The sequence below is a fragment of the Onychostoma macrolepis genome, chromosome 02 (assembly GCF_012432095.1).
Source record: "Onychostoma macrolepis isolate SWU-2019 chromosome 02, ASM1243209v1, whole genome shotgun sequence".
NCBI classification, from domain to species: domain Eukaryota; kingdom Metazoa; phylum Chordata; class Actinopteri; order Cypriniformes; family Cyprinidae; genus Onychostoma; species Onychostoma macrolepis.
The window spans coordinates 32,566,626-32,710,804 of NC_081156.1; the positions used below are offsets into that span (position 1 = coordinate 32,566,626).

Genomic DNA, 144,179 nt, shown 5'->3' on the forward strand with positions numbered 1-144,179 from the left:
TTTCAACTTAAAATAATTTGTTATCGCGCTGACTTAAAATTTTTAGTTTAGTCAACTTGAAATTTTAAGGGACAACTGGAATATTTTAGTTGAATAAATAAAATGTTTTAAGTCAGCAGGGTAACAAATTATTTTAAGTTGAAACAACTATTTTTTTTTACAGTGTAGTAAACAAAATAGAAGGCAAATCTAAGTCTGTTTATCACTTTTAAGAGCATCCAATAAATTATTGTACACTGGTGAAACATTTAAGATGTTGAAAACTTCTTCTGGATGGTTTCTAGACAGTCGTGGACAAATTAAACAAGCAATAGTCCTTCCCCAAACTGTCAAGTCAAACAGAGAAATGTTTTGAAAGCAATGCTTACTCTTCTGGAGGTTAAAATAAGAATGTCTTGCTTATAGCTGCCTTTGCATATTAAATTAGGATAGGACAAAGTATTTTAACATCCACACATCACCTTTAAAGCCACTGTCATGAGTGTTCAAGAGGTTACGGCAAATAATGAGAGGTCACCGTATGTTGATGACAGCCAATTTTCAAAAAAATCCGGACCGAACTGAGAAACAGTAATATAAACAGCCATAGATGAACTAGAGGTACTTTTGTTGCTCATTTATAGAATGCAAAAGTTAATAAAGTTTCAATTGTTTATATGTCTAAACTTTTTTCTCAGATGTTCTTCTAAGAAGAATAAATATATAATAAACATATCATTTGACATATAGAAAGAGTGTAGAACTATGCAATTATTTAGCAGCCCAAATCGTTAATAGGTTTTGGAATAATTTGATGAGAAATTATTAAAATCATATTCATCATCATCCAGGGTTGGGATGTAATAAAGTAAACGTGTTAAATATCCAGAAACCAAACATTAAGTAACGGTACTCAGCCCTAATTAAGTTTTTAAACACTCATATTATTACAGCTACTTTATGCAATTTTGTTAGAAGACTTATCTCGTATTTACCACAAAATGTGAAAGACAAAACATTCAGACAATCAAATGAGAAACACTATCTTGCTGCACACCTGTCCTCCAGATCTCCTTTCGAGTGTCAACTCAAAACCACTTTCCTGCTCATGGCTACTCAAACACAACACTTGCAGTCTGGACTGAAGAAACATTTGTGTGCCGCAAAACAACGGTTAGGCTACATGTATTTTCTATTGCGTTTGAACTCACAGGCTGCACGCTAAAACAAACAAATACAAGTGATACAGTGTAGTCCAATTCATGAACAAATGACTCTTATGAACCAGTTCTTTTTAGTGACATAAAACATACCTCATAACTCTGATTCACTGAAAATATGAGTTCATTTTAGTGAATTAAAAAGTATTGCCTATAGCACAAAAAAGTTTCCAAAAAGCATACTACACAAGCGTAATACGTACCAATAAGTATATATCACTGCAGTTTCCAAAAGAAATGAACACTAGAGGCAGTAAAACTCAGACGCCTTTTATTCCTTTTCACACACATTTACAGAGTTTCAATTAATAAAGTGTAACTTTCGCACGATTACTTGAAGAATATCATATTATGACTTCGAAACAATGTTAATATCTTGGGAGATTTGAAAACTGATGCTTTTGAACCTTAGCATCACACATATCCAGCTTCATATCTATGGGTTTTCATAGACGGTAGGCTTGTTCGGTAGCTCACGGAGCACGGAGGTGTACTTGAGAAGAGGAGCTCCGGTTCGAGTCCCGGTTGACTACGGTTCGACAAAACAGTTAAAATCAGCATATAAGGAAGTTCAAATAGCATGGTTGCATCGACAAATATGTTTTTATATCAGTTTTGCATTTGTCAACACCATCGGGTAGGTTTAGGGTTGGGTTTGGTGTAGGGATATTTCCAACACAATAGAGCATTCATTTTTAGCGACGGTCCCGAATATTTGAATTCCGAACCGCTGCAATATGTACCTGAAGCGACATAATAAAAACATTCCAGGGTTTACGTATTGAACCCGTGTTTTAGCGCCACTCAGTGGACATTTCTCTTTGAAACTGCAGCGAAACCTGCAGTAAGGTAAAAACGGTCTTGCTAAAAAGTGCCAAAAAAGATTCCTATTTGTGAACAAATGACTCTTATAAGCCAGTTCTTTTTAGTTAATCAAAAACATACAGCACAAACAGTAGTCCGATTCAAGAAAAAAATTACTCTAACAAGCTGGTTCTTTTTAGTGAAATAAACACATAACTCATAGTATTGTCTGATTCATGAAAAATAATTCTAATGGGCTGGTTCTTTTTGGCGAATTAAGAAGTATAGATTTTAGCACAATTTTTTTTTTTTACAATTGATTCTTAGCCAGTTCTTTTTAGTGAACCAAACACATAGGCCTACAGCGCAAACAGTGTAGTCTGACTGATGAAAAAAAAAAAAGACTCTTGTGAGCTGGTTCTTTTAAGTGAATAAAAAATACTGGATCCTCTTTTATCCGATTCACAAACAAATGACTCATCAGGACTCATCAGGTGCTGGTTTGCTTCAGTTTTGACTTTAATGAATGAACAACTCCATCACAGTGATTACTGAAATAACATCTAAATCTAAATGAACTGCATGTTAACATTATTTTTAGTGTCCATCTCGAAGGCAAGTTTTGTGTACCAGACTCCTCCAGCACGCTTTTCCCCATCTCTAAATTGTCTTCATATGAGCAGAACACTGCGCCCTGTTTGTGCAAATAAATATGCATTCACATTACAACTCCGCTGTTTCAAATGGCTGCCAGCCAAAAAACAAGAATAATTACAAAGCAGAATTCTTCTCATTGTGCCTTCATAAATATTACTATGGTCATTTTCTTCAGAGACGCAGAAGTCTCATTGCTTTCCAGGAGAAACCATTTTTTGAGGATGACAATCTACAATATCCGTCTCCTCTAAATTTCAAATTATAAGCACAGATGACATATGCAGATATCAGAAGTGAGGTGCAGTAAGGACGGATGGACATGTTTATTTGAGGCTGATTCATCAGTCTAAGTGAAACAGCCGCATTCAGCACAGCATGTTCATTAGGAGATACTTCTGCACTGAAACCAGACAGAACATTTTCATTTTTATAATGTGTTCTGTCACTACGCAAATACAAGTCTTGCAAAATAAAGTGAACACTAATGTCAAACTCAGAATGACTGAGTTTTAGGCCACTTTCACAACTTTTTGTTGTGATCCTGATTCAGTTTGACATCAGAGTTTGATTCACTTGGTTGGTGCAAAAGCTGTATACTGAAGTTTCAAAAGGTTCAGTTCATGTGAACTCCAGTATGCAGTTTCCAATTAGCATGAAAACAATCCATCTTAACTGGCGGAAGTGAACTGCTAATGATAATATACAGTATAATTTGCTGCACTGCACATTTTTGACCACACACTTATTATAGTGTAATGCATTTCTCACAGCTGCTTGCCTCTGAATAAACTGCTTTAGCATCTTTTGCGATGCAGCCATGGTTTTGATGGTTAATCCAAAGGGAACAAATAGTCATACAAGGAATTTAATTTTATTTGATCTTTTGGGACAAAAAGCTCAGTAGACTGTGAAAACATTTGCACAACTTCCTCACCAGTCCAAAAACATTATTCATTGAAAGTAGGCTGCAAAAATGAGTCGCTCTGCACTTCTGTCACCTTATAACATAATTGAAATTAATGACCGCCCCTGCATTAACACATCCACGCCTACATATATACACATCATCTACTTGACTTCCAAAGGATACCAATGTTAGGATTGAGTGCATGGCTAAAGTTCATTTTTTAGCATTGTGCCAGATTCATGTCATGTATGCGTGACAGAATTTACTGTGGATTTTATAACGAAGCAACCTTTGCATAAACATTGCAAAGTTAAAGTGAATGTTAAAGGAATAGTTCATCAAAAAATTAAAAATAAAAAGAATGCTGAAATTTAAATGGAATTTACTCATCCTCAGGCCACCCAAGATGTAGATGAGTTTGTTTCTTCATTAACAGATTTAGAGAAATTACACATTACATCACTTGCTCACCAATGGATCCTCTCTAGTGAATGGGTGCCGTCAGAATGAGAGTCAACACAGCTGATAAAAACATCACAATAATCCACAAGTAATCCACACCACTTCAGTCCAACTGTTAGCATCTGGTGATGTGAAAAACTGTGTGTTTGTAATAAACATATCCATCATTTATTCATTTTTAAACTTTAAACCGTTGCTTCTGGCTTAAAATATGAGTCCGCTATCCTCATTTTCCAGTGAAAAAGTCATCTTGTCTGAATATGAGTCCCCTAGCCTGCCTATGGTCCCCCAGTGGCTAGAAATGGCGATAGGTGTAAACCGAGCCCTGGGTATCCTGCTTCTACTTTGAGAAAATGAAAGCTCAGATGGCCCAATCTGGAATCTTCCCTTTATGTCGTCATACGCGGAAAGGTTACCTCCCCTTTTTCTGCTTTGCCCGCCCATGAGAAAATGAGCTACTACCGTGCGAGGCAAGCGCAATATTTTTTTTTTCCTCGAGAGACATCATGGCTTGCAAACGAGCGAAGCATGGCAGTTGCTCAGTGTTTGGATGTACAAATGAACACCGAAGTATTTTTTTAGTTCCTTCATCCGAGCCTATGGCTAGCATTAGCTACATGATAATAACTGTAACAGCATACATAAACAAACCAACTAAAGTACCGTATCCAGACACAATATTTTAAATTAACCATTCGGAGACGTCCTGCTGTAGCCGCTGAGTTGCAACTTATTCATCCGGTGCTTCTCCATCCGGATCAGATTCTGGGTCAAACTGAAAAACTTGAAGGACTGTGTATCTATGAGCCACTGCGATACATCCACTGTCAACATTAGCGCATGGTAACGCAAGCTGGTTAAGGCCACACACCCACCCTCCACCTTGCCCCGCCTCTCTCCTCCTCATTAGCATTTAAAGCTACAGACACAGAATGGCACGTCCTAAGGAAAGCTCATTGTGGGACTGGCTCGTAGTGGCTGAAATTCTGCACCAAGGCTGAATTTCGGGAAACAGACTTCAGATACAGTACTAGGGACCACTTAGGCCTATATAAAAGCATCCAAAAAGCAGCATGTAATGGGACCTTTAAGTCTTTAGGAAAAACAGTTTTCATACATCTGAAATGGATGCAGTCACCACATAACTAATGTCAGTATTGTCAAAAATGTACAGTAGTCAAAGGGATTTCAAATCAATGGATTTATTAAATACAAAATAGAAAACATTTAAACAGGTTAATACAGCTACATATAGCCAAATACGTAAATACACAAAAGTACCAAAAAAAAAAAAAAAAGCAAACAAAGCAATGTAAGATTGTAGGATTTCGTCATGTGACAGTTGATGTGTGCAAACGTCTTATCTGTAGTACATCAATGTCCAAACACTGTCCATAGCTGAAGTTGGCTGATAGCAAATTAATATTCCAACCTCTTGTAATGAAAATACACCACAGCTCTCAAACACCAGACTCTTCCAGACTAGTCCAGAATATGGTCCCAAGTTGAAAAGAACTTTAAATCCAAATTCAAACTGGACCGTGATGTGGTAACCTCACCACTAAGGAGTCCTTCTAAAATGCATACAAATACACTGTCTTAAGCTCTTACCATCAGTCCAAACATAAGCATACATACATGTTCCATCTCTGCAAAAAAAAACCATCAGCTATGTACACTTAAAAAAAAAAAAAAAACTATTTTAGACTGGGCTTGAAATGATACATTTCCCAACCAGGACACAGCACGATGTGTTCAGCAGGTGAGCCATGCTGGCTACTGCTGCTTGCTATTGTTAATTCTCTCTACCACATGGCTTTACTTAAGGAAACCTAAAACACCCTAGCATCCCTAGTGGTAAGGAAGAAAATTGCCATAGTGTGGGCTGCTCACAGAGAGCCTGCGGTGAGCCCAAAGCTGTGGGCCTCCCCTGGGCAAGCCCGCACCGTGCCTGTTTAGGTTTGGTGTGGACTGGCCCTAGCCCACTGTGCCCACAAAAAGCCAGCATGGGCCCCGCAAGGACATGTTTGCAGGGTGGATTACTTGTGGATCATTGTGATATTGTTATCAGCTGTTTGGACTCTCATTCTGACGGACAGCGCCCATTCACTGCAGAGGATCCACTGGTGAGCTAGTGATGCAATGCTTCTCCATCTCATCTACATCTTGGATGGCTTGAGAGTGAGGTTTTTTTTCCAGCAAATTTCATTTTTGGGTGAACTATTTCTTTATAACAGAAGGCATGGAATTCGTAAAGATAAAATAGCCTTAAATATTACTCATTTTATTTTTGGGTTCAGAAAGAGGGTGGAAAAGGAGCAAAATCCAAGTGTGGAAACACTTTCAAAATTGCTTCCCCTTTGAAAAGTATGTCATGACGTCAGTAAAGTTTCTTACTTTTTCACCCGTCTATTGTCTGTTCATAGCATAACCCATTATAATGTTTACTCTCTGTCCTAGTTAGCCATCGTGATACCGTCATCGCCCGCTGTGAACTCCAATCCCATCAAGAAAAGTACATGTACATCTGTAGAGAAACCCATAATCAAGAGATGAGCGCTTAATAGAGACGAGTTTTGATATGAATATTAAGCATAATTTCACTCTCCTGCACAAGTCAGAATTGTTGAGCTGGGATCTAATTCTCTGTGATTTGATAGATGGCTTGTGTTAATTGGTGGGTTGAAGAAATGAAGCGCATTGTCCTCTCAGCTCTCCTGTTCGGGCTCTAATTAAAGCACTTCCTGTTGGAGGAGGGGGAGTGGAGTGCTTCTAATTCACAGGTGTTTGCTTCTGTAGGTTGCCATGACAACCCAGCGGAATCCCATTACATTCCATGAATGTTAAGATTGTATCATTTACTATGGCATTTTTCCCTTCTGAAAAAAGAAAGAAACGTAATCACATATTATTATTATTTTTTTTTTTTCAGTTGCTTGCATGTCTCAATTATAGTGAACGTAAAAGTTGCATATTGAACTGGATCCCTTATATTGTGTGATTCTACTTTTATATAGAGTACTGCTGGAAAAAGTGTCATCCACAAACAAAATTCATAACCAGGGATATTATTGTTAACTATAAAGCATTTTCATTATGTGAATTAAAATATCTAAAAACCTAAACACTATCTTTTAGCTAGTTGCCAATGCAACATTCCTTATATTTGCTTAAAGTATTAAAATACCTAAAACATAAAAAAAAAAAATATATAGACATATAAAAAAAAAAATAGAAGAAAATATATAAAAAAAAAAAAAAAAACTTAATTCAAAATATCGACAAAAACTATAATAGTATATCAATGATACTAACAAACTGAACACAAAAAGAGAACAAATTCACTCATAAACCCGGTCATCACAATTTAGCACCAGCTGTAAATGTTCACAGTGCCTGAATGCGGATTATTAGGCCCATGCAGAGATGCCACAATTCAGCTGTGAGCTATTTTTGTCAGATAAATGGCAACTTTCAAAGGTCAATAGGAAGAAAATAAAAGCTTATAAAAGCATACAACAGTTCCTGTCATAATTCCATTTACCAAATTGCTGGGACTCAAATCAACACTTTGTCCACTATCCTAATCTTCAAATAGTCATCGCCTCAAAAATAACATTTACTGGCTTTATTGTTCACATTTTTTCCTAGACCAAAAGCTGATCTTCTAATTTTTGCAAAATAACACATTTTGTTGTTTTTCATTTAATCTGCTTAATTTTTTTTTAAACACTGTGCAATATTACAAATATTTTATCTTTTGTATTATTATTATCTTTTTTTTTTTTCGTATTTAATTTTGATTTTAAAAAAATTACAATAATGCAAAAGGCAACAAAAAGATTTGGCTCTTTCTTTTGAACTGAAACTTGAGGACAGATATCCCATATCCAGCACACTGAACAAATCAATATCACATAATCATACACTCATGAACCGTAAGCACTGCCAAACACCTCTTCATTGCTATGATGACCGAGCAGTTCTGAAATTGAATATGCCCACTTTAAATGCAGATGAGTGCTAGTTTTGTGCAATATTATCCGTCTGCAATACCGGAGGCTGCACTTTCAGGACCGCAGTTGTAGGACCGCACTTCTAGGACCCTAGTTTTTTGTGACAGCGCCACCTACCGAGCCGGAGAACCGCAGTCCCAGGAACGCATTTCCAGGACCCTAGTTTTGGAGGACCGAAAAAAGTGCCACTAAGGCAGTATTTCCACCCAGTTTTAACTACATTAGAATTTTAGAGTTTTTAAGTTTTATTACACCCAAATACTACTTTCTTTATTGCAGTTAAACCTGGTTCCTAGGAATGTTGAGTAATTATTGGGTCTAAGTAGCATAATATAATAACTCAAGTAAAATAAACAAGGAATCATGGTATAGTCTTTTCAGTCACTAGATCAACCACATTTTCAAGTACAGAGGGAAGACACAAGGATGACTCTGGGGTAGATTTAAGATTGTGTATATTTTATAAAATAATATATTACAACAGTTGAACTTGAACACACACAAAAACAAATTTGTTCATGACGTGAACCACATAGAAAGAACTTCATGGACGATGTCTTCACTGACTCCTAAGAGAGAGAAAGAGAGAAGTGAATGAAATAAGGAACATTTAGTTGAACATGTTCTACTCTCTAATTTTAAATTTCATATTTAAAAGATCTTAGTTACCACAGAGCGCACACACATATACGATCCAAAAATAATTATATCAATCTTCATACCAATTAATGTTCATAATACTATTATTGCATACTGTTCAAAGATTTGGAAAAATTTTATTTTGATGTTGTGGGAACAAAGGTTCTTGAAACATTCATATCAATAAAGCCCATCTGAACTGAGAAAAAAAAATAATAGAGAGAGATGCAAGAAATCTGAATAGAAATAACATATTATTGACATGACTTTAAATATTTAAAGCACACGTTGTGATGTATGCAGCAGCACTACCTACCACCTGGATGCTCTCCCCTCTTTTCTCACACTGTAAAAAAAAAAAAAAGTTGAGCGAACTTAAAAAAACATTTTTTACCAGCTTCAGCAGATTTTTGAGTTTGCTCAGCTTGTTTTTGTGAGAGATTCTCACATTTTTGTTGTATAAACTTAAAACGACAAGTTGAGAAAACTCAAAAATCTGCTGAAGTTTGTTGTCTTAAAATTGTTTGTTGGCTCAACTGTTTTTTTTTTACAGTGCAGTTGTTTCTCTATCACCCTATTCAATTATTCCACTTCACTGAAATAGTAAATGGAGAACATAATCACTGCTAGGTTAACAGAAATACTGTTAACGCTTAAAAAAAAGGATACATTGGGCATTGTGTAAAAACAATTCCAATACTTGACCAATTTATTTATTTATCTTTTGCCTGCCCTGAGCTGTGTCCTTGAAAACACTTCATACAGAGTACAGTACACAGTAAATGACACAATCTAACACGTGGTATTTTAACAGTCAATTATTATGATGGCCTCTCTGTTATGTCTGACTATTAAAATGTCATATGTCTCAAACAACATTATAAAACCATGTCAAAATGAAGAGACGTACTCATAACATGTATTGTGGGGTAACGTTAAACAGGCTGACTGTGAGCACGTGACAGTTAAAACATTAAGATTATTTTAACTTAATTAAAATGGAAAAACAATGAGTAATTAACAAGCTTTCACAACGAACGTGCTACAGTTTATTGTGCTGCCAGTAATTCAACACAGGCTTATCATGCAACAGTTTCGTTAAATGAATGTGCTAACAATTAATTTTACAGTATCAAGACTATTTAGCAAATCACGATCACTTCGGCCAAGTTAACTTTCCAATGAAATGCATCACAATTGGTTTTAATGTTAAACAAATAAAAATTGATTCACATTTGATACTCACACTCTGACTGTCATCCATCTTCGCTGGTCCTCTAATTCGGTAGGTGGCGTTGTCACTAAAAACCTAGGGTCCTGAAAATGCAGCCTCTGGTTTTGCAGACAGATGCTACTCGTTTTGTGGGAAAATACATGATATCCCATGGAATGATAATGTTGTCTGCTCTCCACCAGTGAAAATGCTTTACAGGATTACTGAGGCCCTTTTAGATGGTTACTTCACCCAAAATGCAATTTACTCACCCTCGTGTCAGTCCAAACTTGACTTTCTTTCTTCTGGGATGTTTTGAAGGATGTTCATACTGTTAATTTACATATAATGATACACCAGGAGCTGTATAAGGTAAAAAACCTAAAAAAACCCCACAGAAAACAGCATGAAAGGAACATTGAAGCAATAGTTCAGAAACTGTTGCCTCTGGCTAAAATATGAGTCTTTTATCCATTATATTGCTTTCTCCAGTATTGAAAAAAAAAAAAAAGCCTCATTTGAATCAGGAGAGAAATATGCACAGATCAAGCACTATTTACAAACCAAAACAAAACTGTGGATTTTGATGTGAGGTGACAACAGGTGATGGACTTTTTCCACTAAAGGAAGCCTTATTATTATGGATTCATATTTCAAGTGGAAGCAAAGCCGAGATACATAGCCGAGATGTAGAAACTCTCACACTGAAATGACTGCTAATAGCCTACAGATCCTCTAAACACAATGTCATTTGTTTAAAGCAACTTTATGTAAGTTTTTTTTTTTTTTTTTAAATGTCAGTTTCAAAATCATTCTGATGGTTCACTGACTTCTAATAATGTGAATGGTTTTCTGTTTTTGATGAGTGGGTATGAAATCTGGCGAAAGGAGCGAATCGCTTTACGGCAGCAACAAATGCGCGCCTACAGCTATTTACTGTAATTGCGACAGCTATATATTCACGACACAGAATTCCACTCACTTAACTGTAGGGGCTATAAAGTCGCAAAAATACACAAATGTACATACAGTTGCTTTAAAAGAAACTGTTTAAAGGTCAAGTTGAATCATTCACTGGAAACCAAGGTTTTTGAGCTGCAGTGCCTTCAAAAATATCCATTTAATAAATTCTACCAAATTAGAAATAAAATAACAAAATATCTTCTCATGTTGCTATGGCAGCAAGACAAAAGCAAAAAAGTAAGTGACTGCTTGCTGACTGGACCTCGTGACCAGACTGTTCATCTATGCGCATTCAGACTAATTGTTTGAATGCACACAATCAGCATGGCACAATATGTGCACCTATGTATTTATTTACGTGCGCACTTCAGGATATAAAGTGGGTCATAAGCACCCAACAAAAGCTGGACACAAAAGCTCTGGGGTCGAATCTAAATTGCCATCTAATAAAAACACAGCGCTGTGCTTTGACCGAAATATCAGTGAGCGGCCAGCAGCGTTTGATCTTTTATAAATAGCAGTTGAATACGCAGTCCTGTGCCTTTAGAGCAGATAGCGCACTGCTCATGTTGATTAAGCTGTGATTGGTGTGTGGCAGCGTTTTGGCTCCTTTATTCACCATTGCCTCGCAATCATCAAAACTCACCACGCGAGCTTTCATCTACACACTCAAAGGCGTCTGGGAGGAGAACACCGACCAATCAAACACAACTCCCAGCCTGCACCGGTTTCTTTCTCCACAGTAGGGTGAGTAAAGGGCCCTGTGTTTTACATTAGTGCAAAAAATTTGGACTAAATTATTGCCTGCTTTTGCTTGTATTGTTCGCTTAGCCAGCACTTCAGATACAGAAACTTTTACTGAGGAAAATTATCTTTATCTTGACCAGACTTCAAGAAGCAGGTGGTCCAAACATGAAAATGATCTCATTATTTACTCATTATTGCATTACTTATCCTGGGGGTCTCATGAAAATAATGTAATAAAATGAAACATTTAATGGGCTTAAAAAAAAAAGAAAAAAAAAAAAAAGAAATGTTTCTCTGGCAAGTTATTTATTTTTATTTTCAGTTTTTGTTAACTTTAATAAACCATGGTTTAAAGTACTAAAATTACTCAACCTAAAACTAAAATAAAATACATTAAATCTAAAAATAACAATAATAATACAAAAATGACAAAAGTACATTATAAAATACTAAAATGTAAAACTGAAAATATAAAAATATTATATGTATATTATATATATATATATATATATATATATATATATATATATATATATCTCTATGTGGAAAAGAAGATGTTTATGCATCCGTTTTCCAAGACAGTTGAAACTATAGAAGAATATAACCTAAGTCAAATTTAGCTTTTATAAAAAAAAAAAAAAATGAACCATGAAAATCTGAAACCTGAAATGGAAAAAAAAAGTTTCAAGGGCTGAAATGTTTCATGAATAAAATCTTGCCTTGTGTTTACAGGAAAATAATGTTGAGATTTGCAAAACAACCTAATTGAATTAATGAACTTATTTAGCACATATTTTAGTTCAAAAACATATGATGGTTTCTTCAAACATTATAGAAGTTACCCAAATGGAAATGCATGTCATCTATGTTATTTATATCATATGAAGACAGTTTCCATAAATGCCCACATGCACACACACACACACCACACAGAGACACTCATGTGCACAAACCCACTAACATACACTCATGCAGATCTATTTACAGTCATGGCACAGTGAGAGTTGGGGAGAAAAGTGGAATTCATGAGAATGAAGGTTACAGATGTCAAGACCTCTCGACACAAAAAGACACTTCTGGAAATTGAGCAGCATGTACAGAGGCATTTAATGCTGCTCCAGATCAGTGGTTCTCATCTAGACGATGGGTAGCAGGTCTGTGCTCACAGACAGCAGGGGAAAACAATGCTGCATGCAAATAATAAAATGCAATTATTCATTTAATTGTACATTGTTAAAATGTGATGTCAAAGTCCAATCAAATATGTTATTTCAGTGCAAATTAAACACTAAATTAGACGAATGCAACTAGTTGCATGATATGCCCTCATCTTCAAAAATTATGATCAAAACTGTAATATAAAAGATAAATATAGCCTTGATTATATTAAATATGGCTCACTTGCAGCAAGCATACACGTAGCAGTTTGAGCAAACACAAGCAGTTTTCTTAAACTTGGCAAATTACTGAAATAAGTTTAAGTAACAAAACTGAAAAAAAAAAAAATGAATTGATTACAACTAAATAGAAACCAAAACTAATTAACTAATAAAACAATTAAAATGAAAACTTATAATCTAAAAAAGGCTAATTCAAAATATTACTTAAAATAGTTAATTACATAAATTAGAAATCAACTAGATACATTTATTTTTAAAATATCAAATAATATAAAATTAAATTTATGTTCTGAAATAAAATCAACCATGAAAATCTGAAAACTAAAACTAAAATCATAAACTGAAAAAAACTGGTACAATTGGCCAAACTTCACTATATTTATTTGCAGAAAACATTTTACACAATCATGCCAAGTTCAGATATTTTAATTAATGATGAACCTAATCAAACTTTGATCCACTGGTCATAAATAAATTAGATTTGAAGACTCCCAAATGAACTTCATTTTCAGTTTGCTTGTATTTTGTTTCTTAAAATGCATTTGGTTTGACATCAGAGTGCAGTTTCGCTCCCCTCAGAGTCATTTAATTTGCTTTAATGCTCTTTTGCATTGACTCTGAAAGCGACTGAGTCCATATTGGCTCAGCCAATCAAGAATAACCATGGAATTGTTTTCAGTGAGCGGCGTCGGGGAATACCGGTGAAAGATCACAGCATCTGCTTTATTACCATAACAAGCCTTAGAGGAAACATTTCCTAAACTTCTTGAGTTACGCTGAACTTTTATGGCTCAAGTGATCTGATGAAATATGGCCACTCTCAGAACATTCACCCATTGCATCGGGAGACAATGGTTCTTTTGTTGCCATAGCAACATTTTCTACTTGGTGGAGGAGTATTTTTGCATCTTACCAGTATTAAGTTGATACTGTGTTTCCAACACGGCCTCGAAACAAAGACTCAACAGGCAGAAAATACATTATGCATTATAAATGCATATGCAAAATACAAAATGCATTTTAATATTACAATTATTTTTGATTATTCCTGCTACAGACATGATAATTTAAATCTTGCTGCTTTTGAAGAAACTGCCCTTACAATTTGATACAAAAAAGAAAAAATCCAACAGACACACTGAAGGAGGGAAACAATATTTATAGACCAGGATATAAGAGACTATCAGTTGACAGGTCAGTAAAGATCCACACTAAACCACCTAAAAACCACCCTAAATCCCCCAGAAAACCCTAGCAACCATAAAGCAACACCCACAACACTCTACAAAGTGTTCTATTGATAAAAGTTTTTGACTGTACTGAAGCATAAAAGTACCATAATATGTTTACAGATATTTAGGAAACACGCTAAGTTCAATGTCTCTCTGAAAAAACAATGGTACAGTTATTCTACTTTCAATGAATTCCGTGTCAGAATGTTTTTTTTTTTGGTCTTGCGACACCCCAGGTTGCCAGTTGGTGGAAAACACAGCGTATTGCAGCCATTGAAGACAGCAAACGAACTGGCAGAGATCGCAGATTCTATCCGACCCAAAAACTTCAGAATCCATCTGAAAAGCTTTATGACCAGATGAATATTAAAGGGATAGTTCACCCAAAAATGAAAATTCTATTATTAATTACTCACCATCATGTTGTTTCAAACCCGTAAGACCTCCGTTCATCTTCGGCACACAAATTAAGATATTTTTAGGAATCGGAGAGCTCTCGGACTCTCCCATAGACAGCAAGGATCCTTACATGATCAAGGTCCAGAAACGTAGCAAGGGCATCTGTAAAATAATTAATGTGTAATTTTACGAAGCTACGAGAATACTTTTTGTGCGCGAAAGAAAAAAATTACGATAATAACATGCAGCTGATACAGAACAGCATACGCTGTTTATGTTCAGTGGATACTCTCCAAAATGGTGCAAGGGTGACGCGGAGGAGACGAATTGATGAATAAAGTCTTTTTTTTTTTCTTTTGCACACAATAAAGTAATCTCGTAGCTTCGTAAAATTATGGTTGAACCCCTGATGTCACATGGATTATTTTACCGATGTCCTTGCTACTTTTCTATGCAATTTATGAAAAATGCTTTTGACCACAGTGTCGGACCGTGTTCAAAAACACAATTGCAGCCAATCAGCAGTAAGGGGCGTGTCTTGTTATGAAAGAGAGAAGAGAGCACTCAATTTGAGTGCACAGGATGGATATTAGCAGATCGATTATAGATAGAAATGGAAGATAAAAAAGAAGAAAATATCGGAGGAACAAAACATTAAAAAGAAGGCTTACGATCAGGCAAGAGGCAGGACCTGCGTAAATATCGAAGCAGCTTTCCAGCGGTGGAGAGAACTCAAGGTGCGGGATGGGCTCGAATCGGACGCTGAGGTTGCATTGTTTCTTCTTGATAGGTGAGTAAAGTTGATTTTGCTTTGTTTCACACAACTTATCTGTGTTGGCTTTTGTTTGAATATGCTTGTGTGTCATCTTCGCTTGTTTCTTTGATCGTTGTTATGCCAGGGTTGCATATGTATGTGTGGGGTGGAGATATCAAAATAGGGGAGAGGTCCTGTTGGGCTATGGGCATGTTTGTTTTGGTGCTTTCAAATATCAACTTCGTTTGGTAAAAATCACTTAATGCACCTTTAACTCATCAGCTTACAGTATGTAAGGCTCGTCGCCTTCCATTGTCAGTTGCGCTCATTCCTGTTGTGTTTCCTCAACCTGGCAACCCGTGTGAGCGTCGTGTCTGGAGGTGAGAGTGGGAAAAACAACATAAATTTAAAAAAATAAAAATATAACAAAACTTCTGAAGCTTTTCAAATTTATGTAACTGCCTTAGTATTATATGGCACTTTTTTATCCTGGTGTGTGTGGGTTTTTTTTAATATTATTTTTATTATGTTTGTTCATTTTATGTTTTTTTGTTGTTGTTTTTCTGTTTTGCTTTAAACTGTACGACATTACATTTGTCTTATACTTGCATGTGATGGAACTAAATTAAAAAATGATCTAATATTTTGAATTTAGACTGCAGTATACCCATTTCAATAACTGTCACTATTACATAGTTTTCAATGACTGAGCACCACAAAAATCCATTTTCATTATTAATATGACTAAATATGGATAGATTAAACAGGTATTAAAAAAAACCTTGGTTTTGTTTCATTACCTAGTCTGTCAAATATAACAAAACCTTCAATATTTCCACTGACCTTTTGTATTATTGTGCTTTGCTACCAGCTGAGGCAATTATAACAACGATTTCAACTTGAAATGCTTTGTAAAAAGCCAGATTTGCCCATGTAATTAAAGTAAAAGTCTATGTTGGCAATAGATGAACTGAATATAATTCAAAAAGAAGGTAATTATTTCCAAAAATCTTGTTCAGGCTAAACTAGACTAATTTCTGTGGTCAGTTTGTAATCTGCATCTGTCTTGGGTGTCGCTCCAGAAGCTTCCCTGAAAACGTGTTTCGGAGCAGATGCACGGAACATACTGCTCACGAAGATCCTACCAACTGGGTTCCAAACCGGACTGCAAATGTTCTGCACAGTTGCCATAGAAACCCTTGGCCAAACCCACAATCCATAACACAATATGGCCGACTTTTCTCAGTTTTGGCTGTTGTTCTGCAGAAAAGCCACTTGAAAGACTGACAAATGATTTCTTCCACAATGAGGCACAATCACTCAGTCAGGCATGAAAGCTATAATTAGCATAAATATAACTTATGTCTATGAGGATCCATAAGGCAAAATGATGCTGTTACATCTCGAGAGTGCCTCTAATTTCAGTGCATTGTTGAAATAAGTGCGACTAATTTTATGTGCATGTAATATTTATTGTAATATGTATTGATTCTTTTTTTTTTTTTTTTTTTTTTTTATGTATTGATTCTTGACTCGTTGACCCTTGGTTAGAGGTTTCTACATCTCTGACCTGATTTGATTGGTATGAAGCATGTGAATATACACAAAGAAACATATATATATATATATATATATATATATATATATATATATATACATATAATTTTTGTGTGAAAGCGTTGGGACAGTGACTATTCCCTCATGGGGGACAGGCACTACGGAGATCACATCCTACCCGATGGGGAGGTAACATGTGAATATCCACCTATTGACTTACAGAGGAAGTACCACATAGAGAAGATTCTGAGGTGGGCTCCGTGTAAGGGGAGAACTACCAAGAACCCAGAACCTGTTGACAGATAGAACATCTGTCTAGGGGAACACTGATTCTCAAGGGCAAGTCAGTGGAGAATACACACAAGGGGCCGCATGAGGAGCCACTACCTGTGGAGCACTAACCCAATACAAGAGTTCACTCAAGGGGACTTACCCCGTAATGGGTTCTAATAGCGAGTTCCTCCGCCGAACTCCGCTAAGTGGAGTGCTATACGATGGACAGGTAGTCCAGAGTTCATAAAGGAACTTGAGCTGGACTGAATAAGCGCATAAACACCCTGTGGGGAGTAGCGCTGGCAGCAAGCTTTACACCCTACCAGTCTCTTGAGTCAAAGAACTGACGTTCAGGACTCTAGAAGAAACTGGTTCCATTCATAGATTATAATATCTAGCAAATGTATTAGGTGTAGCCCAACCTGCAGCTCTACAGATATCTGCTAGAGAGGCCCCGTTCACCAGGGCTGCTGATGCAGCCATGCCCCTGGTAGAGTGAGACCTCACTCCCAGAGGGCAGGGTAGGCCTTTGGCCTGATAGGCCGTTAGGATTGCATCCACAATCCAGTGGGAGATCCTTTGTCTGGAGACAGCCTTCCCCTTCTGCTGTCCTCTAAAGCAGATAAAGAGCTGTTCAGAACGTCTGAAACTCTGAATGCGATCTAAGTATGTGCGTAGGGCTCGCACTGGGTACAACAAAGACAGGTCAGGGTCCCCTTCTTGAAAGGGAATAGCTTGCAATGTTACCACCTGGTCCCTGAAAGGAGTGTTGGGAACCTTGGGCACATATCCAGGCCGAGGTCTCAGGACAACGTGAGAGTCTGCCCGCCTGAACTCCAGGCATGATTCGTTAACCGAGAGGGCTTGGAGATCCCCCACCCTCTTGACGGAAGTGAGCGCGGTCAGGAGGGCCATCTTCATAGAGAGGGCACTGAACTCAACTGACTGAAGGGGCTCAAACGGATCTTCTTGTAAGGCCTGAAAGGCGATAGTGAGATCCCAAGAGGGAATTTCGTCAGCTCCTTGTGCACTTCCGGGGAGGTAGGCACTGGGGCTGAATGCAGCTTAGCGTCGCGATCAGCACCCAGAAACCAATCATCCAGCCGCAAATGCTCGGGGCAGGGTGAGGGAAAACAACTCCAGCCCGATGCTCTTGGCTGCCTGGGCAAGCACGGCTGCCATCTCAGCATCAGCCTCGGACTGAGGCTCGGCACCCATAGGGGCCTGCTCAGCTGCGTCATCCACTTCCGATGGCTCAAGCCCGCCCTTCGATGTTGCGATCGACAGCTCGTCCTGCTCACGAGTCCCGAACGAGAAATTGAGCCCGCCCACAGACAGGTTCTCAAACTCATCCGGAAACTCGACCGGTAAACACGAAGCTAGGGAAGAATGAGAAGCCCGCGGGCGAAGAACCCGAGCCGCGAGCGCAATGTGCCGATAGGAAGTGCCTCGCAAGCGGGGCGCGAACCATCCACGAGCGCTGCCTCAGTGTGAGCGTGGCCCAAACACTGAATACAGTGCTCGTGCCGGTCTTCCTTCGAGACATGCCAACCGCACCCAGAAACACACGGACGGAAAGGCATGACGAATCACACAATCCCACCATGTTTTTATTCTTTTAGAAGTTTTGCTCTTTCAGAGGAAATTGCTTCTTCCAGAGATCACTGTCGAAGCACCCAGGGATGCTCTCACAACACTTAACCGTGCTTGAGAAGGGAGAGACCACTGACTGTGACGTAGATCCAACGACGAGGCTTCGAGAGGTGAATGCCTGCAACTTCCCCGTGAAGAGACGCTGCATTCGGCTCCGAAAAACAGAACGAGTGAGCAGATGCTACGCTGGCCTATTAATACCTGGATATCCGGGTGTGGCAATTTCTGCAGACCCAATTTCTTTCGCCTTTTCTCAAAGATGTCAGAGGTGTTTGGGCTCCCAAGAGCGACCCCTTGAGTCGTACACTCGACACAACTTCGAAGTGAACGACAGAAGGGGAACCTGTGTTTCATAACTGTCTAGGTTTGTGTATCTTCTACCCATAAATTAGGATCTGTCAGAGTGCTATGCTACTAACAGCACATCATTCTTTCATTTTCTTTGTATCTTGTGCTCCTAATTGATTTAACAGAACGATTTAAGCAACATTTTATTACTCACTTCGATAAAACAGGCTGCCAGTGAAGTAAATGCAAATGCATCTGTCCAAAGCAAACCTGTCCAAAACATTAACCATCTACGGACAAAACAAGCCCATCAGTTTACATGCACTGGCTTATGTTAGCACAGCTCTCTCACTCTCTGTGTATGTTTGTGTGTGTGTGCGGTTGTGCGCTTTCGTGACATGTGAGGACACAAGGAGAAGGTGACTTATGAGGACATTACCCCATGTCCCCATTTTTCAAAAGGCTTATAAATCATACAGAATGAGTTTTTTTTTTTTTTTTTTTGAGAAAGTAAAAATGCACAAAGTTTCCAGTAAGGGGTAGGTTTAGGTGTAGGGTTGGTGTAGGGTGAAAATACGGGTTGTACAGTATAAAAACCAATACGCCTATGGAATGTCCCCACAATTCACAAAAACATTGTGTGTGTGTGCAAAGAAGGTCAATAATAATAATAATCTTATTGAAAGAATTCCAAGGTGTAGATGAGTTTGTTTCTCCATCAGAACAGATCTAGGGAAATGTTAGCCAAAAGTTGAAAAGTTAAAATTGTCTTAATAATGGATTTGTTTCTTACAAACATGCAGATTTTTGCTTCACAAGATGTTAATTGATGGACTGGAGTGGTGTGGATTACTTGTGAGTGATGTTTTTATCATCTGTTTGCATTCTGACGGCACCCATTCACTGCAGAGGATCCATTAATGAGCAAAACTGTTCCGATGACTGTACAGTGTGAAAAGCTAGACAGTAGTACAGAATCAAGAAGCACTAAAGTGGGAAAGTTTCCTTTACAGACAACAAAGACCACCTGCAATTTCACAAAAACAACTTGACCTTGTTAACCAGAGATACTCACACAAGAAGATAACACAGCGTAATTCGTTGTTCAGCTTGCTGGAGACTCACTCTGTAAAAGAAAACACTTTTCATTCAGCAAATAAAATAAAAAAAACATTCGTCTATACAAATCAGACCTCAGAATTTATTAATTAAACTATATACTTCTATGTGTACAACAATCCCAAAAAGTGTTTGGACACAAAAACAATGACATTAATGTGTTACTTGTCATTTCTTTAATTGTGAAATTCAATAGCAATTACTTAGTGAAAATTGTTTCTACTACATTTTTGTATCTCTTCCATTGGCTCATTTGAACTTACACTACTAATATCAGTGATGTTCAGTTAAATCAGTAATGTAGAGTTGTCTCGAGTATAATTATAAATCAGGACCAAAGCAGGACATGTTCAAAAACTGACCATGCATGGAAGGCCACTGAGAAACCAATGACAAATCTGAAGGAGCTGCAAGCATCTCAGGTGTTTCTCCAGCCAAAGGTTTATAGGACGACAGCAAAGAAAAGCTGCTGTCAAAGATGCCATCTGACATCTCAGATATGGTTTGCCAGAAGGTCTGCTGGAGTCTCAAGCAGCTGCAAGAAGGTTTTACGGTGTGATGAAACCAACATTTAGGCTTTTTGCTATCAGAATACACACACTGCATGTGTACAAAACTTTTTTGATCGCAAAGTACACATTTTTGTTATTTCACCATAAACTGCATCTTCAGATGTTTCGGTAGCGCACCTGGAGAAACACAAACAACAAATCTGCCATTTGGACACAAGCCCAGAACACATAATGTGTCCAATTATGATTTCTCAGGCTCAGACAGAACGTACTGATGTTCTAAAGAAAGTTTTTCTTATTTGATTAGACTAGATCAGCAACTGTTAAATCATAAAATCACCACAATTAGACAATTACCAGTACCTTTCACATTAAAGTTTTGGAACAGTTCCTTCAATATGCATAATTCAAAATTGTAATGGTGAAAAATCATTTGAACACTGTACTTTGTGTTCCGGACATTTCTTAGAGATTAGAAATATTACAAATCCATTAAAATCAGGTTAGAATTGGAATTGCAAGAATTTGTAATGCAGGTGTTTGAGTTTAATACACAATGCCATAGCGCAACTCTCATTTAGCAATAAAAGATGGAGAAATTTTGTCTGACCTTTTTAATGGAAAATTCATATATAAATGAAATCCTTATAAAAGTAATGTAATTTGCACTCTTTCTGTAGAATTTTCAAGACAATTAAATTCAGCCATGAGTGTAAAATAGAAATGCAATAAAACAACACTATGAATTTTAAAGCTCAAAGGACTTATGTATCTAAAGATTTAGATGCTGTTGATATTGTATGGCTATGCAAGTATCTATACAAAAACGTGTGTGTGTGCACGAAAAGCTGAAAATTCACATAAAATCACGTTCACATCTCCAGAAACATTCTGGACTGGATTCAATACTGAGGGTTAAAGGACAGAGATCAATTGTTGTACACCATCTACACAACTTTTATTGAGCAAGGTAAGAAAATAGACAAAGCAACAGCATGATCCAGTAAAGTTATGAATAGAAAATCAGTCTGGAAAAGAAGAAGAGATACAGAGAGAGAATAAACCACTGGAAAGAAGCTAAAACAAACAAAAATAACCACATCCGTCTTCAGAATAACAACAAGCCGAAACACCACACTATTTAGGAATGTTGATTTCCCGGGTTTGAAACGGCACATCACAGGTGAGGGGTGTTTATGTACACATGCATAGGAACGCTGCGGCTGGTGACGGGCTCAGGGAAGGAGCGGGAATCAAGTACAGTGGATAGGCACTTCATTTTCCATGACTTATCTGAAACACAAGTGCGAGACACTTTAATCTCACGCACAGGAAGATGGTTACGGAAATTAAAGTAATTTAACACCCCCCATATTGAATCCCTTCTGGAATCTATTTCTCATCTTCTAATTTGAATTCTCTGACAATCAAAAAGAGCTCGGTCTCCGACAAGAATAAGGCTTTCTGTTTTCTACGTGGCTCTGATGGGAAATCTAATTTGGCCTTTTTGAAAGAGAGCTGAAAATAGAAATGGAAATAATTTAATAAATGAATCATTGTACCCTGGAAGTATACAGTGGAGAAAAATTCACATGAAGCACATATGGAGTGATTCATGTAATTGCAGATCGTTTGCTCAAAGTGCTTTTTCCCCCTTTAATATATAATATGTTTTCAGCTTGGCAAAAGTGACATGGAAGTGCTTTCAATGAAAGATGAAAGATGGTAACTCAACAGAGCAAAAAATGCTCAGGTACAAATCAATGAATGAAAGAAAAATGGCAAACGGAAAACCCAAAATAACTGCATTTAAAGGGAAAGACTGTTTAGCACTAAAACTGATCATTCAAATGTATGCCACCTGCTATATCATGAAACTAAATCTAAAAGAGCAATTGAAGTCAAGATGAAATGAAAACTGACTGTTTTCTTAATGCACTTTCTGAGCCTTAATGTTTAGAATTTTTGCATTTTAAAAGGGAATTTTGGATGTGGGAGAAAGATTTAGCCATGAAGATTTCACAACAGGTTAAAGGTGATCATGCACTTTTGCCACAAAGATGCTTGGTTTGAAAGTGAGCTGTACTTCATGCATCGCTACACTACTGACAATAGACAATGGGCCAATTTTTGCATGCTACTGTGACATGATTCATCTGCATGTTACTCCAAAAAAAAAAAAAAAATCTTCAATCAAAAGACTGAAATGATTTCCAAAGGTGGCAACCAATAATAACTTTTGCACAAGGAAATAACTCACAAAACAAAACATGAAAAACTAGTGGCAATTCCATTTGGTGTCGCATGTGGCACATAAATTACACACTTCACCCTTAAGGATATGCAAATGATTCATCAAAAACACACAGATGTGTTACCTTGAGCTGAAGCCAGAACTGCGAGACAATCTGTCTCACTTCTAATAGCGGTACAATTGTGTGAATCCACTCAAGAACCGAAGAGTGCGGCAACCTGATTGAAGAGCTTTCAGGAATATTACCGGACACTCTTTAGGTCAAACAAAGAGCTTGCCATGTATGACGCATTACAGTGTCTTATACAAGGGTAATTTTAAACTCAAAATTGATCTGACTCGGCTTTAATCAACAATATTTATGTGGAACCGTAGGGTGAGGTGAAAATTCATTTTCAGCTTTTTAACTGTAAGATATAAACCTTTCAAGACACTTTTCATTTCAGCCTATTATTATTTAACACCCTTTTCTCAAAATACCGGTGGAGAAAATGAATAAGAAAAATACATGTCCAAAATTGGAGAAAAAATGTACAGTCACTGTTTTGCTCTGTGGTAAAAATAAGTATCAAGTACGATATACAAAATAGCGTTATAGTGTTGTGGATCCAATACAGGGGATGATGTGAAGAAAAGATGCGAGGTTATATTTTACATGTTCACCATCTGACTCAATAACAATAGAAAAGAAAACACGTAGGCTTGAACATTTGGCCATGCAACTTCTCCCATTGGAAAACATCTACACACACATCTACTATAAACATGCCAAAACTCACATATTTAATAGAAGAATAATCATCTGAACACTTTCTGAACATAAACACTGTATGAAAAAAACGCCATATTTCCTGGGGGATGCCCCACATCTTATTGAACATTTTTATACTTTACTAAACGATACCCACAATGCACCATAAACTGTTGCAAGTCAACAACTTACTCAATTAAAACGCACACATACAAAAATGCAATATGTTCCCTAACCTGAGAATTATGCTAAAATGGCACTAGTGGGCACCGTTAATGTCCATTAGAAACAAACACATACGTTGTTGTTCTGAAGAAACTTCTTTGCAAGCATTGTGTATGTTAGCATAGCCTCGGTATAACAGTTTGACCTGTGCAACTTTTGGTTACTAGTATATCCCTTGTAAAAACAGTACCATGGTAAAGCAATATTTTGACATACACAGTATCATGGCACTTCAAAAAATACTATGATATATTCAGGTTACATGTCCAAAAATTTGGGCCATGTGAAAAAATATGGGTATAGACTGCCATGTAAATATGGTACTTCATGATATCAGCATGGTACTTGTTCAAAAGCAAGGTATTTCCACAGTACATGCACAAAAAACGATGATATTACCATGATAAAGCAATGGTATTAGATCAGGTATTGCAATATTACAATACTTTGACATATACTACAGTACTGCATGATTACCATTTTTATATAAATCACCATGGTAAGTGTCAAAACCATGGTATGTGCCCAAGAACCCATGCCTATCCAAGTTACAGCAAAAAATGCCATAGCATTATCACAAGCATGTCCAATGGTCATTTTTGGCACAATTGTTTTTATGTAGTATTTTGAACTCTTTCTCCAAACTGCGTAGTATTTAGTCGGGAATAGAGAGTGATTTCAGACACAGCTACACAGAAGCAGATTTAAAAGGGCTTTCTATTTACAGAAATCACATTGTCTTGACATTCATGATGATGTCATATGCTCTGTCCAATCACGAATCACGCCCTCTCTAAAGTCCCGTGTCACTCAAAGTGAGCAGCTTGTCACTCAATAAGGCTGAAGGGTGTTTTTTAACTGCACAGATTCAGCGTTCAAAAGTCCAGTTTTACAGTGAGATTGAAAGAAATGTCACAGTCTCAAGAGCGGAATTAAAGAGGCATAAGGCAAAACACTGTTATTACAGTAATATGGGGACAAATATATATTTGTCATTCTCATCATTTTAAGGCTCAAATGGCTGATGAAGCATGCATTTGCATCTGGCCTTTAGTGACTTCAAAGCTTCAGTCTACAATAATGTGCTTTTGTTGTCAAGATACGCCATATGGGAGCTGTTTTATCTATCGGTGTCTCCAACAGTGAGACACAGCAGGGTCTGGAACCGAGAAGACATTGGTCTCAACACGAACACGAACCCTGGAAACTCACATGTATACAATCGAAGCATGCCTGTACACTCATGGGCCATATTTACAGAATATCTCACATACAGTACTGTACATCTATACACTCTCACTGCTGGTAAACATGTTGGGAAGCTGCAATAGTTAGTTGGAGAGTTCTACAACCAAAGGGACCAAATCACTTTGAGGACTCGAAATCAAAGCTGGGATATTTCCTTGTCTGGTTCTGTTAGGTGAAGACTGCATTGGTGTGTCTGGAGGATGAAATCTGACCTCTAGATCCCAGAAAGCAACTCCTTCAGGGGTACCTCCCTCTCTCCCAATAGGGTATCTCTCTTCAGACTGGTGCCTTTGTTGACTACCTTCATCTTGATGGCGAGGTTTTTCACCTGTGCAACCGGAAGGGAGTCAAAGTAGAAGTCCTCGTTGAAGACAGGGTTGCGGCTGTTCTTGATAATGGTGCTTCGCTGTTTCTGGAGCTTTCCCGGGTTCAGGTACAGAGCCACGCAACAGTTGATGCTCTTCACATCGTACTGCTTATCGTAGAGATCCTCAGCCGCTAGCACGCGGACGTGAAGCCTGGCAGCGTCGATATCGTAGTCTGTGCAGATGCGGAGAGTTCCTCCTTTGTGGAGGTTGACGGTGTGCTGCATGAAGCGATCCATGTTGCCTCCGTGTTTCCGTCCTCGGAATGCCGGAGAAGGAGGGCAACGTAAGCGCCTCTGAATGTTTGGGCTGGTCTCCACAGAGCTGCACTCGTCGGTGGAGAGAGAGCTGTGCCGGGCGAAGGAGCGCTTGGCCCGGGACACTTTGGCTTGGGTTTCGTGGGTGAACATCTTGAGGAGGGATGCGGAACGAGACAACAGAGGGGAGTTGAATGGGGAGGACTCAGCCGAGGAGCAAGTGTCGCTCTCCCCTCCGCTGAAGTACCGGTAGGGGTTGGAATGGGACACGTTACAGTCGCTGGGGTTTAAGTGGTTACCCTGCGACCTGCGTTGGGTGTTGGGCGAGGTGAGCGGACTTGTGGGGTCGCTATGGAAGAGGGACTCTTTACGTCTTGTGTGAGGACTTTCCATGAGCGTGGCAAAACCATAGGAGGTTTGTGCTTTGGGTACGTAGGGCAAGGACATGGCCGTCTGGGATTGGGGGTCTGCGTTTGTGTTGAGGTCGCCCACTTCCCCAACCACCAAGTCATCTGCGCTCTCAATCTGGATGATGTGGCGGTTTGCAGCTTTGAGCAAGTTCTTGGTGTCTCCAGCCAGCTTGTTAATGAGGCGCGGGCTGCGTGGACTGCCCTGTGGCGTCTTGCAGCATATGGTCTGCTCGGACGTGGAAGAATGGAGCCCGTTTTTTGGCTTCATTTCCGGCGTCTCCTCCTCTGGGGGGCAGCATACCAATTTGGGCGGAATAAAGAAGTCGGGAATCTTGTCAGGGGTGAGGACGTTGCTGTAGGAGGTGGCTTTGCTCTGTTTGTCAGCCGAGTCTCCCTGCCGGAGAACGTTTCCCTCCACTGAACCACGGATCTTTTCCAGCAGCCACATCTCTCAGCGAGGTCTGGAAGAGATGTGCAATTGCACCCTGTGGGCACAGAGAGCGAGATGAAATATCATCAACCCACACCGACACCTGCGATTCATGAATGCAAATACAAACTGAATTCCGTCCATCTCCTCGCTGCTTTGAGTACACTGTCACCCAGTGGATTCTTGGGAGATTCTGACACTATGTTAACACATTGCTAACACTAAAAAGCAATTGTTAAAGACAGCTGACACCTGTCTCCTTTTCCGTTATCAATTGTACACTGTCACCTCGAGGAGATGCTGCTCAGTATGCACTCAGCATCATGCTTTCATTACACATTAAATCCGCAAAGCTTATTTACATAAGAAATATATGCAGAATGTACACAGATGGTTTCAAAAAGCCAATGAACACTATGTGTGCATATTATTAACTGTAAGTGCAGGTACAAACAGGTACAAAAAAAACAAACAAACATGAAAATGACTCAATGAGCTATTTCTCTATTTTCTCATCTTAAAATAGATTATTTTTCTTCGGCAATTTGGTTTAATTCAGGCATATTAAATATTATTTCTGACTTCAATAAAACCTAGTAGGTTTAGATTTTATTGCATTAAGTACTATCTAAATATTTCTTTATTGATTTTTGTTGTATTTCCAGTATCACAATATCCTACCACACATTTGAGTATATAGATTTTACCTTCTATTACCAGGATTTTCAAGCAGAGGTCTGTGGACACCTGGGGGTCCGTGAGAATTGGGTTTACAATGAGGTTATATTAAAGAGATTGAAAGATTTAATGACGTTTCTGCACTGTAAAAAAATGAATCTGTGCACCTTAGTGAGTTATTTCTTCTTGATCTGACACTTAATTATTTTTACTGGTATAACCAAATGAAGTCAGTTGAATTAGTCATATTAAACATTTTAACTGATAAAACAATAATTCATTTTAATAATTCAATTTTTTGTAAGTGACCTGAACATTATCTAATGGCATCACAAGCAATTTACAAAGTAATTTTTCTTAATCATTTTAATGAAAGTTAGTATTAAGTGTTCTTGGTACGAGTCCCTGGGTCTATAAACGTTGAAAACACTTTCTCTATTATAGGTCATTTCTCCATACACTTGATGCATGGAACTTTTCCCCACCGACAGAGTCCTCTGCGCAACAGCTGCACTTCAGGTCAGTGTTTAACGAGCGGAGACCGCAGCACACTGTGATGTGAAATACGGACTGCGCAGTATTTGCTCTGTGACTGCAGAAGCGCAACAGTGAGACGGAGCTGCAAAGGGGGGACTTTATTTGTTCTAAAGTAATTCCTATTCATAATATCAGGCGCTGTCTATTTAAACAAACATCTACATCGTCTAAATTGGCACACTTGAGAGACTTTGCATGCTATTGTGAAATGATTTTTTGATCTCTTACAAAATATACATAGGCTACAGATATAATTTCTAATAAGTTACTATATTAAAACTTAAATAAATGAATATGGGACCTCCTACAAGCAGTGTAGGAAGGGAATTCCAAGAAAGGCTACTATATTTTTTGCAAGTGTTTTCCATTTTTCATAAAATAGCGGACCTGGTATATTTTTGAGAGAGAAAAATGTTCAACAGATGGTATTTTATGTCATGTAAAACTCAACGAACATAACAAATAGGCTACTATTCGTAAAAAAAACCTTATTTGACAATCATTTCGAACATCTGTAACGCGGTAAAACCGATGCGATTGCTATTTTCACATTCCAACACATTATAATGAGCAATAGTTTGATACTCAGATATTTAGCTCCGATAATTAGTTTTATATAAATATGCAATTAACTATACTAATATATAATGAATACATGCATGCATTTAAACTTTTCCAAAGCTGCTCCTGTATATATATATATATATATATATATATATATATATAAAAACCTGTTGAATCCCAGTTGAACTTACGTGAAGTGGTTTGTGGTCGGGATCTGAAGTAAGCGTCCTCGCTTCAATCCATGAGTTGTTGCTCGTCTCACCTCTCACTCCAGGACAGAACTGTCTGTTGGCACTGCGCGTCTACTCGAGGCTTTAATAGCGCACCGTGCGCGCGCACGGTAACGCGCACCACTCTGCAATAACTCGCAGTGAGTTCGGAATAGAATACTAGAATACTGCTTACTGCACTGTTTAAAGCCTTCTGTATACTGCCTACTACTTAAGGAATACAACAGGAACAGAACAGACTGCTTACTAAAAACTACAGGCATGTTATGTATTCTATTTAAAAATATATGCAAAAAATAACTTGAAAATAGTCAGTAGATGAGCACATATTGACTAGGTTAAAGGAATAGCTCATACAAAAAAGAACATTTTCTGAAAAAGTAGGCTACTTACCTGCGGGCCATTTAGCATTACATCACTTGCTCACCAAGTGCCTTCAGAATGTGAGTCCAAACAGCTGATAAAAACATCACAATAATCCACAAGTAATCCACACCACTCCAGTCCATCAATTAATGTCAAACCACTGCTTTCAGCTAAAATATGAGCCCTCTGCATAATATTGCTTTCTCCAGCTGTGAAAAAGTCACCTTGTGTGAGTTACTGTAGGAGAGATATGCACAGATCAAGAACTGTTTACAAGCCAAAACAGTCCAAAACATTTCTAAATAAGTAGCATAGGCATTGCATACTTCACATAGTATGCATACAGCAGAATATAGCATGATTGAATCAATCAGAAATGGGCAGTGTGCCATTTCTCATGCAGGAAAACCACATCTCTCTGTCAGGAAAATCATGATGCATGGATAACTGTGAGTGAGCTGCAACAGGCACCATTCAAAGTGCTTCATCAATTAGACCTTTTTGTCTATTATTCACAACTGGTGGAATCTTATAGCTGGCCAGTGAGAGAGAAGCGTTTTGAATTAAATAGTGCTCTGAGATGATGTATAATTGTGTTTGATTTGCTGTTCTCTGATCTGTTGTTTCCCTGGAAACTTGGAGAGAGTACTATGGAAACGCACACCCATATTGTTCATGCAAAAGCTGAAAACTTTTCCAAAAGTCAGCTAATTGGAGAAAAGGCATGTTAAAATCACAGCAGACATACAATCTTTTCCCCGGATTAAATATAGCTGCAGAGTTTCAGGTCTGTGCATGCAAACGTATGGCTAGCTCACATGTCAAGAAAGAAACAACGAAACATTATGACATCTTTAAAATCCTGAATTATTTATATTATTACACATTGGATCAGTTAAAGGAATAGTTTACACAAAAAAGAACATTTTCTGGAAATGTACTTACCTTCAGGCTATCCAAGATGTAGATGAGTTTTAAGATTTGGAGAAATTTAGCATTACATCACTTGCTCACCAGTGGATCCTCTGCAGTGAATGGGTGCCGTCAGAATGAGAGTCCAAACAGCTGATAAAAACATCACAATAATCCACAAGCAATCCACACCCCTCCAGCTGCATGTCTGTAATAAACAAATTCATAAAGACAATTTTAAACTTCAAACTGTCGCTTCCAGCTAAAATGCGAGTCCTCTATCCATAATATTGCTTTCTCCAGTCATATTGTCTGAATCAGGAGAGAAATACACACAAATCAAGCACTGCTTACAAGCTAAAACAGTCCAAAACAGTTCTAAACAAAGATGTGGGTGGATATCGATATGAGAGGTCAACAAGAGATGGACTTTACATGGGAGGAAGTATGGATTATGGACTCGTATTTTGGTCAGAAATGACTATTTAAAGTTAAAACACTGTAATGATGAATTTGTTTCTAACAAACACAAAGCTTTTTGCTTCACCAGATGTTAACTGATGGACTGGAGTGGTGTGGATTATTGTGATGTTTTTATCAGCTGTTTGGACTCTCATTCTGACGGCACCCATTCACTGCAGAGGATCCACATGCATCTGGAGTAGAGAAATTTGTGTTTCTCCTTTTTAACGCAAAACACAAATTGTGTTCAACACCACATCCCCAGGTATGCTGTTTTATTAGCCTCTCTCCATCTCTCTCTGTCTGTCTCTCATCCGCTGTCTGGGCTTAACATTAAAATGCAATTAAATAATTGCCTGGAGAGGTGAGGAACATTATGGCTATGAAAGTACCGCAATGATCACATTCACTCTAATTTCCCAGGATGCATCATGGGCTGAGCTACTGTCACGCAAGTACGCTTTCATTTCTATTCCATCATCTAAAAAGTCTTCATCATGTGAATACAAATGCAGAGATGAGCTTGCAAAAGCTGGTTGGTGGTTTTGCCCACAGTATCTCTCTATGAAACAATGAGGGGGATTAGATATTAATTATCTGCAGAAAGTATTATGCACATCTGAGATAATCATCCACTTTGACTGTAGCATAACAAAAGCTGGTGTCCAAGTGCGGCCAATTCAGCGCTGATGATAGTGTTTACAGATCTAAAGTCTATCATCAGAGAGAGGGTAATGGCTTCAGACCAATTCAGAAATATCCAAATATGGACACATTGTTATGCGTTTACACTTTATTTGTGCTTCAAGAGTTGATTAAGTTTTTTTGCAGCCACTTTGCAGTGATATCACTGTAGAAAAACAAAAAAATAAATTGTTCAGAATACACAATCAAACAAATGTAAAATATCTTTTCTGAACGTTGTGTCATATGGATCATAAATTAAACAATGTTAGTTGACAGTGCATTATCTAATGTCAACAGATAGAACTTTTGATTTTAAAAATGTAAAAGGGTCAAATTAAGATGGGCTATGATTAATAAATGCTGTAGAAGTACTGTTCATTGTTAGTTCATCCTAACTAATGTTAGACAAGTCTATGCATAAAAAATAAATTAGAATCTAAAGCCAGTTTTCTCTGCCATCTCCAGGTTGGACTAAATCTGTTCTAATCTTTATCTATTATAATCTTTAAAAAATGATCTAATGGCCTATGTTTAAATGCTTGGATTTCGTTTTGTGGACAAATAAACATATGCATTTCTATACAAAAACAAGTCTGATTTTTACTTTGAGATTTTATATGAAACAAATAACCAAAGAGATCAAAAGACTCATGCAATAACATTCTATATTGATTCTTCACTGATTCTTTGAAGCACTTTAGGTTCATCAAGGAGACTTTTTCTCATCAAGAACCATTTTATATATATATATATATATATATATATATATATTAGTTATAACATTGTACATTCTTTAAATCAGTATTCCTGTGGCTTAAACAGTCTGCCAAATGCATAAATGTACGTTGTTGTATATGTACAGATACCGTGTAAAGATTTTTTAAATTAAGAACTTAAACCTGCAGGTTCAATACCAGTTGAGCTCTACAGCATCTGTTGAATGGTTAAACATAATTTAAATTAATTTCTCTGCTTGTAAAAACTAACAAACATTCATCGTAAGTGTTGCACATCCCACAGACTTCCAATGTACAGTATGTGCATTTGTAGACACTTGTTTTTTGTATGCATGCTACAAGTGCTGTCAGTAGACTTTAACTTGTGTCCAAACCAATATTCCTTTAAAATGGGTTGGAAGAATTATTTAAAATGATATTTAATTATATCAAAAGAAAAAAAATAGTTAAAATGTGAAAATAAAAAAATGGTATGTATGTTTATAGACACACACACACACACAATTCTATTTTATTAACTAACATTAACAAAGATCAATAAATGCTGTAAAATATACACTACTCACTGTTTGTGCATGTTTGCTAATTGCTATTTTTTCATATATGAAAAAAAAAATCAAATATAAGAAATGAAATATATTAACCCCCATTTTACTGCATTAATAAATGTAATTATTATTAACTATTGTTTTATTAAATAATATACAGATAGAGTTTTTGTAAATTCTAGAATCACAAAAATAGCTGTGCTTAATCAATGTAATATACTGTATACTGACACGGCCAGTTTCTGTAAATAAAAAAGTTCAAAAACAAGCAGCTCTATCAAACTTACAGCAGAACATACAGTAACAGGAAACATTAATGCTTATACCTTCAAATTCAGTGCTGTTTATGACAAAAACGCTGACCGCTGATTTACAGGAGGCATCACAGGAACTTGCTCTGCTCATTTGGTAACGTTTATTTTAACAAGAGCAGGAGCCATCAAACATGTTTGAGAAAATGTCACGGTATGATATTTTAACAAGCAGTGTAAACAACAGGTCTAATGATCTCTGTCGGGTAATTCTCACACTTACTGAACCCAATTGAACTCTGGGAGCAGGAGGAGGAAGAGACGAAAAACCTCTGCTTCCACATACATCTACAGAACGTGCCTACAATGACAGAAATTAAATGGTTACTGCCATATGGAACACGATGCTATTTTAACATCCATTCACGCCGGTGTGCAAAGACTCAAAATTACACTCATTCAGTGAGATTCTACTAAAAGCAGGGCTCTGACTAAAATAGAGCCATTTTCCAGGTAGAAAAAGAGTCAAAGCACGCAAGACAATAACATCTGAACCTCTGTGAAAGAATAAAAAGATCATCTCAGGAAACCACAGACACGGCGCAGTGAAAAACCTGCTTCCCGGTCCGCCGCCGCCACTGTTGTTGTCTCTTCCCAGCTCGTTCCCATGGTGATGCGGGCTACACGATTTACTGACATTTGGCCACAAGTTATTTTGCTCCGCTCTCCTCTCTTGAATCGCCCACTTGTCTCATCAGCGAGAAAGTCCAGTGGGCGTCAGCACGTGGATCTGTTAAACAAAAGGAGAAGCGTGGAGACGAGCGTAATAAATCCCAACGTCAACCTGTCACAAACACCCACCGGCCAAGAACACCTGCGTCACCTCTGGCCATCACAAAGGTCACTCAGGTATTACAGCTGTTTTACCTGAGATGAAAGAGGGTCTGCGGGGTCAGCCAGAGAGTTAGCTGAGCTTAAGGAGTAATCTGCACAGAACAAAAGCCTTTATTTTCCTGGCAGAAGCAATACGAGAGCGAGACATCGTTCCATTTCCTTTCTTTTCAAGGGTTTTTCCAAAGGATCCTAATCAAAACAATACTTCTAATTAAGTTGTGCTTGACACAGCTCTGACCTAGCAGATGTCACAAACACAATATCACTGCACTGAAAATCAGAATTAAAATGAATGAAACTCTTAAAAATTAAGGTTCCAAAAGGTGTTTCTCGCAGTGATGTCATAGAAGGACCATTTGAGTTCCTCAAACAACCCTTCAGTGAACAATTCTTAAAAGAACCATTTTTGTGCAGAATATTTTAATAATCTAAAGAACCCTTTCCACAATAAAGGAGGAATGTAAAGATTTTATGGTTGTTAAAGCTTCTTCATGGAACCATAGATGCCAAAAATAGAATCTTTTATAAGAACATACTTCTACAGACTTTGACTGGGGTCAGTAAGCAACCACTCAAAACACACTAGTAACCATATAGCAAGGTGCTAAAAAAAAAGAGTTTTATGTTGTCAGTGCATCAGTGATATGTAAAAATTCATGTGCCTGGGATCCAGTGAAGTGTGTGGAAATTGTAAAGAGAAGAGGACCAAACACCAAACCCTGAGGTACCCCATTGGTGTGATTTAGATACCACACCTATCAGTGAACAAGTCTTAAAAGAACCATTTTGTGCATAACATTAATAATCTAAAGAACCTTTCCCACTAAAGACAGAATAAAAGATACCATGGTTGTTAACGCTTCTTCATAGAACCATAGATGCCAATAAAGAAGCTTTATTTACAAGAGTGTATAAGAGAAAATACGTCTTGTCTTCTACTGTGATGTGACAAACAAGATGGTAAAAGAAGAGTCTTAATTAGTGGCGCTTACTAAGCCTAAAATCTTTTCTGTTGTCTGTTTGTTCTGTGCCACACAATTTGTGCTAAAAACATGAAACCTCAAATTGTACAGCTTGTTGAGGTATGCAATTACTTTTCTGAGGTTTGGACTTACCATTTCCAATTGGCGGATGACAAAACAGGAAAATCCCATAAGCTTTGAAGGAGGAAGCTGAGCCATATCTAGACACCTGAATTTCATACAGACTCTGACTTAGGTCAGTAAGCAACCACCTAGCAACCACTCAAAACTCAAGCAACCATACAGCAAGGTACAAAAAATGAAGTAGAGTCATGTGTTGTCAGTGCAGCAGTGGTACGTAAAAAATCATGTGCCTCGGACCCAGTGATGTGTGTGTTAATTATGAAGAGGACCAAGCATTGAACCTTGATGTACACCCAATCGTGTGATTTGAATACAACTTGTCTGAATCCCTGAATGAAACCCTGAATGATGTACCTGTAGACAGCTGCAGAAAAGTCCAAGTTCATGACATATTCATGTATGCTGTACACTTGTTTGATCCTCTTCCTTCATTACTTTGTTCAATTCATCCATATAAATAAATAAATAAATAAATGAATAAAAATAACAAAACACATTAATATACACACACACACATATTTATATATACACAACTGTTCAAATGTTTGGGGTCAGGAGGATTTAATTGTGAAGAAATTAATACTTTTATTCAGCAAGGATGCATTAAGTTGATCAAAAGTGACATCCAAGACATTTATAATGTTGCAAAAGATTTATATTTCTAATAAATGCTGTAATTTTGAACTTTCTATTTATCAAAGAGTCCCAAAAAGAGTTTCCACAAAAATATTAATAAGAAATATTTCTTGAGCAGCAAATCAGCATATTAAAATTATTTCTAAAGGATAATATGACTGGAGTCTAAAGACTGGAGTAATGATGCTGAAATTTCAGCTATTACATTTTAAATATATATTACAATAGAAAGCTGCCATTTTAAATTGTAATAATGTTTCACAATATTATCAGTTTTTATATACTATTGATGAAATAAATGCAGCCTTGATGATGAGCTTCTTTCAAAAACATAAAAATAAATAAATAAATTAATTAATTAAAAAAAAACTTATATGGACCTCACTTTTTTTTTTAGGATCCTGCAAAATATCAGTTAAGTCACGTGTGTCCAAACTTTTGACTGACAAGTTAAGCTGAATGTGTTGCAGTGCTGTTTCATGTTGTTTTTAACAAGCGAACAGTCAACATGGTTGTCAACGCTATTAAAATGTTCAAATGGCACCAGTTCCAAACACCACACAGAAAAAAAGCACTAAACTGAATCAGATATTTTGCTCTGGAAAGACTACTGCTGAGATACAGTAACAGTGCCAAAAAGTTTAGATCCGTAGTTCACGTGAAGAAGAAGAAAAAAAAAAAAAAATTGGACAGCTGTAGCTGCCTGTGTGCTAAATTGCTCCTTAGTGATTTATAAAACCCGTCGTACTGTAACCTTTAGATATGATCATCACCACACTAAATTCTGTGATTTTTATCTTCCAAAATAATTACATATTCAGTCCTCATCTTCTGTCCAAGTCTATAGGAATACTCATAAATCAAAACAATTGAATATGAAGAAAATATGCAATAATATTCTAAGCAAACATTTGCATACTGCCTTTGTAGTTTATTGATGACTTCTGGTACAAAATGTGTTTGATTCCATTGCCACATCACATAAGGGAAACATTAAGTTAACTAAGGAAAGGTAGGTTTAAAAATACAAATATAAAGTTATTTACAAAATGTTTAATTGAAAATGACATCACACCATTATCACCAGATCTCATCTAGATCTGTTATGAATCAGACTGAATTTGCTAGGTTAAGGCATCCATGTGAATTCACACTAACTTTTAGAAAAGAGATATAATTAGATATATTAAATGTTAAATTACATGTGACGCTTTGTCAATAATGACTGTGATGATTTATGAACAAAAAACAAAACTGTTAGAGGAGAACCAGCGCTGCATGTGATACATGTGTGATTTTGCCTGCTGTGACTGACAGAAAAGATCATTCTGATTACAAAATTGAAAAAACTACTGTACAGGACAGGCAATCAATCCACTCCTGACCACACCAAGGTAGGCTGGTTATGTAAGAGTGCACAATTACCCTGCTTTTATGCTTTTAGCCTTAAAGGTGAAGTGTGTAATTTCTAAAGCACTAGTGTCACCAAATGGAATTGCAAAAATAATGACCCAACCGTCGGCATGATCCCCGTGTGTGACAGGTCAGTCGAACTGATAGGCTACCTGTAACTCACGCCACCAGCTGAGAGAAAGAGCCACAGAATCACAGTGTTTAAACTTATTGGGGGAAATTAACCTAGTAACGGTTTGCTTTACTTGCAAACATTTTCTCAGTTCCAAATTGTAAAATCACCAACCTTAGACATTTTAATGGGAAAAATATGAACAGTTTCAACACTGACAGCAACAGGTAATGCTGGGTACACACCACAACATAATCGGGCTGATTTTGGGCCGATTTCTTCCCTTCCGACCATCCTAGGTCAATGTCCCGATTATCTTGGCGATTCTAAAGATTATCTTATCAGATTTTCCTGTGGTGTGAGGTGTGTTAAGAGTGACTGACCCGATCGCGAAATGGAAATATTCAACATGTTGAATATTTGTGACCCTGGACCACAAAACCAGTCTTAAGTCGCTGGGGTATATTTGTAGCAATAGCCAAAAATACACTGTATGGGTCAAAATTATAGATTTTTCTTTTATGCCAAAAATCATTAGTATATTAAGTAAAGATCATATTCCATGAAGATATTTTGTAAATTTACTACTGTAAATATATCAAAACGTCGTTTTTGATTAGTAATATGTTTGCTAAGAATTCATTTGGACAACTTTAAAGGCGATTTTCTCAATATTTAGATTTTTTTGCACCCTCAGATTCCAGATTTTCAAATTGTTGTATCTCGGCCAAATATTGTCCTAACATAAACTATACATCGATGGAAAGCTTATTTATTCAGCTTTCAGATTCTGTATAAATCTCAATTTCGAAAAATTGACACTTAAGACTGGTTTTGTGGTCCAGGGTCACATTTAGGATCAGAAATCCTGATGTGTGGGGGGAACCGGGGTCACCACACACTATAGGAGCAAAACGGTTAAATCTAGGATTTTTTGTCCTCATGTTTGTGGGCTCTCACATTTTGAAGATCTTATAAGATTTTAAAAATCTTTTTGTGTGTACCCAGCATAAGCAGAGGTTTGGAGAAGGACTAACAAAATGTGTGTTCACTTTAAAGCCAATTGTGCCCCCTGGTGGCCGATTTCCTCATATTTCCATTTATTAAAGGTAAAAACTCTACATTATCTTGACGTTTTACATTTTAACCAATAACCACAGTTTTAACCATTATTTATTTTTAGGATGAATAAATTGGCAACACTTTATTTTACAGTGTCCGTATAATGAATTATTAAAATAAAAACAATTACTATGTGCAATTACACACAACTTTACAAAAATGACATATTGAATACACGGTTTATTAGTATGAAGCAGTAGTGGTATGTAAATGCATAATACAATGAACACTGTAATACAAAGTGTGACCAACACATTTGCAAATGTCTATCTTTCATCTAAGCTTCATCAGATCCTATGTCATTGAAAGTGGTCAAATAAAGCCAGATTACAAAGAACCTATTAAAACTATTGTTTTTATGCATCAAAACGGCAATGCCAAATATAAAAATGGCATTTTCTTAGGCACTTATTCTAGTGTAAACTTTGTGCTAACTACTAGCATTTCTATTTGTCACAATACTGCATTTAAAAGACCATGTTGTGATAACTCGTGTCTCAAAAGTTGCTCAGCATCAATGCAATATTCAGACTTGGTACAAAATGGTTCAGAGGCAGAACTTCTGTGTTTCCTACTGCAGTGTGTATGTCTATCAGTCATGTGACCGTATCCACATCAAGTTAATAGACTCTTACATTACCACACATTGATTTGTGTGAACTGTGATCCTCATCTATGTATCGCATGGGTCAAATACCACAGGAGATCATGTTGTAGGGTGTTTGTAGTGACTTGCGGGTGGATGTCTAACAGCAGCGTTTGCTGGAGGGAGGAGGCTGTCGTGTCAGTTTAAAGGACTCTTGGCTGTCAGCGTCTGTGTTCTCCAGCGGAGGGATCTGTCGACCTACACAGATGTGAGAACATGAACAATTATGCCACCACCAGTTCAAAAACACTGTGTTCATGTCACTGCATTAGAAAAATACAAGTGTGTTTATGTAATGAAGTGCAAACTTTCACAATAAACTGACATCAAATGTGATAGAGGTGATGATGATTAATGCTCACGACAAGATAAAGTTAGCTCCGAGTCGTTGTCACTGACTACTAAAGGAAATATTTTAACTCGGCACAAATTTAATATTGTGCAAAGATCATGCATATCATGCACATATGACAGGTCTAGATATATTATCTACAATATCACTTACAGTTAGACTCATAAACTACTAATGGAAGGATTATCTCTAATAAATGTACACTACCGTGCAAAACATTTGGGTCGGTAAGAGTTCTTATTACATTTTTTCCCCTCAGTATTCTTTAATGAACAAAGTCTGAAAGAACAGCATTTATTTGAAATAAGTCTTTTGTAACATTATAATGTCTTTACTGTCATGTTTGATCAAATTGACAGGTCCTTGCTGAATGAAAAATAAAAATGTAAAAATTGATGTAATTAAAAAAAAAAAAAAAAAACTATATCTTGCTAAGGTAGTGTAGTTATTGAATGTAAAATTGTCTTGCAATTATGAGTTAGAAACTCACAATTTTTTTTTATTGTAATTTTTTCCCTCTGAATTCTGCTTAAAATCCAGGGGAAAAATATGTAAACTTTTAATTTGAAAGAAATAAAGATCCATACTGATTTGAGAACGCTTTGTAAAATGACAGAGAATGAGGGAGAAGATGCGACAGTAACAATTCACTATACGCTGTAGTGTAGGGACTAGTCTTAGTGATACTTACTGATTTTCTGAAACAGCTCTTCTACGTTTACTGCATTTCTGGCACTGGTCTCCATAAATATGGCTGCAATGGACTCTGCAAAATCTTTTGCCTCTTTAGTTGGAACTTCCCTGGAATAAAAACCGCCACTGAATATTAGTAAACAATCAGCTCACTCACAGAAATCATAGAGTGTTTGCTTAGCCTGAGGAACGTGTTCAACTGAGGACAGGACCGAAACAAACATCAGAGGGGATTGTGGTAAACGAGCACTGGACTGCCTGCAAATGTCGAATAATTATACAGACGCAAAAACCGACAGTTGGGAAAATTACGAGGGAAAAGTGATTAAAAATTTCTAAATGGAAATGGCTTAATTGACAGTGACACGGTCTCAGCAAAACTGTCATTGAAGGTGCAGTTTGCAGCCATTGAGATGAGTGTGAGTCTAAGTTTCTCAGAACTGAAAAAGCTCAAAATAAACTCTAATAATCACAACTAAAGTGAAACAGCATTCGCAGGCCATTCTTTACTTCCACAATGTAAAAGCAGGACTTGTGTTTATACGTTAGGAACTGACTGGATAGCAAGTTATTACATTTTATTTATGAAATTATGAACATTAGTTTTGAACATTTTGATTAAGTTGATCTGCTCTTCATGTGCAATTTCAATTTCATGTCGACTTAATGCAGAAATATGCTGCAGGAAAAACGGCTGCAGGTTTTGGAAAGAAACTTTAGAGAGTATAATACATTTTCAGAAAGAGAAAGAGGGTCTAAACCTGATATCACCCAGATCGGTTTTATTTCCTGCTATAGCCACAACTATATCCTCCGGCCCGTGTTCCTTTAGCTCCTTCACCCACTTCTTTAACGTCTGGAAAGAGTCCTGCAGGAACCAGACACATCACAATACACATGGAGATTCAAATAAGAGGCTGCCCTTCCATACATTTCATTTTTCATTTAAGTATCAACTTTGTCTCAGATGCTTCTGAAATTCCACAGGAGATCAAATGAAATAGACACCAATGAATCAGTAATTGTCATAATATGTGACCCTGGACCATAAAACCAGTCTTAAGTATCAATTTTTAGAAACTGAGATTTATACATCATTTGAAAGCTGAATAAATAAGCTTTCCGTTGATGTATGATTGGACAATATTTGGCCGAGATACACCTATTGAAAATCTATGAAAATCTGGAATCTGAGGGTGCAAAAAAAAAAAAGAGAAAATCGCTTTTAAAGTTGTCCAAATTAAGTTCTTAGCAATGCATAAGTTTTGATATGTTTACGGTAAGAAATTTACAAAGTATCTTCATGGAACATGATCTTTACTTAATATCCTAATGATTTTTGGCATAAAATAAAAATGGATAATTTTGACCCATACAATGTATTTTTGGCTATTGCTACAAATATACCCCAGCGACTTAAGACTGGTTTTGTGGTCCAGGGTCACATATAGAGCTATACAATTGAGGATACCAGCTATAAAACGTGGATAGCAGCTCAGATCATTTGATCTTGGATGAATTTGAAGAGAAATATTAATAATAATATTAATATTAAATATTAATAAAAATAAAATAAAATAAAAATATTCATACTGACATCCCTGACTTTTGTTTTGAAAAATTTGAGCACAGTTTGATGTGAAATCAGTTTAATCTCCATTCAATCTCATTGCTTTCTGAGAAACAACTGATATATAGGCAGGATCTCATGTGTCATTTTTCTATCAAATTGTGTACTGCACCTTAAACACATTTAAACATGCTTTTTAAATAGAAGCAACTGGAAAATGAATTGCACAAACGTACTATAATACAACTTACAAGCTTTGTAATGTCGTAAACAACGACGGCTGCTGCAGAGCCCCTGTAATACATGGGAGCCAACGAATGAAACTGCAGAAAAATAACATTTTGTCATGTTGGGAGCTTTTAAAGATTCAAATGTTCATTTTGATGATTATATGTTAAATAAGGCAAGAATCTCTATTACTATTGTTCTTACATGGGGTTAGTGACTTCTAACAAGTTTTGCAGAGGACAACACTCACATTTTCTTTAAAAACACTGTAGCATTGTTTTAATAAGGCATATTAGGAGGACTTGTGGTGCACGAGATGTGCTATAGAAAATATGACGTCAAGTTCAAAAGGAGACACATATTTTCCGAGCGATCTGAACAGACAGTAATATTGAACATACAGACGTGAACACAAAGTCACGCCAGCACTTCCCAAACTCACACACACATTTCCACCACACCCGATGAGTCACACCTACCGTGAACTCTTAACTCTGTGTTCGTTGGAAATGAAATGTGATTTCTCTAAGTAAAAACTGTGATGTCAAATGTGAGACAGAGGTTTGACTTAGAATCATCTTGCATCCTTTAATCTTGTGTTAAAGGGAGAGTTCATCCAAAAATTAACCTGTCATCAATTACTCGCATGTTCCAAACGTAAATCACAGAGTTTTCCTTTTTGAGTGAACTAGGCTATTGCTTCAGGTTAGGAATTAATGGGCACTGTGTGTGTGTGTGTGTGTGTGTGTGGGTGTGGGTGGGTGGAAAACAGAAGCTGAATGCTATGGAATCATGGGATGGAGTGTTTTTAGCTAATAAGCTCTGTTCAGGTTGCATGAGATAGAAGTGGATGCACGAATATGCTCAAAGATCTTCAAATAAACATGCAGAATTATGACATTAAAGGGTTAGTTCACCCAAAAATGAAAATTAGCGTGTAAACATCTGTAAACACATGTAAACACACGTAATAAAACTTGCCTCACACGGCTCCGGGGGGGGTGAATAAAGGCCTCCTGTAGCGAATCCATGCATTTTTGTAAGATAAATATCCATTTTTCAAACGTAATAAACACTTTTTTCTCACTTCCGCTGACTGTTGTATGAGCAAGCCGTTCCGGCGGATGACATAGGACGTCAGCGTTACATGATTAGTGACGAACGCGGAGAAAAAAAAACGCCGGTCACGAATTAGAAGCACAAAACGAGGATTTGTAAAGAAAAAAGTCGGAGGATTTCGATATAAGCCAAGAGGAGACTGCTAAAGTAAGGAAGCATAGACATTTTCATATCTATGCATATCTCAGAGGCGCGTGCGCGACTCATACATCCTACGTCATCCGCATATGACAGATAGCGGAAGTGAGAGAAAAGTGTTTATTACGTTTGAAAAATGGATATTTATCTTACAAAAACGCATGGATTCGCTGCAGGAGGCCTTTATTCACCCCCCGGAGCCGTGTGAGGCATGCACTTTATTTCACGTCTTCTGGACTGTTGACAAAAAGCACCCACTTATCCCCATTGTAACGCTTGGAGGGGCCAGGACAATTTTTAATATAACTCCTATTGGATTCATATGAAAGAAGAAAGTCATATACACCTAGGATGCCTCGAGGGTTAGTACATCACAGGCTAATTTTCATTTTTGGGTGAACTAACTCTTTAAGGAAGAAAAAGACGGTCTCAGATGAAATAAAAATGAACAAACACATAAGTAAAAGTTTCATAAAAGATTCAAATACCTAAGCTCCAATTTCTAAAAAAATAAAACAAAATAAAAATTCACTCACTCGTTCCTGCCCTGCGGTGTCCCAAATCAGAAATTTGTGAAGTTCATTTCCACAGGGGACAGTCTTTGTTAAAAAAGAAGCACTGAAAAACAGATTATATTATAAACATATGATTTGATGATGATAATAATGAATTCAATTTTGTATATACATACATATATATATAATATATATATATATATATATATATATATATATATATATGGGTAGTTGCCGTATCAGTGTGTCCTATGAAAAATGTAAAAAAACAACAACAACAAAAAAACCCTCTAACATTGAAGATAAACCTCTCTCATGCTATTGTAACCAAGAATGAAGATACATTTTTCTCATGTTATTTGTATTCATTTTTTTTTTTTTTTTTTGATATGTCACACCATAGGACACAGTCCAATTTTTATTTGTCAACTACCCATATATATATAAAATTCACTCATATATATTGAGATATTAATTTGTTTTTTTTAATATATGTTTTATACATGTATATAAACTGTGTAATACAGTCTTCATTAAAGGAGGAAATTACATCAAAGTGACCTTGACTAAAATATGAAGAAAAAAAGTTTGTGCAAATTGTGCAAAGCTAAAAATATTCTTTTGTCCAAGTGTAATGAGTAACTTAACCAAGAGAAATCAGCATGTGCTGATGTAAACAAAACTGAGAGGAAACAACTGAACTGACTGAATCGGCTGTTCAAAACTGTTGGTTTGACTCATGAAGGTATATTTAGACACACATTCTTCCTCCTCCACATGAGCAGACGGATGTGATTTCTTCACCTCAGTTTGTGTAAATCCCTACACCTACATAAGTGTTTAGTAAACAGATGCACCTACCCTATTGTTGGACTGATGTTGTGGTCAAAGTGATCTTGAACAAATCGACACACGATACTTGATTTCCCCACACCTGTGTCCTGATTATGAGAAAAACAAAAGCACTGAAACATCGGGAAATATCAAATATATGACCAATGATCAATGTTTAAATGTCTTTCGCTGTTTGACACATGACTCCAGACTATTATAGAATTAGATCAAAAGATGTGGACATTAAGAATTTGAGATTTCATGTTTTTTTTTCTGCAATGTGTGATTTCTGAAGTATGCATACTGTACGCTGTATGGAATACAAATTTCTGTATGTATAAAATACCTGGATGACATGATGCACAGCATATGACTACAGCATACTGCACAAAATACCATATCCCACAATGCACTTAAGTTGACCTTCAGTTTCTAGTGAATAAGTGTTTTTAACTTTTGTATGCTGCATTGTTGTCCAATTGGATTTATTACAACATGTTTGCTATAATCACGTTGGTTATCACCTCGGAATGCATTTTAAATCCAATTTTGCATAAAATGTCTTAACTTTAGGTTAATTTCAATCAATAAGTCATAAAGACCTTTAAGAAGTGTTTCAACATTGCATCATGATGAACACATTCATTTTTATTTGAATTATCACTCAGTAGGTTATTTAACCATGTATTACTATGTATTATTGAAAGGCTTTTGTCTTTCAAACTCATTAAAAATGTACAAATTCTCGTTATTTCTTATTTGCAGACATTCTCAAACTTTTTGTCACCTGAACCTCTTTCATGTAATATATTTAGCAATTCTGTAAAAGACAATATCTCCCTTTGCATTGAACTGTAACTTTGCAGATGTTGTTTATGCTCAAACAGCAACATTACACACTAACTAAAGTTAAAAATATGAAATCATAATCAATGATCTCTTTAAGTACCCCTGAGATTTTAAAATAAATATTTTAATAAGCAAGTATCAAATTTGCACGTTCACGGTTCTCTGACATTGGTTAATGGTCATATGGCGCGCAGGTAAACAGTTTTTTCTTTTTAGTAAGTGAATTATTTTGATTGTTATTTTAAAATGATTTATTTTAATTCTACATTTTTATGATTTAATTACATGTTTGCCTTTCATTAAACTCACAAACCCTCTGCAGTTCCTTTACGAACCCCAGTGCTGTTTGGCAAACTTTGATGTAATAAAATGTTTAATGCACTTCAAATGCAAGGAATATATTTTCTCACTCTTTGTATTTTTACATCATTATGGCACAAGATTATCCTGTTTAAATCAATGTGATAAACGAGTTTGGTCAAAAGTAATCTGATTATATTACCTAAAATGTGTAATGTAATGGATTACATTACTGACTACAATTTTTTTTACATGTAATTTGGAATCAGTAACAGATTACAATTTGTAAGTAATCTACCCAGCTCTGGTTACAGCTAGGGCCCTCCATGTAAAAAGAAAATCTGCGCACAGTATACATGGTGCAGACACAGTCAGAGTAGTATGGTAGTATGCTCTTCCGTTCACAGCCAATGAATTCCGTTTTACGTTCTATTCTTTCTTCTTCTTTTTTAATAATATGCAACACGCAGTACATACTGCTCAGTGCGCTAGAATTCCATTTCGAACACAGCCAATATCCAGCCGGCGGTGACGTCATGGCCGCAAACATTCCTAAAGAATGAATTTATGCGAAAACACGTCCAGCTTTAGCTCCAGCTCTCTCATAAAATACCCGACGATATTTGTGTTAACAAATCACGATGGTTCACATGACTGAAAGAGGAACTTCGTAACGGTAAAACATCACTAGGCGATGAGTATGAGAAAAGGAATCAGAAATAAACAGAGTTCCAGTCAGTCTGTTTGTGTCGAAGATCCTGAAGCCGCAGACGGAGGAATCTCAACACTCACCCCGAGCAGACAAACTTTCAGTTCCCTGATGGCCATTGTAAAGCACGTTAAGGCAGCTGAAGCATTATTTTAACAGTCTCCAGTCTTGTTTTGTCGACTCTCATCCATCACGGTCACAGCGGACTGTTCATCCGTAAAACATAAACTCTTGACCATCTCCTTCCCAAATCTAACGGAAACCGACTGGAGAATTTCGACTGAGCTGTCACTCACATCACGTGATGACATAAACCACGCCTTAGAGAGAGAGAGAGCGATTGTTCAAATAATAATATAACAATAATAAAATTGAATGAACGCATGCCCTTTATTACTGTTATTTTCAAATTATTTAATTTTTCATCTTTTTAAAGTCTATCTATCTTCCTACGTTTTTACTGGTATCTTTTACTGAACGTTTTAAGTTTCAACTGGATTAGAGATCAACTTTATTCAGATATTTAATTTTGTTTTATTTATTTATATAACACAAAACCAGTCATAAGGGCAATTTTTTGAAATTGAGATTTATACATCATCTAAAAGCTGAATAGATAAGCTTTCCATTGATGTATGACCTGTTAGGATTGGCTATGCAATATCTGGCTGAGATACAACTATTTAAAAATCTGGAATTTGAGGGTGAAAAACAAAAACAAAAACAAACAAAAACGCCTTTAAAGTTGTCCAAATGAAGTTCGCAGCAATGCATATTACTAATAAAAACAAAAAAAAGTTTTGTTATATTTACAGTAGGAACTTTATGGAACATGATCTTTACTTAATATCCTAATGATTTTTGGCTTAAAAGAAAAATCGATAATTTTGTCCATACAATGTATTTTTGGCTGTTGCTACAAATATACCCGTGCTGCTTAAGGCTGGTTTTGTGATCCAGAGTCACATTTTACCTTCATGGATTAATGCATAATTATGTGGATATTTTATAAATCCATAATATACTGATATAATAATATAAACATACATACTAATATAATACAAATCATTGAAGAAATAACATTGATATTTTGCTGTATTTATATTCATTATCATTATCATGCAACTTCATATGCAATAAAACAAGAAAATTAATGCTGTTTAAATCACAGTATGATTATTTAGATGGTCTTACATTTCGAGCTCCGAACTTACAAGACCTGCAGTTGGAACTAGATAGAGAAAACCTTCATCTCTAAGCTTCTTGTGTTAAATTAGACCACATACCTCTGTCTGTCCATAACTGTGGTAACACCTATCCAACATGATCTTCACCTTCACCGCAGGAGCAACAGGTCAATCCTTCATATTCTGTATTCCAGTGAATAATCTTTAAACTTGAATTACTGTCCAACCTATTATTTTATTTTAGATGGCAGCATTCTGTTTGTAATGATCATGAGCTACAAAAGCTTTGTTTATAACATGAAAAACTATCATTTCCAAAAGTAGATGAGTGGGTATGTATCTCTTTGAAATAAGTTCTAACAGAGAGACATCAAGGAGGGAAAAAATAAAAATAAAAATACATTTAGCACACATAGCTTTGATTAGAACTATACAGTATTTCTGAAATGCAACTTGACAGCATGGTAAGAAAGAAAGGGAGAAAACAAAACAAAAGCAAATGAGGGAGAAAATGTGTTATATCTGAAAGAGAACAATAATATAAAATAATACAGTAGTACACTAGCATTCAACAAGCACTTTAGACAAAAATAATCATCACAAAATAAAATGAAACTGACAGAATATTGGTAGTAAAAAAAAAAGGAAAGAATTGGTGACAATCTAGTGCAAGTTTCCAAAATGACTATCGATCAGTGTGTCAGAACATCTGTAACAACTGTGCCAAAACTTCAGGACCGGTTGGGTGGGTCTCTCAAAAAAACTTATGTTCATATTTCACCACAAATCAAAAGAGCAATAAGATATTCTGCAGAAAGAAAATGAAGCTTTCTTTCAAATATAAGCATCATTTTATTCTTGGAATATCTCATTTCTTTGATTCTGATCACCTACACTTGTTAAAACCACCCATAATAACCCCTCAAACTTCATCATTGCTCAAAAATATTCTTGTGCTTCACGAAATTTGTTTTAAAAAAAACATAGCGTGACATTACGTGAACGTACGGAAACTAACAAAAATGTTATTAACTCCACAACAAACGGCAATCAACTCATTCTCAATCTATAAGTGCAGATCTGCACAGTTTAGTGCAGTTACAGATTAGATGTTTATATATATATTGATTATTAAATATTGAAATTTATAATAAACGTTCAAATCAATCTCCTTTGAATATCTTAATAGGTAAAAATACAATCTAGTTGTATGACAATGTCCCAGAGCATCTTCAAAGTAATTCTTCTGTGCGGCTGCACACAGTCACCTATGGCACAGTGGTTTCAGAAAACACACGACTTCATTTTCACTCAGTTTGATTTCTGTTCTAGACCTGGACCCACGATTGGAGAGCTGGCAGCCCATTATGATTTAACATTCCCTTATTTCTGCATTGGCAACAGACATCCAGGATATTTCTCAATGTATTTACTCCTTCGGGATTTAATTATGAGCAGAACTGCATAAATAAAATGCATTTTTAGTAATAACCAATAAAGTAAACCTGCTTGTCTGAAATGATTGTTTTTGCACTGAATGTAATGTGAACACAGAAGATATGGATGTTCGTCGCCTGTGGTTTGGAGCTTTCACACAGGATGCAAGTAAGTATTGGGTCATCCTATTAGCGCATGGTATTTCTTGAAATGCTTGAAGTATTTAGGTGAATCTTAAGAAAACATGTCACAATTATATAAAAGCCCGTCCACACCATGGAATAAATAAATAGTTAATTGCAACTTTTTTTTGAGTTCATCTATCAAAATTCAATTTTTTCCCTCAGAATTATGAGATCAACTAGCAACTGCAGGAAACAATGCCTGAATTTTGAGATAAGTTGCAACTACCTCTTTTTTTTCTGTGGTGGAAAAAAACTGAATTGTGAAATGTAAACTCAAAATCCTGAGAAAAAAAGTAAATTGCAAATGAAGAATTGTCAGATGTAAACTCAGAATTGTGAGGAAAAAAAGTCAGAATTCTGAATTTATCTCTCACAATTCTGACCTTTTTTGTCAAAATTGCGAAACAAACAAACAAAAAAACAATCCAAATTGGGAGATGCAATTACACTATTTTTATTCCATGGAAATAGGCTTTCATATATTTTAACCCAAAATCGAAAAGAAAAATATGTTTGCATAAAGAAAATGAAACTTTTTTTTGCATTGTGACATTAATTTAATGACTATTAAGGACAATTTGCACATAAAATACTATAATGTTTTAAATTTAAATCCGCATAAAAGCAGTACAACAAATAATACCATGATATATAGTTTATAATGTAAATTATATATCATTATTTTTCCGTATTACATTTCCGTCATGAGAATGACATTTTATTTGAATTAAGGTAATGGCAATTATGTAGAAAAGTGCTTAATAGTAATGTAAATAATGTAAGAATGCAAAAAAAAAAAAAAAAATAGCCTTAAAAGGAGGCTTAATTTTCTTAATGCAAAATATAATATAATATATCTATTTTGTTCTTTTGATTTTGGAATAAAAATTGACCTGGACAGATGAGATTCACTTATTTTTTTTAACAAACTTGGGATTTTTTAAACACAAACCCCTAATACTCTTAACTATTTAGAAAAAAGAGAATTAGCCTGTCGTTTTAGACAGGGGTCAAAGGGCAGATCCAATCTGAGCACTCAAAGATCTGATTGTGCTGCTGTAATTTCACATACAAACTTAAACGTGTCAAAAGAATGCAATTTCACTCCATTGTGATGATGACCAATCAGAAATGTTTCCCGTACTCGCCTCTCTTTAGACCTATTGACCTACAAATCACATCTCGCCTCCGTCCTCTGCTGTCCAGTTTTCTCCCAGTGTAATGAACATCTCACTTCACCTTGCTGACCCTTGACCCAAGATGTCACAGTTACGTGATGAGCAAACACAAGCGCAGGTGTAGCGATGGTAAGATGGTTTACAGGTTGGCCTCCCTCTTGTCTTTGCTGGGCGATGGCTTCATGGCATCTTTTCCAGGCTTCCCATTGGCTGGGGTGGCGGCGGCGGCAGCGGCAGCGGCTGCGGGTTCCATGGCGACCGCTGCGGCACGTTTGATTGGCTCATCTGCTCTAGACCGTTCCTCCGGGCTGGGCTGGGCGGGCAGGGCCTGTTCGGAGGTGGGCGGGGATGTGAGCTCCTGCTGTAGCTTGTGAGTCTGAAGGAGGCGGAGCTGAACACGCAGTTCCAATATGGCCTCCTGTTCCTCATGGATGGCCTGATTCAGATGAGTGTTTTTATTCTGCAGAGCAAAAAAACAAAGACAAAGATGAGACTGATGCATAGAATTCAATGAGTAGTTTATGCCAAATGCTAAGAAGCAAATAATATAATTAAGTATTTAGCCATTTACAGAAGCCAAGCGGCTCTGCACATTAAAACTGGCTTAAAACAATCGACTTTCCGTTTCTTGTGTGATGTATATCAGAATAAAAACAATATACTTCTTGAGTTAAAAAAAAAAAAAAAGTAGGATGGCACTTGAATTTGTCCATCGGAAGCTTCTTGAATAAGTTTACTTGAAATAAAATATATATATTAAAAAGCTAGAAGCCAAGTCAAAATTTATCATTTTAACTTAGTTTAACTTTATGTACTAAAATAACTAAAACTGATCTAAAAATATATAAAAACTAGATTTAAAGAAAAATGTTTTAAAAACAAAATGACAAACAACAAAATTACTGAAACTTAAAGCAAAATTAAAATGATTTTTTTAAACTAAACTTAAAATACAAACATTAAACTAATTCAAAATATTAATAAAAACTATAATATCTCAATTATATTAAAATAACTATGTTGACTATTTTTCAGCAGTTTTAAACATGTTTTATCCAAGTAGATTTTAGAGCCGAAATTATTTGTTTTATAAACCTGCAAGTTTTTTTTTTCTTAGGAATCATTTAATAATAATAATAATAATAATTTTTTTTTTTTTTAACTGATGTAATTCAGACTTAATGCAACAAAACAAGCACAAATAGGAAAGCTTGACCAAGTTAACAACAGTAACTAAAGAGGGTAGGACTCAGCAAATGGCCAATTAAATTTTAACTTTGTAGAAATCTGCACGTCCTTCCCTCTCACCTCTAGCTCTTCATTCTGTTTCTGCAGGTCTTCTAGAATCATCTGCAGTTCCTCTTCATCTTCACTCTCGCTCTCGCTGTCTGATGAATACTCCTCTGTTTCACTGCGGCCCTGCTGACGGCTGTGTGTGTGTCATTTCAAGCAGAAAATTAAAGGCAAAGTGTTAAAGAAAAGAAGCAGAAAGATGACCCTTGCATGTTTCAGGTCTACTGTACTGCAGCCCCGTTTTGATAAATTCACTGGTAATTGCACATACACTAAAGTTCAAAGTGTGGAATAACTAAAAATTATTTTTTTTAAAGATGAAGATTCTTATGCTTATCAAGGCTGCATTATATGCTAAAATGTAATTTATTCCTGTGATGTAAAGCTGAATTTTCAGCATCATTTCAGCAACAGTGTTTATTTAACATAGAAATCTTTTGTGACATTATAAATGTCTTTACAGTCACTTTATGATCAGTTTAATGCATCCTTGCTGAATAAATGTATTAATTCTTTAAATAAAAACTTGAATGGCAGTGTATCACAGTTTACACCAAATTATGATGCAGCACAACTGTTTTCAAAATTGATAATAATGATAAGAGCTGTTTCTTGAGCAAATCAGCATATTAGAATGATTTCTGAAGAATCATGTGACCGTGCCTTGGTGAGCAGAACAGACTTTTCAAAAACGTTGCTTCCCACAGAAATCTCATGATTATGATAATTCATTATTATATTTAGCAAATTAGATCATTTTACCTGTGTGTCAACCCTCACCTCTGTATATCTGCGATCTCCGCACGCAGTCGCTCAATTTCTTCTTTCTCTGTGGCGATCTGCCGGCGCAGCACCTGCTCCAGTGATATCAGCTCCTCCTGCTCTGTTAGGATCTCGTTCTCCTGCAGGGGGCGGTAGAGAAACAAACCAAACATCACACAGAAAGAATCTTCGGCTGCATCCCAATTCACAAGTGCAGCAAAACTGTAGAGCAGAACTGTAACATGCTATATGACAGAAAAAGACCCCTCTTTCACATGCTTCTTACGTTTGCATGCAAGCATCTGCACATTATGTGTTTCTGTAGGTTCATGTGTTAAAAACGGCTCTGGCGAATACTATGCAAAGTACATTGCTGCTTATCATTGACCAGCTGATTTGTTTATATGTCAGAAAGCTGTTTCAGTGTCGAGCCAGCATCTGAAACACAATGAAATTAGCGCTAGCATCCCAGCAGGTGGCCTCACCTGTGCCAGAAGAAGATTAATGACTTCCTCCTCGTTCTCAGACATCTCCTCCTTTGATACATCCTCTTTAGATAGGCTGGCGATTTCCTGCGCGATCTTAGTCTCACACTCCTGCAGTTTCAGAGGGACAGAGACAAAACACCACATGAGGAGGTTTCTAGAAGTGTTGCATGATAAACAATGGGGCGCAAATTATATTTTATAGTTGCAAACATTTATTTTCAGTGGCCAGTTTCTTACAGAAGTAGTCAGTAATAAAACGTTTTGTTTATAATTTATAACTATAAATACATTTATGCCATGGTCTGTCTGAATACTGGATTGGATTCTGTTCAGTTGAATAGTAATACAGACGAAAATAACCGTCATTTTCATCGTTCCGGTCAAATATTGCAGTGCAAATATTATTAAAATCTTTAATATGTGAATTCTGGGAAATGACCATGGCATAAACGGGATAATCAACGGCTAGCTGTGCATTAAATGATTTGAATGCACTTCGCGGAGGCAACTCTGCTGCGCGTCGGGTGGTTCTTCGCCTCCACGTCATGCATTCAAATCGTTTAATGCACAGCTAGCCGTTGATTATCCCTTACATAAACAACAAATTAAAACAACATTTAAAAGGGTTTTTAAAGTTTTTCTTTAATTAAAAAGTCTAAAAATAAATCTGATCTCATTTAATAAAAATGTTTGTGACAAAGAATAAAAATTCAAGAATTAAAAAAAAAAAAAAAGCTTTGTTTTTTTTTTTCAGCAATTTTTATATAGTATTAAAGAAATACAGGGTAAAAAGAAAAAAATTTCATTAAAAATACAAGTAGTATACATGCTATTTTTAAGGTAAGTATAGGTTTACATATACACAATCAGTGATTATTGTTTACATTACCATACTCTATCCATTTCTCGGAATATTTTAGAAACAGATACTTTAAGTCTCAAAATAAAAGTCAGTTCTTCCACACTGTATATTTCCTTCATTTCTACCCAATACCGCTCTCGTTTTATTTGTATTTGAGTTGATAACATTTCCAACTTCAAACGTCAACATTATTCTTTCTGTACGGAAATGCAAATGTAGTTTTCACTAAAAACCCTTGTTGTATTTGATTCCTCTTCCTCAGACAAACTCATAATGAGACTGTATGTGTGCTGATGTGCAGTAAAGCAGGGGTCAGAGCTCTTGCCTGTCTCTTGGCCTCGCGGAGCTTGCGTTTCAGTGCGGTGACGATCCGCTGCACCTCCCAGAGTCTCTCCTCCTTGGACAGATCCTTCACACCGGCCTGCAGATCTCTGTGCAGACGGTTCAAGAGGAACTCCTGCAGATAGACACATGCACACATGTAAAATCACTAGTGATGCACTGAAATGAACTTTTTTTACTGAAACTGAAATAGAAGTTTCCAGTTACAGAAAGTGAAAATGTTCATTTAATAATGAAATAATCTATCAATACGTTATAAACATTTAAAATAAAAACTGGGTATACAAACATTTAAATTTCATATAAAACTAGAATTCGTTTTCTGTTCCAATTTTGAAATATAAACTATGAATAAAATCTCGTTTTTATGACAGATTCATTCATAACAGATTTATTCATATATTTAATAAAACATCAGTAAACAGGTTAAGTTAAACATATAATAATAAATAAGTATAATATGTGCCACTGTAGAACCGCTAATTAAACGTTACCGTTTTGGTCAATGATTTCGGTTCTCTAAAACCATTTTGGCTGAAACCGATAATGTATTTTTTTGCTCGTTTGGTGATATTTTTTGGTTTCCGAAATTTCACTATAACTCACAAACAAGACCTCTACAAATGTTAGCTGTCCTAGAGCAAATGAGGCTGTTTTTTTCTCATGTTTTGTCTCTTGTTGCTTTGACTTTTCTCCTGAGAAAAAGACCCCAGTCTTTACTAGAGCTCTAGATGAAATCTCAACCTCTCAAACTGTGTTTAGCAATCTGCAGTCAAAAGGAGATTTCAATATGAATTTGTGTGTCTTATTCCTTCAACAGGTTTTTATAAGAAACATCAGAGACAAAGTTGATACATCTAACAAACAAAATTGAGAACGTTTCTCACAAAGAGCAACCTCTGAGCCATAAAATGTACTGTTATTGCTATCTTGTTGAAGTCATGTAACAGCAGCTATAGATTCACAAACATCAGGACTGTTTTCGTTTTCTCTGCTCCAGATCTGTTTTTGTTTCCAGCCTCTCCTCATGCACAAAGTTTGGATTCATTGCCTGTTTTGAATGTCACAGGCATTTCCTTGTTCTAGGGTCATATTTGCCTTTGACACAATAAAACAAATTATTTTATGTAAAACATAACACAAAACTTCTTCCATCACACAGCTTCCTCTTCCAGGTAAATCTTACGATCTGGATCTCAAAATGACAAAATTGTCATGAAAATCTTAACAGTCCTCACAAGATGCATTATTCATTATGCAAAATATAATTCTGTCATTTTTTCATCAAGTTTTGGGTTGAACTGTGACCTTGAGCAGGGTTTCTGCAGGATTTTTAAGCTCAAATGTAAGACTTTTAAGACCTGCACAAATAAAATGAATACCATATGAGCGGGGTAGGGCAATGTCTATAGTACCATATTAAACTGTAAAATGACTGCAAAAAGCATAATTTACAATTCAGATACAAGTTTTCACAAAACTTTTATAAAATGATAAATTTAACATTTCAGACTTTAAACCATTTTTAAGAAAAAAAATCTAAAGTATTAATTATTATATTGATTTAAACAATTATCATCAATAAAATTATTATATAAATTAAATAACATGAATTAGGGGTGTGTGATATTGACAAAAATGATATCTTGATTTTTTTCTGGGATTTTATCGATAATGACGATATTTTGCCGAGTGTGTTATTGTGCTGGTATCTTAAAGATTACCGTGGATAGCTGACTCCTGAATTTTTTTGATATTCTTCATATTCTGTGTGGTGTTCACAGCAGTGATAGAAATTAATCTTTTCCAATATTTTTTATGGGTATTTTTTACCTTCAAGCCATTTTTTCTAAAAGTGTACATCATCTTTTGAGTCAAATTCTTGCATTTGGGCTGTTACCAAGCAAATGAAATCAGTATCAACAACATTTATCTTTGCAATGCATCTGAAGTGGCATTTAGATGTATTTTACACACGGTTTAATGCAGCTCAGAGGGACATAGAATGCTAACCTGCAGTTACAAATGCATAAACAATGTTTTGATATTTGAAACATAAAACGTTGAAAACTGATGTTTGAAATTATTTTTAAAAATGAAGATACTTTAAATGTGAAATTAAAACCAGTAGGTGGCAGCAAGTCACTGTTAATAAGCGAGTCATTGCGATTGAACCGAATCATTTAAACTGTTGATTCATTCATGAACGAAACACCGCATGTTGCTCAGAGATGCAAAAACAGTGCTGTAGCTGTTTGGAATTATTTTTGTTGGAGAAATAGAGCCAAAGCAGGAAATATGGTGTCTAAAATGTAAGTCTCTTAATATTAACTTGTTTATTGAACTGTTGCATCAAATCAATATCACATTTGTAATCATGGTGACTTTTGCAGAAAAAACAGCACTCTTCGTGTGATATTAACTATATGAAATGATATAAATATAGGCTATACATTTTCTGCCCCATATCTTAAATTATGTGATCATTCTAAATGCATTTTAATAGAATCGTGCAGTGAAAGAAGGAACTCATACGTTTAACCTGTCAACTGATTCATTCTCTGCCAGCAGGTGTTGCGTTTGGCACAAATATAACGGTTTTCCAGTAAAGGCAGTAGACAAAGCAGCGCGGCACCGGACTTTGAACTTGCAGCGCTCATGTTTATTTCATGAAATCGTAGCCTTTTGAAGTTTAATCGTCACATTCAGCCATATCGCAATTCTGGTCTTTACGTCCCCAAATTTAAGACCTCTTGAAATCATAATTAAGATTTTTAAGACCCCTCAGAAACCCTGTTGTGAGATTGACACACTTGTGTCAGTGTAGGCCTATAGTTGTATTGTTTCGGTCCTGTACCCCACCTGTCTGCGGATCTCCTCTTTAATGCTCTCCTGGGTCTCAGGTAGCGTCGGCATGGTGGCCATGTTGGACCAACGCAGAGGATGGACGACCGGCTTCAAAACCACATCACCAAACAGCTCACGGACGTGAGTGAAAAACACATACAGCACACGATTCCCGATCTACAAAGCAGAGAGCAAAGGATTGATTTTGTGTCATACAGGAATATACAGCCATGGTGAACCTTGAAAAGGCAGAACCACTGTTTATGGGAGGTAAATTTATTGTTATTGCCCAATCATATTCTCCCCATCTTCTCTGCATCATTTGCGGTCCTCTATCAAATACAAAATGACCCCAAACAAAGATCTCATTAGCAGTATGAGGGCACCTCTATCCTCCATTTGTCCTGAGAGACTATAAAGTAGGACAACCTTCAGTCTGAGAGCAGAAATGCATCCAAAACCATCTACTGTAACACCATCAATGATGATTAGCAACAGTCTGCAACATTTTACTATATTAAACATCTTGTACAGAATAAAATCTTTACTATCTACTTCCATCCAGGGTACAAAATTCACTTTTTGCAAATCTGGACATACTTGAATATTTATAAAATACTGCACATGGAAAAAGGGCTAGTATTGTTCATGATATTTAAGAAAGATTCTGAAATAATACAAGAAACTTGAAATCCTGTATTTAAAACAATAATAATAATAATAATTATGAGTGATAATAGTAAAAAAAACAAAAAACAAAAAACAAAAAACAATTGTTGCTAATATTTGGAAAACTCAAAAAAAAAAAAAAGAAATCTTTAATTTTATTAAAAACCTTTTGATTTTATAAGGGTAAAAATGTAATCAAATCAACCTACATTTATTACTTAGAAAAAAAAAATCAATAATGTGCTGAATATTTACAAAATATTGCAAATGGAAAACACCCAATATTATTCATGATATTTGCACGGCTAATCTTTTTTTTTTTTTTTTTTAATGTGAGAAGAAAGAGCTTGTGAATTGATATGAGAAACATGAAACATAAAAAGCAATTCTTACTAAATTTAGGAAAATAAGAACTAGATTTATCATATTGAGACCAAATTTGATTTATCTGACTGGAACTATGATAATAAAAAATATTCTTCTATATGACTAAAACATTTAATGAAAATATTTCAGCATGAATTTTAATAAATTACTTATATTATATAGTAATTTTAATATTTTTAAACAGATTTATTAAAATCCTACAATGATTCAGCATGATGAAAGAGAAGATTCGATTAATATAGCATGTGTTTTTAAAAAATTTAATTTCAGATGGATATGCCACTACGACTGCTTAATAACCCATATCGCGTCAAGCGAACATCACCTGTAGATCATAAACTCACCTGTACGGTGGGATTGAGCACAATAGAGATGTTCTGGATGTTCATCTTGGTGTCTGTCTCGCGGGCGATGACGTGGTCCATGTGAGTGATGAGCCAGGCCAGCAGGAGTCTGCTCCCCGCAGGAACCTCCCCCAGGAGCCTCTGAAACTCCTGCAGTTTCTCCGCCTCGCTGGGCCGCCCGCAGGCCTCCTCGAAACGCAGGGCCAGCTCTTTTCCCAACAGGTTATCAGGCAGCTCTCGCAGGTACTGCTTCAACAGGCTGGCCACCGTGTGAGGATCATACTCCTCCAGACACGGACACTCCTCACGGTCGTACGCTGCTTTCAGCTCGTCAACCTTTGACTTCATACCTTCAGGAAAAACATGGGGGCAAGAGTCAAAAGCTGTAAGGAACATTTGATTCTGACTTTTCCATGCAGACAAAAGAAAATCTGGCAAGGGGCATGTCTTGGTTGTCCGTTCAGATAAGCATGAAGTTAGAGCACTTTAGAGATAGACCTACAGTACACATTATTGTATGGTTATTGAATTAAACATCATAAATAGAAAGTGGACCAAAATGCTATCAAAAGTGGACCAAAAAGTGATCCAAGCCCACTTTTAAGGTAGGAACAATTTAAATCTTAAAAAAAAAAAAAAAACTTAAAGCTGTTTTTTAATACTTTAAAGTGCTTTAAAAATCTGAATTTGGACAAAGATGTGAAAACACATTGAGATGTTGAGATTTGCTTTGCACATTTGTTCACTTTTACATATACTGTTTAAAAGTTTGAGGTCTGTAAGATTTTTTTTTCCAAAGAAATGTAGTTTTATTCAGCAAGGTTACTTTAAATTGATCAAAAGTGACAGTAAAAACATGTATAATGTAACAAAAGATCTATTTTTCAAGTCATTTATTTTTAAACTTTTGAAAAAGAACTTGTGGAAAAACAATCTGGTTTCCATAAAAAAAAAAAAAAAAATACTAAGCAGCACAACTGATGGCTGCTGAAAATTCAGCTTTGCATCACAGGAATAAATTACATTATAAAATATACTGCAATAGAAAAGATCTATTTTAAATTTTAATAATATTTTGCAGTATTACTGTTGTAACATAACTTGTAACATTGCCATCCCAAATTAGGGGGAAGGAAATAAGATTAAAGTAATATTCTGGGTGATTTTTAGCTTAATGTTGATGATACTATTGATAATTTGACTTAAATCACTCACTTTTTATAATGTATATTATATTATATGTATTGTATGTACATTAACTCTCTATTTTTAATAATTTAGGTTAAAATGTATATTAATGTGTCAGTAGATTCTATATCGGTCACTATTTCTAATAATTAAAATAATCAAATAATTAATAATAATTAATATGAGGTCAGTGTTTTTGTGCATGTTAAAATTATCGTGCGCAATAACTGAATACATCCCAGAATATTCCTTGAAATAAACAAACATGAGATTTCAGTTCACAGGAAGTAGAACAGGGTCATACCGGAGACCCGATAGATGCCTTCACATTTCATGCCGTAGCTCTCGATGTAGTCCACACACTCTCTGAAGATGGCTGGGAGCTGTATCCCGTCATACAGCGCCGTTCTCCTCACCGCTTCCGCTAAAGGCGCTCCGAATATCGGCCGGAACGTCGTCGCTGTCTCCGTGACGACAGGTTCGGGCTCAGCGCTGGGCTTTTTCTTCTTTTTCTTCTCCTTCCACTGTTTCACGACGTCCGCTGCCGTCAGGTCTTTGGACTTCTTGTCCTTAGCCTTCTCCTCTTTAGGCCCCTTCTCCTTCACTTTGAAGTCCTTTTCTTTCTTCTTGGAGAAACTGGGCTTCTTGAAGACGTGGATGCCCTTAGAGCGCTTCATCTTAGACGGGCTCTCAGCCTCATCGGCAGAACTGTCCTCCTGGAACGCGGCGTATCCCTCGGCTAAAGGGAGAGGAGATAAAAAAGAAGAGATACGGTGAAGAGAAGAGAAGAGAAGAGAAGAGAAGAGAAGAGAAGAGAAGAGAAGAGAAGAGAAGAGAAGAGAGAAGAGCTCTTCTTCCAATACCTGATGCTAAACAGAAACAGTCCTATTAACGGCTGTGCAAAATTTACTGTCCCACCGTCTGTGTCTCTCAAGGTTAGATGAGACTAAAACGAGCAGAACGAAACGAGAGCAAGAGAAAGACTGAAAACTGCTCTAAAGAGGTCAGCTTACAATTTAGCAATATCCCCCTGTGCCAGCTCTTTTTTTAGTGATCCATTTCCTTGTCCTGACACTGACTTCACCCTGAGCAGAACAGTAATCAGCGGCTCACTAACGCGGATCTGACCCCATCAGCCAGCATTCATGACCGGCCCCTCCTCAGCCACTATAACACACCTACAGGGATGGACAGGGTGTGTCTTTAAAAGCACCATCACTTCCTGCTTGTGTGCAATAGGCTGCTGCAGGGCGGCTAAATATAGTGGCAGGAAAATAACAAATTCACTCTGAAGCTGCACAGAAACTGGAACATGTGCACATTGAGGGTAGAAGTCCATACTATAAACTAGAGTTGGGTTATACAGTTACAAAAACAAAATCTCACTAGGCTCTTGATGATATTTCATATATAAAATACCATTCAAAATTTTGGGGTTGGTAAATCCTTTTTTTAATGTTTTTGGAAGTCTCTTATAAGTCTCATCAAGGCTGCATTAGTTTGATCATTTGTTTGATATTTACAAATTCTTCTTACAAAAACTTCTATTTCACTATATTTTAAAATGCAATTTATTTCTGGGATAAAAAGCTGAATTTTCAGCATCATTACTCCAGTCTTCAGTGTCACACATAATCCATCAGAAATCATTCTGATATGGGGATTTACTGTTTAAATATGTTTGTTATAATTATCAATTCTGAAAACGGCTTCATATTTCTGTTGAAACCGTGATATATTTTTCAGGATTCTTTGATGAATAGAAAGTTCAAACAGCGTTTATTTAAAATATAAGTGTTTTGTAACATTATAAATGCCTTTACTGTAACTTTTGAACAATTTAATGCATCCTTGTTGAATAAAAGTATTAATTTCTTTCAATAAAAAAGATGTACTGACCCCAATGTTTGAATGGTAGTGTAGGTCATTCATAAAAATATATAGTGAATATTTGCTCTGCCCCATTACAAACTTGGGTCAAACAGATTTCTGTACACAAAAGATTCAAGGATATCTTGTGTAAAGATCTACAGTGGCTCTGAAAGGAATTTAGAGACTCAAAAATGTTTGAATATAATGGCATGAAATAATCAATATTTAAATCAAGAGCAGCTCAATTGCTACAGTATTCAAACTGAACAAATGTCTTTGTTAAATGTTTTGCATGAAACAGAATTATTATAGTTAATTAAAACTAAAAACAGCAAAAAAGTTACTTGAAATAGAATAAACTTTAATTGAAATAAAATAAAATGTAAACCTATTTTATTTCAGTTAATTGCAAAGGCAACATTTCTCATTATCATTTAGTTCAATTTGATGTACTAAAATAAATGTATTAAAAACTAATATATAGTTACAGTTACATATTTAAAAAAAGTAATAATAAAAAATAATGACTAAAACTTTAGCAAAAATTAATGAAAACAGAAAACATCTAAAAATTTTAGAAAAAACAAAATTTCCAAAATAACACTGGCATGAAAAGTGTTCCAGTAATTTCTTTATTTACAATAAATGCCACTTGCTTTATATCTTGTGATCTAATGCAACAATATTCAAGTCTTTATTTAGATGCAAGTGTCAATATAAGGGCATTGTTGAGTATAAATATGGAGCGTGTGTGTTTATCTTACTGCGTTTCTCCTTCTTCTTAAACTTGTTTTTCTTCTTGTTGTGCTCCTTTTCGTCATCGGACGCCACGTCGGGCGGCTCATGGTGGTGTCCGTCGTGAGGGGGTGAGGGGTCGCCCGTACGGTACAGGCCTGGGAACTTAGTGGGGCTGATTTCTTCAGAGCTCGGGGTACGAGCCACGCCCCCGGGATGCTCCGCCCTCCTCTGCTCCGCAGGGCTGCTATTGGGTGGCAAGAAGCACTCTGTCATCTCTGCACCGCCCTGCTATTGGCTCCTCACAGCACGATGCCCTGGGATTGGCTGTTGGCTCTGATGACGCGTCACCTCTCCATGTCACCTGAGGGGGAAAAACAGAGTTATTTCAAATTCTCACACTTTAAATCCCATTTCAGGACGGCAGCTGGTTATGTCATTCTTCTGGTGCACAACAGTGAATCTGAACTGTAATTATATGTCTGCTGTGTTTGCATTATGCCCTCATGGCAGCAGTGTGTTTTGTAAACAGCAGTGTTCTTACATCAGAAGAAAGGATAACCTTTAAATAAATGATCAGGATGTCTCTCAAAACCCATTTTTGAAACTCTGTGAAAATTTTCAAATCAGCTAATATTTGGCCTAAATAATACCACTGCCCTCTAGCGACCAAAAAGATTTTTGCATCTCATAACCTGAATGAATTTTCTGTCACTGCAATAAAAATAGTTTTATGGGCTGAGAAGTACAAACTGGAACACTAAAGTCACCTTCTCCATTCAATGATTTATAGAACTATTACAAGCATGATTAAAATCCCAACAACAGCACAAAAACAGAAACTAGACAAAACTTTAAATAAACTTTCTCAGTTCCAAGCCATTCATAAAAACACCTACAAGTTGTGAACACTTAAAAATGACCAATTAGCAGCACCAATTAGAGACACTGTCTTTCATTAAAAGTGATCTATAAATCTGACACTCTCTGTGAAATCCACGCTAAAGTCTCAATCTAATTATGAGATGACAAACATCAAAGTTTGATTTCAACCATTAATTTCACTACAATTTCATTCTTTGACATGATCAGTCAATATTAAAGATATCAAGATTAAATTTTCACAGAATGTTCTTTACTTCATGAAGGATGATTTTATGTAGAAAACAGTAAAATCACTTTTTTTTTTTTTTTTTTTAACTTTAGCTAGGTTTTCACAACCAGGGTCACAAATGTTTATATTATTTAGTTAAGTAAAACAACTAACAACATAAACATAACCATATATTGTAGGGATACATCCAAACCAGCCCATTTTTCTTCTTAAATATTACTATAACAAGCTCAAAAACATGCTCAGCAGAGGCAGACATATTTAATAAAGTCAGATCTCACAGAAACAGATGTAGTTGTAGGATGTAGTTCATTTTCAATCAGAATAGATTAGATCCTAACAAGTGGTCTCCAACAAGTAGGGGTCATTTAAGCGGAACAAACTATTACATACTGATATAAAAACTACAAGAAAAAACATGAACGTATGAATCATTCAGTATAAGACCAGAAACATGTATTTAGACAGTAAATATGGTAATTTTTTAGTTTGTGATGAGTTTAATTCACAAAAAAAAAAAATCTCTAAATAATAACAACTTCCATCAATAAAATTAATGTGGGTACTAGTTGTCAAATAACATGGACATGACATTTTTTTCCACAGCTTTAATAATATTTATTATTTTATTCGATTTTTTTGTTTTTTGCTAATCTAAGCAACTGACAAATATTAAGATAATTTAAAAAGTGCATGTAAAAGAATCCTACTTTGTACAATAAACAATACTTTTTGATCATTTTTAGGCTTATGTATCACACTGCTGAAGTTTAATGTCAACTTCCCATTTTATATATATTATACAATATCTGTGGGCCCTGCCCCAGCCACATCCAAACAAAAACATAAAAAAAAACCCATCGTAATAAATCACATTACATTCAGAACAGAGTGACACGGATTTAATTCACACAATCGTAGCGATTTAAAGGTATTTTGATTGTGAAGGAAAGATTTTCTCGACTACGGAGCAGAATAAATCTCTCTTGACAGCTGCTGTTTTGTTGAATGAAACACAAGCCAGACCATATATGACAGAATACCTTCAAAACGCGTTAAAACAATTAATGAACCGTACTTAAAAGATACTTTACCACCGAGAAAAACATATAATACCATCAGTGCTAATAATATAACATTCACATGTACATAAAGCAAGATTCATAACCTAGCATGCTTGCTAACGAACCTCGGATTTTATGGACAAAATCAACCTTTCAAACTCTTAAAAGACAAATACACTGTGTAAGCGAGAAAATAATCCATATTTATGATAAAATATTAAAGAACACGTACAAAAACACTAAAAAATAATTCGTCCACAAACCTGCTATGATCAATGTAACAGCTGCACTTCCTGTAGCTTGTTTACGTCCCATCTGACACGCGCGCATGCGCAGTTGGAGCCCCTTTGAATTATGGGAGCTCTGGTTTGAGTTTTCTGTGTTTGCCACCTGCTTACATAGGTTTCATCTAATGTTTTGAGCAATTTGAAGACATTTCTGAGGATATCAATTTACATGACAAAATAAAATAACCACGAAAGTATTATGTTTTACATATTGTCTTTCTACATTATTTTCAGTATTTTCTATGTGTCCATGGCCATGAGGCCAGCAGATGAAGCTGTTTAGCCACAGACCAATAGTGCAGTGTTACAGCTGAATGAATGTCAGGGGAGTTCATTCATATTTATTGAGAAAAATCTGTTCCCTAGTAACAAAAGCAGCCCTTCCTAGTTGTTCTTCTTCTGGTTAGGCCATTTCAGGGAATTGCTGTCAAATCACTTTCGTGATTCAAGCATTATCATTTTGTTTAGGGTTGTGCAACTTATTATCTAATATGCCAGATAAGAATTTGGACATATTTTATGGCATCCATCATAAAACTGAAGCAGAACATTCTTCAGAACACTTAACTGATAAATGCAGCGGTATGAGTCAGTGGTTACTGCAGTTAACTGATAATTCAATTTAATTGAGATACTATTATCCTGAATTGGGTTTTTATTGATATATATATATATATATATAATTTAAAAAGTATTTTTATATGTAATTTTTATTAATTTTTTATTTTATTTTTTAGTTATTTTAGTGCATCAGTGCATGTTAAATTAAAATGAGAAATGTTGACTTGGAAACTAGCTAAAATTTTACGTCTATGTTAAGTTTACGTTATATTTTATTGCAGCTACCATTTATTTTCTTTCTTTCTTTGTTTCTTAGTCTTAACTAATTGTACCCTGACTGGTACAAATCCAATGTCTGCTCATAACAAAATTCTGCCTTGATAAGAAGAGCATTAAAATTCAACATTTAGTTCAAGTATTCTATTGTTGATTGTTTTTACACCATCTTGACCGTTGAACCTTCTCCCATCTTGATGAAACCACAATAAAACATGTTAAGAGCATCTGGCAGTAATAATGTTTTCCTTCACTGCATTCGGCCAAACAGTTTTCAAAAGTTCATGACAGCTGTGGTGGGAGAAGTGGACTCCGTGTAACATGGAATATATGAACATCTGGAATATCTGGAATATATGAACATTATCGTTTCAATTTTAAAACATTTGTTTCTTTCTTCCTTGGATTTATTAGATGCCACAGCCGGAACATTGTTTCAGCAGACTGTGAATGCTGTTTAAATTGATTTCTGATCTAACAAAAAAAAAACAACAACAACAACAAAAAGCACACACACAAATAATAATTTGTTTTTCTTGACTTCTGTTTTCATACTGAGCATCATGTACCATGTACCATCTTTGAGAGGAAACCAGCAGTGGTCTTGAACATTTCCAGAGGCAAAAACATTTTTTTAAAAAGCAAAAGTACAACTACAGCAAAGCACAACACAGCCAATGATCAGAATGCATTTCTATTGTATGGATTAGAACAGCTTTGACATTTTCCACAGTTAATGGTCACCTGTTTGAAGCAACACGAGGGAAGATAGATGATGACAGAATCGACTTGAATGATGGGTTTTATGTAAAATAACCTTAAAGGAGCAGTTTTAAAATAGCTGAATACAATTTGTTAAAACAGATCAGAACAGATCTGGAGAAATAATAATATTTCAATTAAATTATCAGTTCACTAACAGTAACAGTAACCACTAAAATATCTAAAAATAATATTAAAATAAAAATTATATCAACACATTTTTTAAAAATATTATAAAAATATATATGTAATTTAAAAAATATTTTTAGACCATTTTTATTTATTTATTTATTTTTTAAGATTTATTTTTGGCATTTTTGCTTTTTTAATTAGGATAGGACAGATCAAAGTTGACAGGAATCGAAGTGGGAGAGAGAGAGGGGTACGGGATCGGGAACGGTCTGCGAGCCGGGACTCTAACTCGTGACGCCCGAAGCGCAACTGCGCTGCATGTCGACGCGCTGTCCATGAGTCTACCGGCGCCGACTTTAGACGTAATTTTTTATTAATTTAAATTTTATTTTTAGTTGTTTTAGTGCATAAAGTTATGTTAAATTAAAATGAGAAACCTGTGGATTATTGTGATATTTCTATCAGCTGTTTGGACTCTCATTCTGACAGCTCCCATTTTTGCATATTTAGAGTTTCATTATAACAACAAGTATAGTACGTTTAGTAAGCTATTCTGGCTGGTTTCAGATTTTACTTTCATTATGGGGAGGTTTGGTCATCCCAGTGAAGGCTACACCTGACCCACACACATACATACAAAGATTAACATCTGAATTCCTTTTATTCTTTTGGCTCTGAATTCCTCTTTTGTGCATCCAGGATTTGTAACAGTGAGATAATTGGCTTTCTTGACCTTTTTTGTGGTAGATTCTATCTGAACCATTTTTATTATTTTTTTTTTTTGGAAGAATTGCTTGGTGTGAGACTTCAGCTGCTTAACCTGCAGTCACCCCACCTTTCTCTCACACACACACACACACACACACACACACACACACACACACACACACACACACATCAATAATATCAAAGATCCTAATATCCTTTGGTTAAAGTTAACAAAAAGCAAAAAGCCTCACTGTCTGCTTGACAGAGTCAATATGACCTTTGCTCTTGAATGTGAGCTTTGTTGAAAGATTCCCCCGATTCTCTGATCAGGTTGGGCTTATTAGCAGGCATGTCTGAAAGGAACCATGACATTTATTCTGACCTCGACACAAGTGCAGATTTAGAATTTATATATATATATATATATATATATGTGTGTGTTTGTGTGTGTGTGTGTAAAACAAATATTGGCAGTAGACTTCATGGGGCAACATGGGGCAACACTTTGCCCAAAGACCAAATTCATTTCTGTAAATGCTTTTTCTTTGCTTTTGCAAAAAGATTTTAATTTAAAGATGTAAAGATAATTTAGAGCATGTCACAGATTCTGTTTAACTTAGAATTTTTTTTTTATAGTGTATATGAATATGAATTAACTGTTTAATTGGTAATGTGCTTTGTGTTGCTAATAAGTTAGGCATCTGCTAAATGTGTTTAAATAGGTTCTGAGGCTGTTGATTATGGAAGTTTGCACAATAATAGTATGCTCATTTTGTCAAGCCGACATAAATAATCGCTGAAACATGTCTGGAGTTTGTGTATGAGTGGAGTTATGTAACGCTTTCCTCGTTTTTTCTAATGTGCAGAACAATGTGCAATTGCCAATATTAGCCGTCTTATCCTCTGTGATAACAGCTGGGACAAATATAGGATAAGCGTGCACTGATTGCACAGTTAAAGACATGTTTAGTTTCAGGTTTGGGTTTATCTGTGTACCAAACCTCAGGTTTAGAGTGGTCATGAATACTCAGGTTCATGCAAATGTAGCATGTCATTATTACAAGAGGATTTGATTTCAGTATGTAAATACACACCGCAAGTCTACACAAACACGTTACCTCATTGGGATATAAAAATCACAAGTGAGCTCTCTTTAATATCTCCCAGAAAGCAATGCAATGAAGCTGACATCAAATAAATGACGCTTAGATGTTTCTTCTGAGGTAAAGAGCCTAATAATAGAAAAGATCTCAACAATATGATTTGCCAAGATACCAAAGCCTTATTCAAAAGTCAAACATCTCAAAATAACCTCAAATTTTTCAAATATCCAGATTTATTTTATAGCTGTATATCAACTATTAACTTAGATTAATTTTTATCTCTTCAAAATAATTTTCGGAGAAACATATGATTGATTGGTGTATACTTAAACTAGTGTTGTACTCAAGACCGGTCTTGGTCTTGAGACTGGTCTTAAGATCATTTTTTGATCGTCTTGGTCTTGTCTTGGTCTCGACCGCATTTGTACTCGGCCTTGTCTTGGTCTCAGACTAAGAGGACTCGGGATTTTGTCTCAAGACTGGTCAAGACCACAACTGCGGGGATATCACTAAATTGTGGGTACACTGTTAAAAGTGATAAATTCACTTAACTTAAGGAAACCCGTTGCCTTAAAATTATTAAGTAAATAATCATTAAAAAAAATAAGTTAAGTGAATTGTCAAGTTCACTTAACTTTTTTTATTTTTTTAAAATTATTATTTACTTAATTTTAAGGCAACGGGTTTCCTCAATTTTTTTAAGTTAAGTCAACTTATCACTTTTTACAGTGTATACTGTCTGATTTATTTACAATCATCATTAATGTGATTGGACGTAAAACCTCCTGCTTCAAATGCAATCAATAACTAATTAAATAACTAAATAACAAAAATAAACAATTTGATTTATACCAGTGGGTCTCGACTTCACTGCCCCCTATTGTCCACAACATTGAAGGCCCCCCTCCACTCACCTAAAATAGTTTAGAGCTTAGCATGACTATGTATATTCATTATATAAATGACCAAATACTAAGAAGTATCTTGGACTTTTACCTGTTTTAGTTCATTTTAAAGCTTGTTTTGTCTTATTTTAAATATGTTTAATTTAAATAAGTCATCTTGGAAGTTTGTCAAGGCCCCATGGGACCCGGCCCCCTGGCTGAAAACCACTGATTTATACTGTTATGCCAGGTCAGAAACTACTGAGGGATTGTGTCAAAAATGTTATCAAAATTAATACATAGACCCACAAAACTGAAGATATTGTTGCAAAACAAAGTGCCTGAGAGTATGAGAGTATGAGTGCTTGAGTGCATAAGCTGTGGATTTTTATAATATGATATAATTAAGCAATATCACAAGAGCAAGAGAACTGTTTTGGGGGAAAAAAATATATATATATTGCTTTTATACAAGAATTAAATAAACATTTAAATTTTTTTATTGTTTTTAAAACATTCTTTTTAATATTATTTATGCATTTGTAATTGTATCAATTCAGATGCAGCTTCTGTGCCACCACTGCAGTGCAAAGATGAATTTTGTTAGAGATTTCATTTGATTGGTAACAGCTCTGTGTCTTATTATTGTATTTAAGAATGAAAAATAAGGCATTTCTCAGGCATTAAATGTGGATCCTTCAGATGAATTTGAGCAGTTCTGGTCTGGTCTTGGTCTTAACTCGGTCTCGACACACAATGGTCTTGGTCTCGACTTAGTCTCAGATTAGGTGGTCTTGACTACAACACTACTTAAAAAATATATATATTTAAAAAAAAAAAAAGTTTTTCCAAAAACTAAACTTTGTTGAAACTTTACTCATCCAAGATGAAGATGAGTTTGTTTGTTCATCAGAACAGATTTGGAGAAATGTAGCATTACATCACTTGCTCACCAATGGATTCACTGCAGTGAATGGGTGCCATCAGAATGAGAGTCCAAACTATTTTTGGCTGGACTATTCCTTTAAGTCGCTTGAGTTGTGAAATAGAAACCTCTAGAAATAAAATCTTCTTACATAACTCCACTTAATTTACATTTCAGTCGAACAGTGATCTCATCCTCTTCTGTTATCATGTTAATATATTTTGATGAGATCATCATCATCATCATCATCATCTCACTGATAAACAGAATGCAGATCCTCATATGTGTGATTTAACCTGTCGGTCAAAGCCCTCTGACCATTAACAACCCAACTGAATCATCGGCTCATTATCTGGAGGTTCAACTTTGTCCTAGAACAGAGAACATAATCAGGAACACAACTGTGTGGAGGACGGCATCACACTGACATACTCAGTTTTTCTCTCTGGATTTTAACCATTTTCCTCTGTTTGCTTGTATTTCTGTTGGTGATTCTAGTGCCTGGAACATGGCACTTCTCTCAGACAAGGTGAAGTATTGCATTCCCTTTGCTTTTACTGTGATTTTCATTATTGTTTGTGTCATATTGCAATGGGGTCTTTCTCAGGTAACAGTGCCATTTTTATTTATTTTTTAAATGTAATTTCAATGACAAAGAACCACTTAATTGCTCTTTCATAGTTTAGGATTTCCTATGTTTCATTTAAGTATCAACTTGTCTCAGATGTTTCTTAAAGTAAACAAGTGAGATTTTGTCTAAAACTCTAGACAAGACGTCAGATTTCTAGGATTAAAAATCAAAGAAACAGCTGAGAATAAAGTATTCGATCTCCTTTCAGTACTATTGCTGCATTGGAAACAGTTGAGATATTAAAGCAGGTTTGTTATAGTTGACGAAAATGAAAATCATAAAAAAAAAAAACTTTTTTTAAATTTTGATTATTGTTTGTGTCATAATGCAATGGGGTCATTCTCAGGTAACAGTGCCATTTTTATTTATTTTTTAAATATAATTTCACAGTAAAATGGTTACTGTCGAACCTCAGGCCCAAAGAATTAACCTCATGCTTAAAGTAAATAGGGACCACCTCCAAAATATTATTTAACATTCATATATTTTGAGTATATACTGGTAGAATCTGCCAATTTTTTATAAATTAATTTTATGACAAATATATATACATGAAGTCTGGAATAATTAAGATTGTATTATGCGTTTTCAAAGAATTATCTTATTCTCACCTATAGGCTGCATTTATTTGCTCAAAAATACAGAATACCAAAGAAAATGCTTGTCTCGGATGAATTTGATTTAAAAAAAATAAATAAAAATGTTGAGTTCATACTGAAATATCTGATGGATGATGGTAGCAATTCTGAATGCAATTTGAGACAATCTTGAGATCTCTTATGAAATAGAGGAGCTTTGTATGAGATTACAGTTACATTTTTATCTCATTAATTCAGAAAAAAGAGCAATGTGCTATTTTGAGGTGTTAATGAACCAGTGTATTTGTAGTGCTTGTGGAAATGACAATAATGCAAACCCCGGTGATGATTATCTTTTCCTAATTAGCCTAGTAGCTCAGCACGCATGTAAACAAGAATAAAACCCAAGGCTCCTCTCAGAGTTTTTCCATTAACAACAGTCGAGGCAGAGAAAGTTCAACAGATCTACGCAATTAGACCAAAATGTCGTAATTACCCACGCGCACTCATCTGTGAGAGCTGTTTGTTGTCGGTGGATTATTTTGCCATCTATAATCTTGATTTAGTACAGCAATCAGTTTATGCAAAACCTCCCAAATGGAATCGGAGTTTGGGAATTGCTCTTTTGTTGTGTATATTCCGTTTAGGTTTCTTAGATTTGTTTGATGACAATTAAACGTGCCTGGCTTTTGCTCTCGTTTGAGGAGTCTCACTTCACCAATATCCTTCCGTGTCCTCGAAACCGCCAGCTCTGAAATTGTCTCGTGCTCTTTAGAGGTTGACTAGTCAAGCGTAGCTTTGTGTGTAACTCTTCTGTGCCATTAGCACAAACCATATAAAACTTTGCTCAGATGAGATAAGCTTATCTTCACTCCAAAAGCTCATGACCGCGGTGTAAAGTAGGTCGCAGGGTGCTGAGGAATCATGTCAATGAAACACAAATAAACTGTCTGGAATGAAAACTAGACTGAGGTTTAGACGGCCCCAAGGGTGTGTGGTATTGGCTGGAGAAATTGATCTGTTTTGGTATCAGACACCTACTGCCACCTTCACATTCTTAGCACTTGGTATCACAGTTGTTGGTTTCAGTATGGGTTTGTCATTCCAAATATCACACGTTTCTTTTAGGAATCCATCAATAAACCACAGCTGAATATGCAACGACAAAGAAATGCTTAATTGCTCTTTCATAGTTTAGGATTTCCTTCATTTTCATTTAAATATCAACTTGTCTCAGATGTTTCTTAAAGTAAACAACATTGAGATATCATCTAAAACTCTAGATGAGACACATGTGAGATGTCTAGGATGAGAATCAAAGAAACAGCTGAGAATAAAGTATTAGATCTCCTTTCAATACTATTGCTGCATTGGAAACAGTTGAGATATTAAAGGTGCAATAGGCGATTGTCTTCAGAAACATTTTTTGTTATGCAGGGAGGGTGGGACATTCGCTTTCAGTGCTATCAGGCTAAAGTTAGCTTTTTCCAAGATCTCCTACTGCACCTTTAAAGCAGGGTTGCAATAGTTGACGAAAATGAAAATCATAAAAAAAAGTTTTCTTTTTTATTTCACTTTTATTAATTAAAAAAATTTTTTAATAAAAATAAATTAACGTGACAAAAAGACAGCAAAATTACTAAAACAGAAAATACAAAAATAAATAAAAATTCAAAACATTAATTAATTAAAATAAAATCTGTACTATAAACTATCCTATAATTATAATTATACTAAAACTATAATTATACTAAAATAAGACTGTATTATAAATATACATAAAATGTGCATATATATATATATATATATATATATATATATATATATATATTTGAAGAGTTCAGATGCAAAAGCCTCTAAGTATGTCTGATGTTTTTCTTTAAAATTAGCATTTCTTTCTGGCTACTATGTATAGGTTTCTATGTAAGTAGTAAGTTGAGGCTGGGATTTAGCACATTTGAAATGAAAGTACTTGATGAACATTTACTATGTGTGGAGAGCATTCGCTCAGTATTGTTATCTCATTTTTGACCAAGATGGCTTTTAGAGGCTTTTGCATTGGAACTCTTCATATATATACAGTATATACAGTATATATCACCTATTGCATATTATATTTTCAGACAAAATAGAAAAAAACCTAATAAACATGAAAATAATACAGCAAAATTACTATAACCGAAAATACAAAAAAATAAAAATTCAATAAATTAATAAAAACTATAACAGTATCTTAATTAGACTAGTCTGCATTAAAGAGATCTCTATGAAATTAATATGCATAGAACAAATCATTTGATCTTTGCAGAATTTGATGAAGGACATTTCCTGATGAGTTCATATTTAGACTTTTGACTGCAGACTTTGATATCATCTGAACACAATTTGAGACACTGCCACTAAGATCTGATTGTTGAGAAATATATTACCACATCATGTTTTTCAAAGGATAAATTTAATGGCAGGAGATTTACAGTAATCAAACATCTCCATTTTATCTCTGAATCAATATCTCTATATTTAATCTAATTGCTGTCTGCAAAAAGCAATTGAGATCAAAGATTGAAATGATCTCATTTATGATTTTTATTCCTAAAGGCGTTAATAAAATACAGCAAGGACTTATCTACCAAGATAAAAAGAAGTTTAGAGTGAGACAATGTTGCTAGAAACATTACAAGCATCATCATGTCTATCGGCTAAGCACAACCAACAACTTAATGCAATTCTGCACAGATAGCTAATCAGCCAAAACAAACTTAAACAGAAAACCAATAAAACAGTGACTCAAAGCCTATCATTTCTGTTTCAATCCAGCGTGTGTGTGCAACTCTGAAACAGTGCTCTAACTGCTCTGGGGTCGAGTTTAGTTTTTTCTGGCAGAAGTATTTTTCACTCGAGGCTTTCAAATCTAGCACATCAAGATGTTGTTCAGAGCATCATATTCTTTTTCATTTTTATTTCTCATCTTTTCTGATTTTTCTGTGTCTTTAAAGTCAGCAGAGCTGATGAGAAGGCTCAAAAGTCTTCATCACTTCTCATCTTCAACATGTCAGATATGACAGCTGCATCTGGGTCACAAGTTTTGTGTCATTCTGCTCATTATATCAGGTTCACATCGATTCAATATTTATTTAGTAATTTCCTGACACATCTGATGCTGTCCTGCTGCTTTATGCTGTAACCAGGCCTGTGGAGCTGTGTTTCAAATGTCATATTCTATGGGTGTTCTCTGTGCTACAGTACTAATAATAACATTGCAGGCTTTCAAATGAATACTTTATGTCAGTACAATGGACCTGGTTAAACTTTAACAGTCTGAGCAGCTTCCTGCCTCATTCTTTATAAATTGTGAAGGGAAGATTTATATTCAGGATCCCAGATATGTGGAAATAACAAAGACATCTCCTGAAGAAAATCTGAGTGGTCACCACAGTGTTGCAGGATGCTCTGGGTGCTTTCTATGTATCACAAAAAAAAAAAAAAAACCTCCACAAAAATAAAGTTTCTTTGCTGGAATCGATGGTTCAATGTAACCATTCGTTGTACAGAAGGTTCTTTATAGTGGAAAAATGTTCTTTAAAGCATTAAAATGTTCTTTACACTAAGAAAATATTGGTTCTTTCAAGAAATCTTCACTGAAAGGTTCTTTGAGGAACCAAAAATGGTTCTTCTACAGCACTGATACTAAAACACCCTTTATTTTTTAAGAATCTATCATTCTTTTCTCCTCAAAATGACCCCCTTAATCTCACACGTGCCTCCTCTAGAGTTTCTCAAGAAAGTCTAAAACTGTGCTCAGACTTCGCACGATACTCCAGGAAAGGCTATCCAACTTATTTTTTAACATGCAAGGCTTCCGGTCTCATTCGCTTCCATTTTACTTGTAAAAAAAAAAAAAAAAAAATCTGTTATGCTGATTAATAATGCAAACTTGTATTTATCACATAATTTTACTTTATTACTATAATCATGGACACGCTGGTTTGTAGTGCAAACAGTTTTACAGTTACAGTATACTGAGAGGTTCTTTGGGGAACCAAATATGGCATCGCTGTTACAATTTCTAAGAGTGTAGGGCCCAAACTTATATGCTTTGGACAGACAAAGAAACACTGTCTGCTTTATAAAAATATTTGAGAGGAAATGAGTTTAATTCTTAATTTTATAATCCCTAATGTCCAGTGAGGAAGACCTTGATAGTTGTGCATTTGTGCTGCATTTGTCCAGACAATGACACTAAAACCACAGATGTAGTGTGAAACATCAGTTTATGAATACTGAAAAGATGGTTTTAAGCAGTACTACATCTGGCTTGTAACAACAGTGGAACCTTTTTTTTTTGGTGCTAAATAGAACCCTTTTTAGAAGGTTCTATGCTTTAAAAGTGCTGTGTAGGACCTTAGTGTTAGAAAGAATGGTTTAATGGTTTATTAATATTGGTTTTATATTACTTATTAATACTGTTTTTACCCTTTTATATGCCTGGTCTTGTATCTTGTAGCCTTTTACTAGGATTTTGCAAGAAAAAATGGCCAGCTGTGTTAATTAGGTACTTTTATGTTTTTTTAAAGACATGGGTAATTGTAGCAAAAATAACAATACTCTAACAACAGTTATTAGCTGAATACATTAATATATGATAACTGACACTGAACATAAATTAAACAGAAACGCAATATAGATGCAGTGAAGATGATGCAATCAAGGTCCATTGAAATATCTTCACAATTTTCTATCATGCCTTTAAGTCCATCATTGTGTGAGTATTTTGAGTGGCAGGTTCTCTCTGCAGATGATGAGGTTGTGGGCTGTGACAGCATCCGAAATTGAGTTTAGAGTTACAGTGTGTCTCTTTCATTTCCAATTATGTTTATGAAAGTCCAAAGTAGCCTGAGCCCTTCACAGTGGTAAAAGGTAATAAAAGGTAACCCAAGTAATAATTTAAAACAACAATATGGATCATAAATTCAATATTTCTGTCACTTACATCGCAAAGAAGAGGAGAGAAGTGTCAAAAAAAACACTAAATAGAGAAAAAGACATGACTCGTCAGAACTTACAAGTTGAAAGTTAAAATGTATAGACATTTTAAGAGAGAAATCATTTACCTGTAGAGAGTGTGTTGACAGTTTGATAGTTGAGCTCCAGAAAATCAATAATGAGGTGCGATAATGAGAACGGTAACAAACGACCATTTCAGAATAAAAGGGTTTTTCAGGATGATTTAGTTCTAAATAGAACTGTTACTACACTCTTAAAAACAGCTTCCTAAAAAAGGTTCTTTACTAGCATTGATGGTTCCATGAAGAACCTTTAACATCCATGGACTCTTTCCATTCCACAAGAAGTGCTTTATACTGGAAAAAGGATCTTTCAATTACAAAATGTTCTTTACATTAGATAAAACAAACAACAACAACAACAAAAAAAGGTTCTTTTACTGGTCCTTCTATGGCATCACTGTAAAAACACTTTTCATTTTTAAGAGTGTATGTGTAAAGAACCTTTAAAGAACTTTTTGTAGAGTGCTGGATTAATTGGCAAACCCAAATAAAATATGAACAGTGTGAAACGTGAAGCAAGATAACCCAGGATTATGTTTACCCGAGGTTTAGAACGACCCAGAGTTAACTATTTGAAGTGTGAAAAGCCCTTCTCCTCTCCACGGCGCAGCATTTAAAGGCCATTTTGTTGACTTACATCACAAAGCCGATGAGTATTTTGGTTCTGATGTGTGAATGGTATCCTAAAGGTAATAAAAACAGAACGCCATGGCTTGTGTGAACTGCATGTTTGTGTATTTACCCAATCAATCAAGTCAATCTGGTAACTTACAGTAATTTACAAGGTTTAATGTGTGAAAGCAACTTGTGACGTGGCTTGCATTTTTTTCTGTCCCCCATTTCCTCCAACTTCTCCTCTTTCCTCTATATCTCAGGGTTATTCCGGGATTGAACTCCTAGACCTGCTCCTCGAGCCCCATAAGGTCCCTCATATGGAGAGCAAAGGTGACCAGTGCAACCCCACGTGGTCAATCACAGATCAAAGCGTGAGTGAACTGCCATTTGACATCTGTGACCTGAGTTTATGTGATAAATCGCAGGACAACCTTCCTGCTGAGAGCATGCTGAGAACATTTTATTTTTAGTTATTTTAACTCGGTTAATTAATGAGACACCCTGAAAGGCTTCCTGTGAACACAGTGACAGAATATTACATGCCTGACCCAAATTTATCTGTCAGCTTGTGTGTGTGTGTTTGTGTTTGATATGACACTGTTTTGTGTGTGTGTGTGTGTGTGTGTGTGTGTGTGTGTATAATTAAAAAACGTAGTGAGCTGCATACATGTACAGCATTTTAAGACATCATAGGCACCATTTATAGATGAAAAATACAGTTAAAATAACAGTACTATTGTGAAATATTGTTACAATTTAAAATAACTGTTTCTATTTTAATATTTCTTAAAATGTAATTTATTCCTGTGATTCAAAGCAGAATTTTCAGAATCATTACTCCAGTCTGTGTCACATATGATCGTCCACAAATCCTTCTAATATGCTGATTACAAAAACAAAAATGTACTTACCTCAAACTTATGAAAGGTAGTTTGTTACTGTTTAAAATGTATAATTCGTTGCATCAGGAATGGTTTAATTTTTTTCAGACATTTTAATTTCACTTGAAATGTGCTGTTACATCAGGGAAATTGATGAATGTCATAGTTGGCTGGGTTAATTTGTTAAAGCTGCTATTAGTACTAACAAGTGTACAAAACAATACTGGGGACAGGCAGAAAACCTTTACTACTGTCTATTTTCAAATTTCAATATTTTTTAATATTTCCTAGTTAACGACTAAGATTAAGAATTGTATTAAGCCAGCTGACTAAAATGCACCTGGGAAAAACATTTGCATTTGTTAAAAAAAAAAAAAAAAAACATGACGACAATATTATAATCCAAATATATATTCAAAATGATTAATTGTATATTTATTTATTTCTAAACGTACACCACAAAATATAAATTTATTAAAAATGAGAATTATATATATATATATATATATATATATATATATACGTATCTAGATTAAAACTATTTTCTTAGAAGCAATTTAGTTCACGTTAAAGTAAATGTAACACAAGCTAATTTACTTCCGAGACACAAAAGGCAACGCATACAATGACTCATCTGAAATATTGCTATGTGTGTGTTTTTGTTTGTGCATCACGGCTGTGTATGTGTGTTTCTGCTATGACGCAGATGTGTGCATTTATCATCGATGTGTGAGTCACATTATAGTTTGTGTGTTTACTTTCTATTTGTGTTCCTGCAGATTCTGTGTCATGATGAAGGTGTTGTTGATAACTTCCTGGACTCCCTGTTGCAAGCGTCAGATGGCGTGTCGCAGCCCTGCTCTCCTCTCTGGGTCCCCTCACCCTCTGACAGCGGAATCAGTGATGACACCCCCTCCGACCACCTTGACAGCCCACCGCCGCCCGCCAGCCCACTTTTTGACACGGTCTTCCTCCCTCAGCATCCTCATCTTCTTCCTCAGCATCTTCAGCAGCAGGACGCACCTGTCACAAACACAGAGCCTGATATCTCCATTGATCTGGGTGAGATTGCACTCTTCAAAAAGTTACTAACCATAAAAAACACTTTGTAACTTGAAACTTGAATTGAAAAATAAAATACCTTAAACTTACTATATTCCAGCTAGTTCAAAGGCAACATTTCACGATTTTGTTTAGCTTAACTTTACATAAAGTAGCTAAAATAAAAATGAATAAAAACTGAACAGTTAAAAAAGCAAAATGAATAAAATGACAAAAACACAACAAAATGACTAAAATTTTAACAAATTAAAATAAAATCTGAAAATATATCATAAATGATACTAAAATAACACTGCCACATAGAAGCCCAAAATTATTAATATTATTTTTTTATTATTATTTTTTTAGAATTTTTTTTGGGGGGGTTGTAATCAACAATCTCTATGTAAATATGTATTAAAATAGGTAAATCAGGGTATACACTAGAATTTATGCTAAGAAACCAACACGGTAAAGAAAAAAAAACGGATTTTTTTTTTTTTCTGTTCAGGTACATATTGTTCAAGTGTACTAACCTCTGTAGGCGATACGGATGCTCACTTCACAAAGTAATTTTCTGTAATACACCTGCAGGTAAACATACAAACATTTTGTTGATCTCGGTTAACCTGGGATTCATGGATCTTGATTAACTGATATTGACTTTCTTCAAAATTGCCGAAATAAGGTAAAATTGCAAGCTATCTCAAATAATGTGGGGATTGGTTGAATTTCCATTTATTCTTTCAATCATACAAACCTGTAGGGTCTGCAAAACCATCAGAACACACAATAGACTTTCAAAGCTTTTAGAGTTCAAAGCCTGAGTAAATGCAGTGAAGAATCACTAACCTGAACAGAGTCCAAATGAATACACTTATAATTCTGAGGCACGCAGGAGAAGCCTGTGATCTTCCAGAGGAAGCAGACTGTAATAACTGATCTGAGTTTTACTTACTGCTTCACCACAGCAGAGGTTTTCTGCATCTCATGCAGGTCTGACGTCACCAAAACTCCCAGCAATTCAGTAATTGCAAAAGCTGAAAATGTGATTGTAAAGCCAATGACATATTTCAGATTCAATCAGAAAAGATGCATTTGTAACACTGTTCTTCGGCATTCAAATGAGGTTTTCAAATGTCTTTCTGTTGTACAGTCACATTACAAACAAGGTGCCTCAAAACACTCAAAACACCCTATCAACTAGGAATGCGCAGATACTGGATTTCTCAGCCAATACTGATAGGTGATTATTCAGAATATGTGCTGATACCAAAAGAATCTCTCCAACTAATGCTGCAAACTACACAGGGAGCCCTCTCATTTAGTACATAATAAAGGTTAAAATTAACAACAAAACTATTATATTCAATGCTATTTTTTATATATAGCCTAATAATTACACTCAAAAAAGTTTGTACATACAAATCAATTGCATGTCATGACAGATTTAATCAAACATACATTTATAATTAACAGTAAATGAGCTCCCTCTAGAGTTAAAAAAAAAAAAAAAAATGTATAGTTAACCAACGAACTGTGAACACTCGATAACTTTCCTGAGGTAAAAGCAACATTAAGTGACATGTTGTTCCCAAGCTGTTTTACGTCTTTCTTTTGGTTGAAATGCTGATTGATCGATTACATTAAACGTGATACATTTCAGTAAGTTGTACTGTTTCTGTAAACATACCTTCTGATGTTCATGTTCGCGCTGTAACTTGTCCTGCCGCTTGAACTGAATCGCTACTACAGCGATCTGTCACGCTACATTTAAGAGCATTTAAGCTAACATTTGAATTTTGTGACAAAATGTACAGATTAGAAATAATAAAACACAAAAGCTGTTTTCGATTATTGGATGGGAGTCACATTACAAATAATGTTTGGTGAAGGAATCCGTGGACCTGGCAACCCTGGCTTGAACTATATTGTGATTCATAGGGTCAAATAGAACCCGCCTTAATGGCACTTCTTTAATGCTTTATTATTGCTTTAAATTGGACAGCCCTCAGTTTGACACAAGAAACATTGGGCGAATTCCAAATGTAAGTCCCTATGCCCTACTCCCTTCGAAGGGCAGAGCCCTTGGGAGTGTGTTCTTTGAAGGGTGTCGGGCATTACTGTCTTGTATAAGTGTTTGGAGCTCCCTTGGTGAAAGGAAAGACTGATCAAATGCTACCTTAACAATAATTGTCTTATTTAATTACTATTAAACTTTTTCAAATTAAACTTTCTTAAACTACCGACTTATATCACATTTCTATCACTGACGAAAAATATTTTGTATTACATTAAAATAAAGACAAATTTAATTAACCTGTTCTACTTGGTCGCAAGTTCCGTCATAGCAATAGAGCTCAATGGAACTTGCGACCATAGTTAGCTAACAATGCTTTGGGGAAACGCACCCTAGAGCAGGTAGCACCCAAATAGTAATGTGCTAACAACCATCAGAACATCTTAGCAACCACCTAGCAACACCCAAGAACAGTAGCAACCATGTATAAATGCAACTTAGAAAGCACCAGAACACCATCTACCACACAACAGTGTACTAACAAGCACTCAGAAAATGAAAGATCCTTGTTGACTGTTGGTCTTCAGACATAGTGTGATGTAAATGCATTCTGTGTGTGTGTGTGTGTTGCGTGTGCAGCAGATTGGGAGGCCTGCCTGTTCTCTGAAGGTCTGACAGACTCTCAGTGCACATCAGCAGTGCCGAGAACTCTACCAGCCACCGTTTACCAGCTCACCGTAAAAGACCTGCTGCTCTCCAACATCGGAGAAGCGGTGAGTACTGAGAGAACACAAACAGACATCATGTAGTGTATGCGACTCAACTGTTCTGCTGTGACATTCAGTGTGAAACATACAGCTAGTGTGACATGGATGCTAATGACAACCAGCTAGAGGAGAGACAGTGAGATGTCAGATTTCATACTAGAATACAGGAGACGAACAGTGGAAACAGTGGAAGAAATACATGACAGAGAAAAAGAAAAAGCTCTCCTCCAAAAACTAGTGAGATACCTAGACAATGTTTTTAAAAAAAGTCTGGTGTAGGATTAACAATTTTTACTCTGAATTTGCTGGTAAATTGCAAAGAAAAGGCAAGTAACGTATTGAATTAAACATGACATTTTTAAGTTAAAAGACTATAAAGTAGTATTTTACAGTGTACCAACTTCTGATTTTGGCTTTGCATGCATTCTTCACTAAGGTATTCCCAGAATGCATTGCAACAAGCAGTTTCCACAAAAAAAATTATTCAGCAAATTGATTAATGATTATAAAAAGCAACAGTGATAATAATCAGAAAAGTTTCTTGAGCAACACATCAGCATTTTAAAATGATTTCTGAAGGATCATGGAACAATGAAGACTGGAGTAATGATGCTGCAAATTCAGCTTTGATCACAGCAATAAATTACATTTCATAATAGGCTATATATATATATATATATATATATATATATATATATAAAACAGTTATTTTAAATTGTAATGATAGTTCATAATATCACTGTTTATACTGTATTTTTGATCAAATAAATGCAGCTTCGGTGAGCATAGGACTTTTTTCTTAATTATTCCAAACTTCTGTCTGCACATATAAAATTAAATACAAAAAAAAAAAAAAAACAGATGAAAAACAATTTAAAAAATTGAGTGTTTTATCCAATATTTGTGTGCTAAAGATGTTAAAACCAACATACTTTCAAAAACAAGTAGTCCAGGGGTTGCCTAAATGCCCAGCTGACTAATCAGTCTTAATGATGCTCAATATATTTTGACTGTCTCAGGTTGACCTGATATGCACTCCTTAAGCGGAATTTACATAAGGTGTGTTCAGTTACAGCTAGAACGAGTGCCACGTGCAGTGGAGTGCAACAGAATGCAGGTGTCCCGAGAGCATTCGAAAAAGCTTTTAGCTTAAAAACTCAAGGATAGGATGCTGAATATGCACCCTAATAGCCAAAGACAAATTTGAAGACACAACATAGACACAACATAAATCTGAAAGCATGCACACTGTGCATATTATCAGTGAGCTGATTAATGCAAGGCTGCTAAAAATATATACATTTTTAAAAATGGAATGGAACATCGGGGCCTTTAAAAGTTAAACTTTTATCTTAACACAAATAAATAGTGAGGTATGATGCATACAACAGCACATGTACTATGCGTATAGACCACCAATTAAACAACAGTTCAAGACCGCATTTTGTAAGAATGCATTCTCAAAAAGGAGCAGCCTGCGTAGATGATAAACAGCGAGGCAGCTAAATAGTGTTTTCTGAACAGATAAAAACATGTTTAGAATGTGTTCAATCAAACAGCTCTTCCCGTATAGCGCACTGGTAATGACTTTGACCTGTAAAAATTCCTGGGCAACATAAAACACAATAGAGAGCTGTTAGTGCATTTCACAGTGCTTCAATAGCTCCACAGATGTTGTTTCAGTGTTTGGCTTGATGCTGCATTGAGTCATTGATTTATGTGATTTGATGTACGCTGAAAGAAAACAACAACAACAACAACAACAAATGAGCAGGTGTATTTGTGCAGCACTGAATTCCTGAATCTGGAAGGATTAGTTGTCATTATGCAATGCAGTGCATTGATACTTGAGACTAAATATAGTGTCCTTGTGTGGCACTTTACAGCTCTGTCTAGTAATATCCACAGATGCTCTCAAAAGAAATAATGCAGCACATGCAATACAAATTTGAAAGAACATGAAACGAAATGTGTTTCTATGTCTAGTCGAAACCCTCTGCCCAGCAATCCCAGCAAGAACTGATTCTCAATGAAGATGAGGTGAAACTTTTAGTCAAGGAAGGAGTCAGTCTTCCCAGCCAACTGCCACTTAACAAGGTATGTTGAACACTTAGACCACGCCCTCTATCCAAATCTCTGCCATGACTAGCGTTAACTGAGCCAAACCTCAACCTCTTGTTCCTTTTAAGAAAGGTCTGTTTACTTGGCAGCCATATTTTCAAGCTATTGCAAATTAAAACTAACAGCATTAATAGAAGAGTTCACAGAAAAAAGGAAAATTTGCTTAAAAATGTATGGGTGCCGTCAGAATTAGAGTCCAAACATCACAATAATCAGTTCATCAATTAACATCTTGTGAAGCCAAAAGCCACAATCAATGCTACCAATACTATCATTAAGATGTTTCTCAAGTCAAAAAGTCGTCTCATCTGAATCAGGAGAGAAATATGCACAGATCAAGCACCGTTTACAAGCCAAAACAGGTTTAATCAAATATGTGAGAGGACAACAGGAGAACGACCTTTTCACCGGAGGAAGCGTTATTATGGATTATGGACTCATCTTTTGGCCAGAAATGACGGCTTAAATTTAAAATGTCTTAATGATGGGTTTGTTTTTATAAACATGCAGTTTTTCGCTTAACAATATGTTAATTGGTGGACTGGATTTGTGTGGATATCTTGTGGATTACTGTGATGTTTTTGATCTGATGATGCTGATTGGTTCGGGACTTATTCTGCTATATTTTGCATTACTCCACCTTGGTATATCTAAAGTCTTCAAGGTATAATGCATCTCTCACACTCAAGATAATGGCGTCATAACATCACATGACCACTTGTAATATCATCACAGTAACAACCTTTCCATGTCCCACACGTGTCATTGCGCCATGTCTCTATATTTACTGCTGGAAGCCTGATCAGACATCAGCAGGAAGGGAAGAGGTTTTTACAGAAGCTGAGATGAATGAAGTCAGTGATGAAAGGCACCTCTCATCGAAATAACACCTTTCTTCCAGCCGCAGAGGTTTTTCCCTCTGTGTGCTAGGATAATGGATAATGACAAGATTAAGCTGATTTGATTTGACTCACGTTCTGCCTGAGGTTTCAGACCTAATAAAATCTGTATCAAAATAAATGTCTGAAATGTAGCCCTCTCATTTCAAGATAAATTCAACTTAACAATATTGTCTGGCCTGTTCTCTCGTGAATTTCTTAGTACGAAGAAAAGATTTTGAAGAAGATTCGGAGGAAAATCCGCAACAAGCAGTCGGCGCAGGAGAGTCGCAAGAAAAAGAAGGAATATATAGACGGACTGGAGGGCAGGTGATTATACACATGCATATATACAGACATCAAAACATCAAATTACATAATACGCATATATATAGATGTGTGTGTGTGTGTGTGTGTGTGTGTGTATAAATATATATATATATATATATATATATATATATTAGTGTTGTCAAACGATTAATTGTGATTAATTGCATCCAAAATAAAAGTTTTTGTTTACATAATGTATGTGCGTATACTGTGTATATTTATTATGTATATATAAATACAAACACATGCATGTATATAGTTAAGAAAAATCTGTTATGTTTATATTAATTGTATTTATATATAATATAAAATATAAGAATATGAATATATAAATAAACATAAATATTTTCAAAATATATACTGTATGTGTGTGTATTTATATATACAAATATACACAGTACACATACATATATAATGTAAACAAAATGTTTACAGCACTTGTACACACACACACACACACACACACACACACACACACACACACACACACAGCTGTTCAAAAGTTAGGGCTGGGCTTTTTAAAGAAATTATTGATTTTATTCATAAAGGATTCATTAAATTGATCAAAAGTGACAGGAAAGATATTTATGCTTTCTATGTAAAGACTTCTGCTTCTGCTGTTCTTTTGAACTTTCTATTTATCAAAATATGTATCACAGTTTCCACAGAAATATTAAGCAGCACAACTGTTTTTAATAATTGATAATAATCAGAAATGTTTCTTAAGCAGCAAATTAGCATATTGGAAAGATTCCTAAAGGATCATGTGACACTGAAGACTGGAGTAATGATACTGAAAATTCAGCCTTGCATCACAGGAATAAATTAGATTTTAATACATATTCATATAGAAAACAGTCATTTTAAACAGTAATAGTATTTCGCAATTTTACAGTTTTTACTGTATTTTTGATTAAATAAATTCAGCCTTGGTGAGCATTTGGTGAAAATTTTTGCCCGACCCCAAGTCTTTGAATTGCAATTTCTATTGTGAACTGCTGTACAGTATGTACCTGACTTGCGTACAATAAAGCATTCACCTCAGATGTCCTGTTTGTGCTACAAGTAAACACAGTCTGACTGAATGAATGAATATGACATCAAAGAAAAACTCATAACTAAGTAAACTTGCAGTCAAGTTGAAATTGAGGTCGAAAGTCATTAAAAATCCAGGCTCGAACTTATCTTAACTTAGGATCAAAGGAATCAAATATCCTCCGAGATGCTGGAGAAATTATTTAGAACACGCTGCTGCACAAATTTCGGGCATGAAATTGCCCTTTAAGGAAGAGCCCGTAGGTTTATCTGTCCAAAGGACAAACTCATTTCACAGCTAGCGCTGCAGTCGCTAAAAGCACCACAGCCATCTTACTGTTTTTTTATTCACACATTCACAAATCAGTCCCGTGAACATCCCCGTCTGATGCTTACAAACACCTGTGGGATTGTACTGACCTCAAAGAAAACACCTAGATTTTGATTTTGCCAATAAAAAATAATATGGAGAAATAAACGAAATTGTAAATTAATCATTTTGCTATTCAGAAAACCAATAGGAAGTCATCAGAACATTTTTAAGCTAGAACGTTAGGAAACAGATGAGATTTATGAGTTTTGAATTAAATTTATAATGTTTATGTAGAACTACTTGCATTTATTCAGGATACACATAATAGAAAGAGACTTGTAAGGATAAAATCAGTTAAAGATTTACCTAATTAGTATATTTTTTGTTTTTATTGATTTTGAGGTGAAACGTGACTTGGACATTGTGTTTTGTTAGATTTATCTGAATACATCAAAGTCTCTACAGTGTTTGTCCTTGTGCAAATTAGAAATCTAGTGTTACAGCTCGTTTGTCTCTCGTTCATGAGAATAACTGGACCAACGGTTATTATTGAATTATCGTCTAATGTTATTGATGCATCCATCACCACTATTTAGGGAGTGTTTGTGTGTATACGGACACCTGCTCTGACAGACAGAGTGTGTGTGGGAGTGTTTGGAGGTCAGATTTATCACTGTGAGTAATTGGCCAATATACTCTGGTCTAGGATGGCTGCCTGCAGCGTTCAGAATCTGGAATTACAGAGGAAAGTCCTCCAGCTGGAGAAGACCAACACGTAAGTCTCGTTTTACAACAATATCAGATCCGCTCCGCTCTGACAAGGCTATAAATCAATGGTTCTCAACCGGTTTTGCTTCAGGATCTGGATTTACATTGGACATCAAGTGGCCTAACACAGTACTGAAACTGCTATTGTATAAAAAGAAATAAATTAAGTATACAATTTTCTTCCTACAGTCATTGAGGATGAGTGCATGTCACAATCTGTCTGGCATCTTGGCCAGCTTCTACCATTAATCTGATTTATTTTGGTATTTGAACTATGCAATATTATATATGTAGATGCTTATTATCAACTGACACTGCTTTCCCTCCTGCTGTTTGTGAATACTTTTATCACATTTTTACATATGTATTATCTCATCTTTACATTTTGAATCACTTTTTATTCATAGAATGAATGCACTCAAGGGAACATACATTTATGAATTTAAAAGTAACATAAACTTTTATAGAAACATATCATGGACAGTGACAAGCTGAGATCAACCGTTGTAAAATATGAACTGTAGGTTTATAACCTGTTTATGTAAACTATCTCTTTAACTGCGCTACAAGCCTGACTCAATCACATTCCGTTAAGAGATTCATTTACAAAACGTCTCTTCTTTCAGTCTTTTATAGGTTATTTTACAGTCTATTTAACATGCTATAAAATCAGCTATTAAATTTAAAGGAGATGTCTAGTGAAAACAAACATTAAATAGCACAATAAACCATGATCGGCGGTGCATTATAATGACCACATTTAAACAGTGTTGTTAGGCACGATGGAAAGAAAATGTTTTTTTTGTGCATTCAAGACACCAGAATTTGTCAGTCATACCAAACCAGCACTGTTAGAAAATCACAATATTTTCATTTTTGAGGTTTTTAAGGTTATTCATTTTTTTTTTTTTTTCTAAAGCTACACAATATAACTTTTTTGTTTAATAATGATCAAGTACATCATAAACCATCTGCCAAACCATGTTTTTGCCTCACCCCACATCATTATGGTAAACCTATAACAATTATTCATATTTTACAGTTGTCGGGACGGATTTCCCGGGAAACCGCATACTGCCGCCATTCTTCTGTGCGTGTTTATGTCATATCCATAAATAAAGGAAATCAGGTCTGGCTACTACTGTATATGCAGTTAAAGTAGCTTATAGCCAAAACAACTGAAACTCCAACCAAAAAGAGCTTGAAAGCAAAAATGCAACGTGACGCCCTTAATAAAACACGAATCAAGGTTTGCAGAGCACATTTGCTGTGCATTGACTAGGTTCACAAAACAATGTTTATGCTGGTAACAATGCTAATCTCTAAAACAGATAACGCATCGGTATATTTGCCTCTAAATAGCCTTGCAAAGTTATAGTTTACACCATTATTTGATATGAATAACACTTTATGTCTGAAGTAAGCCTTGGTAAACTTTTGTTAAAACAATTGTGAAAACAACAACGGCATATCAGCTGCTTACCTGCTCATGAGACATATTTTTCAGATATCCGTCTTACGTTTGTTATTGGGAGAGTTTATACCGGAGTCAAAGCACAACTCATTTGAAAATGCACTGTAAAATCATTTGACGCTTTCCAAAGCAGAAGGGCAGATACACTGGATTGTTTGCCAAATCTATTTCGTCATGCTATTATTACGAGGAAAACAGATCCTAGACCAGGAGCTTTTCCATCTAAAATCTATCAGTTAGACTATTAAACACGCTAAACTAAAGCCCGGCCATCCCCCTCGGTCCGGAGCGGGGGGCACAGGGTGATTGGCGCCAGGCCTGGTGACAAAAGTTACACAGTGTAGTTTTAAACCTGTTCCTTTGGCACCATTCTTTACTAAAAAATATGTTCAGTCCCATGTCAAAAAATTCTTAATGAATCATAATTTACAATTCCAAACGGAATTAAACAACAATCCTATAACAGTAAATAAAGATTTAGGATTAAGTGAGTTTTTATTCTGTTTTTATATCTATTTATATACTGATCAATCAGAATTTATTCCAAATTTCAGCAGGATCCATTTGACACTTTCAGGATTTTTGATTGATCCTTTTGGCTCCAAATTAACAGTATTCTGAAGAATATATTGATGAGCTAGAAGCATCTGGGTTGATGGACTGAACTTCAAAACTTATTTTAACCCTACTGACATTTTCAAAACACTTTGCAGTGCTGTGAAATCTTCCCACATGCTGCATATTTGTCCTCAGATGAAGCCGTTCTTTTTTAAAGCATGACTCAGTACTTCGCACTTCCAAAGTTCACATCAAATGGAAGTTCCATTACCGCTTCTTCTAACTTGGAGCACACTCTCTCCATCTATCTGTCAGGTCTCTGATGGAGCAGTTACGCCGGCTGCAGTCTCTGGTGATGAACGGCTCCAGTAAACCGGCTCAGACAGGAACCTGCATCCTGGTAAGATGACAGCGCAGGAGGAGGAGCCTAAGAAAGGAAAATAAATTAAGGAAGGAAGCAAGGAAGCTCCAAGCTTTGAAGGAATCCGCTCCAGGCGTTTTTATAACTGCAGCACAATCAAAGTCAAGCTTCAAAGTGAACATTTGCAGAAGAGGTAGAAAAAGGAGGAAAGTAAATGTTCGGTGACACATAGGCCAGAGAAGAGAGAGATTTCAGCGGTGTCTTCAGCATTACTTAATTAACTCGCTCTTCTTCTTTATTACAACTGATTACATCAGTGACTGAACTCACTGCCACTTTCCAGAAGAGCTTAACAATGTCTCAAAACTTTGCACAGATTTTCCAAGATAAAGTCTGCAACAAGAAGTCAGAAATCTTAAACATTTCTAAAGGGTTTAAAGGGCTCAGTGGAAAATGTGACAAAAAAATTATAAACTACTTTAGAACTACTTTAAAAATGATATATTTTGATATATTTTTTATAGTTTTAATTATATTATAATTAAATTATAAAATAATATATAAATATATAAAACTCAAATATAAATAATTAATTTGAAATAATTTTATTAAAAAATAAATATGATTTATATTTAATTTAAATATAATAATTTATGTATTTTTTATTATTTTTATACAAATATTTATATTGCTTGGATATTACTGTATTATATGTAAATTTGTAATATACATACACACACACACACACACACACACACACACACATATGTATATATACATACATATATATATATATATATATACACACACACACACACACACACACACACATATATATATATATATATAAATATATATATATACACATACACATCTATCTATCTATATATATATTTATTTATATATGTATATATTTAAATAAATGTAAAATTGTTATTTATTAAATTTAATTAGTGCTGTCAAACGATTAATCGCAAATAATCGCATACAAAATAAAAAAATTTGTTTGCATAATATGTGTGTGTTCTGTGTATATTTATTATGTATATATAAATACACATGAAAATATTTACATGTCTATCTTTATATTCATATAATTTATATTATAAATAAATATATTTAATATATAAACAATATATTTTTCTGAAATATATACATGCATGTGTGTGTATTTATATATACATAATAAATATGCATAGTACACACACATATATTATGCAAACAAAATCTTTTATTTTGATTGCGATTAATCGTTTGACAGCACTAAATTTAATTAAATAATATACTGATTTAATATATAATTTGTTTTTACAAAAGTTTTATTAAATTAATATTCTATTAAAAGATCTTTTCAGATAATTTCTTCCAAATGATCCGAGCTTTGTTCTTCACATACTTCTTTGCAGAGCCGGGTAGATTACTTCCAAATTGTAATCCGTTACTGATTCCAGATTACATGACAAAACTTGTAGTCAGTAACGTAATCCGTTACATTACACATTTCAGGTAATATAATCAGATTACTTTTAGATTACTTCTGATTTAACTCGTTTATCACATTGATTTAAATAGCATAATCTTGTATCATAATGATATAAAAAATGCAAAGAGTAAGAAAACTTGTTCCATTCATTGTAATTTACAACATGACGTGCATTAAACATAATATTACATCAAGGTTTCCCAAACTAGGGTTCGTAAAGGAACTGCAGGGGGCTTATTAGTTTAAAGAAAAGCTGACAATTAATTAAATCATAAAAAAATAAAACTCCCTTTCGAGGAAAGTCTCTTCACTTGGCGGCCATATTTGCAACGCCTCCGGGCAGATCTTAATGAATGGAGGAATCCTGAAATCTCAAAAACTGCTCGCTGAACTCACAATTAAATTACATATGTCAAATCAGCAACAACAGTCTTAAATTAATTGTCCCATGAATGTTGTTTCTTACGCTCAAATAGCGTTTAAAAAGCTTATTTTTCAGACTAGACCAGCCAATGCGCATGCGGTCATAACGTGCTTGTACTGCATTAACTCTAGTCAGGTTTCTATGGGAAATTTGGCTTTTTCATTTAGAAGGTGGGACTATTCCTCCATATTGTGCATTGCAGTTTCTCCCATTCATAAGTATAGGAGTGAACTGTCTTTGTATTTCTATAAAACACTTACATATTTTTATTTACCTGCATGCCATGTGATCATTAATCAACATCAAAGAAACCGTGAACATGCAAATGTGACACTTAATTATTGAAATATTTATGGAATGCCTGGATTACATGTAACTAAGAAATAACGCGAATATGTGCATTTTAATTAGTTATAATTAATAACACATGGTTAAAAAACCTACAGAGTAATAATTCAAATAAAAAATGAATGTTCATCAGTAGTTGATGCAATGTTGAAAGCCTTCTTAAACCTGAAATGATTTTTGTAAATCCAGTATTCAAATACTGTCGCCACCTGACTAATGACTGATCTTTGTGTGAATGTCCACAAAACTGGATTATATATACATATATAATATGTATATAATTGGTAGGCTATTTTAGAAAGGAAAATTTTAAAGATGAAAAAGCGAAATTAGGGAGAATCAATGAATTATGCAATCATGTAATCCATAAAAAAGTAACTGTACTCTGATTACGAGTATTTTAAAATGTAATTTACTCTAATTACAAGCACTTAATTTCTGGAATCTGATTATGTAATCCAGATTACATGCAATCACTTATGACCCAGATCTGCTTCTTTGTATACTCCTGACAGTGAAAGAAAATAACCAGAAGAAACAATAATAAGTGTTAACATTTTTTGTGGTATCATAAACAGAGTCTCTCTGCTCTGCAGGACATTTCGTACTCGCTGCTGTCCGCTCTTTGTCGAGATGCGTCAGTCGATACAATTACATTCTCCTTTATTAATAAATCCTAGCTTGAATCTCTCCCTTGAGCAGATGAATGAACAATTTCGAAAGTGAAGCACCGGGAGGGTGTTTGAATTAAAATGAACACAGATGCCATGAAGATAAATGGAGTGGACTGTCTGGATATTACAATATTGCTGACGTGTGTACTGAGCAGACTTGATGCTTTACAGCATCTCAAAAACATGTTTAGAAAGGAAAGAGCTGAAAAGGAAGGAAGGGGGAAGAAAAGCCCAGGAAGGAAGGAAGGACTTCATTTTACTATGATAAACTATAATAATTATAATTTATTAATGTACACTACTGTTCTGTTTTTTTAATTATTTTTTTTAGAAAAATAATATTTTTATTCATCAAGGAAGCATTCAATTGATCAAAAGTAACAGTAATACAAAAGATACAAAAGATTTCTATTTAAATGAATGCAGTTCTTTTGAACTTTCTATTCATCTGTGAATCCTGAAAAATAAAATGTATCATGGTTTCCACAAAAATATGAAGCAGCACAACTGTTTTCAACATTGATATTAATCAGAAATGTTTCTTGAGCAGCAAATCAGCATATTAGAATGATTTCTGAAGGATCATGTGACGCTGAAGACTGGAGTAATGATGCTGAAAATTCAGCTTTGCATCACAGGAAGAAAAAAAAATATTCAAATAGAACACAGGTTTTTTAAAATGTAAAAATATTAAATCTTTTTTTTTTTTACTGCTATTTTGATCGAACAAATTCAGCCTTGGTGAGAAATACATAAAAAAAATTCACCAACCCCAAATCTCTGAACAGTATACATAATTATCATTTTAAGTATATGAGAGAAGATATTGCAATATTGCTGACTATAGTAAATAACATCCTTGTTGTTCTGCATCTTTTTATCTTTCCTGTGCATGTAGCGGAAAGAGAACGCGAATGAGGATGATGATTATAATGAAAGTGTTGATTGGAACAAGCCGTTTAAAGGATGTAGGTCATCAGCTGACCCATATAGCAGGACTTGCTTATTTACTTCCTCTCGTTTAATATTCCTTCTTTTCCTAGGTGCTGGTCATCTCTTTCTCTCTCATTCTCATCCCGAGCCTACAGCCCATCTCACACAGGAGGGCCGCTGACCCCGGGGACTTCAGCACCGCGAAAGGTCAGTCAACATCGGCTTAGACATCATGCCACATGAAAAGCATCGCAGATCATAGCAAGCATCATAAAAGGGTTGCATTTGCATCATATTATGCTTCTGAATGCATTTCAGAAAACTGTGTAACTACCAGACATCTTTGTTTACCATCTGAAGCGTACAGTGAACCTTGTTTACTGACTCAAAATATAAGCTGCTGATTTTCATCTGTATAATACAGACACTCCACATCAAGGCGTAACCTGATTTATATTCAGGTTTTTTTTAACAGGTCAAAGTCTTTTGGGAGGCTGCAACATTGAAGTGAACAGACAATTTATAGCTCATATTTGAGCGCCATCAGGCACTTCCGTACTTTCTGAGCGGTGACAGCAATCAGAAAGCAACGGGGTCACAGCTGTCGGACGTTATGCAATACGTGTTCCTCACAAGCACAGACGCACTGAATATTCACCAGCATTCATTTTTCATGTGGCACAACTTTTCTTCGCAGCCCGTGTTTGACCTTTCTCGTACTCCGCTTGGTTTAATCTCTGACAGCGTTTGTTTCATCGTCTGCTTGCATTCAACAAAACAAGGTTACGCGGAAGATGCTGAAAACAAGAGTATCTTAGAAATCGTCATTTACTGCCATTTTAAAGCGGGGGGTTTCAAATTGGGCTCCACAAGAGGGTTCAAGGGAGGTCCATGGAAAATTGAACAGAAACAAAAAAGTAATTTTACAAAATGAACTGTAAAAGGTTTTAGATTTATTGTGAAAAGCACTATACAAATAAATGTAAATTGAAAAAGATGTTCTTGAGGTATCAAGAATGTTGGCGAGAAATGGATACAGTCAACTTGATACAAAGTAAACATATTTGAACATTTTCAATTTTTGTTATTACTTTTAAATTCAGTAAAAATAGGTATACATTGAAGGATATACAATACATGCACTACAAATTTTACAGTTTTATTTTATACAATGTGCAATATATCCTAATTTCCATTACTCATTCAGCCACTGTTTTAGAAACACTAAATTAACTTGTTAACTAGTTTTTTTTTGTTGTTGTTGTAATTTTATACATAAATTAAAAAAAAAAAACTTTTTAGATTTACAGTGTCAATAACTGAACAAAAAACATCAGTTTGTGAAAAAAGTCTAAATAGTATATATAATAAAATGTAATACATACATATATGTATACGTATGATTTACTTTTTATTTATACATTTTATTATTATTTATGTTATCTAGTTTTGTAAAAAAAAATATCTTTATTTACTTATAATATCATTCTTTTCTCACACAGTTTGGGTCTTTAAACATACGGTTGCTTTTATATTTTGCTTTTAAATAGTAAATATAGAAAAAATATAATAATAAATATATTTTTATTATTATTTATATTATTTAATTCATGAAAATATACAGTTGCTTTTTTTTTTTTTTAGCAAGAGGATCACCATATATAGTCAATGTCTTTCAAAAGTTTGAAACCCCTGCTTTAAAGAACCCAGAAACCAAAACACTGATCTGAAGAACCTTTAATGTCCCAGTCCACAATTTTCTTTTATCTCCACATAATTCAATTCAAGAACATTATTCAGTCAAAAATGGGTCTTGATAAGAAATTTATTCCTAGAACCTAAAAAGGTACAATTGAAGAACCGTATATTCACTCAAAAATCATTTACTCATCCTCATGTTGTTGTGACCCTTAAGGTTGAGTAAATGATGACAGAACCCTGAACATGTGTTGCATGTATGATGCTATATACTGTTCTTTTTCATGAAGCGAATGTGGCAAGATCCTGTTTTCATACTTATGTATAATGGAACTGCTTTTGGGCGAGCGTTTGGTGCTATGTACATACAAATGAAAAAAAGTGACTACTGACACTGCGCGTGCATGTTTGACTGTGAAAAGAACACACTGAATATGCAGCAGTGAGTCACTGTGTTGAGACTGAGATGATGGAGCGGCTCAGTACAAGGTCTGTTTTACTCTTCCCCTCTCTCCTGCAGTTCAGTCCAGGTCACTGCGCTCGGTGATGGAGGTCTACAGCATCCAGCCTGGCTACTCAGTCAACAGGGATGTGGACGTGTCCTCCTCCTCACGGCAAGCTTCGGCTCAGGCCCGAGTACGCCGACATGGACCCTCTACATCACAACCACAGCTACAGAGACGGTGAGCATCACCACGGAGATGCCATCACGGGCCACGCCGCCACACTGAGGTGGAAAACGCATCATGAGAAAGACAGGAAGTGATGTCACGGATTGGCGCACTTTGTATCAGACGTTTGACCAAGGCATCGCTGCTCATTCTGGCCACTGACAGGAAGTTACTGTCTGATTGACATGCAAAGCAGCCAACCGCTGTTTGTTTTGCTTGTACGTGGCATTTAGGTGCAGGTTTATCTGAACAGATTATACTGCAATAACAGACTGGAACTGTAAAAATATAAAATGTTGCGAAAAAGTAGATATTTTATAGACACTTTAGTTGAACTGCTAATAACGCACCTTAACTGTATTGTGAGTATTGTACAATGCAAATACATTAACCTGGTAAATTTAGTGACTGTTTCATCCTCAAGCGTTCATTGCATCAACATTTGGTAACATGGATCATTTCCAGTGCTCAGAGTATCATACAAAGATTTGATGCCCTGGCAAACTTTGGCAAATCTAGTGATTATTTCATCTTCAAGTGTTCATTGCATCAACATTTGTAAGCATGTGATAATGGCATTGCTGCTCATTCTGCTCCAAAAAACGCCCACAGACAGGAAGTGACCATCTGACTGACACGCAAAGCAACCTACCGCAGGCTGTTTTGCTTTTAGCATTTAGCGTGGGTTTATCTAAATATATTATACTGCAATAACAGACTAGAATTGGAGAAATAATTATGCAAATCATGATGCAGCACCATGCAAAACGTTGTGCAGACAACACAAAAAATAGTATGAAATAAAAAGAAAACCTACATATTTCATACATGCTTAAGTTTATTTGCGAATAACGCACCAAAACCAAACTTAGAGTATCATACAAAGATTTCAAACCTGGCTAACTTTGGCAAACCTAGTGACCATGTCATCCTCAAGTTCATAGCATCAACATTTGTAAGCATTTGACTATGATGTCGCAGCTCATTCCAGCCACAAACAGGAAGTGACCGTCTGATTGACATGCAAAGCAACCAACCACAGTCTGTTTTGCTTTTAACATTTAGGTGTGGGTTTATCTAAACAGATTATACTGCAGCAATATATTGAAATTGCAAAGCATGCAAAAGTTGTATAGAAAACACAAAATTTGTGTAAAATAGTGTAAAATGATGCAAAACAACAACAACAACAAAATCCAAATCACAGATGCTCACAGAGAATCGTACAAAGATTTGATGCAACTAACCTGGCAAATCTAGTTACTATTTCATCCTCAAGCACTCATTCAACATTTGTAAGCATTTTACATTTGAAAACACACACATGCTTATCGGAATAGATTCCACTACAAAAACACACTGGAATCGGAAAATAAGTAAAGCAAATAATGATGCAGCAGACTATGCAAAACCAAGAAAAATAAAGTTTATATTTAATAGATGCTTAATTTTACTTGCAAATAATGTACCTTAAACAAACTGTATTGTACAAAGACATCATGCAAATAACCTGGCAAATCTAGTGACTATTTCAAGCATTCATTGCATCAACATTTGTAAACATTAATTGTTTTTTTAGTGCTACTACTCCCTTAAATTGCATAAAACCAGCAGATCAGATTTGATATCACTACTTCTAAAGAGTTTTGTAGTAGGCTATGCATCCACAAATTTGCACGAAAGTCAAATGTTGGCCTGTGTTTTATACGTTGCCGTTGGGGAAGAGATTAATCAATGGGAATTGGCCTAACACGGCACATCACATCAAAAGCAGACGCTCCTGCCAAGAGGTGTGCGGATCACCGTGCCAAGATCTGCTTCGCCTCGGCCACTTGATCAACTCAGATTGATGCACAGAGCTCATCTAATTTGAGCACAATCAAGCAGCTGCACGAGCGCAAAGTACCGACCTACAACTGGCTGTTAAATCCAGACATTCATTAATGTAAGTTTATCTCCAGCACTATTTTCTCTGCATCTATCGCCCTTAATATTTATCTGAAGGGTTGTTTTTGTTTGTAATGTTGTTCTGCACAGAACTCCCTCGAGTGTTTTGACTCACTGTCAAATGCGGTTCCTGAATGCTAAACAACTTTGTTGCTCCGTAAACTATGCACAGTCCATTTAGTGTTATATTCAACACGCAGCAGACATGAACCCTAAAATGGCTATGAATGTGGACGTTTGTTCAAGCAGGTATTTGCTCTTTCTCACTCCACCTCCATGAACCTCCAGGAAGGTGTTGCCTGACTATCAGAATATGTATATAATTGGACCCGTGGAGTACTGCACATCTCGAGACCTCAGCGTTAAACAGCGCATCATGAATGGTCAAGGGCACACGCTGCTTTCCATTCGTTAAAAATCACCTTTCGTTCCAACATGCACCAGAGTTTCAGGTGCAGCTACTGATGTGGTGCGCTTTAGAGGTGAATGAGGGGCGGCGAAGAATAACAATTACCTGTTTCACACGAGGACAGTGCTTTTGCATCAAAACTGCACCGCAGGCGGCTCCTGGCACACAGTGCAGCTCCAGGAAATACAGCACAACCTTGGACAGAACGAGCTGCTTTGTTTTCTTTCTGCACAGCTCTCCTTTGGGCTTTTCATTCTTTTCATTTTTTTACTCCTTTTTTTTATACATTACATAATTGAAGCATTGAGAATATTATTGATCAACTGGCCAACAGTAAATGAGTATGTGAAATTGTATTTTCTGAGATAAAGGTTTCAAGATTTTCCAACATTGTGGTAAAATCTGAATGTATTTATTTCCTACCGCTTTGTATTTTTAGAAAATATTCTGACTTGAATGATGTTTCCAGATGTAAATAAATGACCTCAGGTGTCACTCGTGTGGGTGTTGTGTGGGAAGTTTCCTTGGCATTGATTTGAAAAGCTTATGATCGACACAGGTCGAGTGGATCACATTCACAATCTTTTTTTTTTTTTTCTTTTTAATTTCGCAAAAGCTCAATTTATGTGAATCCAGACCTGAGGTTTTAGCAAGTTGTGTTTAGAGATCTATTTATTATTTAGTTAAAAGACATCCTTCTTTAGAGGTTATTCCATGATCTTTTCATCAGCAGAAGAGTAACCTCATTATCAGACACAAATAACCAGATGCGCAGTCTCTCCAAATGAAAGCTCCTAGTCTAAAATCATGCGCAATGCATTTGAATTAGGTAGGAATGGTTGCATAACTATTTTGCAGTCTACAGTATTTTAAGATTTCTGAATATACCTGAATAGGACAAATACTGTTATAGACTGTTCTCACTTAAGTCGTGACGTACTGTCAAGTATGGTGACCCATACTTGAAATTGGTGCTCTGCATTTAACCCATCCAAGTGCACACACACAGCAGTGAGTAGTGAACAAATGCACACAAACAGTGAACACACACCCGGAGCAGTGGGCAGCCATTGCTCCAACGCCCGGGGAGCAATTAGGGGTTCAGTGCCTTGCTCAAGGGCACCTTAGTCATGGTATCGAAGGTGGAGAGAGTGCTGTTTATTCAAAATTCCTGCGAGAATCGAACCAGCAACCTCCAGGTTACAAGCCCGACTCCCTAACCATTAGGCCACGACTTGTAAACAGTGCTTGATTTGTGCATATTTCTCTCCTGATTCAGGTAAGATGACTTTTTACCTGGAGAAAGCAACTTTATATATTAGTATTAGTGATGGTTTGACGTTAAACAAAAATGGCTTAATGATGGATTTGTTTCTTAAAAACACACATCATTTCACATTACAAGACAATACGTGATGGACTGGAGTGGTGTAGATTATTGTGATGTTTTTATCAGCTGTTTAGACTCTCATTCTGATGGCACCCATTCACTGCAAAGGATTCATTGGTGAGCAAGTGAAGTAATGCTACATTTCTCCAAATCTGTTCTAATGAAGAAATAAGCTCATGTATTTCTTGGAGGTTTTGGCTCATTTCAATTATCATATTTTGGGACTGTAGAAATGCCCACTGATTAATAACTTTAAGTGTAAAAAGTATTAATTATCCAGTTCTTATTTGATACTTAGAGTAGGATACTTGTTTGGTCCCATTAGGATCCTTTAGACTGATTATATATTAGGATCCTGTTCACGTTCCTCAGGATATATTGACTAGTTGTCTATGCTCATCAGGGTTCATCTGGACTAAATGCTCAACAATCCCCGACTGAATATCTCAGAATCAGTACAGTGGAAGCCAGTTGTCCTGGAATTAACGCATCACTCGCCTTGAGGGAAGTCGATCGACCCTCCACCTCTACCATGATCAATCACTGTCTCTCAGAACAAGGCGAGTGGTATGTTCTGGATTACAGACTCTTCCTCAAAGAGCCGCGTTGAGCAGGAGAACAGAAGGAGTCAGAACAGCTGAACGTGTGCAGAGAATCACTCAATTTGCAATATGCATTCTTAGATTGTTTTATTAAAAGTGCACACACTAATGATTTTCAGGACAAACTGAGGACAGATTAATTCATTTCTGTATGAGTCTCCCAGGAGTAAAAGAAAAAAAACAGGAAATTCAATAAATTATTAGAAAAAGCTGTTTCAACCACTAACAATTCTAGCATGGGCTTAGGGCTATGTGATATGATACCACATCATAAGAGTATAAAAATCTTCAATAAAATAAATGTGTTTAAAATGTATTGTCAGCTACAGAAATAGTTTGTTCTTGAATCTTACAAAACATGTCTGGGTAATTTTTCAACAACCAACCAAACCATAAATAAATATTTTTTGCTCTTTTTTGGTTCGAACTTAACCAAATTTAAATAATGAGCAAACATCATAAACCATCTTCCAAACCCTGTTTTTGCCCCAAATCTCTATGGTAAACGTAATCATTTTTCAAAGCCTTGAAAAGTATGGAGCCCTGCACATGACATGCAAGAAAAATAAAATAAAACGTGCACACGATTACTATTTTGTTCCCTCGATTTGCTAAATCGTGTGCTGAATTTGCTAATTCCTTCCCTCGACTTGCTAAATCGTGTGCACGATTTATAAATCTAGGGAACTAAATAGTAAATCATGCACACGATTTAGCCTACTATTTTTTCCCTGCATGTCATGTGTGGGGCTCCGTAGAAAAGCAATTATATGGCGTTGCCAAACTTTTGTAACATAATTTTAAAACAATTAATTTTAATAGCCTAAGTCAAGTAACAATGGCATATCAGCTGCTTACCTGTTTGTAAGGCGTATTTTTCAGTCTTTATTTCGTTATTGGTAGAGTTTTGATGTTCTTTTTGACATTCACTGATCATCCGCCTCAAACCATCAGATTAATCCGCGCAGACAACCTGATCTCACAGAATTCCGTGTAATGTTCACGGACTTAATTAACCCCGAATCTGTGGTGGCATCACGGAATCGCCGAAAATTCCGTGATGTGCTCACAGAAGGCATCAGCCGTGGTCCATGCACGGATTCACTGGTTCAACACCAGCGCTGCATCGGACCACGTAAAAAGAGTGACTCAGATGCAGTTATACTTTCACTGGAGTACCTGACCCCACCCCTGCCCTAAACCTACCCAGTTCTGAACAATAATGATGACGATAAATTTCCCAGTATCGCGTCGGCATATTGATGCTAAGGGTTTCCGTGCGTGGAGCACGGCTGATGCCTGTCACTGACTTATATTGTATCACTTCTGTGAGCCCATCACGGAATTTTCGGCGATTCCGTGATGCCACCACAGATTCTGAGGTTAATTAAGTCCGTGAACATTACACGGAATTCTGTGAGATCAGGTTGCGCGCAGAATAGCGGAGCCGCAGCACAACTCACGTAACGACCTGAACAATATTCCTCTGCAGGTCACTTGAAGTTGCTTCAACTGCTAGAATGCCAAAAGTAACATCATAATGTAGCGTTAAAGAAAAATGATAATCATAATCATTATAATCCTTATGTGATAATTCAATGACAATTAAAAATATAATTTAATGATAATGTATATATAATTTAACTCAAAAATAAAATAAAACTAGTTCATAGACGTGTTTTATGCCAGCTACACTGTACATTTTCTACAGTGGGTATTTGTGGAATTTCAGTTTTGTGGAATATACATTTATTAATTTGGCAGATGCTTTTATCCAAATGTCTGTACAGCCTTTCAGGTTAAATAAAAATAAACTACATTAATGATTTTTATTTATTTATTTATTATTATTTTTTTTTTCAATGGCAAGTGAAAACGTCCCCATGTGACAGCAGCCCTTTATAAAGCCCGGTGATGCTCCATGAGCTCATTCAGGTGCAGAGAGTCAAAGGAGAGAGTAGCGGCTGCGGCACAGATTCACGCAGCAACCGTACTTAAAAATAGGAATAAAGAGTTTACGCGCATGAGGAATCACGTGCTGCACCTGTAGGATGACTTTTAGTAACACATTTGCGTAGCACATGGAATCTTATAGAAATCGTACGGGTGCGTAAAGCCGTGCCATGCAGGGAAACAGCAGCGCGTTGGCACCGGGTTTAGCGGCGTGCGGACCGGCACTGGACGAGGGCGATGCGCTGTCGAACCGGACCGCTCTCCACAACCTGTCTCTCCGCTGCTGGCTGCAGCTACTCTCCAAAGAGTCCGCGCCGGAGCTCTACGGCGACAGCTCGAGCATGGCCATGCGCGTCGTGATCGCGCTCGTCTACCTGATCGTGTGCGCTCTGGGGCTCGTCGGGAACCTGTTGGCGCTTTACCTGCTCCAGTCGCGCCACAGACTCAAGCAGTCGTCCATCAACTGCTTCGTCATGAGTCTAGCCGTGACGGACCTGCAGTTCGTCCTGACTCTTCCGTTCTGGGCCGTGGACACCGCTTTGGACTTCAGATGGCCGTTTGGAAAGGTGATGTGCAAGATCATCAGCTCAGTCACCACTATGAACATGTACGCGAGCGTGTTCTTCTTGACGGCCATGAGCGTTGCGCGCTACTGCTCCTTGTCCTCATCCTTGCGGATGCAAAGTCCCAAAACGGCCTCGGCCGAGGTCAAGTGGGCCAGCTTGGGAATCTGGATAGTGTCCGTGGTTGCCACCATCCCTCACGCGGTTTACTCCACCACGGCGCAGGTGTCCGACGACGAGCTGTGCCTCGTGCGCTTCTCGGATTCCGGTAGCTGGGACCCGCAGCTGCTTTTGGGTCTCTATCAAACCCAGAAGGTCCTCCTGGGCTTCGTGATTCCGCTGGTCATCATCTGCGTTTGTTACCTCCTGCTGCTGCGCTTCGTTCTGCGGCGGCGCGTCAGTGGAATTCCCGGCTCGGACAGCGAGAGAGGGCGGCACAAGCGCCGTTCCAAAGTCACCAGATCGGTCACCATCGTAGTTCTGTCGTTCTTTCTGTGCTGGCTGCCCAACCAGGCGCTGACCCTTTGGGGAGTGCTCATCAAATTCGACCTGGTGCCGTTCAGCAACGCGTTTTACAACGCGCAGGCCTACGCGTTCCCCATCACCGTGTGCCTGGCGCACACCAACAGCTGCCTGAACCCGGTGCTGTACTGTCTGATCCGCCAGGAGTACCGCACCGGCCTCAAGAAACTGCTGTTTAGAGCCACTCCGTCCATCCGGAACCTGGCCAAGCTGGTGTACCGGGGAAAGAAGGTGGCGGAGGCTCCGCCTGCGGTGTCCGTGGTGCAGATGGAGATCGGGGTGTGATGTTATCAACGAGGAAAAAGCCACTGAGACTCGCTTGAACTTTTGAATGCATCTTTGTATACCTCTGCAACGTGGATTTGCAATTATCAGACATTGCTGACTTGAAATAGAATATCAAAAACTTCAAGGCATGTTTTTTTTCTTTTAGTTTAAGGAAATGTTTCTGAATGTATGTTTGTTTGGGTTAATTTAAGCAGATGAAGCAGTGAAGCAAAAACAAATCATTTTTAAAAATTCTTTGTGAAATTTAGTACCATTGGAAATGGTTTCTACAGATTTTTTATTTATTTATTTTTTATTCCAGTAGGCCTACTAATTCATTGTGTTTAAGGACATTTCTTAATAAGCATAAGGATAAAACAAAATGAGTAAAAATTAACTAAAAATTAAATGCATATATGTATTTACATTTATTTTTTATTTAAACTTTCCTAGATTTTTCTTTTTCTTTTTTTCTTTCCTTTTTTCCCAATACAAGTTTAAGGAAATATTTCTAAAACACATAAGGGTGAAACAACAAAATGACTAACAATTAATGACAATAAATGTAATTAATTTATTTATTTAAATGTATTTTTATTGAATGGGTGAATTGAAGATATTGATGTAAAAGCATCAACAAGTGTTCAGAATACATGTTCGTCCTTCATTACATAATAACACACACACTATTTGTGCTATTTCACATAGTTTTGATGACTTCTATGGACTCTTTTCACAGACTGTGATGGCACATTTCCACAGTTGTTATCATTGTAAATCAAGTTTATTTTCTTATTTTAAAATAATTAATGTACATTTATAACACTGTACTTTGTGTCACATCACCTTTGAGCTATTTACGATGACTCCCTTTTCTGAGAGCACAGAAAATGAAGGGTTCGTTATTGTAAAATGTTGATAACAGTTGTTATAAGAAATGAGAAGGTGTGTCCAAACTCCTGACTGCTAATGTGATATGAGATCATGATAGCTGATTCTACTGCATGGAAACATTTGTTGTTCAGACCATCCCAAACGGCCAACGTCTTCATGGATATGCAGTGTTTCCAAAAGCTGAGCTTCAGAACTGTAACTCGCTCACTGTGACCGAGTTTATTCTCTCATGCTGGGAAAAATATCAAATGAACTTTGCCGACCTTCAGAGGAAAAAGCCATGAGGAGAGAAAGCATTTTCTAAACTGTCCTTGAACCCTTTGTATAGTTCAGTCCATTTATCATCTCTGAACAAATGCTGCTGAATGCAGACTAAACACAATCATCCACACGATAACTCTTTTTGATGGAGTTTCATAACAATGTGTCATTTTCAAGTGTTTCTCTCACAAATGAATCCACTTCTGACACATCATCTGAGTCAAGTGCAATGGTTCACTTTGCTGAATTGTACAGTATATGGCTCAGTGTAAATAAAAACGTTTCAAGGCAAATCCTCTATTTTTTTACATTTTTTTTTTTTTGCTTATTCCCTTTGGTTGCAATAATAGAGTGAATGAAATCAAGGTAAAGTGGAGTTTGTTATTAGGTGTGTATAAAAATGTTTTGTCAAGTACTCTAAAAGTGTGCTTTATGTCACTAAATCCAGCGATCAAATTATGATTTGATAATAAGTAACATGTCACCAGTGAAAGGAAATCTTATGAGTGCTCTTTTTTTTTCACATATTAATTGCAAACTTTAATTTTTAATTTGAGCAATTTCTGCAGTCTTCATTGATATTCAAGTTGCATTGCATGATGCAAATTCTGCAGTCTTTAATGTGTGTCAAATTCATATATACTGTGTATATCATTTGTATGTATACACAAAACATTTGCAAAAATATTTAGTGTACAACAAGAGCACACTGTAAATATTACTGTATCCTACAATGCAATGCCCTTCCATAACCAGTTTTATAACTGATAAACATTAAGCAGTATAAATATATAAATAAAAAATAAAATATGCAAAAAAAGTTTTAAATAAGCGGACAGCAAATAAATAAATAAATAAATAGACTACATAAATAAATAAATGGTGCCCTGAACTGGTTTTATTTAATTCAAAAATATAATTTCATTACTGAATTAAGATAAATGGACCAGATAAATAAACTTTTTGTATGGCTTAAATCAAGTTAAATGGTCTCTTTAAGTTAAGAATTGCAATTTGCCATTTTTTACAGTGCACGCTTTTTTACTAATTTTAATAATTGGTGCTGTACAGTATATGATGCACATAATATTGAGTAATGTATTTCATCTCGAAGAACAACTACTGAGAGCATTTGATTCATTGCATTGTTCTTAATACTGCTCTGCATATCCCTCTCCCCCTCCTCTCATATCTCTCTCTGAGGTAGTAGAAATTATTTTAGGAAAATTAAGAAGGTGGAAATGGCTACTACCTAGAATGTCTTACAGGGGGCGTACACTTATAATTAACAATTTGGTGGCTTCTACCCTGTGGCATCATCTGGCATCACTTGAGCCACCCATGGGTTTGTAATCAAAGATACAAGCATTAATTGTTGATTTTTTCTGGAACAGGTGGAATTGGGTTCCACAATGTATTTTGTTCTTACCAAGAGATGAAGGGGGGCAAGGGCTTGATTACCTAGAAAGCAGAAAAACAGCTTTCAGGTTACAGTTTGTGCAAAAGTTTCTTTATGGTGAAAATAATGTATGGAAGGCTGGAGCAAGTCTCATATTGGAGAGAGTGGGAGGAATGGGACTTGCTAAAAATCTTTTTTGGACCAAATGTGTGGACAAAGACTTGAAAGATCCACCCTTGTACTATTATAGTGTTTTGAAAGCATGGGGTTTTATGAAAATATCAAAGAAGACACCCGTTTTGTCATAGTTTTGGCTCCTGAAGGAACCATTAGTGGGAGGAGCAAGATTGGACATTGGTGAAATGTCTTTCCTTGGAATAACCCGAAGCTTGAAAAATGTGAAAGTGGTCACCTTGGGGCAATTGTTGGACATTTGTGGATGTGACTTTGACAGAGTTGATGCAACGGCCCAGCGTCTGGGAATAAAATCAAGGAGGATAGTTGGAGATTTCTTGGACAGAGTTAAAAGACTCTTAATCGAAGAGGAGATGAGTTTAATAATGAGATACAACAATGGATGCGCACCTGATAACAATGACTCTTTTCCAAATATGGAGGTTTCACCAGGTTTTGTAGAAGAAGAGCTTGTTCACCCTTTTCTTATGGGAGTAAAGAGTTTGGAAATATGCTCAGTTGTGGGTAAAAACTTTATGAGATGAGTGTTAAAGTTTTGAACAAAGATAAGCTTAAGCATAAAACAGATATCCCTTGGAAATTACATTTTGGGGTTGATGAGAATTGTAAGCCTGAATGGAGAATATTATGTAAACCACCACTGACCAAAATTACTTGAGACTTACAATGGAAATTAATACATGGAATTGTTGCTGTGAATGCATTTGTAAGCATTATTAATCGATCTGTTGAAAGTAAGTGCCCCTTCTGTGAAAATAGAGAAACAATATTTCACTGTTTTTTGTATTGTAATAGATTGAATCTTCTGTTTTTAAGACTTCAATAAATTTTTATAGGTTACAAGGTTGTTTTTTCCAATGTTGTTTTTATTTATGGTTTTAAATATTGGAAAGAAAGTAGAAGAAAGGGACGTTTATTACATTTTATTGTTGGCCAAGCGAAGACGGCAATTTTTCTAACTAGAAGGAAAAAAGTAGAAGGGAAGGAAGGAAATGATGTTGATGGCACTTTCAGAAGTCTAGTATGAATTTATGTTTTATAAATTAGTGAATAATATTGAAGGCTTTAAAGGTGTATGGAATTATGAAGATGTTTTGTGCACTGTTATAGACGATGATTTATTTTTTTCAAGTTGTATTGAATAATATATTTGGTGTTTTGTGTGGATTTTAAATGAGATCCATTGTATGGATTGTTGTTAAAATTGTTCAATAAAGTAGCTTTGAAATGAAAAAAAAAATCTCTCTCTCTCTCATTCAGATCGTCAGATCAGCTCCAACAAACTGTTCCAATTATACACTTATTTTCACATAGCTATGAGAAGCGTTATACATGGATGCGGTTGCCGTGCACGCTTAAATCAGGATAAAACCGTATATTAAAGGCTAACAGAAGCAGTAGCACTTACAAATAACAGCCTATCTAAAAGTATGAACCAAAAACAACAACAAAAAAAACACATACCATTAAAAGCTGTGCTTGCACAGGTTCTGCGTGATCCTCTCCACTAATATCCTCTGCAGGCTCAAATTGATAAGCAATATAGATGACGCCATTGTTTTCAATACAACTGGAGCACATGCCGCCGAGGCGAGGGGCGGGACCTTCAGACGCGCAGCAGAGGCGGTTTAACGAATCACAACACACTTTACCAGCTAACCAATCAGAGTCCAGCACGTATTTCTGAGGGAGGGCTTCATAAAACCAGGAAATAATCTGGGCGTTTATCAGAGAAGGGACAGAGAGGTAAATTATGTGAAAAATGCGTTTTTCGAAAAACTAAGCATGAACACATGTTTGACTGCACCCCATAAACACAATCAAGCCTAGAAAAAAAAAAAAGAAAAAAATAGTCAACCACCCTTTAAAATAATGTGTTTTTAATTTAATGAGAAAATATTTCTTCAAAATATCTTTTTTTGTGTTACACAGATCAAAGTAACTCATACAGGTTTGTAATGATAGGAAGGCCAATAAACAAAGACAGATTTTCGTTTTGGGTGAACTATCCCATTTCTGATGCCCACAACAAAATTAAGTTCTGCCAAGGAATTATTATTGTTATTATTTTTGCATTTGCATTAGCCTGGCTTGTATACAGGTTAGGTGCAGGAATGGAAATGTGATGATGTGGTTTCTATGACATGCTTCTCGCTTGATGAAAGCCATAAAGCTTCATGCACACAGAATAATAACGCAGTTCTGTTCAATGGTGTCCTTTTGGAGAAAACGTTCACTGCTACATGCACAACCATGACCTCTTGACTCACATTCATCATTATGAGCTGTCAGTCTTGGTTAAGTCTTTGCATCTCTCCACATGCTCAAATAGATGTCATGTGTGATGCACAAACTCGGCTCATGAAGGGCTCTTTATTAATCATGTGTGTCAACTGACAATACAGTTCTTCATCCTTTCATCCGTCATCTAGATTGCATTTAAATCAGTTTCAGGTTTTACATCTGTGACTGGAGAATAAAACGCACATCTAATCACTGAGATTCCAATGCACTGGATTGTGTTTATATTTTAATTTCTTTTTAATTTAAATATTCAGATTGTGCCTGTGAATTTAAAACAGGTGGCACAGCATTGCTTTATAGCAGAGCTGGCAGTTGATATGTTTCCGGATTCTGTGGTGAATCTTAAATTTGCTTGCCTGTTACCTGGAGCTCTGGACGAAATTGCTGAACATTCTGTACTGGAAGCTTAACCTACATTTTTCATGGACTTAAGAAAAAAGCAGCGTAGCAAATGCGCAGACTTTGGTTTGATTTCAGTTAAACTAGAAAGCAGCACAGCTAATGTACAGTGAAAATATCTCCCATTGATGTTAACAGCTCTGTGGAAGTTCCTTTCTTTACAGTTACCTTCTACTGTAATGGACCAGTAGAACCATTGGCAATATACACACACACAGGGCTTGACATGAACTTTTTTTGCTCACCAGCCGCTGTGGCAAGTGGTTTTCCAAAATTACTAGCCACTCAGTATTTTCACCGACCATCATTTTGTTGCTGGGAAATAAAATTTTATACGATTAAAGTTCATGACTGCATACTAAAATGTACTTAAATTGATTACCAGGTCATTTTTGCCTATATAAAAGGCAGTCTTCTATTAAATATATGCATGATGTTTCATATCAAATAGTAAAATTTTAAAAACAGGGGGGCAGGAGTTATGTTTTGTGCTAATACTGTCAAAACACCAGGTTTATGTATAGACTCAGATGGTTATGTCTAAAATGAAGGTAAACAGCTGAGAGAAACGCATGCGTGCCTGTATATTAGACTTTGCCCTAAATATCCGCCATACTTTTTTATATTTTGTTACCTTGAAAGGCTTTGTCTTTATAATAGGGAAATTAGTTTGGCTGTAATGCTCAGACAACTTGCAAAATCGAAAATCCAACATGACAAAGAATTGTGATAATATTGTGAATCGTGATATTTCTAAAAAAAATGTTTTGGTATTTTTGCCATATCGCCCACCCCTAGCTGTGGGGGACCAAACCCATACAACCCTCCGGAGGTCTGTGCACGCGACTGCACTGAATCATTTGGTAACGAAGCACCGCGTGTGTTGCACAGACATGAGCAACTAATGCTGCGATCTTTGTTTGGAACTATTTACGTTAAATCAAGCACAAACAGTCAACATTGACTGTGTCTAAAATGTAAGTCACTTAATATTAACTACTTGTTTGAACTCTTGCATAAAATCATTGTCAAATTTGCAGTCATACTGGTTTTCAGGTTAAACTGCACTCTTTTGGTCGTGTGATGTTGCTTAACTAAGCTATATCATATGTTATAAATATAAAAAAAAAAACTATACATTTTTACCGCAGTATGTTTCTTCTGTGTGCAGTTGCGTTCATTTGTTTTGATTTCTTCACACAGACAGGCTGCGTTAGGGTGACCATACGTCCTCTTTTTCCCAGACATGTCCTCTTTATGGACCTACAAAAATGCGTCCGGCCAGGATTTCTTAATCGCCCAAAATGTCGGGATTCGGCTGTTTTCTTAATCTCACTCCAGCTGAATTTCTGACCATTGCTGACTGCTCCTGCAACGTGTGTGATTTACTCTCCACTCCGTTAAACATTCTAATATTGTATGTAATTTTGGTGCATCATGGAGCCATTATGCACTGTGTATATTTTTTAATGAGCATTGTGCTGTTTACTTTCACTTTCAATTTCTCGATCACAGGCACTGTGTGTAAAGCATCTTAGAAGATAAGATATTTGTCAATGAGCTAAGGATCTGTTGGCAGCAAATACTCAAGCATGGTCTTGTCAGTCATCTCTCCTTATTCTCGACCTGTGATCAGTCAAATCTGACTCCTGCAGCTCTTGTTGGATGCAGGGTTGTCAAGTCCGCGTTTTTTCCCACAGAATTGGGCTACTTTTAAACTGTTGCCATGGGTTGATTTTCCCAAGTGGGTTAAAGGTTTGAAATAACGCATAAATTACATTTGACTGAAATGCTTGTACTGAAACATTTTGCATTCTACCTATGATAAAACTTTAATGGACTTTTACATTAACTGTTCCCTCCTGGTGGAATGACCTTCCCAAGTCAATTCAAGCAGCTGAGTTCTTAATATTTTCAAGAGACGGCTGAAAACACATATTTGTCATCTTCGTTTGACCCTCTAACTCTAGCATTCTCTATTCTAATGTTAATTATAATTTTATCTGTTTTTTTAATGAAAAAACGTGACCTCTAACATTTGCACTCTCTATTCTATTTCTATTCTAACTACTTGTTTTATTTATAAAGAAAAAAGAGCCTCTAACACTAGCATTCTCTATTCTTTCTACTTATTTTCTTTTTATTTATTATAAATAATGACCTGCATGACCTTGTCACTGTCAGTACAGCTCAACAAATTGCCATTTGCACCAAATGTAATAAAATGAGAATCATTCTCGCTGAAATTTTGGTGATTCCGAAATTAGATGTTTTAATCACATTTGTTCTCCGGTCGGGCAAGTAAAATTCTCTTTTGCTTGCCCCTTCAGAAAAATCTTTTTGAAAAACATCTTCAAAAAAACAGATTTTAATGTCAAGCCCTGTGTGTGTGTGTACCTGTTTTTCTATTCAGGTGGGGACTTAAACCTGAATACACACAGACTCATGGGGACTAAATTGAGGTTCCCACGGGTAAACAAGCTAATAAATTACACAGAATGAAGTTTTTTGAAAATCTAAAAATGCAGAAAGTTTCCTGTAAGGGGTAGGTTTAGGTGTAGGGCAATAGAATATACGGTATGTACAGTAGAACAAGCATTACACCTATGGAGAGTCCCCACAAGGATAGCAAACCAGACGTGTGTGTGTGTGTGTGTGTGTACATATATATATATATATATATACACACACATATACACTGTGTGCAGAATTATTAGGCAAGTTGATATTATGGTCATATTTGTTTTGCCAAGAAAATTTTACCAATTCCAAACCACATCAATCTTAACTACTACTGATTTTGTATTTAATCATTTCTAAGTTATATATAATTGTCCATGAAGGCTGAAAGTCAAAAACTCCTTATTTCAGGTGTGTTGAATTATTAGGCAGGTTTTCTTTTACAGATAAAATGAGCCAAAAAAAGGGATTGAACTCAAAGTAAAAAAAAAAATTAAATAATTAAATGCCCATGAGAAGGATGCAATACTAATTCAATAATAGAATTAGCAAAGTTAAGGCATGATCATTGGGCAGCTAAATGCTCATTGGGTCAGCAGGGTCAGAAAAAACAGGTGGAGAAGAAAAGACACGTTAACTGCAAAAGAATTAAGAATTAAGGTGAAGAATTAGGTGTGATTCCTGTGATCAAAGCTGAATTTTCAGCGTCATTACTCCAGGCTTCAGTGTCACATGATCCTTCAGAAATCATTCTAATATGCTAATTTTCTGCTAAAAAAAACAAAAAAACATTTATTATTATTATTATGCTGACAACAGAGTAGTTTTTTTTTTTTCAGGTTTCTTTGATGAATAGAAAGTTCAGAAGAACAGCATTTATCTGAAATAGAAGTCTTTTGTAACATTATAAATGTCTTTATCATCACTTTTGATCAATTTAAAACCTTGCTAAATAAAAGTAATACTTTATATAATTTAAGAGTACTGCTCCAGTGACAAGCTGTTGTACCCCAAAAGGCCCCAATTTTGGCCCCTTTTTTTCTGTGGCCTGGATGAGTGTGAGATTTCCCAGCCTGAAATTGCGTCCCAGTCCGGCCCTGACGTCCAGTTAAACCACAACCATGTCAGTGTTTACAGAGTTAAGTTGATTTTAAATAAGATTTTAGTTTTTGTTTAAAAATGTCAATAGATGTGCACATCCTTATGTCTTCCAGTAGAGTGTTCCAATGAATAATAGCTTTCACTGAGAAAGACGATAATCTAAAGGCAGAGTGACGAAAAGGAACTAGGATGATGATCTAGTATACCATACACACATTTGAGAAAAGTCTAAAATTATCAAAGCTCAAAAAGTTGTATTTCTCCAAAACTCTACAGTGGTGATATTGGTTAGGCTTTTTGTCCAGAGTTACATTAGTGGGTAGACATTGTCTAATTTGTCTGAAATTTATCAAGTTATATTTTATAGTCCTCACCATATTTTTTTAAAACTAAGAATTGGATCCAGCGTTAAATCAAGATAATTAAACAATCTTTTCACCATTTATAAAAATATCTGCATTGGAAGAACACACATTCGTTTTAGAAAAAACAAAACATCCCTTTTGTATTACCAGTGTTCAAGGTGAGACACAATTACTCTAACCTCTGTGTAATCCTTTCCATAGCAACATTTAGCTGTTCAGCTGCTAACTCTGCTGTTCTCAGATGTGTAAAAATAATAGTATCGTCAGTGCATAATATCATCCAAAGATTCAGAGAATCTGGAACAATCTCTGTGCGTAAGGGTCAAGGCCGGAAAACCATACTGGATACCCATGATACACTTAGACGGCACTGCACCACATACAGCAATGCTACTGTAATGGAAATCACAACATGGGCTCAGGAATACTTCCAGAAAACATTGTTGGTGAACACAATCCACCGTGCCATTCGCCGTTGCCGGCTAAAACTCTATAGGTCAAAAAAGAAGCCATATCTAAACATGATCCAGAAGCGCAGGCGTTTTCTCTGGGCCAAGGCTCATTTAAAATGGACTGTGGCAAAGTGGAAAACTGTTCTGTGGTCAGACGAATCAAAATTTGAAGTTCTTTTTGGAAAACTGGGACGCCATGTCATCCGGACTAAAGAGGACAAGGACAACCCAAGTTGTTATCAGCGCTCAGTTCAGAAGCCTGCATCTCTGATGGTATGGGTTTGCATGAGTGCGTGTGGCATGGGCAGCTTACACATCTGGAAAGGCACCATCAATGCTGAAAGGTATATCCAAGTTCTAGAACAACATATGCTCCCATCCAGACGTCGTCTCTTTCAGGGAAGACCTTGCATTTTCCAACATGACAATGCCAGACCACATACTGCATCAATTACAACATCATGGCTGCGTAGAAGGAGGATCCGGGTACTGAAATGGCCAGCCTGCAGTCCAGATCTTTCACCCATAGAAAACATTTGGCGCATCATAAAGAGGAAGATGCGACAAAGAAGACCTAAGACAGTTGAGCAACTAGAAGCCTGTATTAGACAAGAATGGGACAACATTCCTATTCCTAAACTTGAGCAACTTGTCTCCTCAGTCCCCAGACGTTTGCAGACTGTTATAAAAAGAAGAGGGGATGCCACACAGTGGTAAACATGGCCTTGTCCCAACTTTTTTGAGATGTGTTGATGCCATGAAATTTAAAATCAACTTATTTTCCCCTTAAAATGATACATTTTCTCAGTTTAAACATTTGATATGTCATCTATGTTGTATTCTGAATAAAATATTGAAATTTGAAACTTCCAAATCATTGCATTCTGTTTTTATTCAGAATTTGTACAGTGTCCCAACTTTTTTGGAATCGGGTTTGTAGTTGCAATCGAATAATCATCTAGAATTAAATGCCCTTGAACTTTGATCTTGAGATCTCCTGGAGAATTAGTTTCCTTCTGTAGAAGGCTATTAACATTTTTTCTAAATCAATTTGCTGTTTCCTTTTGCCTCGTTCAATTGGTGAAGATAAATTGATTTAGCTACTCTCAGCTCTCGAATAAATTTATTCTGCATTCCTTTATAACAAAGCCTGTTGATATCCCTGCCTGACTTTTAGCCGTCTTTAATGCAGAGTCCCTGTTTTTCATCAGCTTCCATAAATTCTTGTTAAACCAAGGTAGATTATTTTTATGCTTGAATTTTTTCTGAACTTTTATAGTGAGTTCGTCAATTGCTTGTTAATTGGATTTATGTATTGTAGAATTGAGCGGTTCATTCAGAAACGTACCTTTTTAACGGTCGCGAAGTAATTACTTGCTCAAAAGATGTAGGCTACATACTTAGTAGGCCTATGTGATTTTGGACGCAGCCACTCTTTATGAACAAGCCTTTAAATAAATATTTTAATTAACAAAACACATCTGTAGTGTTTCAATGGCTGACCTTCAAAACAGCATATACAGTTCCTTGCAAAGGTATCCATACCCCTTCATTTTCTTCATGTTTTAAGTTGCTGCCTTATGTTAAATTGCTTTGTTACTTTTTTCCACATCAGTCTACACTCCATACACCATACTGACAAAGTAAAACAGAACTGTCACAACTTTGTAAATTTATTACAAATATAAATAAATAAAAACAACCTAGTACCTAAACTAAGTACATAGCATAAGTAATCATACCCTTAACTAAGTATTTGGCTGAAGCACAGTCTCAAGTCTTTTTTTTGTTTGATGCAACAAGCTTTGCTCATCAGCATTTGGCAATTTTTCTCTTCACCTCTCAAACTCTGTCAGGTTGGATGGGGGCAGATGCACATTTTCAAGTTTCTCCAGAAATATTTGATTGGGTTCAAGCTCAAGCTCTGGCTGGGCCACTCAAGGACATTCACAAAGTTGTCTATAAGTCTGCGCAGTCTGAGGTTCTGAATGATCTGGACTAGGTTTTCATTAAAGGCTAACTCAATATTTTGGTGCATTGAGCTTTTCTTCTACTCTGATGAGGCTGCTACCAGCACACTTTACATTTGGGATGGTACTCTGCAGGTGATGAGCAGAACTGGTTTCCTTCAAAAATGAATATTGTTTCTCAGAGTCTGAGGGTCCTTTAGGTGCTTTTTTTTTTTTTTTTTTTTGCAAATTCCAAGTGCGTTTTCATGTGTCTTAACTGAAGAGAGGATTGAGTCTTGCCACGCAGCCATAAAGCCCAGATTAGTGAAGTGTTGCAGTGATATTTGTCCTTCTGTAGGTTTCTCCCATCTCCACAAATGATCATGGAGCTCAACTAAAGTGAGGTTCTTGGTCACCACACTAACCAAAGCCCTTCTCCTGGTTGTTTCAAACTTCTTCCATTAAGGGTAACAGAGACTACATGCTTCTGTGACCCTTCAATGAAGCAGAATTTTTTTTCTGAACTCATCCAGATGTGTGGCTTAACGCAAACCTGTTTCTGAGCTCTACAGGCAGTTCTTTTGACCTCAGGGCTCGGATTTTGCTCTGATATGCATTATCAGCTGATAGACCTTTTATTAAGACGTGTGTACCTTTCCAAATCAAACCCATTCAATTGAATTTGCCACAGTTTAACTCCACTCGAAGTGTAGTAACATCTACAAGCAATATGAATGCTCCTGAGCTATATTTCACCTGTCCCAGATAAGGGTATGAATACTTATGCAATGGAATCATTTAAATTTTTTATTTTTAAAAAATTTGCAAAGATGTTAAGACCCGTTTTTTGCTTTACCATTATGGTGTATGGAGTGTAGATTGATGTGGAAAAAAGTAATTTAAAGCAGTTTAACACAAGGCAGCAACATAACAAAACATGAAACAATCTTATACTCTCAATACTTTCGCAATGCACTGTACACAAAATTGCTAATGACTTAATTCGCAGTCTTGTCATGCATTTGGTGAATCGTTTTTGATGCGTTTGACACCGCTGACAGTGACATGCCATTACTCACCATCATTATCTCTTGCTGGACTTCCAGAAGAAAATCAGTTTCAGAAGCTGCCGAAGTGACAGATGCTGGAAAGATAGAGAACATTTTGACAAGCTTGCTTGAAAAACCGGAGTGTCAGAAGGTTCAAACGAAAGGTTTCTCAGAAAAACACGAAATATCATCAATGAGATCCAAGAGAGTTGATCTTGATCAAAGCACCTCACATACAGATCGCATAATAGAAACACGTCAGTTTGCAAACATATAGGGAGTGGATTTTACATGACATGCTCTCAGAAAATGTTTAAATAAAACCAGAGTCATCATCGGATTGTAAAAAAAAAAAAAAAAAAAAGGTTATGGTCAGACTTGTGGCTTTTGCTCCTTTGTGTTTGTAAACACCTATATTTTACATATTTTATGCAAGCAAATACATTTCTGATTAGTTTACAATAAATCTAAGCCTTTCAAACCAGTTTTCGTTATTGAAATGGAATGATATTCAAAACATTTTATAAAATATTCCCAAAAATTTTTTTACATTTTATTTTGGGTATAAATAAATCATCATACACACTACATATAAGACCATAATTGGAATAATAATAATAATAATAAAATTGAGTATAGTTCCTGTACCTCCAAATGCATTTCTAATAATTTTACAATAATTCTTTCAAAGTCTTTCAAACTAATATCCTTAGAAATGGAAAGAAATTCAAAAAAAGGTCAGTGTATTTTTTTTAATAATACATAATATCATAAGTAAAAATAAATGCTTAACCCCTAATGTTACTTAAAATAATTAGTTAATTATTTATTTAAAACTTGAGTTGAAATTTTTTAAAAGGGTACTAAAATAACTATAACTGAAATAAAAACAATAAAAACTATAACGTATATAGCAATTAAAAACTAGTAAAATTACAAAAAAAAAAAAACAATACACAACAAAATGACTAAAACTGATATTAGTTCCGGTTAATCCTGTACCTTCACAGCATGAACAAGCAGCCTTTAAGCAAAAATACGAAAATAGTGAGGTTCATTTGGGCTCAAGGGGATCGCTGGACAATTCACATCATTTACCAATTCACAGCAGGTGTGTCTGATCTCATTCCCCGGACAGCTCCACAGCAATCACTCATCTCCATTATCAAGATTCACATCAAAAAAATGTCACTGCATGAAAGAACTTGAATTAATTTTGCAGTGCAACCGGGTCAGGACAGTGTAATTTGCTTGGCATGTTACTGTCATCGTTGTCTGTTAATTTTAACAGCATCGTGAGACAAAGCCGCTTTCTTTGTCAGAGCTGAGTTGCCAAAGAGAATGAAATCTCATGTGACTGTCCTGCTTGAATAAAGGTTAAATGAAAATGAACTGATGTGTTTACAGCAGGAGAGCGAGAGAGCAGAGATGATCCGCTTTGCAATTCTGAAGTGGATGTGCCATTTAAAAGTGGCATTCTTGTGAATCTGAAGAATGCAGCAGCTGTTTGATTAATTAAAGCTGTTGTGTTTGAGTTTTTTTGTAAAGGTCATTGATGCTCTGCTGTCAGTTTAATCAGGAGCTCAGAGTGAATATCTTCAGGACATAGAAATTTAACATTAATTTCATGGTATAAGACAGGATAGTCAAGTAATGCTCAAGTAGTTAAAATTTAGAATTAAGGTGATATTTTTAAATATAGGCACATAATACTATATAATACATAATATATAGAAATAATAAAATAAATTAACACATTTTCATTATCAGCATTATTTTCCAATTAGCAGCCAGAACCCAAGGTTTTAACTAAATGTATAGTTAACTAAAACTATATATATAAAAAATACAAATAAAATAAAAACTTTGTTATTTGGAATAAAATAAACTGAAATAAAAGATAAAACAAAATGAAACATTTTATTTCACATCATTTCTTATTTTCATTAAGTTTAACTTTACATACTAAAATAACTAAAACTAAAAATGAATAAAAACTATACAGACATATAAAACTATTAATACAAAACCAGTGTTATAGTTTGGCATTATTTATTATTTACTAATAGTTTGATTTAATATTTTCAATTTGCTATTATTTTATACTTTTCATTTGTTTAATTTTTTTTGTACTTTTGTGCACTTCTGTCATACCACTACATAGGATTTTAATTACATTTTTTATTTTTTTATTTATTTATACTTAAATGAAAATGTTGCATTGTTTAGGTAACAAGTTTAGGTTTTGTTATTTTATTTTATTTCAATGATCAATTATGTTTCAATAGTCTTAGTTTTAACTATAATAATTTCCGAAAACAGAAAATATAATAATAAAAATGAATGTAGTTTAAACTAATATAAAAATGGATAAAAACGTTTTTTTTTTTTTTTTAAAGAAAAAAAAGCTGATCTGTTAATAATACAGAATTTCCAGGCTAAAAACCCTCTTCAAAGGCCTTTAAAGGCATTAATTTGAGGAGGGATCAATATCACAGCACTGTCAGCTCAATAACACCTGTAATATGCAACAAGCAAACAAGATAAAAACAAATGGCCTAAAATAAAAGCATGTTTCATAATTAGGCAGTACTCCCCGTGAGAGCTTTCAACCTTGTATGAAGAAGCATGAAGTAGAGCTTGCCACTCGCTCTGCAACGTGCATTTACTATGCAGGAAACTTAAAGCTGTGATTGCAAATGACTGAGAAAGACTTAAAAAACAGAGGGACATTTGCTCTGTGCGAGCGGGCTGAGATTTACTGACTGAATATACTCCGGAGCTCCATATAATACCTGAGGAAAGCTGTTAGCGTCGACATTCATCTCAGTGACAGCTGCTCCTGAAAGATCAGCCACTGAGAAAACATTAATATATTACTGCCATTTTATTTGTTTTAATTTTGTAATGAAATTTATGCATAGGCATACACAAAAATAGTGTTATTTTAGTATTGAGCTACTTAAAAAAAAAAAAAAAAAATTGAATTCATTTTTTTTCCATTTTAATTTTCAATTTTTATTAATTTTGTGGAGTGTTTTTGTCAATTTTATTAGTTTTTTAAATATATCTATATAGTATTTTTTATGTATTTATTTCCATATTAGTTATTTTAGTACATAAGGCTAAACTAAATGAAAAAGAAATGTATCCATATATATATATATATATATACACACACACACATTTCAGTAAACATTTATTTTATTTCAACTAATATTTTTTTAACAGTATTAGTTTTAGTTAACTATAATAACCCTGGTCTACAAATCTAATTTCAAGCATTTAAGCAGAAGCCTTAAGTTCAAAAAAGGTTTTTAAGATGATAATACATAGAAAGAAAAACAAACTGTTTTATAGTTTACAATAAATTACAAGTACATATACAATTAATTAAAATAACAGCAATCGTTTTCTATTAAACCTAAAAATATTCAAATAAGATGCAAATATGTGGTAAAATACTGTTTTTTTTTTTTCAGACTGAACTACTTCAAATATTGTATTATAAAGTGTTCAATGCATTAGATTTGCTGACTATAATGTTTCAATTTCACTGAAGTCTATTTTGGGATTGCATTCATGAAGGATACGTGTAATGCTGTCTTGCATTTTACATAAAATGATGCCTTAAAATGCTGCCTACATGGGCATCTTACTAAGCATCTCAATAGGTTCACCCAAAAATGAAAATTTGGTAAAAATGTACTCAGCCTCAGGCCATCCTAGATGTCGATTAGTTTGTTTCTTCATCACATCTGGAGAAATGTAGTATTTCATCACTTGTTCACCAATGGATCCTTTGCAGTGAATGGGTGCCATCAGAAAGAGAGTCCAAACAGCTGATAAAAACATCACAATAAATTAATCCTGTCTGAATCAAGGGAGAATGTGCACAGATCAAGCACCATTTACAAGCCAAAACCATTCAAAACAAAAATGTTGATGGATTTTTGATGAAAGAGGACAACAGGGACATTTTCCACCAGAGTAAGCATTAGTATGGACTCTATTTTGGCAAGAAGCAGTGGTTTAAAGTTAAAACATCTTAATGATGGATTTGTTTCTCACAAACATGCAGCTTTTCACTTCACTAAATGTTAATTGATGGACTGGTACTTGTGGATTATTGTGATGTATTCTGACGGCACCCATTCACTGCAGAGGATCCATTGCTGAGCGAGTGATGGAATGCTAAATTGTAACTTGTATACTATGCATTACAGTAAAAAAGAAATATGAGAAACAGCTTTTTTGTGGTAACTGACATCAGGACACAGAGCTTTACTTTTATTAATTCCTTTAGTGTGAGCATGATCTCTCTCTCTTTGTGTTATGGGTGAATCAAAACTGAAGCCATCGCCGTGTTTGTCTGTAAAACTACTGAGGAAAACAAACACAGTCTCTCATTAAAGTACAAACAGTAAATGGTGACAGGGCGAAGCTAGAGGTCATGACCAAACTGTTGATTTTCTTTCATAATTTATAGAGCATTTGTGTCTTCAGACGAGCCACAGAGAATTAGGAGCCGAGGGTTGAAGAGAGCAAGAAAAGAGCATTGACAGAACACAATGTTCTGAAACCATCCTGCAAAACATTTCTCTGACCAGCGTTTCAGTCCAGCCACCAGAGCTCCAGCCCACTGAGGAGGAGCACTAAGCAGCTTTCATAAAGCAATGGCAGGCTTTGATGGCCGTCTCTGAAGACCTTGAGCTGTAGTCTGCTGGAGGTGCTGTAATTGGTGGCAGCGGCGAGGAGCAGCGCTTACAACTCTATTCTGATTCTCAACTGAGCGCAGAGCATACGAATGACACACTGATAACCATATGACACTCTCACATCAGATCACCGCTATAATCAGCCCTATTCTTTCATATTGACATGGAGTTATTATAATCAGTTGTCTAATTTCATACATTATGATGCACAGAGTCACGTTCACTGAAAGCAATATCAGTGGAAATTCAGTGTTTGATCAAATTACTAGTTAAAATGAGCTAAACTTTTTTGCAGCAAATTAATTTGACTGTGTTCGATCCACTTAAATTCATAAAATGTAAGTTAAATTTAATTATTTTGTGTTGGAACTACGTGAATATTTGTTGACATGATGGAATATTTTGTTGACATTACTTACTGGAAAATAGATCTGTAATAAGTGTAGTTTTTTGATTTTCAGACAAAGAAAAACTTCTCGTTAATGTTTAATGATATTGGAAATTTAGAAGTTTCTATATGTTTTTGAGTTTTACTGTTAAAATAGCTGCTGCAACAATCGGTTTGCATAACCAAAGAATTTCTGCACAAACTGTCAGAAACCGTCTCAGGGAAACTCATCTGCATGCTCGTCATCCTCATCGGGGTCTCGACATGACTGCAGTTCGTCGTCGTAACCGACTTGAGTGGGCAAATGCTCACATTCGATGGCGTCTGGCACTTTGGAGAGGTGTTCTCTTCACGGATGAATCCCGGTTTTCACTGTACAGGGCAGATGGCAGACAGCGTGTATGGCGTTGTGTGGGTGAGCGGTTTGCTGATGTCAACGTTGTGGATCGAGTGGCCCATGGTGGCGGTGGGGTTATGGTATGGGCAGGCATATGTTATGGACAAAGAACACCGGTGCATTTTATTGATGGCATTTTGAATGCACAGAGATACCGTGATGAGATCCTGAGGCCCATTGTTGTGCCATTCATCCATGACCATCACCTCATATTGCAGCATGATAATGCACGGCCCCATGTTGCAAGGATCTGTACACAATTCCTGGAAGCTGAAAACATCCCAGTTCTTGCATGGCCAGCATACTCACCGGATATGTCACCCATTGAGCATGTTTGGGATGCTCTGGATCGGCGTATACGACAGCGTGTTCCAGTTCCTGCCAATATCCAGCAACTTCACACAGCGAGGAAAAGGAGTGGACCAACATTCCACAGGCCACAATCAACAACCTGATCAACTCTACGCAAAGGAGATGTGTTGCACTGTGTGAGGCAAATGGTGGTCACACCAGATACTGACTGGTTTTCGGACCCCCCCAATACAGTAAAACTGCACATTTTAGAGTGGCCAGCCTAAGGCACACCTGTGCAATAATCATGCCATCTACTCAGCATCCTGATATGCCACACCTGTGAGGTGGATGGATTATCTCGGCAAAGGAGGTTTAAACAGATGTGTGAACACTATTTGAGAGAAATAGGCCTTTTGTGTACATAGAAAAAGTCTTAGATCTTTGAGTTTAGCTCATGAAAAATGGGGGCAAAAACAAAAGTGTTGCATTTATAATTTTGTTCAGTGTAGTACGTACTATAAATTTGGTTATGCTAGCAAGTGTGGAAATATTGAAACCACGTGTGTTTGTGCCCCTGCTCCCCTATAAGATGGGGGACGAGAGGGGCATTTCAGGGCCGCCCACTCATTCAAAACAAATATTAAAGCATAATCTAATTTTTTAACTTAATTTTAGTTTTTTTTCTGTTTCTTAAACAAAAAAAAAACAAACAAAAAAAAAAATCAAAAAGTTATTCATTTATCTTTCTTTTTAGGTAGAAAATCAATTGACCAGAAAGTACGCACACCCTAAATAAATTGCTAAAATACTAAATTTTGAAATCAAATCGAATTCCTGCAAAGTCCAAAAAAAGACCCGTTTCATTATTTGTGTACCTTCAGCTCTGTTCATCTCACACCTGCTGTGACATCACACACACTTCACATCCCACGTCTTCTGTACTCATGTTGTGAGTTTCACACAGGTCACATGACGTCACACCTTCAAACGCCCGCACGCCTCTGCTCTCTCTCTGAAACTGACACATGAAATACACAAATAATTGCATTTAAAAGCTTATCGTAATTGCTTCCTGTGCCCCGTCACACAGGTCAGGCCGCGACCTTTCCGTCTGGCCTGCCGGACGATAGTGATCTGGTCAGAGCAGGTAGTTTAGCTTATCTTCAAACAGCGCTGGATGTGGCTCTTGGTTATCAAGACACGGCTGTGCTCTTGTTTCCCAGCAGACGTCAGATCAGATCAACACACCTGCGGCCACGCGTAACACAGCCTCTGCTGGAAAACACAAAGGACAATCTCTTTTATTTTTCTGACAGTGAAACACCTGCGTTATGAGAGTTGCTGGATTCACTGAGCGCTGATACGGATGAACAGGATACATCTTGTATGTGTGTGTGTGTGTGTATATATATATATATATATATATATATATAGTTTGTTGTTTGCTATAATAAAACATTCAATCGATCAAAGAACAACAGACGAACAGAAACCTGACTTTTGCATTCAAGCCATCACACATTGACACTATTTTGTTTTCTTTTCTGTTATTTTGAGTTATGGGTTATGAATGTCTACTGAATTTACTTCCAGATTTCATTCTCTACTAAATCAGGCAAGGAAAGAAGTCACATATGCTCAGCAAGGCTGCATTTATTTGATTCTATACAAAACAAAAATGCAGTAAAAACAGTGAAATATGATTACAATTTAAAATAACTGTTTTCTATTATACTATATTTTAAAATTCCTGTGATACAAAGCTGAATTTTCAGCAGCATTTCTCCAGTCTTCAGTGCATGATTCTTCAGAAATCATTTTAATATGCTGATTTGCTGCTTTATAAATATTATAATCAATGTTGGAAACAGTTGAGTTGCTCGATATATTTGTGGAAATGGTGATTTTTGTCAGGATTTTTGTTTTTCAGGATTCTTCAATCAATAAATTCAAAAGAAGTTTTGCAACAATATAAATGTCTTCACGGTCACTGTTGAACAATTTAATGCTAAATTAATTTCTTTCAAATAAAATCATCCAACCGATTCCAAACTTTTGAACAGTATGAGCCAAAAGCCATCCATCCCATTAAAATATGTACATTCCCTGCAAAATAAAACAGAAGCAAAATTTGTGTAAGAGCTATTTTTAGAGAACATTTTAGAGAACTTTACTATTTTCACTCAACATCTTTAAGGTCTTGCAGACACCCTCTGAAGAGCCAAATCAGACTCAAAAACAAGAAACAAAAGGGGTGAAATTATATTACGACTTTAACCGCAAGGAGGAAAACAGGTAGCAGATACTTCAACAATATTCTCCCCACTTTTCAACACTGAAGACTGAGCTTCATACTCCACCTCCACACCAGCAGCTACGCATAATAATTAGCAGAGCAATCTGATAGGTGCAGATGGAGAGGGGCGTGTTTAAAAGCAACAGGAATTTGATCAGCCACTCACACACTCTCAATTTGCCATTAGATGTTTCTAAGTGTGACTGAAGTGTCTTTTGAGGACCTGTTTAATACAGAAATGTTATTTAAAGTGAATGATTGTGCTGGTTTTATTCAGGCAGAGAAAGCCCTCAGTGTATACTGTGAAAGTGCTTAGTTGTATCGTGACAGGATGGCATTATTGTGTGTTAGGAGAGACCAGAGGCAATTCCATGCATCGAGTACGAAATGTACCCAGTATTTGCGTCCTGTGATGATTAATGCACTCAAAACACGTTTTAAAGCAAAATATCAGATTAATACATCATCATCACCCTCGAGTCTCTCAGAATGTTTCACTTCTGGAAAATTGGCCTATTTCTCCAAACACAGACCACCAAGTTATGACTCTTTGATCTCATTGTATTGCAGGGTTGGCTGTGTTACTAACTTTATGAAGTCTGAATCTCCCCATCAGCTTTGTTTCTCTCGCAGGAGCTCAAAAGGTTCCAGCCAAGTAACTCTGATATGTGCATCCGTTCATCCATCAATTTGTCTGGAGCCTCAGGACCTGCCAATTATAGATTTTATTCAAGGATGTTATGTTTCAAACCTGAGCAGGAGAAACGCTGTTGCAGCGATATGGTCTGGAAAGTTTGTTGCTATGTTTCAAAGCTCAGGAGGATTTATGGAGAGCTCAATTGTGTGTTATTTCAGTGTCAGCTTTGTGTTCCTCTGGAAATTCCTTTGATAGACAAGACAATAGTTGTCATACAGCAAGAGCAGAGCTATGAAATGAATGTGGAGCAGCTCAGATCATTTGATCTTTGACATGTATAAGAAAATATTTTTTCTAGTGAGATCTCTGACTTTTGATTGCATGCTTAGATATCCTATACCAAATCCAAGCACATTTTGAGATGTTTAGTAGAGACAAACATGATATTATTAGAGTCGTTTTCTCAGTAAAATAATCCGAAAAGCAGGATATTTAAATATAAATCTCCATTTGCTCATTATTTATCTCATTGATGTCTAGGAGACACAATCCAAATCTCAACATTTCAGTGAAAGATGGGAAAAACTAAAGAAAAGCTTGGAATATCGCTATAAATGATACAAACTAAAGTAAAATGACTTATATTAACACAATGGGAGACTGAAATGCACAGCATGCATGGTCGCATAAAAAAATTTAATAAGTCTACTTAAAGATATGATTTTTAATTTAAAAATGCTTTTTATAATAGAAGGGATAAAATATGACATTGTGCGAATAATCAAATAGAAATTGGATTTCAAATTCAATTGCCCTAATGCATTTGAATGAAGAAGGTATTTTCGGCATCTGTTATAATTGGAATACGTGCCTGGTGGCCGACTGCGGGTCTGTCTTAATTGCTATAGTGTCTTCTGCTCTTCATTCACAAACACAATTTATTCAGTGTCAGTCTGGAATAATAAGCAGCCTACCTGTAGCCAAAGTTCATTATTTGAATTTTACCAAGCCCACTGTGGTTTTTCCTCAAATGTAATACAGTTTGTCAGTTTATGTTGACATATGCTGTTCCTCTACACTAATGCTATTCTTAAAATGGAAAGAATTTGTCTCAAAATGGAATCAGACAGTGAGGGAATGCTGAGCAGGACGTGAGCTCATCGCCTGTGTACCACAAGATCAATGCTCATTTAGGTCTAACAAATGAACTTGGATGTGTCAGATATACAGTGAATTTATCGTAATTTACCAGGACAGTCTTTAATAAGATAACCAGCAGTGCCAAGTCTTCTGACAATATGGAAGAAAAACAAGGTGCCTATAATTGATCTTGGGAAAGAGGCACAAATATTTACGCGTGACGTCCTCGTCAGAAAGACTTTGTGTGCATTCTGAACACAGCGAGAGAAAGCAATAAACCCACAAGACAGACAACTCATAAACAAGGTCTCTTCAACATCTTGTTTCTACTAGAAAAATGACAATATAAGGAGAGCAAAATGAGACAAAGATTGTTCTCATTAGAAAAGTCTCCTCCAAAATTTCAGACATGTCTTAAACTGTGCTCAAAACTACCAAATGTCTCAGTACTCAAACATGACTCTTAAACATCTCAGTTGGTCCTCCTAAGAAAAATTTAACTTAAATTGAGGGCAAAAGGAGACTCATGATTGTAATCATGAGAAAAGTTCCCAGTAGTCTCACATGAGTCTTATCTATGTTTTAGATTTGTCTCAAACTGTGCTCATAATTTTCTCAACATAAACATTTTCCATCAAATTCTTCACATGATCAGAGCGACTATCCACATTATTTTATAGCTCTAGGCTCTTAATGTACGACAGTTATTTGTATCCATCTTTTTTAATTTCTCTTTACAAAATGAATTCTCAACATCTGAGACAAAGCTGATACTTAAATGAGACTAGAGATAGTTCTCATGAGAAAAAGATCAGTAATCTCACATGAGTCTCCTCAGAATTGCTAGATGCTAAAGTCATCATGCAACTCAAACACCTCTCTTAAACATCTCAACTGCTTCTCCTAAGAAAAATGACATTTAAATACAGGGCAAAATAAGACTCATGATTGTTATCATTGGAAAATGTCCCAGTAATCTCACATGAGTCTTCTCTATGTTTCAGTCTCAAATTATGCTCATAAGTATCGCAATAACAACTCAAACAGCTCTCAATAATTCTTCCAAGACCAAATGATCAGAGTGACTATCCACATTATTTTAAAGCTCTTGGCTCTTATAACAGTTATTTGTATCCATCTTAATTTGTCTTTACAAAAGACAATATCACATGAGTCTCCTTTACAGTTTCAAATACGTTTCAAACTATGACCAGAATTGCTAAGATGCAAAAGTTATCATACAAATATCTTAAAATGAACTCAAACATGTCTCATTGAATTCTTCAAAAACCAACCGAACCAAGCTGCCATCCACATTAAGTTTATAGTTGAGACAAAGTTGATACTTAAATGAGACAAACTTTTGTTGATATACTTACTGCAAAACTCCCTTAAATCTTCTCAGCCAAAAAACAACCTCTTCTGTAAGAAAGAAAAATCTTAAATTAGAATTCTTTAATATTTCAATTTATTACCTCCTCTGAGCAATGCAATTTTCAAGGTGAAATGGCTTTATAATCCAGACATGATGCTTGCCCAAACATCAACGAGGAAATATTGACATATTACATATTACAACGTGTGTAATGCATCAAAATCTATTTCTAAAATACACCTGAACATAACATAACCGTATCTGTCCAAACCGCATGATGGTCTAATCATTATATGACACATTTGAAGAGGCCTCTGAAGTGGTCTTAAGTATGCTGAATATCTGCGCACTGTAAAATGCTATAGTTTACATTATTTAGATATAATTAGTTATCTTTAGTTAGTTGTTTTACTTACTAGGTTTTAAGTTAAGTTGCAGCTAATTTCAAGGTGAATAAAACAATTTACTTACTGCTTTGAGTGACGCTTACTTAAAATATTTAAGTAGCCACAAAGGAACCAATGACATTAATACACCAGTGAGCTGCAGCAGTGCACTAATATGTTGCTAATGAGCAACAAAACAACAGAAGAAGAAATAAGGAAGGTTAGACTTAGAGCATGTGCAACAAGCTTTTTTTTGAGTGCCATTTCGTCAAGAAAAAAATTAAGCATTGTTGAGGCTGGGTAATTCTTACTAGACTTTTCATTCATCTTTCTCTAGCTGCATAATTCACTCATTTCCCAAAGTCATCTTAAATGTTGAAATGTCAATACAACTGAAAAATTTGAGAGAGCATCACATAAGCTGACTTCATAAATTAATGTTGATTTTCCTAAAATGTTTTAGTTTGAACTCAATATTATAGTGACTAGTGCTCCCTTTGGTTGGGCACTTGGAACATCATTTAAGGAATAACTGACGATGGTTAACGGGACCTCTGATATAAATACACACACATATGTATATATTTAATCAAGCGCGCAGTGCTGAAACCCTATTGTAATTGTCTGAATGGTCACGGATCAGCGATCTCCACGTAAAACTGATCGTGCAGACCATTTTTCAAGGGCGTAAACGATTGTACGCCGCGTGATATTCATATCATACGATAAAACTCCTCATTCCTGACAACTTTGCCTCTAGAACCACTGCTGTCAATCATATCATTTGTTAAATGATTGAGAAGTTGTAAAAAATCTACTTTTGTGAACTAGTCCTAGGTTTTTCGCTCAATCTGGATAAAAACCACTGCAGTACAATCAGGCAAAGGTAGACGACTGCCTTAGGCCCCCAAAAGCCAAGGGTCCCCTAAAATGCTTTTCATATACGAGATGTGCGTGTCCGAGTTGAACATGCTTCTTGTGTATCCTGCTTGTAGCAAATAAAAATATTATGCATCTGAAGCTGACTGCCGCACGAGCGCGAGGTCTCTCTTTCCCAGTGCGCACACACCTCTCTCTTTGTGTCTGCTCTGTTCCTGGAGCTGCGCTTTCAGTTAAAACATAGATATGTTGCTTCTCTAATTTTACATGCAAGTATAGCCGAAATATATTCTATTGTTTTTATCTTATGTGTAGCCTATTTGATTTTATCAGATGGCAGTACGATTATAAATCATAAAAAATTTTGTGCAGATTAACATCTTGGAAGGGAAAGCTGATTATGTATTCTTAATGGGTCATGTTTCAGTCACTATTTCATATTCATCCCGTTGTCTGACAACAGAAACAGTAAAATATACCAATGAAAACAGTTTTATTGAGAATTTAGCTGCATCAAAATACAGTATGTGGCACAGAGAGGCAAACAAATGTAATAATAAATGTACATTTTGCATGTTCAGAAGTGAGCTGCCCCGTCGTGCGAAAATATAAACAGGTTTGTGTCAGTAAATTGCTCAGTGCAAAGAAAGAGAAGTAATGGGAACCTGGTATTTCTATGTTCTTTGTCCATGTGTCTAATAGACATGAACAAGTTCTTTGAAAAACATCTATGACCTTTTGTCTAGTCTTTATGCTCTATGTTAACTATGGTTTCACTAATAATAAACATATATTGCATAAAGCATCCATATTTGTCCATGCCCATGTTGATTAGAGTATTAAAAACTCGAAAAGTATTAATTTAAGGTACAGATAAAATGTGCGATTAAGTTGCGATTATTCGCAAGTTAACTCATGACAATCATGCAATTAATTGCGATTAAATATTTTAATTGATTGACAGCCCTAAGTTAAAATGACTAAAATTAAATTTAGGCTTACTCTGGTAACTCATCAGTGGACTTTCCTCGTCAATATAGGCTATATTTTTTCACACTTTTCTCAATCTCGCTAATTCAAGTTTTTATATGAATGAACCTCTGAGGGAACCGATTGTCTTCAGGAAAGTTTCGATGGCATTTTCATTTTACCTGATAAAGTATCATTTATGAGCTTTATGAGGTTTACCAGGGAAACCGCTATATTTCTGCATTTTCAATAATCCAGTTTGCAGTTTTTGTTCACTGTAAATCCACCCTCACAAACCTGTTTTAAATAATATAATAATTGATACTTCTGACTCATCCCATTTCTTAAAAAAAAAAAAAATGGTTTAAAGGTTCAATTGTGAGGTTTATCATTTTATAATTTATTTAGTTTTTTGTTAAAACTTGTATCTTAACGGTAAATCAATTGCTGTTTCGTGGTCTACAACATGAAAGAATAAAAGTGTTGGCTAAATGAATAAATGTAAATGTAAATGAAAGAATCCCATTATAACATGTACATGAAAAATGTAGAAATATTGGACTCAACTATGGGGCACCATTGTGCAGCAGCAAGCATCACGACAAAAAAGAAACCTCAAGGTTGATCTAGGTAAATGTGTGCAAATGTATAGGGCCCCATTCCTGTATTTGCCTGGGGCCCCCAATTCACTAAATCTGCCCCTGAGTACAATTCTCTGGATTCTCTAGGCCAATAATTATCAAAAAATGTTTTTTTTGGGTTTTTAGAAATTTGCTCTTTGGAAAGCTGTAACAGGGTCGTTTAGAAAAGGGGCCAGTCCAAATTTGCTCATAATCCTATAAAGCCTAAAGGAAAAACTTCACAAAACCCCCTGAGCACACGCGACAGGTGATTCTAAACAAGCATGAAAAGTTTTAAGGGGATCGGACCACAGCTGGTGCTATAAAAGTAATAAACATGAACAAAACTCATATTTCTATGGTAAATTACCTGGATTTGCCAAAAATGCTTTTTTAATCATTGATTTACGTAGGTACAGCCTTGCTAAATAATATGTAATGTCTTTTTCCTTATATGCTTAAATGCCTTAAGCGCTTGAACCCCTGTAATCGCTGCTTGCAGCAATATTTAAAAATATATATATTTGTATGTATATATATTTATACTTGTATATAATTTATATTATAAAAATAAATATTTTATATGTAAATGTAACATATTTTTTCCTTAATATATACATATGTGTATTTATATATACATAATAAATATACACAGTACACACACATATAGTATGTAAATTTTAACTTTTATTTTGAATACGATTAATCGTGATTAACTGTTTTTGAGCCTTAATCTCTTTCTATTGATGCAGTGATACAACATGAAATCAGTTAATTGACTTTGAGCAAAGAGAGAAAATAAAAAGCTAAAGTAAAGATCAGTAAAACAAAGCAGTTGCATAATTTATTCATGCTGCAATGCACTGTGGGAGTCAGTAATTCTGAGTAGCTATGCTAAGTCAAGAGTAAACCTAAAGTAAGCAATCAAGTACCCCTACAGTTCTTTTTTAGTTACTAGAACTCTTGTGTAAGTGAACTATACTAAGCATTTGTAAAGTACAACATACTATTCCCATTTGAATTTATTTAGTTTTTTTGAGGCAATCGTTTTTTTTTTTTAAGTAAACCTAACTAATTAGATTTTACAGTGTAGATGTGATTTATAACATGTTGATGTTCTGAACAACATCATTGGGCCACTAACCTTTCACAAATTACACAAATGAATGATGTGTTCCCAGTGGAAAACAGACCTGCCAGGGAAATTATTTAAGTGTTTTGGCGAATTAACGGCAGATAACGTTTTATAGTGCATTGGGTAGCCGGTGAATGTTGTATCGCTGGTTAGCATGGTGATGACCTGCAGGCTATTCATTTCTACATGATTAGAAATAAAGATTCTTAAAGGGTTCTTTGCAGCAACTTGAGTTGAGCATAGAGCAAAGATAAATTGGTGTGTCATTCTAGGTTGTTCACATCAGTGTTTTGGTTTCTGGGTTCTTTAAAAAAAACAGTATGTAAATGTGGACGGAGGTTGATGTGACTGGATTTTGTTTACTGCATAATTGCATTTTTTCATGACAATCGTACAACACTACTTTTGACTCCTGAAATATACTATAAACTAATAATAAATGATATGATAGGCTACAAATATTTGCAGATATTTGTGTACGCAATATTTATAGCGTACTTGGCTGTTTTTGCATGATTATACAATATACTATCATGAACATCAATAACAGATCAGTAGTTGATTTACATTCAAAAATAAAAATACATGAATTGTTATATTTATTTATGAATAAACTATACAATAGTACTATGAATATATGAAATAAAATGTATGGATATATAAAAAATTCAGCTTCGCATCACAGGAATAAACTATATTTAAAGTACTGTATATTAAAATACAAAACTGTTATTTGATAATATTTGACAACATTACTGTATTCACTTTTTTGTATTTCTGATCAAATAAATGCTTGATGAGCATTTCTACTCAGCTGATATCTTATTTTCCAGTTCCTCCATATTATGCTTTCGGATGGTTCTCACACACTCTCTAATGTCCTAAAACTCAGCCCTGCTTATCTGCAGTTAATGTCAGTAATTACTCTGCTGCTTTCATGACACAGCTATTTCTACAGTTCATCACATGAAAGACCGCCGGTGACAACAAACTGGCTTTAGCGCCATTACCATTAGACTGGACTGACCTTTTGCAGCAATTTCTCAGAAGCCTGTGTACTCGATGCATGAAAAATGACCGAACCTCAAAGCAAACAATCAAAACAGGTGAAGTGTAGAGGCCATTCTGTGTTCAGATGAGCTGGGTAACATTACGGTGTGTCTACTGAAGAAGAAGAAAAAAAAAAAGAGTAATGAATGATATGGCATACAAAACAAATAAGTAAGCTGTACATATTTTAGATATTATATATACAATACAGTGTTATATCAAAAATAAACACACACACACACACACATTAATGTAAATCAAGTACTACTATTGATGTTCGTTTAATGCAAGTCACTAAATGTGTGTGTGTGTATACACAGTAACTTGCATTATAAACAAACATCAATAGTATAGTATTTGATTTACATTCATATAATTTATTTGAATTTATCAATATACTGATTAAAATTAAAATGATATAAGTATCCATAAATAAATAAACAAATATATGCATCCGGAAAGCATTTTGTTACTGTATGTTACAGCCTTATTCCAAAATTGATTAAGGGTGAATCCCATTTCTCTGTCTTACCCCTTCCCCTACGTCTTACCCCTAGCCCTTGTCCCTCGAAACCGAGTGGTAAGCGCTAGGGGTGAAAACATACCCCTATGAAATGAGACACCACTTGGTTACGGTTACGTCATCATACGCCGTCGCTAGCTGGCTGCTACGTCACCAGAGCCGACAAGTGTTGATCACAAACTTTGGATCGTTTTACAAACTTGTTAAAACTGTAGACATGCATGGAGTTCATTCAAGGCTAGTCTGCGGGACTGTTGTGCAAATCAGCAATGTAACGTTAGCGTCGTAAACTAGCGATTTTTAAAACTTTTCAATTAAGAACATGGTTGCAAATATATATGTACAGGACTGTCTAGAGCACAAAACAAGACTGTCGTAATTTTTAAATAAATTATTTAAGCCGAAAATACTTGATTGTTGCCGGTTGCGCAGTGTGTTCTGGGTACCCCTCGGTTTCAAGTAAGCTCACGAAAATGCTTGGTTTTAAGGGTATCTACCCTTCCCTTAGCCCTACCCTCGATCAAAACGAGAATTGGGATAGCCCTTACTCTCACGTGAACGCGCAAAACTAAGGGGAAGGGGTAAGACAGAGAAATGGGATTCACCCTAAATTTGTTATTTTTCTCAAAATTCTACAAACAATACCCCATAATGACAATGTGAAAGAAGTTTGATTGAAATCTTTGCAAATTTATTAAAAATAAAAAACGAAAAGAAAAAAAAAAACAAAGTATTGAGCAACCAGCCTTTGCTCAATACTTTGTTGAAGCACCTTTGAAGCACCAATTACAGCCTCAAGTCTTTTTGAGCATGATGCTACAAGCTCCCCATACCTATTTTTGGGCAGTTTCTCCCATTCTTCTTTGCAAATCCTCTCAAGCTCCATCAGGTTGGATGGGTAGCGTCGGTGCACAGGCATTTTCAGATCTCTCCAGAAATGTTCAATCGGGTTCAAGTCAGGGCTCTGGCTGAGCCACTCAAGGACATACACAGAGTTGTCCCGTAGCCACTTCTTTGTTTCTGTGTGCTTAGGGTCGATGTCCTGTTGGAAGATGAACCTTCGCCCCAGTCTGAGGTCCTGAGTGCTCTGGAGCAGGTTTTCATCAAGGATGTCTCTGTACATTACTGCATTCATCTTTCGCCTCGATTCTGACTAGTCTCCCAGTTCCTGCCACTGAAAAACATCCCCACAGCATGATGCTGCCACCATTATGCTTCACTGTAGGGATGGTATTGACCAGGTGATGAGTGGTGCCTGGTTTCCACCAGACATGACGCTTGCCATTCAGGCCAAAGAGTTCAATCTTTGTTTCATCAGACCAGAGAATTTGGTCCAGAGTACCTTTTGGGAAACTCCAGGCAGGCTGTCATGTGCCTTTTACTGAGGAGTGGCTTCCGTCTGGCCACTCTACCATACAGGCCTGATTGGTGGAGTGTTGCAGAGATGGTTGTTCTTCTGGAAGGTTCTCCTCTCTGTGGAGAATGCTGGAGCTCTGTCAGAGTGACCACCGGATTCTTGGTCACCTCCCAGACTAAGGCTCTTCTCCCCCGATCGCTCAGTTTGGCCGGGCGGCCCGCTCTAGAAAGAGTCCTGGTGGTTCCAAAATTCTTCCATTTACAGATGATGGAGGCCACTGTGCTCATTGGGACCTTCAATGCTGCAGAAATTTTTCTGTACCCTTCCCCAGATCTGAGCCTCGATACAATCCTGTCTCGGAGGTCTAAAGACAATTCCTTGGACTTCATGGCTTGGTTTGTGCTCTGACATGCACTGTTAACCCTCTGGGGTCGACAAACGCATATATGCGTTTTGAGGCAGATTTTCCTGATAAGGCCGAAATGAGCTTGAATTACATTTTTGATCGTACAGATAAAAGCAATACACCATTCGAATCTGTAAGGGGTCTACTTTTATTTGTATACACTCATAATGACAACTAAACTTTGTGCTTCTGAAGAATAAAGAAAACAAACAGGGTGTGCTCTCTGTCTTCTCCGTCTCCGCGAACTGTTTTTAGAAACGCGTCACTAAAATGAACTGTAACTCAGCAAATGCTCAACACAGAGACTGTGGGACCTTATTTAGACAGGTGTGTGCCTTTCCAAATCATGTCCAATACCACAGGTGGACTCCAATCAAGTTGAAGAAACATCTCAAGGATGATCACTGGAAACAGGATGCACCTGAGCTCAATTTTGAGTGTCATGACAAAGGCTGTGAATACTTATGTACATGTGATTTTGTGGTTTTTTAGTTTTAATCAATTTTAAATTTCAATTAAAAAAAAAACATCTTTCCCATTGTCATTATGGGGTATTGTTTGTAGAATTTTGAGGAATATAATGAATTTAATCCAGTTTGGAATAAGGCTGTAACATAAAAAAAAAAATATGGAAAAAGTGAAGCACTGTGAATACTTTCCGGATGCACTGTATATATTATAGTAATATAGTAACTTTCACTAGAAACAAACATCAGATCAGATTTATATATATATATATATATATATATATATAGTGTGGCGGGGGTGAGGAATTACACACGACAACGAGACTTTAAAGAGTCAAGAAAAACCCCGGAGGGTGGATTTATTTGTGCAATAACGTGAGTTCGTGGTGCGGTGCTCCGTGCAGTACTCAATCCTCTCGTGTCTTCAAAGTGGTGGGTCGGTGTTGTGCTTCTGTGGTTCGGCAGGACCGGCCACACACTGTCTTCTGGCAGAAAGGAGATAGAACAACATTATTGACGGAGACTTCCTCAGAACTCACCGGAGTGTGTGTGAAAGGCGGCTTTTAAAGGGCGGTGCCTGATGAGCTCCAGGTGTGACCGGTCTGCCGGTAATGCGGGGTGCAGGTGTGCTCCCTTTGTTGCCAGGGCGACGCTGATGAAGGCTCGGGACACGTGTCACAATGTATATATATATATATATATATATATATATATATATATATATATATATATATATATATAATATTGCAAATCTGCTTTAATGCCAATTAACAATGTTAAGATTAATTCTTCTATTCCCTCATTCATTTATCCCTATTAAGGAATCTTTCATCTATTTGGGCATTACCATCTATAAAAAACATCCATAAGATTGCCAGAGACAATCTTAATAGTATTCTAGTTAAGGTCAAAAATGACATTCAAAGATGGAAGAATCTTAAAGTCTCTCTTCAAGGAAGAATCTCCACAGTTAAGATGAATTTGTTACCTCGGTTTAACTTTCTTTTCTCTATGCTACCACTTTCTCCCCCTCCAAGTTACTTTAAGGAGATCAACTCCATAATTTCTCATTTTATCTGGAATGATAAATGCCCCAGAATCAAACTTACCACATTACAACATCCTAATTGCGCAGGAGGATTGGCTGTACCAAATTATTGGTCGTTCCAGTTTAAGGCTCTTTATAATTGGGTTGATCCTCAATCGAAAGTTTCATGGAGAGTGATTGAAGCTGACAAGGTTAAACCAAACAGACTCCAAGATATTTTATTTACTGGCACAGGGAAAAAACGTGATAATTACAAATTTGGTCCAGTTGTGGCTAATTCTATTAAAATCTGGAAAACGGTTGAACATCTGATAGGAGGACACTTCAAATTTTGTAACAGTACACCTTTATGGCACAATTTGAATTTTGTATGCGGAAATCGTCCATTTGTCCAACCCTCTTGGTCTTCTTTAGGTGTAAACACTTGCGGTGATATATATGATAACCAGGGCCTCTGTTCATTTCAGACATTAAGAACTAAATTTTGTTTATCAGCATCCGCATATTTTGTCTTTCTTCAATTACGTTCTGCTCTCAAAGCGTATGGAGTTCTTTCGGCATCTCCCATTTCGTCTCATCCTATGCGGGATTGGATTGCACCATTTTCTGATCGGCCATCTGTTTCCTTAATATATAATAAAATTATTGATTGCTTTACAAAACCTCTTTCTATTCAATCTATTTGGAATAGGGAATTATCTGACCTTAATTTATCTGTCGACTGGGAGAGAGTGTTGTCTAACCTCAGCTTGACATCTAAAAACTTGGCTCATCATCTTATTCACTTCAAAGTCATTCAAAGAGCATACATAACTCCTTACAAAAGATTCAAAATGAAACTACAACCAAATTTTAACTGCCATATATGTAATTCTGCATCATCAGGTACTTTTCGTCATATGTTTTGGGAATGTCCTGGAGTCATTAATCTATGGACACATGTAAACCTGGTTTTATCCTCCTTACTACAAATTGATTGCTTTGCTAACCCAAGTTTGTGTCTTCCTAATGATGATTCTGGTCTCTGTATAAGCTTAATACAAAAGAGAATGTTGTTGCGAAGAAGACAATAATACAGAACTGGTTTACACCGCACATGTGTGGAAAAACATATTGGATCCATAAACCTCCTGAAAATAGTGACTTGTGAATGTACAACAGCGCGAATTAATGGGGCCAAGTCCTCTACTATTGATGCTTGACAGGGTTTTTTCTTTAACATACTCGATTGTATGAAGGAATTATTTTTTCCCTCCCTCTCTCTCTCCTTTTTGACTGGACTTTTGAAGTGTTGATTGTATGTTTGTTGTTTTGTTTGTTTTGAATGGATGTTGTGATGTAGTGTGTAGAAATTAATAAAAAGTTTATAACAAAAAATAAATAAATTAAAAATATATATATATACTTATCCATGTACTGAGAAATTATATTATAATTTCTATAATTATATTATAAACCGATTATATTTATATACTAAATTATTTATACATACCATAAACTGCCTTATCAACATAAATTTATAGTAACTTTCATTAGTTACCAACATTAACAGATCAGTAAATGCAGACTGACAGAAAGAAAATGTGAGGCTCAATGTTTACGTGACTTGATCGAACATCGTTTAGACCTGGTTTCTTCTGTCTGTTGTGTTTTTTTCTCTCGAGCTCCATCTCGCTGCTTCCTCTGACAGACAAATCGATGTGAGTGTGTTTCAACTTGCTTCATCTGCTGATTCAGTGACATGATTAATCTGACCTGCCAAGAACAGTCTGAAACAAACCTCATTAGGTTTAATCGCTTAGCTTTCTGTCTGTTCTGTAAATCAGACAGGTGTTACGGAGAGGCACATTCGTTCACACAATTCAATTCAATTTTATTTGTATAGCGCTTTTTACAATACAAATCGTTGCAAAGCAGCTTTACAGGAAATTAAGTTTCTACAATATATTTATATACTGTAGAAACTTAATATATTTAACTTATGGCAAAATTTGGTAATTCTGTATATTGTCTGAGGGTTGGCATCCTCTGAGGGGTTGGCATCATCTCTTCTCAGGTGTTTGGTCATCTCAGATCATTTAAGGGTTGGATCCAGACTGAAGTTAATCCCATGGCAAAAACAGAGAAACAAATAGAGACATAATTAGCGTAGCTGCTGTTCCATCCAAAGCAAAAATGATTTGTTCAACCCAAGCTAAAGAATAATAATGCATTTGAGCAGATATAACTGCAGTACAAGATTATATATGATGCATTATGTGAATGCTTGGCTAAAGAGATGTGTCTTTAATCTAGATTTAAACAGAGAGAGTGTGTCTGAACCCCGAACGTTATCAGGAAGGCTATTCCAGAGTTTGGGAGCCAAATGTGAAAAAGCTCTACCTCCTTTAGTGGACTTTGCTATCCTAGGTACTACCAAAAGTCCAGAGTTTTGTGACCTTAGGAAGCGTGGTAGAAGACTAGTTAGGTACGCAGGAACTAAACCATTTAGGGCCTTATAGGCAAGTAATAATATTTTGTAACTGATACGGAACTTAATAGGGAGCCAGTGCAGAGACCGTAAAATTGGGGTAATATGATCATATTTTCTTGACCTGGTAAGGACTCTAGCTTTGCCAGTTCACTAGGATCTAGTTGTGGTTTCTTATTAAGAGGCTTAATAACCGCCAGCTGGAATGGTTTTGGGACATGACCTAAAGATAATGAGTTAATAATAAGAAGAGTTTCTTCTGCTACAGGTAACAACTCTTTCAGTAATTTAGTGGGTACAGGATCTAATAGACATGTTGTTGGTTTAGATGCAGAGATACATTTATTTAGCTCTTCCTGTCCTATAGTTGTAAAGCACTGCAGTTTTTCTTTGGGTGCAATGAATGAAGCTGAAGGACTAGACGCCATAGAATCTACATTTTGTTATTGTATTTTTGATGTTATCTATTTTATCAGTGAATAAATTCATAAAGTCATTACTATTAAACTGTCAGGGAATATTTAGATCGTTAGTCTAGCCACTGTGCTAAATAAAAACCTTGGATTGTTTTGGTTATTTTCTATGAGTTTGTGGATATGCTCTGCCCTGGCGGCTTTTAAAGCCTGTCTATAGCTGGACATACTGTTTTTCCACGCAATTCTAAAAACTTCCAAGTTAGTTTTTCTCCATTTGCGCTCAAGATCACGAGTTTCTTTTTTGAGAGAATGGGTATAACTGTTGTGCCATGATGCAGTATGTTTTTCTCTAACCTTTTTCAATTTGATGGGGGCAACAGCTTCTAATGTATTAGAGAAGATAGTGCCCATGTTGCTAGTCATTTTGTCTAGTTCATGTGCATTTATGGGTACACAGAGCAGTTGAGATAAATCAGGCAGGTTATTTGTGAATCTGTCTTTAGTGGCAGGAACAATAGTTCTGCCCAGATGATAACACGGAGCCATATAGTTAATACAACGATACAAAGAAATGGTCAGTAACATCATCACTTTGAGGTACGATATCTATATCAGTAAGATCAATTCCATGTGATATAATTAAATCTAGTGTATGATTAAAACAATGAGTGGGCCCGATGACGTTTTGCTCGATTCCAAAAGAGTTTATTAGGTCAGTAAACGCAAGTCCTAACTCATCAGTTCTATTATCAAAGTGAATGTTAAAATCTCTGACAATTAGTGCTTTATCAACATTAACCAATAGGTCTGAGAGGAAACCTGCAAATTCTTTTAGAAAATCTGTATATGGCCTGGCGGTCTATACACAGTAGCCAGAGCAAGAGATAGGAGAGATTTCTTTTGCATATCTAACAGTGTAACATTAAGCAGAAGTATTTTGAATGAGTTAAACCTGTATCCTGTTTTCTGAGTAACATTGAGAATATCACTATATATTGTTGCAACACCGCCGCCACAACAAAATCTGACGGGACTTATGCTTATAACAGTAGCTTGGTGGAGTAGACTCATTTAGACCAATATAATCATTTGGCTTGAGCCAGGTTTCAGTCAAACAGAGTACATCAAAACTATTACCTGTGATCATTTCATTTACAATAACTGCTTTGGGTGTGAGTGACCTAATGTTTAGGAGCCCAAGCTTTAAAAATAGTTTTTGTTCATTTATTTAGCATTTTTCTGGTTTAATCATGACTAGATTTTTTCTGGCTTGCGTCTTCCGCTGCTAGTGCACCCAGGGTCTGTCGTGTCCCGACGCTGGAGTGAAGGACATCTGGGAAGATCGCGTCCTGGGTGCGCGGGGCCTGTGCAGAGAAACGGACGGAGTAGAGGTGGTGAGAGTGTTAGCAGTGCACTGAATACTTACCCTGGACTTGTGAGCGTCAGGATGTTTCCAGCACGGCTTTCCGCTCTCTCAGCTGGGCCTGCTTCTCCACCAGGTTGCGCATCTGCTTCTCCACGGCCTCCAGCTCGAGCTGCATTCACGCCCTCACCTGCACTCAAAGGTAGACACAAATCCGCCATTAAAGCAAGTAACAGTGAAACAAAGGTAATGTGTGTGAATGGAGTATTACCAGTGTAAGGGAGATTAGCGGCAACCACGCTGGCGATGCTAACGGGCTATAAGCTAATAGCGGACTCGGGAAATCAAAATAAAACTATTGATAACAATGCGCTCTGATTGTTTTTGTTGTAGAATGCGATAGGGGATATAGTGTTAGTGTGATAGTGTTCCGCAGGAATTACTTAGAACTTTCTTCACTTACAGGGATTACACAAAACTTCTTTGCTTGTTTGCAGAAATTGGCTTCTGGTTTTCTGTTTATTCTGCTTAACCTTTCACTTACTTGTTTTGGCTTCATTTAAACACTTTCCTCCCACTGACATTTTGTCCAAGATAACATGGAATAATCTTTTAAGACCACTGTCATGGCTTCCACCCACACCGTCACTGAGTTATCGCTTATAACACCACATCCCAAGTGGACGACACTTTCTGTCCCTGAGCACAATATCAGAAGTTACAAACCTACACGTTTTCCTTGCTTTGTCTGTTAAGTCTTTCTTAAAAGAAAAATGTAAAGCCACATTGCCATCATATCAAAAGCAACAGAAAACCTTTTTAAATGGTTCCCACTCAATGAAAATGCACTTTCAAACATTTCAGTAACCACAAAAGTTAATTAAATTAGAGGTTGGAGCCATAGCTGTGTGGGCTGAGTGACGAGGAAACCATAGAAACACCTGCTGCCCAGCACTTTTCCTACATCACACCTACAATGACCGAAAAATAAAAAAAGAAACACACACAGATTGGAGAGATGTGAACTGCAAATTGAGAAAATAAATGTCTGAATTGCCAGATGTGAACTCAAACTTTGAAAACAGTAAAAAATAGCGATATTTAAAAAAAAAAAATCAGAATTGTAAGATGCAAATTTAGCTTTAAGTAAAAAAGTCAAAACAGTGTTATTTAAAATCTGTGGTGAAAAAAGATGTTTTGTTTACAATGTCATGAATAAGGAAGCTTCTTTTCACTACAGAATAAAAAAAAAAAAAGTTAACTGCAACTTTTTATCTCACATTTTTCTCACATTTTCATTTTTTATCTCACAATTGCAATTGCTAGATATAAATTCACAATTCAGAACTGTGTGGAAAAAAAATCACAATCATCTCTCTTAATTTAATTCATAATTAATTTGCAATTATCTTGCAAAATTTCACATTTTATGCTTTATTCTGTGGTAAAAAAAAAACAACAACAAAAAAACAGAATGGTGAGATGTAAACTGCACATTCTGAGAAAAAAAAATTCAGAATTACCAGATGTGAACTCAGACTTCACATCTGGTAAAAAAAAAAAAAAAAAAAATAGTTAGATTTAAGCTCACAATTGAAAGTTTATAAGAGAAAAAAGAAAAGAATTGTGAGATGTAAATTTAGATCTCGAAAAAGTCAAAATTCCAAGATTTATACACTGTGTTGGGAAACAAAACAAAAAAACAACAGAAAAACCCCAAAAACAGAGATTTAAACTCACAACCACAAGTTTATTAAAGGAAAAATGTCAGATTGTGTGAGATGGAAAAAGTTGTAATTACTTTTTTAATTTTCTGAATATAAATATGGTTGACACTTAAGCCCTGATTTATAGTCTGGACAGGTGACAACAGTTGCTGAAAGTCAGAGTCGGTCTGCAGATCTGAGTTGACAGATTTCACAGAATATCATATATACTGTGTATGATGGTCACAAACTCTGATTTTACAGCCTCAGACCCAGTTTATCCAATCGGAGGATATTAAACATGTTTGATATTTTGAGTCGATTTTAGAACACATTTTGTCCCCTAGCAAAGATGCACGTGTTTCTGCGCGAGTTTGTTGTGTTTGGAACAACTTTTGAGTTTGGTAGTGTATGAATGAAGTTTATGATGCCCAGTTTTCCTCTGTAATTATTTACAAAGTCTATCTAAATGAACCTCAATCAACTGAAACCCAAAAATTACTGCCAGAAACAATTCAATATTAGCAGTAGATGGACTAACAAAGAGCGCAATCCATTCAGACAAGCGTTTGAGATCTCACAAGAGAGAACATGCACTTTCATCAGAACAAAGCTCCAAAATCACTTGATTTCCTCAGATGAGAGGCGGAAAAGTCCTGTGGTTTCACACTACCTGCTTTCCTCTGATGGCTGTGGATGATTTGTCTGTTTTATCTGTTTGCATCCGCCCAGCAGTAGTCTGTTTTTTGTCTATTCATGCCCAGTCACACAGTAAACCTCTCTTTTTCACGGCTCCCAGCTGTCAGGAAGATAGTTCATTGATCAGCACAGGAAAATATGAACACACACAGTCGTGAAAAACACAGAGGACACGACATTTCTGCTTTTCTCCCCTAAAAGAGTGTAAAATCACAGAAACAAACTGGCAAAAAACAGAAAACAGCGTGAGGTAATTACAGCTTCTAGATTATTTGTAAGAAAAGCATTTCCACCTCACAATCTGGCAACTTGTTAGAGCAGAAGCAAATTTTATTTAATAGCTGCTCTCTCGCGTTTATCATCACAACGGCCTTCAAACCTTCAATCGTGTCGTCATGGTGACGGCCCATTTTTACAGACCTCGACATGTATGGAGTCACTGTGGTATATACAAACGAAAACCTCATTAACATCAACTCATTAGCATTTTTAGAAAGCACAACCATATTATTTATAGGAAAATCTGACTTTTTAGTTGTGTTAGTATCAACTTTGTCTCAGATTTTTCTCCTAAAAATAAACGCAAATGGACACAAAAACATAACTTTGAAATTTATAAATATAGAATGCGATCATTGTTTTGATGAGAAGTATTTCCTTTTGAGATCTCTGAATATCAGTAACATCAACATGAAACACTACAATAAAAAAATCTGAAAATTTGATTCAGCAAAGGTTGCTTTTTCATTTCTCAGAGGACTTAATAGAGTTTTCTGTTGAGTCTCATTTCAGTACGAAATTTGTCTCATGTTTCAGGCTAGAAAGAAATAGACACAAATTAGTCTATATTTGATTTTACAGAGCTATAAAATATGGATAGCAGATCAGATCATTTGATTGAATAAGAATTTGATGAGAAATAATTGAGTTCATATTGAGCTGACTTTTTATTGTGCATTTAGTGTCTTGGCAAATCTGAGGCATTGTTGATATCTCTTCTGAAACTCTAGGAGAGACACATGTGAAATTGATTGGATAATTTTCACAGGAGAAACATCTAAGAAGCTGGAAACATCATCATAATTTGCACTCCATATAATGTCATCATATTGCTGGAGAAATACTCAAGACATTTAAAGGGGTCATATGATGCGATTTCAAGTTTTCCTTTCTCTTTGGAGTGTTACAAGCTGTTCGTGCATAGATAAGATCCCTAAAGTTGCAAAGACTAAAGTCTCAAACCCAAAGAGATATTCTTTATAAAAGTTAAGACTCGTCTATGCCCTTCTAAAACGGCTCATTCAAACACGCTCCCACATGTCTACATCACGATGTGGGAAGATTTGCAAAACACCGCCCAAACGTACATGCAAAGAAAGAGAGCGTGATTTTTATTCTCGCCGTAGTATTGTTGCTGCCGCCGGCACCATGTCCTGGAGACGCTGTGTTTCGTTGTGAAAGCGAAACTACTTTGTTTGAGCTTCCAAAAGAGGACACAACTAGAAAGCAGTGGTTAAGTTGTATTTACAACACAGTTCAACCCAAATATTAGAGTGTGTGCAGCGCATTTTAAGGAGGACTATTTCCTGAACCTGGGAGAGTAGCCTACAAGTGTTTCTATAAAGTGGGGCAATTTCAACTTTGCAAGGACAGTCTGGAGCTTCTGACTCACAGCCTGTAAGTTCAGAATAAAGTTTATGCGTATTTGGCATGCTGTCCGAGGGGAGGGCTTCGAGCTCGGAACTTTGACACAAACC

The 144,179-nt window shown here is 35.9% G+C and overlaps 5 protein-coding genes across 5 annotated transcripts; 2 read left to right on the top strand and 3 right to left on the bottom strand.

Annotated features, from left to right (window-relative positions):
* Positions 1-21,765: 21,765 nt before the first annotated feature.
* Positions 21,766-30,041, bottom strand: LOC131552702 (C2 calcium-dependent domain-containing protein 4C). Its single transcript, XM_058796650.1, has 2 exons — positions 28,705-30,041; positions 21,766-26,789 (listed from the first exon to the last, which is right to left on the bottom strand). Exon 2 carries the CDS (start codon positions 26,750-26,752, stop codon positions 25,487-25,489), a length of 1,266 nt encoding a protein of 421 aa, XP_058652633.1. The 5' UTR covers positions 26,753-26,789; positions 28,705-30,041; the 3' UTR covers positions 21,766-25,486.
* Positions 30,042-36,174: 6,133 nt separating this feature from the next.
* rab31 (RAB31, member RAS oncogene family) lies at positions 36,175-46,244 on the bottom strand. The gene is made up of 7 exons (XM_058765356.1): positions 46,026-46,244; positions 44,112-44,191; positions 43,272-43,353; positions 41,502-41,573; positions 40,442-40,548; positions 39,679-39,788; positions 36,175-38,833 (listed from the first exon to the last, which is right to left on the bottom strand). Exons 1-7 carry the CDS (start codon positions 46,059-46,061, stop codon positions 38,736-38,738), a joined length of 585 nt encoding a protein of 194 aa, XP_058621339.1. The 5' UTR covers positions 46,062-46,244; the 3' UTR covers positions 36,175-38,735.
* Positions 46,245-47,515: 1,271 nt separating this feature from the next.
* On the bottom strand, positions 47,516-64,254 carry ralbp1 (ralA binding protein 1). Its single transcript, XM_058759455.1, has 10 exons — positions 64,160-64,254; positions 61,748-62,082; positions 59,416-59,850; positions 57,924-58,273; positions 56,539-56,700; positions 53,660-53,791; positions 52,470-52,580; positions 52,003-52,124; positions 51,238-51,358; positions 47,516-50,389 (listed from the first exon to the last, which is right to left on the bottom strand). The coding sequence occupies exons 2-10, from the start codon at positions 61,992-61,994 to the stop codon at positions 50,069-50,071; spliced, it is 2,001 nt and encodes a 666-aa protein (XP_058615438.1). The 5' UTR covers positions 61,995-62,082; positions 64,160-64,254; the 3' UTR covers positions 47,516-50,068.
* Positions 64,255-69,924: 5,670 nt separating this feature from the next.
* Positions 69,925-98,042, top strand: creb3l3b (cAMP responsive element binding protein 3-like 3b). Its single transcript, XM_058763194.1, is given in 11 exon segments — positions 69,925-70,063; positions 76,685-76,795; positions 78,085-78,367; positions 81,006-81,139; positions 83,120-83,230; positions 84,356-84,462; positions 86,517-86,585; positions 88,926-89,010; positions 92,944-93,040; positions 95,052-95,139; positions 95,141-98,042. Coding segments are annotated over 11 exon segments (1,263 nt in total). The 5' UTR covers positions 69,925-70,042; the 3' UTR covers positions 95,298-98,042.
* A 3,464-nt stretch (positions 98,043-101,506) lies between these two features.
* rxfp3.2a (relaxin family peptide receptor 3.2a) lies at positions 101,507-104,292 on the top strand. Its single transcript, XM_058755952.1, has one exon. It carries the CDS (start codon positions 101,674-101,676, stop codon positions 102,871-102,873), a length of 1,200 nt encoding a protein of 399 aa, XP_058611935.1. The 5' UTR covers positions 101,507-101,673; the 3' UTR covers positions 102,874-104,292.
* The last annotated feature ends 39,887 nt before the right edge of the window (positions 104,293-144,179 follow it).

What these genes read in the sequence shown, in the direction of transcription:
- rxfp3.2a (XM_058755952.1), top strand. Translation starts at nt 101,674, where the DNA reads ATGCAGGGAAACAGCAGCGCGTTGGCACCGGGTTTAGCGGCGTGCGGA.
- rab31 (XM_058765356.1), bottom strand. Translation starts at nt 46,061, where the DNA reads ATGGCCATCAGGGAACTGAAAGTTTGTCTGCTCGGG. An exon ending in ACACCGCAGGGCAGGAACGA is followed by an intron (nt 41,574 to 43,271) that starts GTGAGTGAATTT and finishes ATTTTTCTGCAG; the next exon opens with TTTCATTCGTTGGCTCCCAT. An exon ending in TTTACGACATTACAAAGCTT is followed by an intron (nt 40,549 to 41,501) that starts GTAAGTTGTATT and finishes TGGTTCCTGCAG; the next exon opens with GACTCTTTCCAGACGTTAAA.
- ralbp1 (XM_058759455.1), bottom strand. Translation starts at nt 61,994, where the DNA reads ATGACAGAGTGCTTCTTGCCACCCAATAGCAGCCCTGCGGAGCAGAGG. An exon ending in TCCGCGAGGCCAAGAGACAG is followed by an intron (nt 52,581 to 53,659) that starts GCAAGAGCTCTG and finishes CTGAAACTGCAG; the next exon opens with GAGTGTGAGACTAAGATCGC. An exon ending in AACAGAATGAAGAGCTAGAG is followed by an intron (nt 50,390 to 51,237) that starts GTGAGAGGGAAG and finishes TTTGCTCTGCAG; the next exon opens with AATAAAAACACTCATCTGAA.
- LOC131552702 (XM_058796650.1), bottom strand. Translation starts at nt 26,752, where the DNA reads ATGTGGCTGCTGGAAAAGATCCGTGGTTCAGTGGAGGGAAACGTTCTC.